Genomic DNA, 142,294 nt, shown 5'->3' with positions numbered 1-142,294 from the left:
GATGACCTGCTCCTTGTATGTGCCGTTAAGTTTAAGGTAACTGTGAACATATTTGGGTCCATATTGGCAGCCCTAGACTGTAAAAAAACATGGACATAGCCATTGGATTCTGAGGAGGCGTTTTGAAGCTGAATGATAGAGATCGCCATAGTGGAAATGCTATTTCCAAGAAACTGTCAATCAATCTAGTAACGTGCAATCTAGCTTCAGCAGGCTAAAGGGAAACATAAGTGTAAGGGGACTAAATCAGCGCTATAAACATGTCGCTGTGGAATAAAAGTGTTGCTCTAGATGTGCAATATGAAATAGCTTCTTTGGGGCTGAACATCTACAGATTGTGAGGACAAATCCCTGACTACAGCTCTTTTGAATTCAGTACAAAGTTGAACTGTGTATCAGCAGCACGCAATGGGTCAAAAACAAGGAACAGAAAGTGTACAATCGTTCAAGATATATAGGCTTGAATTGTCTGCATGTGGTGAAGAGCAGCATGCGACTAATGACACAGAAGAAATGTCAGCAGAAATCATGTCATAAGTCAATCACCCCTAATCCCATTTATTCACAGCAGCACATCCACAAATATCCAGATATCTTTGTGAACATAAATATGTAAGCCTTGGATCATCACAACCCAAAGTACAGATTAGATGGATCTTAAAGGCGGTACCATATATTAAGCAAAAGAGAGGTTACAAAGCTTTTAAATCATGTTGTTTGTGTCTCATCACCTCTACATTTCTATCTAACTCAGTGGTTCCCTAACTTTTTCTACCGAGCCCCTCCTAGGCAGATGAAATTATTTTCAAGCCTTCCCCCCGATCTCTCACAATACACATCAACATAAATCGACATACTGTGTCAGTCACGCTCTTTGCTAACAAATTCCAAATCGACCCGGAAAGAAGAAGAAATTAAAAGTGAAAATGAATCATGCAGCTTCCAAATTTATGATGAGGTCTGATTCAGGTCTGATTCATTTTCAGCCTTACTTTCCTCTCTCAAAATGTGCCATGCTTTGCTTGCAGTGAAAAACATGTACATTGTTTTTGTTGAGCCTTGCCAGGGACACGCTGTCATAGCTCCAGGACCCCCTTTTAGAGGTTCTGCGCCCCTTATGGGAATCACTGGTCTAACTAATGCAATAGATCCTCTTAAGATCTGCTGATTGACAACTACAGTGAGCTTGATAATGCAACAGTAAGAATAATTTTTGCACTTTTGTCTCATCCTTTACAGGTTGTCAACATGCTGCAGTGAGTAATGTACAGAGTGTTGATATTGACAATGGCCATCTGGGGGGTGCAAGGATGCTCCGATTCACAAAGCTGCCCGACGCAGCCGCCCAACATCACCTCCAAGGACTTCTGTTACTCTGCCCGAATACGCAGCACTGTGCTCCAGGGCTTGCCCTTTGGAGGGGTGCCTACTGTCCTTGCTCTTGATTTTATGTGCTTCTTGGTAAGTTCTTCTGTTGCTCAAGTTTAGTTCTAGGATACCTTCGCTGATAAATACATTTTTGGAGAAACTGGGAAACAGAAAACATAATGCAGCAGTTTCATTACGTGCACTGAGATCATACCAGCTGCGTGCAGACGGCCTGTGGTCGTGCACCGATCGCAGGGAATAAACGTCACCACCCCCTCCCACTCACTCGAGGGGAAAACCTCTGCTGTTTGTGTTCACACATGCAGCTCACCCTTAAAACTTCAGGAGATTTTCAGGAGTTTTGTGCGAGTGTGAAGAAGGTTTCAGTCAGATAAATTGAAAATAAGTTCCTCCAATTCTTAGAAATTTGAGAAAAAAAAATATAAATAGCTATACCTTCAACTATACAATTTCTAAATTAAAAAAATGAAAAATCTATCGCCCAGTATTTTTTAACATGTTAGCGGACAATCCAGCTTCCTGGAGTTTACCTGAGACCAAAACCGGTCTTGATTTTTTTTTTTTTTAATTCCTTTTAGGCTTTCATAGTGAGAAATGTTAGATTTTTGTTGTGAGATTTTCGATTCACCGACTTGCAGCTTCCCTTAAATGGCTCAAAATGTGTAGTGTCAGTTTATAACTACACAAAATCTCTACAAATGTTGAGGTTATTTCACTACCAGCACTTTCTGCAAAATGTTACTAAATTGATAATGTCCAGTCCTCCACAACGCTGCTTTTTGGGTTTTGGGTTTTCTTGGTGGCCGTCAGCATTGATGTAAAATTTCCAGAAAAGTGTTTTTCAAGGATAAACACCACCGAGCAGTTCTGTGACATTTTGTTCGTCAGGTCTCTGTAATGTAAATAAAGTGACTAGAAGTGTTTACAGCCACTGTTTTTTTTTTTTCTTTTAGATGCTGCTGGTTGTGTTCTCCTTCTTGAGAAAAGTAGCCTGGGACTATGGGCGCCTGGCTCTGGTGACTGACGCTGACAGGTAATAACATCACATTGCTCAGGCCGTTATTAGGACTTTCTGATTTGTAAGGAGCCATGGAAAGTTTTAATACCTACAGCTACTGTGTGTACATATGAAATTATTTAGATACCTGATCTTTGTAACACTGTTTGACATCTTGATAATTGATCACGATGAGACTGCACTTTTTGCAGGCCCGTGCTTAATGTCTCTGCATGATAAAGAGTCAGACTGAATAAAACAGGGACAAAAATATAATGAAAGCCTTGTTTGATGCATCGTAGGGTATCAACCATATCAACCATCTATTTTGCTTTTAGTTGTTGTTCATTCTGGATGCTAGACACAAAAAAAAAAAATCTTGTTTTGTGTTTGGAGTAAGTTTGCTTCCAGGCGCAGACGTCACATGAATATTCTCCAGACGGGGAGTCCGAGTCAGCAGTTTCCCTTTCAATGGAAATAATGCCCTCTCACATTGTAACACTTGTAACATGGTTTCCTCACTTTGAGACAAACTGTTGAAATGAGCCAGAAATAGAGAAAGAAAAGCAAACACTTAGTCACTAAAAGCGATTATAATAGCGATTTCCAGGACCACTTAAAGGCCACAGTCTTTGTCTTGGTTCTCCATTATTGCTTGATAATATTATGCTAGATGTATTACTGATCTGATGATGCGAATGGGTGTTGGAGCAGCCAAAGAGGCATAACTGATCCCCCTCCTCTTTTTGAACTCCTTCTAATCGGACTAATGAAGTGAAAGAACGATGAAGATCTGACATTTTTAACAGACTTCATTGACTGTGAACCCTGGAAAATACATGACCCAGTGCTCCATCACCTACATCCCCCTGCTGTGTCTGAGTGATGTTGCAGCTTCACTGTTTTTGCAGCTGCATGTGAGCGGAGAGCGGGGTTGCAACACGGTGGGAGGCTTGGGGGGGGGGTTAGGCAGCATGAGACACTTTTGTAACAGACGGGAAGTGTAGTGTGTTGTCTCATGACACAGAGCTGACAGCAGATGAGCGTCTGTCTGTTGAACTCCTGTAACATCTGCAAAGTGAATCTGAAACCTCACTATGAAAATCATTAGTCATCAAATTGCTCACAAGTTGTGAGTTTTATTTTTCTTTTGTTCAACTTTTAGAGGTCATGATTTTGGGGTTTCATGGTGAAACAAATGAAAGGATTTGGGGCTAACGAACAACTTTTTCAGAATCAATCAATCACATTTTTTTATAAAGCACATTTAAAAACAGCAGCAGCTGACCAAAGTGCTGTACAGGAAACAAGAGAGCAATACAGATTAAAAAAACAAAACAAAAAAGAAATAACAAGGCAAAACTCAGTCATACAAGTTTGCCTACACTCATGCAAACAGAATGCAATGTCACTTCCCCTTTGACTCTGGTGTAGCCAGCAGAATGTTAAACAACCCACAGGCAAGACTTTGGCCTTTTCTGTGCAGCGTTTACATCTGTAACGGCGTCATCTCTTCTGTCCATAACATGCCCTGAAGTAGCAACCTTTCATCTGTTTCTCGTGAGTCTCGGGTCAACAGAAGATAATAGTTACACAGAGGCTTCACTGTGGCTCACTTCGGCTGCATGAGCCTGAAAAAGAAAGTGATCTTCATGTGATTTACTTTGCAATTAACGGGTCTTACGTTTTCAATAACAACATCATGATGCAGATTTGTAAAAAAAAGTCAAGCTTTGTCAACAGAAGAAGAAAACTTTTAAAATGTGTGTTGAACGGAGGTCGGATCGATAACTTTCTGATGCTTTTCAGATAGTCGGGGAATCTAAACGCTGATTGGCTTTTGAGACACAACGTCAAAAAGATCTGTGGCTCGAGTTTAAATGTTTGATGTGTTTTATTGTTAGCTCCACTTTGATTCAGATATCAGTTTACAGAGATAAATAAATCATGGTCAGATTACGTGATGCGAGCTGGTGTGTCACTCTCAGGGATTGCGTTTCGCCTGCTTTTGCTTTCCATAGAGATTGTTTCTCCTGCATACAAAAAAAGCCTACTGAAATGTAAAACACTTCCCATGCAGATAATTCAAACCCCCCCAGTATGTAGAATCTGTACAAAGATATTACCTCATAACAAAAAGTAGCAAATCCTTCAATTTTAGAAACTTGAACCAGCTGATGTTTGAAGTTTTTCTGGAAATATCTCCCCCAAAAATAAAAAGGGATTATCAAAATAATTGGATGTTTCTTTCTTTTGATGGATTAAATGTTGCAGCTAAAAGGGTTAATATACTATACATTTAAAATGGCTGTGCAAAGCGAAAGTAAAAGCAGCCGTCACAGATATGACTGTTGTAATAAACTCCCCTGCTTTTCTGAACCAGCACACTTAAAGGGCCAACAGGAACATTTTTATCTCAACTAAGCTGAATAGCTTTGTTTTGCTTCTCCTTTCACCAGAAGAATGGATCAGCGGTACAGTCGCCTGGATGATCGGGAATAGTAGGTCCTCCCCTCTCTCCGTATTGTACACTCACTAACTTTTTCTTCTCTCTCCACCCCCCCACCCCCCCCCCCCCCCCCCGTCTCTGTAATTGACATAACTCATAACTCTTATCCTCTCTGCCCAGGCCGCTGTGGGTTTTCAGCCTGTTTTCACTCCTGATGGTTCTGTGTTTTTTCCTCCTCCTCCTCCTCCAGGCGTTTCCCAGTACCAGGCTCCTAATCGTTCTTCCCCCTTCTGTACCGCTCATATGTCTGCTGTTGGGTGTCTCTGTCCTCTGTCACTGTCCTAATCAGATCTGTGTGTACGCTAATCTGTGTATTGACCTCTTTATCAAGCATGGACTTCTTCTCTGTGAGTGCATCGCATGAGCTGGGCGGACAGGATCCTTACAGGGAGAGGTAATTCTCCCCTGATGGTTGTTCATAGACAGGCCCTAACATGGTGCTCCCACAGTTTCCTGTCTACTAGTGCTGAGATGAGCCGTACCTACTCCTTACAGGAATGTGAGAGGAGCACTGACGGTGGATTACAGCCGCAGGCTCTCTCCTCATTCCATTAGAAGTCTCTTAGATCCCTTGGTGACGTCATACTTTTATAAAGTATCAAGCACTGAATCAATGTTGGAATTCCTCAGAGTCTGGGTCCTCCTTAGATTTTCTTTCTAATTATGTGTAAAGCGACCTGACATGACCTGACACCTTATGTCATACTGTCTTTAAAATAAGACCATAAAGCCGTACTCAAGGAGTACCTGAGGCTTTGCTGGATGCGCTCCATAAATCAGCCTATCAATGATTGCTGGTTTGCCATTTCCTCTGTGATTGTTCTTCTCTGTAGAGCTTAGCCTCCTAACTTCTTCATCTCAGCCTTTCCTCTGACAGTGATGGTGTTTTTCAACCTGTGTAAAGTAGGCTTACGCTGCATGAAATGTGGCTGCAGAGATTTTCCCATGTGGTTGAATGGTTAACCCAACACAAATCATGTGTCAAGCCCACACAGGGTAAACAGGGGTGAATCTCTTCAGTCTCATTTCCGGGGCGTATGTTTGTTTTGTGGTGTGAACTTGTCCAAACCGATGGTAATCCCCGAGTCATCAGGAACTAACAGCCCTTCAGGTTATGTGTTGATGTTTGGTATTTTTGTTTTTTCTGTGCAGCGTGGCCTCTGCTTTGACATCAGATACACCAGAACGCTACGAGCGGCTTACCTCAATTTCCAGCTCAGTAGACATCGACCAGAGAGATACAGTAAGTCTGCCACTGTGAAAACATCAAATACATTGTCTTTTCATCTATTGTATAAAGTTCATGGCATATTGTTGCTGTTAAAACACTTCCTTTATTTTTCAAGGGCTTCTGCTCCTGGCTGACTGCCATCTTCCGCATCAAGTGAGTCAACCTACTCGCAGCACTTTGAAAACAAAAGAATCCGTGGAACCCTTGTTGTTACTATTTACTCATTGTTGTTTTTAATTGCTCTGTTGACTTTGTCGCTGTGTCATCGTGCAGGGATGAAGAGATAAGGGAGAAGTGTGGCGAGGATGCGGTACACTACTTGTCCTTTCAGCGACACATCATTGGCCTGCTGGTCGTGGTCGGTGTGCTCTCTGTGGGCATCGTCCTTCCTGTTAACTTCTCAGGAAACCTACTTGGTGAGTATTTTGGAAATGACCACCGGAGGGTCCTTGAAAGTTGAGAAAAGTATGTGTTATCTTTTAAAATTCTAATGATAGATGCTAAATGGACTTAAACTTGTTCAGCGCTTTTCTAGTCTCCAGACTACTCAAAACGCTTTTACACCGCAGGTCACACCTACACATTCATAACTGATGGTAGAGGCTGCTGTGTAAAGTGACCATCAGACATAACTAATCCCATTCATACACATTCATATGCCGACAACTGACAGCGGGAGCAAATCAGGGTTAAGCTAGCTAGCAGCTAGCCCCCTGAATTATAGACATCTATAATACCTGTATTATGTGTGAGTGAAGTTTGAAGTCTTCTTTCTTGTTCCTTTGCAGAAAATAACGCCTATAGTTTTGGGCGAACCACTATAGCAAATCTGAATGCAGAGTGAGTACTTCTTCTTCTTTTAGTTGGTCACAACACACTAAACACTTCATTGAAGCTACACGATGAATCTTATCCTTTCTGCTGCTCTCACTGAATCCCTTGTTTCCCTTTGTTTCCTCAGCAATACTCTACTGTGGCTGCACACCATCTTTGCATTTCTCTACCTGTTACTGACGGTGTACAGCATGCGACGGCACACTTCCAAGATGCACTACAAGGAGGATGACCTGGTGGGTGGCACGGCTTGAGAAAATGACTGATTAACACACTCCTTACATGCGGTTGTTCCTAATTCTTCTGTCTTCATTTCCATGCAGGTGAAACGCACTTTATTCGTCAATGGAATCTCCAAATATGCCGAGGAGACTGAGATAAAGCAGCACTTTGAGTAAGTCAGGATCAGTCATATCGTCACTCTACAGTTAGTATCTGAGCACGCTTCAATCCATCCGCTCTATTGGAACAGCAGTTAACTAGTTAGTGACTGTATTTAGGCGTATGAGAGCCGTGCTCTTTCCTGTTAAAAAAGCAGCTCTGCATACGGCCTGAATCAGACAATGACAGGCCTATATGTGTAATTATCCATAATCGAAGCCAGATGAGCGAGATCATGCAAGTCATGTGTCAGGATGGTCAAAGACTGAGGAGTGGGTGTTTGCCTCACTTCCCACTTATGCAAACAGAGCTAACCAGAATCTTATTTTTTGCTCCTGTGTTGTAAAAATAGATTCTGTGTTAAAGTACCAAAAATAAGAAAGAAACATCAGGAGTAAAAGAATTCATGAACATCTGTTACTTTGTATTTTTAACCTTTATTTTGACTTACAAATGAAATTATAATCAGTGTGTTTACAATGGAATTGAATATCCCCTTATTCAGGTTTTAATCATATTTAAGATTTGCTGTTCACATGCACTCTTGATAAATGCGAGTATCCCAGTTTCTGATCTTTTTTGAGAAGGCACCTTTGATGTTTATTTTTTACAGCACAAACTGAAACAAACTATGAGCAGAAGCTGGCGTTCTCACAGTGTGTCGGGTAATGTTTAGGAACACAAGGTGTGCTGTGGGAGGGACGAATTGCAGATAAAAACAACAGTGGAGCAGCTTACCTCCGTTTGGTAGTGGAGGGGTTTCTGAGGCGGTTACAGGAACACTTGAGTGGGAGAGGTTAAGGTGGAAAGGTAAGGAAAAAAGAGTGGGAAAACAGCAAAGCGTTTCAGCTTAATGGCGTTTAGAGTGTTACAATCTGAGTCAACTTTAAAATCAGAGAAGAATAAGACCACTGCATGATGCTTTCTCCAATTGAAACTTGAATCGAAATACGAAACTCAGTTTATTCGTCGCTCCAGAAGTAGAACACTCTCGTTGCAGCCGCCATGTTTGTTTTGCTGATAGGTCACTTGGCTGAGGCGGCGCTTTCCCAGGTAGTCGGCAAAAAAACGTGGTAAGGCGTATACATGTACGGTCTCTCGTTTTCTGTCAGAATTCTCCAGGTAGCAGAAGTGGGTTTCTCAAAATTTTGGCAAGGGCTTATCCTGGTTTCTGAAATCTGGATTTGATGGTTACGTGCACAAACACAGAAGCAGGATACTTAAAACCCCTGATACTCAAATCCATGTAAACACACTTTATGTAGTAGAGATATGTCATCTGCTTTAAACACACTGTGCTGAGTCCTGCATGTTCACATGAGGGCTTTTTGAAGCTTTCCCTGTCTTTAACTTTGTGGCTCCCTGCTCCTTTTGTTCACAGACAGGCGTATGAAAACTGTGTTGTACTGGAAGCTCGGATCTGTTACAATGTGGCAAGACTGATGTATCTCAACTCTGAAAGGTAAAAGTGTTTGAACCGACGTGTGTGTCTCGTCCTGTTAGCATTCTCTGGTGTGCTTGTAAAGCGTCTCTCTGGCTGCTGCAGGAATGAGCTTATTCAGTAAATCTGTCTTTGCATGCAGGAAGAAGACCGAGCGCAGCAAGAAATTCTTCGTTGACCTGCAGGCCAAAGAGCACATCACAACCATGATCAATCCGAAGCCCTGCGGACACCTTTGTTGTTGCATCATCAAAGGCTGTGAGCAGGTCAGACTCGTCCTATCACAGCTTTATCTCAAAACAATACACTCTGGGAAAACATGTTTACAAGCTCACACTGTACTGAATGTTTTTAAATGGAAAGATAAAGAATCAGTCTTACCTTAAATTTCACTTCTAGATTCATGGGGAGGATCAGAGATGAGTAGAAAAGATCTAAGCAACGTACACTGTATTTTTGTTGTACTTACAATGCTCCTCCTTGTACTGTTTTATTTATGGCTGTACTGTTGTATGAGGCTGTATTGAGTTTTGTATTGCTGACGTGCATCAAGAGTAACAATGCTGTTTGCGTGTGCGTGCACGTGTGCGTGCGTGTGGTGAGGTTTCATTTAGAAATTTTTCCCAAGTAATTTCTTTATTGATGAGTTGGTGAATCTTCAAAGCTCATGGACTAAAAGAGTCCCATGATGTTAAAACTCCAAGACACAAAATACCACACAGATTATTAGAAACTTAAAAAAAAAGCTTTTCTCAAATGATATTATTCTTTTTAATTCTGCAGGCTGTAGTTTGACATTTTAAAAACTGAATCCTTTTCCCGCATGCACTCCTGATCATTTCTTCAAATCTCAGGACAGGCGCTTCCTCCGTCTCTGCCTGGCCCCTTACATATGCACCTCACAGCGGGGACGGGTGGGGGGGTCTCAGGAGTCAGGGTGTGTTGTATAAAGGATGACAGAGGGTAGCGATGTCCGACGCTGTAATGACAGTTTGTGCCCTTGTAATGATATTTTTTGACAACTCACAAGTTTTGATTTTAGGAACGATAGGTGCTATCTATAGTTAGGTGTGTAGCTGACCTGATTGACAGGCGGCTGGATGTAACAGTTTGTCAGGAGGCTTTAAACCCGCCTCAGCTCCAGCTCTCAGCCTGTCGTTAGGTTGACTGAAAGTTTGGCTGAGACACCATTTCCAGCATGGCGGCTGCAGCCAATCAACCTCCAGAACCCCCTGCCCTGTAACGGATTGCTGACTTCACTCAGGCTTCGTCCATTAATATTTACAGTCTATGGAATTGTCCAGAATACCTCACATACCTGACTTTATGCAAAAATCTTCCTATTGTGCTGGCGTCAGTGTGAAAAAAATGTATATGTTAAAAACTCCATATATGTCAGGAGATGTCTAAAAAGTGATATTGATTCAACTGCAATGTGAAATAAGGGAAATTAGGTTCACAGTTAAACTAAAAACAAACATGAAAGACTTAGTTGTCTATGTCCTCCACAGGAAGAAGCAGTGGGCTACTACACCAAGCTGGAGTCTCAACTTAAAGATGACTACAGGAAGGAGAGAGAAAAGGTGAACAGGAAGCCGTTAGGAATGGCCTTTGTCACCTTTCAGAACGAGGCCATAACTGCAATGTGAGTATTTATTGAAGTTGAATTTACTGATTATTAATTCCCTTGCTGGAGTCTAATATCTGGTATTTTTATTGGGGTGGATCTTTTCTTCCAGAATCTTGAAAGACTTCAATGCCTGTAAGTGTCAGGGCTGTCAGTGTCGTCGGGAGCCAAAGAGCTCTCAGTTCAGTCCCAAGCTCCACACACAAAACTGGACCGTCAGCTATGCCCCTGATCCACAAAATGTCTACTGGTAAGAACACATTAAGGTCACAAATTCAGTCTGCAAACTGCTCATTATGCAACATCTGGAGTTTGAAGGGCGGTTCCTTTTTGGCTCTTAATTCAGGATTCAACAAACACAGACTTGTCGACTTGTAAAGCTCTTTCTGTCGCACATGTGAATAATCAGAGTTGCAGAGTTCTTCTCAGTCCAGTTTATGAACCAGTTTTTGAGCTGCGGTATCGTTTTACAGACCAGCTGTGTCCATAACCACAGGTCATCGCCCAGCGTCCGTTTTAACCGCTGCATAACCTTTATCCAACAGGGAGCATCTGTCAGTGGGAGGAGTCTCCTGGTGGCTCCGCTGCTTGATCATCAACATTGTCCTCTTCCTCCTCCTCTTCTTCCTCACCACCCCCGCCATCATCATCTCCACCATGGACAAGTTCAACGTCACCAAACCCGTGGAGTATCTCAATGTGTCCACCATGGACAAGTTCAACGTCACCAAACCCGTGGAGTATCTCAATGTGAGTGTGAAACGTGTTTAAACCTGTTTTTTCTGTCAGATTGAATGAATATCTTTACGCTTGTGACGTCAACCCCACTGAGGACCGGATTCATCAAGAATGGATTTAGCTTAAAAAAATTTTTTTTTTTAAATGGAGCTCATCTGCTCCCTCTCAAGCTCTAAATCACAAAGCATTTAGCACGAATGATAATCAGACGCAAACACACCCAACAAAGTCGTCCTGCTTCCTGCAGTTTTCTCTCATTTTGAGTCTAAATGTAGAGAGAAAGCTATCTGCATCTTCACTCTCCACGGAGCGGCACTCTCAAGCTGACGGAGCTCAATTCTGTCCACATAAACACAAAGAGCTGGGAGACGAGATGACTCTTTTTTTTAAGTTTATTGTGAGGCCAGACTTGAAAGATTTAGTACAAGTTTCACCGTATAAAACATATCGTCCTCCTGGAATAAAGCGACCAGGGACATCTCGAAGAAATAAAACAACACGTTCATCCTTGTCGTGCTTAACGGCTCCAGACCGCCTCAGAACGTCTCCTGGAAAGTATTTTTTTTCACTCTATTGATATTAGTGCAGGTGTGTTAAGAGATGATTTTTTTTTTGTAATGATGCTGATTTGCATAGATAGGGGCCAGTTTTTCCACATTAATACTTCATGGCTCATTCAGATAAGGGCAAACGGCACAGACTCTGTTTGCTCTGCAGGGCAGTTAGTGGACCATTTAACCCTCTGTCTGTTTTGGGAATCAGACAGTTTCTTTTTGTCTTGAGTTTAGCGGGTGCAAAAGCTGCGCAATCCTTTTGTGCATCAGGCTCTGAGTGTTATAAGTTCACACCTCTGCAAGCATACACCGTCTTTCTCAGAGACAGGTTCACACCTCACATATTCATGTTTCTCTTTTCTGTCCTCTAGAATCCAATCGTCACCCAGTTCTTCCCCACCCTCCTTCTGTGGTCCTTCTCCGCCTTACTTCCTACCATTGTTTACTACTCTGCCTTCTTTGAAGCGCACTGGACCCGGTACGTTTTACACTTTATTTTTCTCTTTCAGCAGTTGTGTGATTTAAAAGACCATCCCTCTAATGTGTGTTAATGTTCCTCTGTGTTTGCAGGTCAGGAGAGAACAGGACCACGATGCATAAATGCTACACCTTCCTGATCTTTATGGTCTTGTTGCTGCCCTCTCTCGGACTCAGCAGGTACAGGATTTTATTTCAAAATGTTGAAATGCAAAGTTATTGGCTGCTTTTGATCATTTCTCTCATTAACATTTGATCCTCTCTGTGTTTGTTTTTTTTACAGTTTGGACGTTTTCTTCCGCTGGCTTTTTGACAAAAAATTCTTGGCAGATGCTAAGATCAGATTTGAGTAAGTGACACAAACTTTTGGATGCTGCAGGAGATGAAGCATGATGGTTCTTTTATATTTACAGCAATACAGATTTTTCCTTTTCTTCATATGAATCAAGGTGTGTGTTCCTTCCTGACAACGGCGCCTTCTTTGTGAACTACGTCATTGCGTCCGCATTCATCGGTAACGCCATGGACCTGCTGAGGATACCCGGTCTACTGATGTACATGATCCGTCTCTGCCTGGCTCGCTCTGCAGCAGAGAGGAGGAACGTCAAGAGGGTTAGTGTGTCCAATGCATAATATGTTTAAATCATTGACGAGTCCATGGGCTATTTAGTTGATTAGTTTAACTCGTTTTTCTCCCTGAACATGTACAACTTCATTTCCTACAAAGTTGAGGCGTAAATAAAATAACAAAATAGCACTAAGACAACACATCAAATGTAGAAACTGTGGGGGCAGTAGCTCAGTCTGTGGGGACTTGGGTTGGGAACCGGAGGGTTGCTGGTTCAAGTCCCGATGCGGACTATGATATGTTGGTCTGGTAGCTGGAGCAGGTGCTTCTCAAGTACTTGAGCAAGGCACTGAACCCTGAACCGCTCTGATGCGCTCCCTGCTTTGTAGTGTGTAGCAGCACAGGTCCTGTTAACCATTTACAAATAAACAACACTATACACAAAGACGTCAGTTTATTCAGCTTCATAGAAAAGGGGATTTTTTTTGAGGATACTGTTTAATTGTGTTAATCAGCTTCACATGATGCAAATATTGAATTTTTAAGACTCATTTCTTGTGTTTCATTCCTGTCTTCCACTAACTCGTACTCTGATTCTGCACAAATTAACAAGCTAATAAAGAAACGGAAATAAAGAAGACAGGTTGATAAATCAAAAACTCAGAACATGGGATTTCAAATCAAATAAATTTGATTATTTATAGAGCAAATTTTTAAAAACTACCAGAGATGACCAAAGTGTGCTGTTCAATAACATACACAGACAAAATAAGCACATCATGGTCAGAGTCAAATCAGATAAAGAAATATATATATTAGACTTTTATGACCACAGGGAACTAACGGGTGGAATGGTGGGCGATCTTCAAGACGCTGAAATACATATACTGAGGGGAAAAAAAGAGTGTCTTCAGTCAGACAGGAAGCTCTCGATCAAAACAAAAACAAAAAGATGACGTCGAGGCTGGCGGGGAATCGTGGGAGTGATCCTCTCTGCTACTCCCCCTCCTACCCCGATTTCAGCGTTGACGACCGGATGAAACCGACCTGAGGAAGAGATCATGTTTACAGACGAGCTAATGTATCAGAGTATAATGTACATGACGTTTTTATCACAGCAACAAAACGGCAGCTTTCAGAAGCAGCTCACGCTTCCTTAATCAGTGGCCTTTCATGTATCATCCAGTGTATCCATGGCAACGATAAACATGTCGTCAACCACGACATGACACGTCCTGTTACAACTCTAAAATGACAGATTTATTAAATATTTTTCTTCGATATTTGTGTTCATAGCACCAAGCCTACGAGTTCCAGTTTGGGGCCGCTTATGCCTGGATGATGTGCGTCTTCACCGTGGTCATGACCTACAGCATCACCTGTCCAATCATCGTCCCTTTCGGTGAGTTTCTGTCGGTTTATGATGGTGGTCACTGCTGTCACATGTTCAGATGGAGAGTGCTGATTGGCAGACACACAAGGAGCACTCTGTGGGGTTCTGTTCTTAATACAAAAAGCTTATCGGCTGATGTAATTGGATTAGTTTCAGTAATTGTTTTGTCTGCTCTTCTCTGTGCAGGCCTGATGTACATGTTGCTGAAACACCTCGCTGACAGGTACAACATGTACTACGCCTACCTGCCATCCAAACTGGACAAAAAGATCCACTCTGGAGCCGTCAACCAAGTGGTGGCCGCTCCTATCCTCTGTCTCTTCTGGCTTCTCTTCTTCTCCACTGTTCGCTCTGGTGAGACGAGGGCTCCCCCTACAGGCCGCTGCAGTTCATGCACACTCTGAATCATATTCACAGCATAAGAGGCATTGCAAAGTACAAGCACCTGCTGCACAGAGATCAATCTGTTTTCTCTCTTCAGGGTTCGCAGCTGCAACGTCCATGTTCACGTTAATCGTTTTGATCATCACAATCATCATCTGCCTCTCTCACGTCTGTTTTGGACATTTTAAATATCTCAGCGCTCACAACTACAAGGTAAAAAAAGTCACCAATTAATGTGTTATATTCATTTTTTTTTAATTCAGCTGCAGCATTTTCATCCACCTGCTTGTGTTTAATGTGTTTTTCTCTTCTTCGTAGATTGACAACCAGGTGGACGGGGTCGAGAATGGGCAAGCAGTGCACACTTTCACCACCTCCAACACAGCGGTGTGTATTCACTTTGTTTATTTGGTAACAATACGAGCCTGCAGATCAAACACTGGAAAAAAGAAGAGACAAAGTGCTAAAGCTTGTAAGAACATGGGGCTAACTCCCAAATCAGTTGTACTTGTTTGTGAAGGGGCTTGACCCCTTAGGTCTTTTCCCCCCAGTCACCTTTTATCGAGCCTTGAACTCTTTATATATGGAAGGAGTGTGTAGAAGAATTAAAGCAGTACAATAACTAGAGATGGGAGCGGTCTGATCTTATGTCAGTATCGGGTCCAATATTGTCGTAATTTACAGATCAGATATCAGACTGACGACGCCGATCCACATCACTGATCACTAAAGATCTTTGGGCACTTTAAACATTCTCAGCCGTCACCGTCTCACTTTGAAGACGTTCAGACTGAACTGTAAGAAGTGTCCACAAACAAGACGTAACCGCTGCTCTTACACTTCAGTTTCAAACATTTAATTTGAAAACCTGCCAGTTGTTGCTGCTTCCTGTTTGTATGTGAAGCCAGCGCGATGCAATGCTGGGTTTACAACAGCTTTGTGTAAACCTTACACATATCATGCATCTCTAAAAATGACACTTGGAATAACGATCACATGATTAAAGATTCAGATGATACAAAGGAGAATAGAAAAAGACGACATCACATCACAGAAAGAAAAACGGCTTAATGGCTGAAACACAAACTAACATTTCCTCTTATTCTCTCCTCTGCAGCAAAGCTACATCGCTCAGGTACTTCAAGACCCGACTTTAGAGGAGGCCAACTCGGGCAGCGGCGAGGAAGACGGCCAGGGGTCCTCGCAGGACGAGGAAATAATCAATGTGGAAAATAACCTGAATGAGGACTTCCAGTCTGGTGAGGACAGCCTCATTGACCATGAAGTGCGGAACTGACACTGCCTCAGACACAAACGAATCCCCCTTAAAGTTTAGCCCGACGACTGCACTGAATCTGTGAAACAAACAAGGAACTGACTCGATAGTTCTCCGAAGCATCTCAACCTCCGCGGTGGAACTTTGACACTAACATAAGCACACTGTCTACTAAGGATTTAACGGATTGTTGTTTAAGGACTCCTAACGTCTTATGTACCTACAGAGGGAATCTACTCTGATAATGCAAGGGCGGTGACTTCCTTCTGATAAACCCGAGGCACATCCCAGAATCATGCACATACATGGACCCAATGAGAAAAGACACTACTGCACAAATGAAGAATTTGCCTCGTCTTGTATTGGGAGTGATGTTCTGTCTGTTTTTTTTTTTCCTTAACATTATTGCACTTGAAAAAGAGAACCTGTCCGATAAGCTCGAGTTTCCCCGAAGGTACTGTTGTACAGCATGCCTTCCGGTTCAAAAGGGCGGAGGGATCTACCTGAAGTCCTTTTGCCAGTATCTCTTAATTGTCTGCACTACTTTCTCTGTAAAAGTAAAAGCAGCGGGCGTTGGAGGAGAACGAGAGTTCCCACATCCCCGCGTCGCTTTGTGAATGCAGATGTTCAAATACTGTTCTTCCAAATCCGTCAAAGCCTTTCAAAACGAGAAAAAAAAAGGACAACAAAAAAATCATCGCTACTACTAACACTCCTCGATGCTTTGACGCTGCAAAACGTTGGACTCTTGATAAATCCTTTTTGACATGGTATTTATTGTAAATGCTAAACGCCCCTAAAAACTGTGGAAGAAGATAACGTGTATATCTTGGCGCACACTACATTACTAAGACACTTGATGGCGTGGTTCAGTCTCTGAGCCTTTTTGTCGGGTCTGCTGTGGACTGCTGCTACTGAAGCTGCCTCCTGTAGGGGGGAACGTTTGCACGGCTGCTGCAGGAGGACCGGAGGCCAGGAGCCTGCGGATCCTTTTGCTGCGTTGCTCAGAGGTCGGAGAGAAAGGCTGTTTTTTTTTTTTTTTCTGGGTCAGTTTCAGATGATACCTAATGTGACGGCTTCTCTTATCTGTTCTCATTTGTTTACGTCTGTATGTAGAGATTCTTATTTTTTTTTTATTTTTTTTTTTTTAATGCCGTTCAGTTTCTGCTGACGAGCTCTGAAGGCGTCTCTCGTCACGCAGCCCTCCGTCTGGTCCTCCTCGATCTTAATTCTTGTACGTAGACACTTAACCTAGCTGCTTCTTGTACCAGTGGTCTCTGAACATTGTTACACTTTCTCATTTTGCTAGTTAGGAGTTGTATTGTTTAACGGGAATTGCGCAACTTTAGCGACACCATATTGAATCTTAAAGAAGGCCGCTCACGAGAGAGACACGCTGCAAATCTTGACATGATGCAGCCGACCTCTGACACTGAAAATAAATAACTTATAACGTTTCTTCTGAAGGATTTATCCCCTAAAAACTGAAGGTTCCCTTTCCAGTTCCTCTTCCTAGAATACTTACTCTACAGGTGCGATAGTTTGTTCTTCTACTGAAGGTTGTCAAAATGTTCAATGCTTCAAAATCTTTTTCAACCTCATCTAAAAACGATACAAGCTCTGTTGACATATTGAAGGGTGATATCTGAGCAGGCGGGGAGACTACGGGGAATATCATAACTTTGGAAAAGAGTGTTGGTGATGTTACCAGTGCCTTTGTGAAAAGTAGAAATATTTCCAAGTTTAGCGCTCTGAGTGGTTTTTCTCTGGGCGGCTGCTTGCTGCAGCAAACGCTCTCTACTCGTTGAAAATAATTGATAAAAAGTTGCTGGCGCTCAGAAAGAAACGCTAGGTGGACACTAAGTCGCATGAATTCTTTGGAAACGTTTGTATTTGTGCAGTTAATAAAATCCTCTTTCTTTTACTCGCAGCAACTTCAGGTTAAAAATGAAGATATTCAGTCATTTTTTTATATCAATCAATTAGTTACCTGAACGTTGGAGATTGCATTGTTTTAAAACATTCAATGTTGAAGTATTGAACATTATAATGACCTTATGTGATACCTTAGCAGTCAAAACAAACGAGTCAACCGAATGGAATCAGTTGCACCTTTTCTCAAACACTCAAAGCTTTAATTGCGTTCGTTTATAGATCAATTTGAACACTGCTTCACATCGTCCCTCCTTCTTTAAAATGTGCAGAACTGATACAAATCCACATGAAGTAGCAGCTGTTTTATGACAACAGATGTGGAAAGTTGAACGAGGACGAATACTTGATGCTAGGCACTTTAGCTTCGCCCTCGTGTATGAACGCCACTGGAGCTTCCCCAGACAGAGATGATGTTGAGCGCCATCTACTGGAGGACACAAACATCCAAACTATCCCTTTAACATATTCCTTCTCTTGTTAGGCCGTAATAAACAGCACCAGACAAAAATATGAGCTTAAACAGTAATGTCAGAAACAACACTATGAGCTGCCCCCTGTTGGACTTAAAGTAGCACTACAGTCTGTCACTAGGGACCAATTATTATAATAATAATAAAATGATGTGATATTGAGCTGCTCAGAGGACTGTTGTGGGAGACGTGCACTAATCTTACTTTCACTTAGATGATTGACAGAAGGACACGCCTCCGTGAGAGAGAGCGAGCGAGAGAGAGAGAGAGACAAAAGATGAAGCTGACATGTTTCCATCGTTTTTCCCCCCGTTGATATAAAAGTGTCACACGTTTGTTTGTTGTTTTGGTATCCATCGGGGGCGCTTCTCGTCATGATAAGTCGATTTTTATATTTAATACCTCTTTGTTTTTTTATACCTCTGAGATGTCCTGAAGTCTCTGAATGTGTTATGTCAGAATATAACAAACTTTCCAGCTCTGAGGAGAAGATATTCATCGTCCTGTTTTGTCTAACACGTGTTGAAACGCTGAATGTAGGTTAATTCCACAACTTTTTGTAAGATGAAAAGTGGCTTAAGCGGCTGTGTGATGGCTGTATTCACAGCTTTAAAAAAGGGCAGTCCACCTGTTGACCTGAAATTTTATACGGTAACCAAACTTACTGTCGTCCTGTTCTATGTCATCGCATTTCAATTTAGAATTGTCAGTCTGATGGTGTCCGTCGTCTTCTGCTACTTCCAAATTCAGCTTCCTCTTCATGATTTTAGATCCTCTTCATAAAGTCTGTGTCGACAGTGCGACTCACTGGAAATAAAAAGGATCGTTTTATGTTAACGGCCGAGCTCTCTAGTAGAAGTCCTGCGCTCATTTCTTCTTCAGTGTTTTCATCATGTTTGGTGAATTGTCTCTCAGCCTCAAAAATGTGTTCACGTGCTCTGCCTGTTTTAGTTTTATATTTTTCTAGCTAGCAGGAGTACCAACAGTCTCATTTTCTTCTCTTCTTTTTCTTCCAAAGGGCCGTTTATAAACCGGATATTTACTGTATAGATCTTTACTTCTCTCCTAGCTCTTTGAGAATAAAACTGTATTTAATCAGAATGTCAACAGTATGAGTTTCATTTCAATACTGCCGCTATTCTCCTGTGTTTTAGTCACTTTAAGCAACAGTATGTAACATTTGAAAGAATACCACATTTATACACTCGCAGAACAAGTCCAGCGATATCAAAGTACTGCTGTTTAATTTACCTCCACATTCAGCTGCTAAGCCTTTCTTGATCTAGTATGTTCAGGAGCTAATGTGGCTAAAGTTAGCATACTCTCATGGATGTTTCTGTATTAAAGGTCACATATGATGGAAAATATACTTTACCTGTTAGCGCCATGGATGTTGCGTCTGTTCCTGAAGTGACCGCAGTTTATAAGAGAACTTACTTTGCTATACCATGCAGATGTCATTAAGGGACAGAAATGGGGCCTAATATTGAGCCCTGAGGAACCCCGCTATTAAATTCCATGCAAGATGGGTTACGTAGTAAAATAACTTCTTAACCTATTCAGCACAACTTCTATGATACAATACCTCTTACATATGGCTAGGAATTATGTTGCATGTATTCTTTAGATGTATTAATAATCCATTTGCATTAAATTCTGTCATCAGCAGGCTATAATTTGTAATTTCTTCTATTAATTATGTTTGTGCCATGGATGTTGTGTCTCTTCCAGAAGTGACAGCAGTGTCATCAGAGAACTTACTATACTTTACCACGCAAATGTAATTAAGGTACTGAATGGAGCCGAATATTGAGCCCTGAGGAACTCCGCTTTTAAAATCCATGCAGAATGGGGCTACAGTTAAAATGAGAATGTGTTGCCTGTTTTTTTTAAATAATTTCTTAACCTATTTAGGACAGCTTCTATAATACAATACCTCTTACATTTGGCTAAAAAAATATGTTTCAAATGCATTCTTGCATGTAAATTTACCTGAAATGAGCGTGATCTAGAAACACAGTTAAGCAGTGAGTACAGTATGTTTTTCTTCTTTTCTCTAGTCCATCAATTAAACAACTTTTCTACACGAGGGGAGGAGTCAACCGGCCATCCGGGCGATGTAAACAAAGTGAAGATAGGACTCTGAAAACATCACAGACAGTGGGACTCGGGTGTTACACCCATTGTAGACAGTCATGACTCACAGAGTTATTTTCAGAGGATATACTTGATTTCTACATTTATGTGTGAAAAATCACATATAACAATACATCTTAAATGTGGCTAAATATTATGTTTCAAATGTGTTCTTTAGATGTATGAATACCCCATGTGCATGCTTTCTTTTATCAGCAGGCTACAATTTGTACTTTCTTCCTTTAATTCAGTGAGTGTCATATATAGCCTGTTATGTGTAAAGTAACCTTAATCTTATCTTTATTATCTATCACTGGTTCCTTAAACTAAGATGACTTGTAACTGTCATCATAGGAAATTGCCACATCATATCTACAGCGAAGTTAATGTGGACTGTTTGTACTCTTAGAAGAAAGGAGGCAGGTGATTGGAGGGTCAGAGGTTCTTTGGGGGCGGGTCGGTACAGTTCTCAGACTCAAATACTGGGTGCTGCTGGGGAGGGAGGTGCGAAGCTGCTGCTGCGGTGCAGAGAGGAGACGGAGGCGCGACGTGGAAAGGCAGAATGGCATTTACGCGTTTTGTAATCCAGCACATGAAGCCCAGTTCCAACACGGCACCGACCAGGCTGTCCGCTTTCAGGAGGATCTGACGCTGACATGTAGGAGAACAAGTCAACTTTTTTATGAAGAAGAAGAAGAAGTGATCGTCATGGACGGAGGGTTAACTATCACTTTAATTTCTGTTGCGATGTTTATAGGCTGTTTTCTGCTTGGATTCATTCCGCTGTTATTCAAGCTGTCTGAGGTAAGTTTTACGCGAGTTACAGATCTCACAAACAGACAATAAAAAATGACTTTATTTTCTGCCTCTTTTCACTCACACTCATCGCTTTAATTGCTGTTTTGTTTTTTTTAAATGAGTTTTGGCGCTGCAGTATTTGTTTATCTCCATGACAGTCTGACGGATCCCTGCAGCTGTTTTGTCAGTAAAATAAATGTGTGTGTGTGTGTGTGTGTGTGTGTGTTTACAGAAAAGCCTGAAGTTCGTCTCCATCCTGGGGGCAGGACTCCTGTGTGGGACAGCCCTGGCCATAGTCATCCCTGAGGGAGTGGGCTTACTGGAAGAGTCATGGAGAGGTGAGCAGGGTGTACAAATATTATCATAACCTCCAAGTCCTGTCCTGTGTGTGTCCGTCTGGGAATCACACCTCTTCCTTATTTATTTTTCATGCATGCTGTTAGTATAATCTCCTATTAACTCCTGTGTTTCATCATGACACCAAAGTCCTTTTTTTATTTGTTCCTGAACAACATATCAAGAACGCTTTTGGGTCGGGATCAAAAAGTCTCAGAGTTTGTGCTGCCTGGGGAAAAAAAAACTTGTAACAACAAGTCTGTGAAGAGGTTTTTAAACATGTTTGTTTGGTGCAGTTTTTTGCATCTGTCTGAGATCCAAACTACAACAATTTTTAACTAAATGAACCTGATTGGATGAACAAAAAACAGAAATCTGGGTCGGTTGTCTTATGGAGGAGTTAGTTGTCGGTCCTGAGGCTAGACGAGTTTAGAACCGCTGCTCTAAATCTCTTCTTGAAGAGCACACTTTATTGAACCGGCTTTTACTTGAATCATGCTTCAGAAGCATTTTCACCAACTTTATGGTAGATGGACCGGAGCTTATATAACGCCTTTCTAGTCTTTCTAGTTTTCTAGGCTTTTCTAGCAACTTGGGGTTAAGTGTCTTGCCCAAGGAGGCATCAGACATGTAGCTGCAGGAGCTGGGGATCGAACCCCGACCTCCCAGGTTGAGAGATGACCGACCACAAAATCTATTCTTTAGCATTCTGGGAGCTGAAAGAGGAGTGATCAGCTCACATTTGAATGTTCAGGTTAAAGGCCTGCTCATCACAGTTCTGTACCGTCTGGACTCCATGAATAGATTTCTGGTGAATGCTGTTGAGATGAAGGCGTGTAAAACCGTCCTATGATGATGAAGCACAGGAGGATGAAAGCAGACGCAGCGGCCTGTCGCTCTTTTGTGTGAATCTGATCAAAAGCTCTCCTTGTCCTTCATCTCTCTCTCTCTCTCTCTCTCTCTCTGCAGCGTCCTCCTCCTCTGATGCGCCCTCCGATCTGAACTCCTCTGATAAAAACATCACCTCCGCAGAAGAAGGCCCCCCGCCTCGCTTCTTCATCGGCGTCGCTTTAACTTTCGGGTTCACCCTCATGTTTGTCGTGGATCAGATCGGCAATTACCTTTCCATGCGAGGTGAGACGGCAGAACTCTTATTCCAGCTTCATCTGGCAGATCTCTGAAGATACTGTTTCATTATCAACATGTTGCAATTTGTCATTTCAGACCAATCAACTTGTAACCGCGTCGGCATCACGGCTACTTTGGGGCTGATTATTCATGCTGCAGGTAAAAGTTTATTTGTATTCATAAGTGTTTGTTCAATGCACACAAAATACTTTCAGAAAGTCCCGGCTTTAGGCAGTGAAATTTCCCAACAAAGCGCAGGAGTTATTCATTAGCTCATGTGACTCGGCATGTGATTTCTCGACTCTTTGACTCTTTTATGTTTTACAGGAGGTCATTTCTCTGAGCCTGGAGGCTTTAGCTCACTCTGGCAAAACAAACAAAACATGACTTTTCAAACCCCGCAGCCATCAGATAGATTTACTCAACCTGGTGTTAAAGGTCACATATCCTCCTCCTCTTCTTCAGTTTAAATAAGTCTCAGAGCTCCTCAAAACATGTGTGTGAAGTTTCTTGTTCTAAATCCACTCTGATCCTGTATTTGATCATGTCTATAAACCCCTCTATTTCAGCCCTGCTCAGAACAGGCTGTTTCTGTGTCTGTAACTTTAAATATGTAAATGAGCTGTGTCTGACCACGCCCCCCTCTCTGGTAGGGCTTTGGGTGTACTCTGGCTTTCTCGCTCCATGTCCTATTGTTTACAGTGACCACTGCTGTCTCTCTCTTTCGCTCGCCGCAGCTTTCCGTTAGAAACACGTCTGAAGATCTGTTCAACGTTTTATTTTATTTTCTGATACAAAGATTTTTTTTTTAGAAGCTACAGGTCACAAAGGCAGACATCTGTTGGATGCACACATTGCACCTTTTCTTTGGGGTTTCACAAAAATGAATACAACCCTTTTTATATTTTGATTGTTCAGTTCTGAATACTGTTTAACATCATCACTCCCACCTTAAAGTTTGATTAGTTTGTGTAGATCCATGATTGCATACAAGCCCAAACAATCCATTAAACCTGTGGTTGTAAAATAACAACATGTGAAAAAGTAAGTGTTTAAAAAAGGCTGAAAGTTGCTCCAACATGTTTTGAATCATTCGATGTTTGAGACCTTTAACAAGTCTTTTCTCTGCATGTAGCTGATGGATTTGCTCTGGGTGCAGCAGTGTCCACGGGTCAAGTGTCGGTGCAGGTGATTGTGTTCTTTGCTGTAATTCTACACAAGGTGAGGAACAATTCAGCCACACACACACATATATAGATATATATATCAGACATGATATTGAATGATAAGACCTGACTTTGTGCTCTTTCTCGTAGGCTCCTGCTGCTTTTGGTTTGGTCTCCTACCTGATGCACACAGGCCTTGAAAAGAAATACATCCAGGGACATTTACTCGCCTTTTCTGCTGCAGCGCCTCTAGTCGCCATCCCCACTTACTTCATATTACACGCGGTAAGAGAGCTTGCATCAGACAGTGACTGTAGAGTCTAGAGCTTTTCACACATGCAATGCACCCCGGGGAATTTATCGACTTTTCCAGGTAGGACTGCCTGTATGATTGCAAATGGACAAACTTTTTTCAACCCCGACTTTTTCCTACCAGCTTCTGCAGCTGATGTTTGAATGCAGCAGGTTATAGTTTAGAACTTTAACCACGACTGAAGGGGCCGCCTCATCCTGACCTAATCCAGACAGAGTATTGTGAGTTATGAGAGCGCATGATAATACTGATGACACTGATAATCTCCCGCTGTGAGGTCCATGTGTGAATGTCAAGTTCATGAAAATATCAGATCTTGAATGTCCTGAAATTGTCTAGAAAATGTCAGGAGTGCATGTGTGGAAGGAGCTTTAGTTCAGGCTTTGGTGTATTTTGAATTTGGTGTTTTTGTGTCTGCAGTCTGGCAGCTCATCTCAGAACCAGCTCAGTGCGACAGGTGTGGGGATGCTCTTCTCAGCGGGGACGTTTCTCTACGTGGCCACCGTGCACGTCCTCCCTGAGGTCAGCAGCGGAGCGGAGCACCCCCTCTCAGACCTCCCCCCCTCAGACCTCCAGCAGCAAACAGGAGCCGAGCCCCACAAGCATCGACACCTGGGGCTCTTAGAAAGCCTCACCCTCATCCTCGGGGTCGGCCTTCCCGTGGTGCTCGCTCTCGGCCTTCATGACGACTGACAAAGAACGCCAGAGCAAATAAGTCAAGTGAGGAGAGACTGAGCAGCCCACGCCTTGAAGGAACACTGTGAGCACTTTACACTGAACAGGGTTTGATTCCTGTACAGCTTTCCCACAGTAGAAAACAAAAAGCAGTGTTTACACCAAAAAATGACGAGGAACTGTGAGTCCGATTTCATTTTATTTCTGGGGACAAAAATGTTCCTCCAGCAGGTCGGAAGAACACGTGAAGATAAGGCAGATTAATGTGCTGCAAGTGCAAAACTTCACACCTGTTTGAAGAGGTCACACCCGTTTAATTTAAAACTGTCACAGGTCATTACACATTGCCCAAAGAGCCCCAGTAGAGAAGCACAAACATGCATTCATACACCTTATTTATAAGAAACGACTACCCCCCAAAAGCTTGACTTTTTGCCAGGGTATAAAAAGTCCCAGGAGTTCCACTAGGAGTGTTCTGAGGTCATCTTTTGTTTGTGTTTGTATGCGAGGGAATCTGATAGCTGATGTATTGTTCAATAGAATGAAAATCCATCTCAAGACTGACAAAAGACAAGTGTGAACTTGTTGCCAAGTTTGAGTTTAACAAACCCTCTATTTGTGCTTCGTCATGTCTAACAGGATGTGCCATGTGTAACAGTGAGATGACAGTAAGTGGATCAATTTACAGGAACAACCACTAAACCTGATACATCGTGTCACCCAGAAAATGAGGTCGTTTGTTTTTAAAATAATTCCTCTTTGTTTGCACAGTCAGTAAAACAAATCCAGCAGCTCTGAGTTGTTAAACTGTAAAAACTACGTCTGTGTTGAAATCTACTGTGACAGAAACAGACAACAGTGGACTTCTAAAGATGGTCTCTCCCATCTCAAATGTTTCACTGAGTTTATTTCACATTTACTGCCCCCATGTTCCTCTCTCAGAGGGTTGTTAAGAGTTTGCAGAAGTTCACACAAGATAATAAAAACATTCCAGCTCTTGTTACGACCGTTGTTTCTTGTGTCTTTCTCTTTTTGTTTTTTTCTCTCTCAGCACATTTTTTTTTATCGCAGAGGCAAAGTGTCTGATTGTTTATTCAATTTTAATGCATCTTGTGTCAGGTGGCGCCTGACCTAAATCAACTGGCCCGAAGGCCTGGGATGAGTATGCCAAGGAGAACCATGCCAAGTGTTACGCTGCATTCATGTGCTGTCGGACAAATGAGTTTCTGAGTTTGGAAGCACACTTGAATGCCTCCTCAAGTCGGAAGAACAACTCGGAAACTCTGGAAAGAATTAATTGCCCGACTTGACGTTGTATTCATCATCAACATGGCGAAAAGATAACAAAATATTTTTTGTTAATGGTAACAATCGAGTAGTCATCATTTTGAAAATCTTTGTTGATTCATGTCACAAGCCAGACGATTTAAAGATTAACATATTCATCAGTCATAACTTGGCTCAGCTGATCCGTTTCTTTTCCTCCTCATTGTAACGAAAATACTGGAAATAGCGATCAACAGTTTAAACTCGAGACATTTCAATTCTTCTTTGAGAGGACATGAGGCAACACTGATTTTCACAATAATGACCACATGACCCTTCTTCGTAGCAGCTATGTTGTTTGTTGTTGTTAAAGGTGACATATCCTCCTCCTCCTCTTCAGTTTAAATAAGTCTCAGAGCTCCTCAAAACATGTGTGTGAAGTTTCTTGTTCTAAATCCACTCTGATCCTGTATTTGATCATGTCTATAAACCCCTCTATTTCAGCCCTGCTCAGAACAGGCTGTTTCTGTGTCTGTACCTTTAAATATGTAAATGAGCTGTGTCTGACCACGGACCCTCTCTGGAAGGTCTCGGGTGTACTCGGTGCTTTCTCGCTCCATGTCCTATTGTTTACAGTGAGAAGGCAGACTCAGAGGGCAGAACAAACACCTAGCTGTGGGAGTGTCACCCACCTGGGGGAGGGGCTACTGCCCTTTGTGATGTCATGAAGGGAAAATCTCCAAACGGCCTGTTTGGGCACACATTTTCTGAAAAGTGGAGCAGGGAGAAGACGGAGAGGATGGACTTTTCTCATCATTGGGGGGTTTGTAGACAGACTAGAGACACATGTTAGAGTTAGAGGAACATGGAGAAGTGGATGTTGCATAACATATCGGAATTAAAGGAGTGTCAACGACCTCCAAACTCATAACCTCGGACTATCAGAGGAGCACATGAATGCAACATTAATACAAAAAAATGCAAAACTGCAAAAACCTTTAAGTAATAATTTATTGAGCGATGATATAAAACATTCAACAATGTAACACTCTTTTATTCTCTACACTACATCCCGTTATCTTTGGTTCTGCTTACATCCCATTGTAAACTTGAAACACTTCATCCAGTGAGACATGGCAACACATTAAGACACCAACTAAAATCAGAGGACAAGAAAAAAAACACACAACCTTCAGCTAAACATGAACCAACGATCCGAGCGTTGTTCAGATCGTGCACCTCGGCTCACCTTTAACCACTCTAAAGTGCCCCATCATTCCTCTCTTATCTCGACTCTGCTGCCTGCTCAGGTCAGAATCAAAACACTCATGTCAGCCAAACATCTGCGGAAGAACAAGTTAACCCTTTAAACTCTGGTTCTGCAGTGCTCAGCTGAACCTTCAACCTTCTGCCGGCTGAAAACTTAAGAGAGCTGGAACTTTTTTTATGGGATTATTACCTTGAAAGAAGGCAGTTACAAGGCCAACTCCTGCCTCTCTCTTAACCTCTACAATTTAATTATTAATTCATGAAATTAAAAAAAACAAAAACAAATGGCACAATCTGATGGACTCTTTCACTAAGGCATGATGTCAAAAGAATCTGTGACTTTGAGTCTTAACATCAGGTGAGCATATTTTCAAACCTCCAAATCGGGACACTTTAATCATACCTCATATCCACATATAACAATTCACAGATCAGTGACCTGCACTGATCAAACAAGGTGGTAGGTAAATATTTCCTCCTGAGCAGCTTTTTTAAGTTGTATGTATGCATTTCCCCCGTGGGGGTCTGAAAGTGGACACTTGCACTGTGTTCAAAAGGCATTATATTCTTTCCTAGTATTTCAAAGGAAGCTGTAACTTTCCTGGAAGCTCTTTGCAAAATGCTGACTTCATTTTCAGTGTGACAGCTCGCCTTCATGTTGTTATGTACCGACAAATCAGGATTGAATTTTGACACGTCGTGCATCAGTGATGCTTTTCTATTGGTTCAAAAGCGGGACAAATTAGTGCTACAGAGCGCTCAGGTGTGAAAACAACTTTGACAAGATTATGATTAATGGCATTTTTGAAAGGCCCCAACATTCACCTCCCACCTGTCCCCAGGTACAAACACATCCACATACTTATACAAGTCAATGCAACATTCTTTGTTTTCTGATGAAATGGATGGTTAAGAAGCCTGAGAGAGGAGGTGACGTCTTAAAGCCTGAGAGAGGAGGTGACGTCTTAAAGCCTGAGAGAGGAGGTGACGTCTTAAAGCCTGAGAGAGGAGGTGACGTCTTAAAGCCTGAGAGAGGAGGTGCTGTCTTAAAGCCTGAGAGAGGAGGTGACGTCTTAAAGCCTGAGAGAGGAGGTGCTGTCTTAAAGCCTGAGAGAGGAGGTGACGTCCTAAAGCCTGAGAGAGGAGGTGACGTCCTAAAGCCTGAGAGAGGAGGTGACGTCCTAAAGCCTGAGAGAGGAGGTGACGTCCTAAAGCCTGAGAGAGGAGGTGCTGTCCTAAAGCCTGAGAGAGGAGGTGACGTCCTAAAGCCTGAGAGAGGAGGTGATGTCCTAAAGCCTGAGAGAGGAGGTGACGTCCTAAAGCCTGAGAGAGGAGGTGACGTCCTAAAGCCTGAGAGAGGAGGTGCTGTCTTAAAGCCTGAGAGAGGAGGTGACGTCCTAAAGCCTGAGAGAGGAGGTGCTGTCTTAAAGCCTGAGAGAGGAGGTGCTGTCCTAAAGCCTGAGAGAGGAGGTGACGTCCTAAAGCCTGAGAGAGGAGGTGACGTCTTAAAGCCTGAGAGAGGAGGTGACGTCCTAAAGCCTGAGAGAGGAGGTGACGTCTTAAAGCCTGAGAGAGGAGGTGACGTCTTAAAGCCTGAGAGAGGAGGTGACGTCTTAAAGCCTGAGAGAGGAGGTGCTGTCTTAAAGCCTGAGAGAGGAGGTGACGTCTTAAAGCCTGAGAGAGGAGGTGCTGTCTTAAAGCCTGAGAGAGGAGGTGACGTCTTAAAGCCTGAGAGAGGAGGTGCTGTCTTAAAGCCTGAGAGAGGAGGTGACGTCTTAAAGCCTGAGAGAGGAGGTGCTGTCCTAAAGCCTGAGAGAGGAGGTGACGTCCTAAAGCCTGAGAGAGGAGGTGACGTCTTAAAGCCTGAGAGAGGAGGTGACGTCCTAAAGCCTGAGAGAGGAGGTGACGTCCTAAAGCCTGAGAGAGGAGGTGACGTCCTAAAGCCTGAGAGAGGAGGTGACGTCCTAAAGCCTGAGAGAGGAGGTGCTGTCTTAAAGCCTGAGAGAGGAGGTGACGTCCTAAAGCCTGAGAGAGGAGGTGACGTCCTAAAGCCTGAGAGAGGAGGTGACGTCTTAAAGCCTGAGAGAGGAGGTGACGTCCTAAAGCCTGAGAGAGGAGGTGACGTCCTAAAGCCTGAGAGAGGAGGTGACGTCCTAAAGCCTGAGAGAGGAGGTGACGTCCTAAAGCCTGAGAGAGGAGGTGACGTCTTAAAGCCTGAGAGAGGAGGTGATGTCTTAAAGCCTGAGAGAGGAGGTGACGTCCTAAAGCCTGAGAGAGGAGGTGCTGAGTAAATCAAGTCTTTCATAGTTTCATGCGGCTCATGGAGGCGGCCAGCTGAGCCTCCAGAGCCATCCGGTCAAATGTCCGCCTGTGCGTCTGCTGCCTCACTCTCTCCCTCATGTGGAAGGAGGCCCGGGCCAGCCTGTGCGCCTCCTCCTGTATCTGCTCCCTCTGTCTCCGCAGCCTCTCCCTCCTCCACTCCTTCAGGAAGAGGCCGCTCTCTCTGACCCTCCTCGCCGCCTCCTCCTCCCTCCGGATGCTCTCCCTCAGCCGCTGGTGGCAGAGCTGCCTGCGCGTGTTGCACTGCTGCGTCTGCAGGGCGCGGACGCGGCTCCGGGCGGCGGCGTGCAGGGCGGCTCTCTCCGTGCGCCGCTGGCTCATCTGCACCAGGACCTGCTTGTGCGTGAGCTCCTGGACGCTCCGCAGCTCGGCCCTAAGACGCGCCCTCCGGATCTGCTCCTCCTCCCGGGCCGCCCGCTCCTTCAGCTCCCTCAGCCGGGTGTCCACGACCCGGGCACGTTTCTCGCAGGAGCGCTGCAGCTTCCTCTCGAGGGCGCTCCTCATCAGCTCCTCCTCTTCCTCCACCTGCTGCTCCACCCGCTGCTTGAGGAGAACATGTCGAAGCAGCTCCATGCGATTCCCCTCCTGCAGCCTCGTCCTCTCCCTCTTCTCCTGCAGCACTCTGCTCCTCCTGGCCTTGTGCTCCTTCTCCACCGCAACCTGCCTCTCCCTCTCTCGCTCCCTCTTCTCCACCTCCTCTCTCTCTTTCAGCGACTTCTCCTGGTAGCGTTTGCGCCACTCTGCCTCTCTCTGCGCGGCCTCCGCCTTCTGCCTCCGCTGCGCCTCCACCTCCTCCTTCAGAATCCTCCATTTGTCTTCCTGCAGCAGCACCTCCTGCTTCAGTTGTCCCATCTTCTCCTCCTCCCGGATCTCCCTCAGTTTCCTGCGCACCTCCAGCTCCTCGTTCCAGCGTCTCATACTCTGCCTCAGTTTCCTCCTCCTCTTCTTCTCCGCCTGGGCTCGCTCGGCCTCCTCCCGCCTCCGGGCCTCCTCGCGCTCCTGCTCCTCCTGCAGAGAGAGCTTCAGACCGGCTTCCTCCTCCTCGTGCTTCACCAGCATGAGAGCGGCTATCTTGCGGTCTCTCTCGGGCAGAGTCACACACATCTCCTTGTTGATGTCCTTGGTGAGCTTCTCCAGTTTCCTCTCCGTCTTCGGGGAGTGTCTGAGGTCTCCCAGGCTGAAGCTGCACACGGTGCTCCGGTCTCTGTGGGAGTTACAGGGCGATCTGCTTTTCACACTTTTCCCTTTTAAACACAGATCTGCATACGGGACGGGTTCTGCTGAGAGTCTGTCCTTTACCTCCTCCTTCACTGCCAGGCCTGACACCTTAGAGCCGCGTGGCCACCTGCTCCGAGCCTCCCGGATAATCCTCTCCCTCTCCTCCCGGCACATTTGTAAAAGCTTGGTCCTCTCCTTTTCGTAGGACTCGTGCATGACTCTCACCGCCTCGAAGGGCGCGTCCTGCTGCTCGGCTATTAACTCGTTGAGCGATTTGATTAAAAGAGCAACCGGTTTGATGCCCAGCCGTGCGCAGGACTCCAAAGAGCGGGGGCTCGTTAAAACACAACGACTCATCTCCGCCTCGGCAGAGTGGAAGTTGTTCAGGTCCAAGCGGAGCCCGGGGGGAGTGGACCTCTTCTCCTCCATGGTTAAAAAAACCCTGAGGAACTCACCCGGGTTGGGTTTGGGTTCCAGGCCCTTAGTGTCGCTCCTGCTCCTCTGCTCCCGTCCTGCACATTGTTTGGACTCCTCCTCAGCCCAGAGAGGTCATGGAGGGATTAACTGCGGATTTTCCAGACAGCTCTTCACCTCAGCTGTAAGAAAGGACAGACAGACTTACTCTCAACACTTGGACTCTGTTTATTAATTAAACCCAAGAGGAGATGTTAAATATTTACCAGCAAATTGAAAATATATAATAATATAATAAAATTCTTACTTAGGCTGTTTGTTTATTTTTTCTTTTTAGCAAAAAAAAAAAAGACTCATGATGGACTTGGACTTGTGTACGGGTTTGGATGAGGAGCTGAAACAAAAAAATAAAATAAAAACAATAAAAAAATACAATAAAAAATAAACATTTGGCAGGTATATGGAAGAGGAAATTATGTTTTGTTGCAACACTGGGTGGATATTAGGATTGTAAATAAACTGGGATTGTTATTTATTTGTTTATTTATTTACGGTGGCAAATAAAGTGGGGATACTTGTTTGTATATAACATAAAAATGTAAATACATTTGAGAATGTGTTGAAATAATTTATGAATTATTGGAGGAGTTTTTATTATCTTATTTACATTTTTGGTTGGAAGAGGTCATTCTTTCATTCATAATAACTGAAAAAGTAGAGCCTTCTTACAGCAATTTAATTAGCCTATCTTAAAGCATGAAATAAATACACCGTCCATGATACGAATAAAGATTATCCTATTTTACCATATTCTGCCTAATGTGGATATTTACACCGTCACGTATTCTGAAAATACATTAAAGAAAATACCTCAAACGTTACAAGTTAAAGTTTCAACGTTTCTCTTATTTTGAGATTAAACGTGTTGAGTTCACCTATAGACTGTAAACATTACGAGTTCACCAGCTGACAGTGAAGACGCTCTCTGGTAACCATGGTAACAAACTAACGCTTTCGAATAAAGAGCCTCAGATTCACAGCTTTCTTTTTGAGCAGTGCGCCCTCTGCCGGTGAGCGTCATCCTTGGAGGACCGTCTCCGTCGCTGACGTAATCTGCGTCCGACGGTCACCGAAGTTAGTTTCTTATTCGTTAAACATTCAGAAATTTGGATTAGATTTGTAATTTTAACCCCAATTAAAATTTCTTAATTTTGGTTTTCATGTGTGAAAAAGGTTTTTATTAATAAAACCCATTTCTATTCTAAGTATTCACATTTATATTTCTGTTGCCAGTATAAGAAACTAAACAATAAGTGACTGAAAATATGTGAAAAACTTACTTTTTACATTTTAATCGATTACTTAAACGATACTTAAATTACCTAAAAATAACTTCAATTATCACTTCGATTCTGTAACAGCGTATTATTTGCCTGAGGGAGCACTTCACAGAAACTCACCCATTGAAGTCCTTAACAAGCTTCCACGCTGACTGGCCCCTTCTTTGTGATGTGTTTTCTACCTGCTGTTATATGTTTTCTTCATGTATCATTAGTGGAAAGCTTTGAGAAATTTCCCCATGGGGTTACAATAAAGTATTGTGTTGTTGTTTACAATTTAAAGGCAGGGTTGGTACTTTTCGAAAACTAGCATCATCTTAAAAGTAGCATTCCCTCTGTGCTCCGTCTGCCCCCCCCCCCCCCCCCCCCCCCCCCTCAGTGCTCCGTCTGCACCCCCCCCCCCCCTCAGTGCTCCGTCTGCACCCCCCCCCCCCTGTGCTCTGTCAAAAGCCACGCCCTCACTTACCTGCAGGAGCGCCATTGGTCTAGACGCAGAACTGCTTTGAGTGTGCGCATGTGCATGCATGGGATAGAGAGCGAGCAGGGAGACAGGGAGGCGTCTGATTGGTTCATCAGATTGGTACCTCGTGGCAGACATTGGTGGAAGTTTTTACAGACTTACAAACTGATACAGATGATGGATTTTCTTTGTTCCTTTTTCAGAGAACATGAGTTATTAATTTCTGTCAGGACCTAAAGACAATTTACACCAGAATCTTAAAAAGTGAATCTGGAGGAAATGCCTTTAATCGATTATTTAATTTAAAATAATTAGTGTGTATGATTTCTAAAAATATTAAGATGTTTTACTGTATCCATCATCATTATTATTACTATTATAAACATATATATATATATATATATGTGTATATATTTGTTTTAGTTGTAGTTTGTTTTGATGTCCATTCTGCTCAGGCAGGAAGCACCAACACCAAACCAACTTCATCGTCATCAGCGTCGATGAAATGCTAAAGCGCGCCTTCCGTCTGCTACACAGGTACGTTGTAGTTACATAAAGAAACATAAATAGGTTTTGTTTAACAACAACAATAACAGGAGCATGTCGAGAGTTTACTCTTAGTGTTATCTTTGCTTTAGCAGACGAGTCATAAGTTTTATCGGTCTCGACTGTCGCTAAATCAACTGATTTTCTAGCTAAAATCGACCAACGTTTGCTCCGATCAAAGATGAAACCGACGGAGGCGAGATGGTAGATGTTCAGTACTTCCGTGTTCGTTTCTGCCGGTTGCTCGACCAACGTTTGCATCTCGTTTAGCTTGTAGTTTACAGAGATTTGTAGTCTTTTAACGTAAAAGCTGTTTTATGAAATATGAATATTAAACACGGACTATTTTGTAGTTATGTACGTACTCTTTAGAATTATGTAAAAGTTATAATGTTTTTTTAAAGTAATGTATTATGTACTACTTTGTGTGGCATTCACGTGCTCCTCAGATGCTCGGAGTTTCCATTTCGCAACGTCTTCCCGTTGTTTTGATATTCAGAACTTGAATAAATCTGATTTTAAATGAGCAGCCTTTATAACCTGTAACACGTAACACGTTGATTTAATATCGGTGAAAGTTCTTGACATCATTAAAAAGTATTCGAGGGGAATGTGATCCAAATCCAGAAGGTTGTTCGTTTATCCGATTGGCCGTAAACATCACGCGAATTCCTTGAAAGTGAGCTAGAGTGGCGGATTACTATCTTGACTTGTCCATCATCTTTGGCTCAATTTGAGTAAAACGGCTATGGTTAGTTCACGTTTCAAATAAAATCAAAACAATTAAATACAGAGAGATTATAAACATTCAGTCACCGAAAGGCACGTTGTTTACGTTGGATTGTGCACTTGAACGCAGCTCATCCACACAAACGGTGAGCTTAGCTGACTTCCGGTCAAGATGAAGAGAGCAAGAGGCGCCGGGGATGACGAGCAGCCTCCCCGGCAGAATGGCTCCACCAGCCGGAGGAAAGGCGACCCAGAACCGGCCAGTAACGGGGACGGAGGTGAGTCGGCCTTCGACCCCGGGGACCTCCAGGATGAGGACAACGACCCGGGACTGAGGAGGGAAATCCGGAGCAAATACAGAGACCTCATCAACACAATACAACGTGAGTAAGAGGGGCAGAGGGGGAGCTGATGTTTTTGTTTTTGTTTATTTGTTGACAAATATTTCCTTCCTGTGTTTACAGAAAACAGAGAGGATATGGTGAGTCTCTCCAACAACAAGCTCACTGAAGTTTTAGAAGAGGCAAACAAACTTTTTAAAGATGGTAAGAGTCAAACAAGTTCTTCTACGTTTACATTCACACCAGATTCATATTAAGGTCCATATTCTGAAAAAGGTGTTTGAATGCTCCGCAGAGTGCTGATCTACTGGAATATTCCCGTTTACATGTTAATCAGCATATTCTGAATAAAGCGTAGCAGTAGTGGCGTTCTTTTCACACGCACTGTGTTGTAATGTTCTTATCACTTCTCCATCAAAGTGTGACTGGAACACTCGTTCTCATTCACCTCCTCAACCGGCCGACGAGAACGCAAAAGGAAATGGTAAACAGAGCTCTACGCGTTACGCCATGGATACCAACCAGAGCCCCGCGGAGACTCACAGCCAGGACTGCTGGGAGCGAGTAGTAGTTGTAGTAGTTGTAGTAGTTGTAGTAGTTGTAGTAGTAGTAGTAGTTGTAGTAAATTTGTCTCCTCCTCGGCCCAAAAGTGTAAAGTCTTTTTGGTGTTTCATGTTGAACATGCACAGAAGTAAACAGATCCTTGGAGGAGCATATTCGAGAGCATATTGCGACTAACCCAACATTCAGGTTGATACAGACAGATGTCAGGGGTCTTATTCAGGTTTATAATAATCGGAAAATGAGCTTAATCGGGTTATGACAATTGGAATAAGGTGTTTACATGACTCCTACGCAATCAGAACATTGTCATTATTCCGATTAATGCAGGAATATGATGTGCATGTAAACGTAGTCAATGATCGATATAAACACTTAAGCCTGATGATTTCCAGAAAACTGTAACACCTTTATGTTTGCATAATTAGATTTTGTCAAACATCTTGTTGACAGACGATGTTTCTTAGTACATGTTGAAACCAGAGGAGCGGCTCATTTCTGAATGGCGTACAGTCGTCTTCATCGTGCAGCTGCAACATCTTCCTCTCTCTGATTTTCTCGGCAGTGCGGCAGGCGAGAGAAGCGGCGCTGGATGCTCAGCTCCTCGTCGTGGCCACAGACCTCGGGAAGGAGAAAGCCAGCATGCTGTTTTCGGAGGGCACAGCGTTCGATCCCGCTGTTTACGCTGAGCACCTTGTGAGAGAGATCACGTTGTCTGTAACGAGCGTTTGAAGGCTTGTGGCTTTGCACAGATTGTAAAGAGGCTCTCTCTGTTTTCTCTCACAGTTATCCTTCATGGGTCTGAACCGGCTTGAAGACGTGGATGACGAGCAGCAGAACGGCGGTGTCGATGGATACCTGCCTCAGGACGCCTGGCACAGACTCTCCAGGAGAGCAGAGTGCTGTTTCAGGACGGCACCCTCCTTCCACTTCATGTGAGTGTGTCAGTGTGTCGTCATGGTTTCTGCCTGCCTGTTAGGACGCGGTGTACGACATGATGTGACATAAAGATCTTATTAAAGACTCTCTAAGGGTCAGCAGGAACCCGGTCATGTTAGCTGTGATGCTTTCATGAAGCAGAAGCAGACCCATCATTTTTCACTTTCCGCACAGTGTTTATCTCTCAGTCTCAGCTGAAGAAATAATTAAATGTTTTTAGCTCTTTTGAATAAGTTGTCTGTTACTTTGTCAGCCAAGTTTTTACCTTCAAGCTGCACCAAACATTTGATTTCTGGTTGATCCATAAATGGTGACATTAAATTATAAAAACATTTTTTTTTACTGTTCTAGGTTGATTATTATTTAACTCTGTATCTATTTGCATACTATCTTATTGCATCTTTGGGTTTCTGGATTTGATTGCTGCTGCAGCTCATCTGGGTTTTCTTTTTGTCTTTTTTTCTTCCTTTCAGGAGGGGCTCGTTCCACGCCGAGCCGCCTCCCCCAAAGCAAAGGATAGAGCGGCAGAGAAAGGCACCGGGCAAGGAGGCTAAGAGAATCATGCCGACGCAGGTAGATGACATCACACTCTCATGGCTCTTCATCTCTCTGCTGACACACTCCGAGTCTGATCATTAATCAACATGATGTATCAACCCCCCTGTTTATCTTTCAAACATATCTAGTTGCTTTTGAAATAACAGAAAACAGATGATGTAATGACGTCGGTGTGTTCACTCTCAGCTGAAGAAGATGGAGGACTCTCATCAGGACGCGACGGTGATAGAAGTGGAAAGGATCCTGGCTTACCTGAAGGATTATCACCAAGCCGACCGTGAGTTTTAAAGTTGACGTCTTGGACTTCAACAGTTTAACATCGTGTTAGTATTATTATTATTAACAGTTAATATAAGAACTGCTCAGTCCATCAACAACTTCAAACCTTTGCTTACAGCTCACCTCTTTCCTCTGGCTTTTCAAACAATTTGAGCGTGACATTTTGAAGTTTTATTCATGCTCCTATTTATTGTGTTTTTATTGTGTTTCATTCTATATGTTATTTTATTTGTTGTTTTTACATTGTGTTTTTGTACAACATGTTGGTCAATCAAGGTTGTTTTTTATGTGCTATAGAAATAAAGATTGATTGGCTGATTGGTTGTTTTTAATGTGTTTGTGTTTCTTCCACAGCGACGATCCCGATATTGTATTACGAGTTCGTCATCGACCCCAACTCCTTCTCCCGGACGGTGGAGAACATCTTCCACACGTCTTTTCTCGTCAGGGTGAGTCAATGCACAGTGTGTTACCATGACGACAGAATCTAAAACTTTGATATGATACAGGTTAAAAATAGATTCATATTTTAATGCTACGTGTAGTTGAAGAGAATCTCAATGTGAACTAAAGAGAGGAGAAGAACATCCAGGAGAACAGGAAACATGCAGCAGCAGGTTGATTAGAGCACAGAGGTGTGCAAAGGTGTGCAGACAGTCTATGGTCGTGCAGCGATCACAGGGAATAAAGGTCACCACCCCCTCCCACTGGCTCCTCCCACTGGCTCCAGGTGAATTCTCCTGATTATATCCTGCTGCGTTCTCACATCAGCTCACTCTGACTTTCTGCAGAATAAATACGAGGAGGCTGGAGGAGAAACTCCGGCTGAAGTCAGAGAGAAAAAATTAATCTGTCGTCTCACAGAATCCTCTTAGAGAAATGATCATAGCAGAGATGCTGCACGCTCTGAGAAAGAAACATAAGAGAAAGGACTTTGAGATGCAAAGGTGGAGAGTATATTCCACTCTTTGGGGCATTTTTCAGGTGGGACATTAATTGAAGGGAATAGATTTAGCACCGTCATCCACTGAAGCTAATCCACTGTGTAAGCTAAAGAACCTCATAATCATACAACCCCGACTCCAAAAAGACTGAAGAGCTGCCCTCTAGTGGCGGTCAGCAGGTATTACAGTGCTGTTTGTGTTGCAGGACGGATTGGCCCGGATGTATCTGGATGAAGCCAAATTACCGTCTATAGGTGAGGATACTGTTTGTGTGTGTTTGTTTGTTTTTTCTTAAAAGAGAAAAAGTCTTAAATCCAATTATTGATCCACCATTGTTGTTTTGTTTGTGTCTCAGCGCCTGTGGAGGAGGACGAGGTGGAAGCTGGAGGATCGTGCGCCCGTAAACAGGGCCTCGTCTCAATCAACCAAAAGATCTGGAAGGTGAGCAGAACGCAGACGACGACTTCATCGACTAAACCGACAACAGAACGATCTTCATGTGCGTAACGAATGTCTTTTCATCTTTCTCCCAGGAGCTCATCAACGCCTTCGAGATCACACAGGCGATGATTCAGCCTCCCAGCATGCAGGACGAGTGAAGATCCCGTCGCGCACAAGTTGTTTTTAAAAGGTGTAACCCTGTTTATTTTATGTGAATGACATGTCCGAACTGTTGGAAACACGAAAAAGCGATGTCCAACTTCGAATGCAGAATGTTGAGTGATTCAGATTTTAAATTAATTTTTTTTTTACTGTTTTTAAAAGTTTAAATAATAAAAGAAAACAAAGAGGAATGGGTGTTGTTTCCATTATTTTTTCTGATATGAGGCGACGCCAGCGAGCTTGTTCAGGCTGTCACCTCGAGCTGCACATGTGTCATTCTCAACACTCACCTGACGACACCTGCTTCAAATGTTTATAAAGACCGAGGTTTCCTCCTGAGATGTCGAGCAGTAGAATTTTAAAGATGCAGAAATTAAAATATTTGGGTAAAAACAAGCAACAACCTCCAGTGTTGAAAAATGAAGCCAATGAAGCAGAAGTGTAAAATCCTGCAGGTCCTCGAGTGTCCACTAGAGGCTGGCTGCAGAAGCACAGGAAGTCACATACACACCCATTCTTAAAAGCCTGTTTTTACAGCAGAGATGAACATGTTTACAGCCTGGTTCAAAAAACCAAATAGGTGTGATTAGCTCATGTCTGGATGGACACACACTGTACGGGGGGTGAATGTTTTGATGACTCATCAGTTTTGATTTGATGAAGGATAAGAGTTATTCACAATAAGGCGTGTAGCTGACCTGATTGACAGGTGGGCGCGGTGTAACGGTTTGTCAGGAGGTTTAAAACCCGCCTCAGCTCCAGCTCTCAGCCTGTCGTTAGGTTGACTGAAAGTTAGACTGAGACAGCATTTCCAGCATGGAGACCGCCATCGATGGGACTCCAGCGCCCCCTGCAGGAACAGACGGGTGACGTCACTCAGGCCTCCTGCATAAATATTTTACAGTCTGTGGTGAGAGAGCAAATGCATCAGATTCATTAAACCACATTCACCTGACAAGTCCAGAGAAACGTCTTACTTCAAGATATTAAAAACTTTTTTTCTTTCTTTTCATCAGACTTATTGTGATAAATAAATTTCATGATGGAGGTGATAGATGACATGGAAGGATCTCCTTTAAGAGAGCCCTCCTGCAAATCTCGTCTTGCATGATGCTCCTAAATATAGAGCAGATCATTTTACAGCAGTTTTCATGATTTGTTTACTCCTGAGTTATAATGACAAACAAATAGAGGGAATTTAAATTGTGATGTTTCTGCTCCTGTAAACGTATTAAAAACAAATCACACAGAATGATTCATCATGTCATCATCGGCTCAGTGAACGCCACCAAAATCGCTGGCTGAACACGGCCGTATCATCGTGATGTACCACCATCATCTGCTCTCCTCCTGGGTCTTTAAAGAGACAGGCACCCTTTTTTCCTTGCTGCCTCCCCCCCCTCCTTGAGCATTTTTTTCCCCTCTGAAGCAGAGCTGGGTGGATATATGAGGCGGCAAAGGGAAGGAAGAGAAGCTCCCCTGTTTTTCACGCTTGTTTTATTAGCTTGGACTGCTTATGTAATCTAGATTTTTTTTTTTTATATAACAAATGCCTTAAAAATGTATGTCACAGGAGCACCACTGGCATTCATTAGTCACTGATGCACACTCTGGCTCGGACACAGAGGCGTGCACACTCTCACTCTGTTGCTCCGGCGACAGATCTGCCGATGCTCCGGCGATGCTGAGTCTGACTGAGGAGGATGCAGTTCTGCAGGAAGGTGCTCTGCAAGCCCTGTAGTGCCCGAGTCACTTCACCGGAGGAGGACATGGAATACAAGATGGGGAGCTGCATAGGAATCTCACATCGACAGGTAAACACAGGATGCAGCAGAGCATCAGTGCATGAACGAGTGAGTGAGTGAGGATGAATTTCACTGGTCGAGTGCTTTCCCAGGCAGAGGCAGAGAGAGAGAGAGAAGGTGTACTTTATTGTTGGAGGAGGGGCAACACCAGCAAGGGGAAAAAGGAGCTGTGGAGATGCAGAGTGAGGGGTGAGGGAGGGGAGGAGTGTAGGGATGCTGATTGTTGTGGAGGAAGATGGGAAGTGAGGTTAACAAAACCCAGGAAGAAGAAGACGGTGTGCATGCATTCAAATTGAGTCACACAAAAGACTGAGAGTGGAAGGGAGCGACTGTCTGCAGAGCTGATCAAATCAGTGTTATTTATAGATATCATAATAATAAGCCTGCTGTGCTCACAGACCAGGCACTCAGCTGAAGATGGCCTGTGATGACTGCAGATAAAAAAAAGGGATCCAAAATACATTTCAAACCCTCTGAAGTCGATTTCTCTCAAATTTGGCTCCTCGATTCGGGGGTTGCTTTGTTATTCTTGCCAATGGTTGCTCTGTTGCAGCAGATGAATGATGTGTGTTGCCATTTTCTAAACACAATAGTCATTGCCAATTTCATGCAGACTCAGAGACATTGAGCAAACATTGCCACATCATGGAAATTGAGAGGGTGAACACATGCAGAAGGTTTGCAGAGCGAGCCACAGGTGGGATGAATATTACATCACAGAGAAGAAAAGAAAGGAACAGAGGCAACGCAAATGGATTAACATTGGAAAAGAAAAGCATCAGATATTTAAAACTATGAGGAACAGAAGATACAGTTATATAGTTAAACTTTGAGGGGAAAAAACAGAATTAAAACAATTAAGAGAGAGTGTAAATAATGGTTGAGAATGATGTATTTACATAGTTTTTTTTAATTTATGTGGTTGTAACAACACCGGATTTTTAAACAGTGATGCGTTACGAGTAGAAATCTAACAATATTGAGTCCTGTTTGGATAAAACAGTAAAAAAAATACAATAACGTACATAAAAAAGAACTAAAGACAAAGATGAAGAAAGTATAGAAGAGAAAACAATCAAAGGCAAAGAAGAAATGATGCACAGAGGTCTGACGTTATTGATTGACACTTGGGGGGCAGTAGCTCAGTGAGTACGGACTTGGGTTGGGAACTGGAGGGACACCGGTTCAAGTCCCAGTACGGACTGAAGTGTGGAAGTTTGTCTTGTGGCTGGAGAGGTGACAGGTCTCCTCCCGAGGACTGCAGAGGTTTAAAACAATCCAACTCTGACATCTCTCCACTAATGCATGACCCTGTGTGTGTGTGTGTGTGTGAGAAGCATGACTCTTAATAACAGAGAGCAAACCTGAATTTCACCTAAAAAAAAAAACTTGCAGCAGCACTTTAAAATCTATTCCTCAAGAAACTAGAAACCACTTTAAACATTATTGAACTTGGAAGCAAGTTTCTCTTTTTTTTTCTTCCTCCCTGTTGCCAAATACGATGATTCCTCTCTTCACTTAAGGTGACCAGTCTGACGCAGACCTGTTTGTTTACAGTGTTGCCTATGAACCTGCGTCCCCTCCAAAGGCCTCCAGTCAGAGCAGGTGACCCCCCCCCCCCCAAACACAGTCCATCAAGTAGCACCCAAATCAGACATGGCTCCCCCAGCTCCAGTTCAGTCTCCTCCCCCTCCTCTTTCCCTCCCATTGCCCCCCGTCTCCCACTCCTGCCCCCCTGTCCTGTCCTGTCCTGTCCTGTGTCCACCCTCCGTCCTCTCCTCCCACTCTGCGTGCGATTCAAAAATAGCAGCAGAGGCACCTCAGCAGGAGAGAGAGGACAGAAACAAAAAGAAGTCGGAGAGTAAACACAGACTGAGGTCAGACTCTGAGCGAGGAGAAGTCTTGTTGTTTGAAGAGGTGAGTCGTTTATGAGCTGCTGCAGCACCGCTGTAGAATCTGTTTGTCTGTTTGTTTGGTTTGTAGTAGGGACTGTAGGTAAAAGGTAGGGAGCGTTTCAGCCAGCTGTGAAGTTGTGTTTCCTTCTCTGAAGTTTGATTTCTGTAGTTTCCTTTGAGACGTTGATGTCTTATAAGAACTTTATCTGCTGCACTGTTCCACCTGATATCCTCTGTAGGTTCAATTCAATACGCTTTATTTGCATTATGGTAATACAGGACCAATGATAATAGGATGCAAAATAAGATAAGATAAGATCATCTTGTATTGAGGTTTGTAAATGACAGTACGTTTTTATGATTTTACTCCTACTTCCTGTTCACGGAAAACACAGGAAAAAATAAAATAGCAGGTATGATTCATGAAACAATGTGGAAAAAGAGTTAACACCTAGGATCACTCTGTGGTGATATATGACTGATTTGCGTGTGTGTGTGTGTGTGTGTGTGTGTGTGTGTGTGTGTGTGTGTGTGTGTATGTGTGTGTGTGTGTGTGTGTGTGTGTGTGTGTGTGTGTGTGTGTGTGTGTGTGTGTGTGTTTGTGTGTGTGTGTGTGTGTGTGTGTGTGTGTGTGTGTGTGTTTGTGTGTGTGTGTGTGTGTGTGTGTGTGTGTGTTTGTTTGTGTGTGTGTGTGTGTAAGACGATTCAAGGTCCTACAGTGTGTGGAAGTTGTTGCCTGTGTTTGTGTGCGTCTGTGTCAGTTTGTGTCTTGTTTGTAGAGATTGACAGTGAACTGGAGGTGCGCGTACGTGTGTGTATGCGTACGTGTGTGTATGCGTACGTGTGTGTATGCGTACATGTGTATGCGTACGTGTGTGTATGCGTACGTGTGTGTATGCGTACGTGTGTGTATGCGTGCGTACGTGTGTGTATGCGTACGTGTGTGTATGCGTACGTGTGTGTATGCGTGCATGTGTGTGTTTAACTTCTTCAGCAGACCCTCCATCACAGAAAGTAACATTAACTTTAAAATTATTTATAAAAAAATCAAAAACCTTTGTAGGTTAACAATAACAAAATTACTTGATTGCATATATAACCAATTCTCTAATGTTTTGTAAAAAATACTCATTAAGCTTTTTACAAATGTAGCTTCTGTTAAAAAAAATTAAATGAAAGAGAAGCCGAAAATTTTACTGACAAATTTAAACACAAATATACAACTAACCATAAGAAACACTCTGACGTCACGTCCAACAACAACATCTGTCCACTGAAGTCAAGTCACCACAGCTCAGGCTTCCTCACACGATCACTGAGTGACACACAGACCCTTTCTCAATATCCACAGTTCAGTAGGCAGTACTTTCCAGTAGGAGTTTCAGTATACTGAACTTTTCAGTACGGATACTAACTTCCTGGTTTCATGCAGTATAGATCGGATGCGTGCTTTCAGGAAATGAATTGTATTTTACCCACAATGCTGTGCGAAATTAAACGTAAATCGTCACGTCACGTCCACCTCCAAATCAAAACAAACGAGCGTGGATTCATTTAATAAATTTTTAATCTACAGTTAAAGTCCCGACTGAAATCACTACTTTAAATTAACAACAGAAAATATAACAAATATCTGCATTATTATAAAACCTTTCCCCCTCTATTTAAATAATGAGTTCACTATTTAAATAATGATTTCACTATTTAAATAATGAGTTCACTATTTAAATAATGAGTTCACTATTTAAATAATGAGTTCACTATTTAAATGTGTCTTTATTGGTTTATTTTATATTCTGTATATTACCGTCTTTCATTTATACTTGTCTTTATGTACTGTATGTTATTTAGTTATTTAATCTTTGACTTGATTTACATTGTGATATTGTTTTTGTTTACCTGACTGTATATGAGCATTACTCTTCTTGAATGAAGATAAAAAATAAAAAATAAAACGGGTGAATGCGGCCGGTTCGGGAAACGTAAATGACGTCACTTCCTCACTGAATGAATCAGAAGAGGTAGGCACAAATATCTGCCTACTGTGTGTGCATACTGAATAGTAGGTACTAACAGTATACAGCACAGATAGTACGTACTGCATACTGCCTACTGACAGATTGAGTAGGTACTTGGCAATTCAGATACGGCCACTGTCTCCTCTCTTCTGCTGTTGGCCTTCATTTGCAATAGGCAGCAGGTGAGCTCATCACCTGCACAGAGTCAGCTGAGGAGCAGCGCCTGGAACACACCCATGTACAGAGGCTGTAGTCCTTAAAGGTTCAAATCCAGCCTGTGGCTCCTCCCCCGCATGTCACCTCCCACTCTCTCTCTCCTTGATTTCCGACTCCACTGTCCTGTCTCTCAAATAAAAGTTTTCTTTTTAGCTAATGGTCCTCTGAAACGTCTGCCTGAGGGGAGCAGCTGAAACAAGTAGTGAAGGGGATGTGAAGAGTCCTCCGAGTCCTGCTTTCCTTTCAGCTGCATGCATATCTGTCTCTATTACCCTGCACTTTGCATTAAAAATATAGGCTAGTTGTTGTTTTTGTGCAGCGGAGGGGTCAGATGAGGGGCAGGAAACACTAACCTCATCCTCAAGACGTGTGGCTAAAACATAAGCTGCTCGTCTAAAACCAAAGAGCTTAAAACATGACTCATGTTGAGTGAGTGATGTGCACAACGATCAGGTGAAAACAGACCTGGCAACGCTCTCATCACATGATTTCCCTCTCTGCTGCTTCCTGCGCTGCCAAAAAGCTCGGGAACACCGTCGGCAATTAAAGTGCACACGCGTCCACAGAGCGAGGGGCTGAAATTACACCCCATTCACACAAATAGCCGACAGGACGGGATGGGAGAAGAAGAGCTGCCTCTTCACACAAGAGTGAGAGTTAATCTGAGGGGGATTCACAGCTCCTCGTTTCCTCATGAGGTTATCAAAGGAGACTCAAAATGAGACAGAAATGAAGGATGAATATAACTGGAGTGAACGGCTTCTACTTGTTTGGAAATGAAAGTGTGTGTGGCAAATTGTTCACGACACTGGAATAAAGTCTAACAGCAGTAGACGGGACAGATTTCTATTTATACTTTATATATCCAGGTCAGTGCTTTCTGACTACACAGAGAGAGCTAACGTACAGTCCCTGCAGTCATATGAGGAATGCACAAACAGCCTTTCTGTGGCACGAGTGTTTACTGCTCAGCTGCAAGACCACAACAAAGACATGCTCCTGATGGACGGACAGAAAGTGGATGGGATTCTACATGAATGAACTCATGTTTCACAGCCTTTTCTGAAACTTATACGAATATATTTTGAAATTTCAGCTTGACAAATTGGATCTTAAGATCCCTGGATTGTTTTGATATCCTCCACACGACCTCATGTTCCTTAAACAGCCACCAGAGAGACATCACAATCTGAAGATTAACTTACACGGTTACTCAGCCTTAGTCATTGTGTTTATTTGCTCCAGTCGGTCACCTCACATGCACAAGCACAAACTAAAAAAGGAAGGAATATTTATCGTAGGAGGCAATGCCATTTCTTGGTGGTGATTTAGACCTGAGAGAACTTATAGAGTTTGTCTGATCTGTCCTTAAACTCAGGAGATGATTTAACAATTTTGTGACGGATGGGTGACCCTAAGAGAGCGGCTGTTATTAAAGATGGAGTCATCAGCTTTTCCCTAAAACTTAAAATAAAGATTTATGGAAAAGTGAAGCTGCTCCATTGTCCCTTCTGGGCCTCCGTACATGTGTGGTGGTGACTGTGTCTGCAGAGACTCTGTCCTCTCACTGGATTTTACTGTTCTGCTTTTGTTTTGGTTGACTTGGGTCGTTTCTGGGCGGAGCTGGTGTGTTTCCTCCAGCCAATGACAGTGCAGCGTTAGCTTTTACTCGTGGACGTGGAGTTGGCCTGCTTCCTGTTGGACAGGCAGGTGTCAAACACCGGCGGTTAGCGTGTGCTAGCGTGCGGTAGCTTATAGTGTAGCTACAAGCAGTAAACATACACATCTCCTCCTGGACTGATGAATCCAGGAGGAGGAGCCCAGTTTGAATGTTGTGTTTACAAGCTGTAAACAAACTTTTCTCCTGACTCCACCTTTAACACTTAAAGCCAAAAAACAAACATTTTTTGTCGTCATTTCTCCCTTTAAAAAGCCACGACAGACAAATAGATATCAGATCAAGAAGACTGATCTCTTCACCCCTCCACCCCTGCACGTCTCTGTTGCAGGACGATGCAGAGATTTCATTTCAACAACATTGAAAGGAACATTTCAACAGTCGAAAATGTAAGAAAAAATTAAGAAAAAATGAGTCAGTGAACGTCTAGTGGTCTCTGCATCTAATCCCCACATGCCGCTCACCTGAAAACTTCAGGAGTTTTTCAGGAGTTTTGTGCAAAAGTGAAAGCACCATGTGGTTGTAATATCCACAATGCTTTGGGACAGACTTCAGTGGTCATAAAATGAACATTTATGGCTCATATAAAATGTTTGAGCCATAAACATTCTGATTTACTCATCCAATCACGACTGTTTATATATCCATGAAGATTCTTCTTGTCTTGCTTTTAAGCTCAAATCAGCCGAGGTAAAAAACCCTGCACTTTGCCCCGTGAGGGAGGTCTTGTGGCACAGGCCTCTAATCTCCAAAACAACACACACACACACACACACACACACACACACACACACACACACACACACACACACACACACACACACACACACACACACACACACACACACACACACACACACACACGTTGTAATCCTGTGGAGTATGAGTGTGTGACCGCTGAGCCCCCACAGATCCCCTGTTTTCTCTCTCTCTGTGTGTGAAGGAGTGGGGGTCAGTCGAGCGCTGATGCTCCCTCTGTGCTGGTTGTTTTTCAGCCAGCTGATGTGAGAGGGATTCTGCTGGTTTGGGCGGTTGTGGCCCCGCAGCTGGTTGAGCCATGGGGAACGAGAGCAGCACACCTGAAGCGTTGGTAAGGACAAGCTCGCTGGGTTTGCTACTGGCTGCCCCCCTTCTCTTCTGTACCTACTTTTAACTCTTTCATGCACCTGGGACTAAAAAAACTAACACCTGCTGGCTTTCTTGCTACCTGCTGGACTTGTAATCCTCACTCTTAAACTTCTTTTACTTTCTGTTTCTGTCTCTGAACCTCGTCGATTAAGTTTTTCTTTTTCTCAAAGGTGACTTCTTTTTGAACACAGATCTTTGCATAAATGCATTTCCAAAATAAGGTTTAAACAAGTATCTAAACCTACTAACATGCACAAACAGGCTGATTTTGTCAAAGGCAGTTTGGGAGATGTTCATGAATCTTGGTTTACACATCAACATGCTTGATTGTGTCTAACCAGCTTGATGGCTTGTTCTGGTTTGTGGTTGAGCGTTTTAAAGTTTTTTTTTAGCTTTGCATCTTTTAAAATCAATAATCTCTGACATGGTTGCATTGTTTGACATTTTTAAGAATTTAAGAATCCCCATGTTGTGCTACCTTTGATAGTATTCACAAAGAGGACCGCTTTTCCGCAACACTAATTTCCACATGTGACTTGTGCACCTCGGCTGTGGAATTCAGGATTATTCTAATAGGATTAAGTAAACATGTGTGTCTTTAGCTTCAGGTGACTGTTTAGTTTGTGTGGCTGCACGGGGGGGGGGGGGGGGGGGGGGCTTAACATTGTTACCTCTGCAGGGTCTTTGTGCATACCTCCCTGCTCTACATTCATGTATTGTAAAGGAGATTTTAAGACCTGTTGTTGAACTCTGCTATTCCCTGTTACAGCCAGAAGAGGGCGCTTCAGAAAACGTTGTTCTGTTTCCACCTCAGGAAAATCAAAACGAGTCCTTACAGGTACATCAGGTGCATGTGTGTGTGTGTGTGTGTGAGTGTGTGTGTGGTTTTCCATATCCTTTTTTTAACCTTTATTCAACCAGGACAAAGTAGAGATTTAAAAGAGTTTCCTTGCAGCGACAGGCAGCAGCAGCACAGTTTTTATAAGGTGCATGAATACTTAAAAACATGAAAATAATAAGTACAACTGAAAATATTTGTCAAATTTCGATCACAGTCAGAAATATATCAGGATGACTCCGCCTCCAAGTCGTTCAAAAGCGTCCAATGAGAGTAGCTCGTTAACACACATGCACAAACAGGATCCTGTGGACATGCACTGATGGAGAGGTGTCAGAGTGAGGGGGCTGCACATGAAAGAACAAGCCAGAGCAGTTCGGGGTTCAATGCCTTGCTCAAGGGCACCTCGGTAAGAGCTCAGGAAGTGAACTGGCACCTCTCCTGCTACCAGAACACCTTGTGGTGTCCCTTCCAGTTCCAAACCCAAGTCCATACAGACTGAGATACTGCCGACCCCAAAAGTTTCAGGACTCTTCATGATTTGTTCCACCTGAAGGGAGCAGCGAACTTTAAAGCCCTTTTTCATATTTCAGTCACTTGGATTGGAACAGACGGTTAGAAAAGTTCCTATAGGACCAAGATTCAGGTTTGTTAAATATGATTTTTTTTGTGTCGATTCACTGAGAACTTGAATCTTTAAAAATGCTCCTCCTGGTGTTGTTATTTTGCTAAAAACAAAAGGGTTCTGACATGCAGAGATTTCCACCCTGCTTGATGTTATTTTAAGAAATCAAAGTCAAACAGTGTTTTTGAAATTCAAACCTTAAAAACAGCAGCAACATGGTGATGACAGATATTTTTTATAAATAGTGCGTTGCTTACTCTTGTCTTTAATCTGCTCTTTATATTTGTTATCTTGTCGACTGTTGCTGGGACGCTTGTCTCCAACTCACCGACCACATTTCATACACTGACAATAAATTATCTTAAAGAAAAGCTCTGGTAAGAAGAACAGTTATTCCCTTTAAAGTGATCTCAGGTGACAGTTATTTTTAATATTCAGGTGTTCTGCGACGAGCCAGTCAGCTGAGATTTATTTTTATTTCTGAGACATTAAAGAGTCATCTTTAGTCTCTTTTTTTTTCTATCCTGGTTTTGTGTCTGGGAGCGGTGAGCGGTGAGCTTCATTTCACTAAACGATAAGGTTCACTACATTTTGCAGGAAATTTCTGGTAGTTTAAAAACATGAATGCAAAGTCATTCAGAGAGGTGAGTCATATTTTTATGTTTTTTTGGGGGGGGGTTACTTCTGAACCTCAAATCTATTTTGGGGTTGCAGAAGAAAGATGCATCTATTATAGGATTGTGATGATAGAAGGTTGCATGAATATTTTTGCATTTCTCATGATTTATTGATGATGATGGACGAAGCAGCTTCTGGTGATCATTTATTGTTGTTGAGGGTTTATTGTGTTTTTGTGTTTCAAGAAGATCTTTTTGGCTGAAAGTGTGCAAAGTAAGAATCCAGGAAAAAGGTGAAGTCATGTCCATGTCTACTGATGACGTCACACCATAGCAACACTTATTATGTATTATGCAGGAGGATGCTGCGTGTCTCCTATATGATCTCATCTGTTTGGATGTAACCAAAGCGCCTTGAAGGTGTAACCTGATCCCTCCTCAGGGGGGTCACCGCAGGCCCGACCCTTGGCCTAATTCCCAGCATTCACCTGCAGGGGCACTATCAGCATGCCAGCCAGGCAGCAGCAGGAGGAGGGGACTGGAGCAGAGGTGGATAAAGGAAGAGAAGAGGGGAAGGAGGAGGGGATAAAAGGAGTGGAAAGAGTGTACAGTAAAGGGGGAGGAGTCTTCTCAGCACTTCCCTGTGGCTGCACAGTCAGGACAGTCATCCTCAGCAGTGATCGCTGTGTCGTGGTAGTGTTTCTGGATTTCACACACACTCACACACACTGCAGGAGGAGGCTCATGGAAATCTAACAGGGGAGCGGCAGCAGCAGAAGAAGACAGGACAGGAGGAGGAAGTCAGCTGAGTCAGTACGAGGAGGAGGAGGAGGAGGAGGAGGAGAAGGAGCGTCAGCAGCATGAGTTGCAGCATGTTTGTGTCGTCCTCTGGCCCCTTCAAAACAAACACACACACTCACACACACACTCTCACATCGAGCCCTGCAGAGGTATCTGCACCGCGCCGAGAGTCACCTTCACTGCTCGGTGAGTAACAGAGAGGAGATGCTGCTGGGAGGAGAAGTTGTGGAGGGTTTTAAAGGAAGGAGAGATGCTTGTTGTTATGCTGAGGAGAGGCTGCAGGATAAGGACTGTTACCGGAGAGAGTGCACTTTGTTACAACCTCTGGGCATCAGAGTGAAAGGATCCTTATTCTGTCTGTAAAGTGGCTTTTAAACACATGACACAGCTGCAGCATGGCTCTGAATTAATATTGCTTTTTTTTACATCTTATGTTTGTATCTCTTGGGTTTGATTGGTCTCCTTTTTAGATTTTTTCTGCTATGTAGGCTATTTATGTATTTTTCTAACATTTATATCTTCATCATTTGGAGGCTAGTTGTCATTTTTTGTTCATATTTTGCCTTTCTTATGTTTCTTATGCAGTGATAGCCTATTACTGCACAAGCTTACCTTTTTCATCAATGAAGATGAGCAGGCAGATTAAAGGAAGGATGTGCGACATGTTCCACATAAATAAATCATAAAGTCTGTCCTGTGTAAATGTGTCTCTGAGTCCTGACTGTCTACAATGAGGGAGAAGCTCGAGTCCCGCTGGCTGTGTTGTTGTCAGAGCCGTGTTTACATGGACGGGACGGCCGGCTCCTCCCCTTGTGTATAAAAGCTGTTTTAGTCAAGAACTAGAGAGAAGAAGAAGAACATACTCACTGATTATTTGGATGTTAGTAAGAGTTTTTAGATCACGCTCATTCTGTGTCAGTTTACATGAAATGTGAAGCTACGAGCTAACTAAAGAGCGCTAACATTAGCATGCTAACACAATGATGCAGGACGCAGGTGATTGCAGCTCGAGCCAAGAACAAGTTTGTCCACCGCTTGCGCTAAACTCCTCTGTGTGAACGCTAGTGGAGGTGTGTCTCTGTAGGAGAGCGGAGGCTTCAGTATGGAGGAGGCGTGGCCTATCAGCAGTTTGTTTTGGTTTCATGCTGGAGCTCAAGGGCGATAAACTAGGGAAATGTTTGTGTTTTATCCTCATTAACTTTGCATTTGCTTGAACCCTTATTGTTGTAGCCCAACCTTTCCCTCCAAGTTAAAAATGTTGCTTTGGTGGGATGTGATTATTGCACAATGAAAAAGTAGAAAAGTAACGGCATTACATTTGCATTATTATTCATACTTATTGACTTCTGTTCTCTGAATCCCCGCTGACTGAGAACAGGTGAAACCACTTCCTCTCAGGTTATCTGACACGTCCATCAGCTGTCTACCTCATCTCTTGTTTGCTCGTCAAACGGTTAAAAGGCCAAATTAGCGTGTTTGATTTCCAGGCTGTGACAGTTTAAACTGTGGAGGAGTCGGGGGGGGGGGGGGCCTCATGCAAGACTCTGTTTAAATAAAGCCCAATCTGTTATGACTTGGTGTGTATGTAGGGGCCTGTTTGTGCTCCAGCACCACCCTCTCTCTGTGTTTACAGCTGTCATGTGTAAAGCATTAAAGTTGTGTTAGCACATGGGCTCACACACACTGAATTAACTGTAAGCATTTGTTGCTGACTGTTTTGACAAGTAGCAGTTTCCAGGCAGCGTTGGTTTACGCTCTGCTGACTTCCTGTTGGTTAATTAATGACAGACTTTTGTCTCTCTCTGCGTGCGGGTCAAACACGCTGTGCTTTTTCCACCTCGCTGAGCGTTTACGTCTTCAAACAATGGGGTTATAAATGAGTGAATGGGAGCTGGTTGTAAACGTGGGCATGCAACACCAGCTGGTGCTGAGCTTTGTTTTGATGTTTTGGCTTCCTCAACATGACTTGAGGAGTGGGCGTGTGACATTATAGCCACAAGGTGAGAGAAAGCTGAGGCAGGAAACAGGAAACCCAACGCACGTCAGCTTCATTTCACCTCATGATACATAAATGTGTTCATCTCTGCATGCAGCGAGACACCCTCCCTCATAGTGGTGCTCTTTAGGGGGGATTCTTCACTCTTTTTTATTTTTTAATGGTTTATGCATTCTTGTTTTTGTCTTCAACATATTTCTGCAGGAAGGTTTTTTATTCATAAAAAAATAGCACATCAGGAGTTATAATTAGTAGGTTTAAAAATAAGCCTTTATAGCTTCAGCTTTACAGCGGTGGCCGACTTCTTTGATTGGTTTAAAGGTCCAGCTCAGGGGAATATTTTGAACTTCTTCGATTAGTTGTCAATTGATTTATTTATAGGGAAAAATCACAACAAAAGTTAGCTCATGACATCCTATTTTGCAGTTTCAGATCATGAGGTCAGCGTATGTCGGGAGTAATCCCAGGATGAGTCTGCAGAGGGCGCTAAGCGGCTTCTCCTGCAAAACCACCAGATAGTTCCCCGATATGAAAACCAAGAATTTCCCCAGACTGCTTCAAGCCTTTACGTCAGCTTTTAAAATCTCTTACATAGAGTCTCTTCTCCGAGCACTGGAGAGCAGCCCTCTCCTGGAAGCCCTGCAGAAAGCTGGCCAATCAGAAGAAAGTGGGGGTGTGCAGAGGGGGGGGCCTTAAAGAGACAGCAGCTCAAACGAAACATTTCGGGCAGAAATGAGGGTTTTTACTGACGCCAGTATGAGATAAATAAGGAGTTATATTTTTAGCTGCTGTGAAGGTTTCACTGACTGACAACATGAAAGGTGAACATGAGGAGAATACGGGCTCTTTAACAGCGATCAAGCAGGTGGGGGAGATGGCTCTTACAGTATATCAAGCAGCGGTGCATGTGATCTTCCTTCCGCTTATTGAAGCTGCTTCATAACCTTTTTTTTTTTGCTCACCTGTATGGTTTTCTCAACTCTTTGTAGATCCTGTGATTACATCCAAACACCGATTAAATGAACAAAACTGTTATTACAGTGTCACGCTCTGACTACTCGTCCTGCAGCGTCTTGTTTACGTCATTATTTGCCTCCTTAGACCCCTCCACCCCATCTGACAGGGACTGTGAGGGACATGTGAATGAGAAAGTCAGAAAGATTTCAGCGGTAGTCTGTCCTGATTTTATTTTTAGAAAAGTTCAGGAGTTCATGACATGAAAACATCTTTATAGAGAGAGACCACTTTTATTCTTGTTTGTGGGTATATTTCATTCATGTCCATGAGAAAGCAAAGAGATCCTACGTCTGTGCTGAATGTGTCGCACAAAGGAAGCTCTTTGTAGTGGTGACACAGGTGAGGTCTGTGACTCAGAGCCTCCTCAGTACACACACAGCTGTACCTGTTCATCTGCTTTCAGTACCAGCGTCCACCCTTCAGGTGAAAAAAACAGTGACGTTATGATACTCTAAAAACAATGAAAACATTTAAAAAAAGATATAAAGCAAAGATGAACTCAGTAAGAATCTAAACTTTCACGTCTGTTGTGGTCTAAGTTGTCCAATAAATGTTCTCAAGAATTGATTTAATCGTCCTCTCAGCTCGTCGTGATGTGTGCAGCCATGCTGTCTACTACTGAGTCATAAAGTATGAATGAATCAGGCAGGATACATCTTTATTTACGCTCACTGGTAAATCAGCTCATATGCTAAATTGCAGGATCCATGCATGCTCATGCTTTAGACATTCAACATATATCTGCACAAGTATCTTTATGTACATTTTTACCCTCTGCAGCTGCACACGTCTCTTTACACCTGAGTGAGTGTTATAAGGGAAACTTTCCCTTTTGAGAACTGTCGCCGTCTACGAGGGAGAAATGCCGTCACATTGAGGATTCACAGCTGAGTGTTTGAGTGGTTTGAGGGCCGTGTTGCTGCAACATGACTCCACAGCCGAGTGTTGTGGTTTAAGGCTGCGGTTCTCCTCGACAGCGAGGAGGAAAACCGGCTCAGAGAACGCTCTCCATGTGTTGTCTGCTGGAGTTCGAGTTCACAGGAACTAAGTCAGATACACAACTCAACTTTGATAAATATCTCATTTTCTCTTTTTTAACGCTTCACCCACACTCCGTCATATACGCCCGGATGAATCACGTCCAATCACTGAATTGTCTCCACTCCTAAACTCACCTGGCTGGAGGAAATGCACCTTTTTTGTGAGGATTCAATCAATGCATCTTGTTGTATGTTCATTTGTTCTATGTGGTTTTACGGTACTTCAAGATGCATATTTTATAAATCTAGTAGGTGTAAAGGCCTAACTAGGGACAGTGAGTTGAATGTGAGCAAAAGCTACAAACTGTGGAAAAACTGTTTCCCGCTCTGTATTAGAATTGTGTTAAAATGCACCGTTTGGATAAAGAAAGTGAACACATTACAAACACGTTAGTCACACTTTCAGGCTTGTTCGGAGAGTGATTGTGAGCGATTAAAGGGAACATGATTTACTCGAGATAAAAAGGCAATAAATCGAGACGTGATGTGCTCCTTTACGTAACCTTCTCTGGAGAATGATTAAACCACATGTCAGCTGTCAGAGTCGAGCAGGACTGGTTTGTCTAATGATTTTATCTGCTCACTGTGATGAATATTTGTCACACCCTGGGAAAAATTATTACAGCAGACTTCCTGGTGAGATATTTACAAGGTGGAGGATATCAGATTTAAATGCATGTACTGTTAACTTTATTGTTTTTTTTGCAGTTTGTTTTAGATACTTAACTGAGCGGTGTAAACAAAGCTGCAGGGATGAGGCTTTAGTCTGGTGTAAATGGAAGGCTGCAGTGTCTGAAATAATCCTTTAATCTTGACAATCGTATCAATAAAGCAAACTAAGAGAGGGGGGGAAAGGTGTTTGAGTGAAAAAGGAATATTCTCTATTTCTCTTGTGACACTTTCCTTAAAGGTGACGCACGTGGGTGGAGTTAATTGTTGTTAATGTCAGCTGTGATTATTAAATCAAACTCTCCCACGACTCGCTCAGACCTGTTCCAACTCTCGCTCCGTCATGGATCCGTCTGCTTTCAGCTCACCGAGTTTATGTTTGGATGTCTCACAGGCCAACGCTGAGGCGGAGGGTTTAACCAGGAGAGACGACAGAGCGCCGCTGACCAGAGTCTCGACCAGCCAGCAGAGTCTGCTCTCTCCACCAGTGCTCCCAGAGGTCCCAGTGATCACCGGAGTGGAGGAGAGTCTAGGAGCAGAACAGGAGGACAAGGAGGAGCTTGAGTTTCCTCACGACCTGCTGCCCAGTCTAGACTTTGGCTCTGAGTTCAACATCTGGGAGTCCACACTGGGGTGAGTTCAAAGGTTACACACACACACACACACACACACACACACACACACACACACACACACACACACACAAACATGAACACACATGCACAGTTATGCAGATACTGACCTTCACAGTTTTAACTTTTAATGTAGAAAAAAACCTGATAATGCAAAAAACAGGGGCGGGAAAAGTACTCACCTGCTTTACTCAGGTCCTGGGTCAAGAAAGACTCTGATTCAACTTCTTTACAGAATAAAAGATGCTCACTGTATAAAAGAAAGAAGTACATTTCTGCAACTCTTCAAATATGTTTAAATCAGTCTCAAAGTTGGGAAGGACGATGGGATGATGCAAGAATAATGACCAATTTTCCTCAGATACCTCGATTCTTTTTAAAGCTGAAAGAACAATCCTTTTTTTAAAACTTTAACAGGTAGAAAATGACAGAAATTTGAATTTAAAAAGGGATTAAAGGTGGGGGATAAGTTGTCAAAAAGTACATCCTTCACTAAAGTACAGATACTTAAAGGTCACATATCATCCAAATTAAACTTCTCCATGTTCCTCTAACTCTAACATGTGTCTCTAGTCCGTCTACAAACCCCCCAAAAGATGAGAAAAGTCCATCCTCTCTGTCTTCTCCCTGCTCCACTTTTCTGAAAATGTGTGCTCAAACAGGCCGTTTGGAGATTTTCCCTTCATGACATCGCAAAGGGCAGTAGCCCCTCCCCCAGGTGGGTGACACTCCCACAGCTAGGTGTTTGTTCTGAACCTCTTGAGTCTGCCTTCTCACCATAAACAATAGGACATGGAGCGAGAAAGCACCGAGTACATCCGTGCCCTTCCAGAGAGGGGACGTGGTCAGACACAGCTCATTTACATATTTAAAGGAACAGACACAGAAACAGCCTGTTCTGAGCAGGGCTGAAATAGAGGGGTTTATAGACATGATCAAATACAGGATCAGAGTGGATTTAGAACAAGAAACTTCACACACATGTTTTGGGGAGCTCTGAGACTTATTTAAACTGAAGAGGAAGAGGATATGTGACCTTTAAAACTGCTTAGAAGACGATTCACTTGGTCCGATTCAAGGATTATCGTCACAGAGTATTTGTCCAAATAATCCTCAAGTCTGGTGTCACTGCTCACAATCGGGTCAGGAGCCTCCCCGGTCTGGAAATGTAAATATCTTTGTAGAAACCTAAAATCATGCAGAAAAATCAGCGAGACACAAAAGAGAAAGATTAAACACACCATGATCGATTCAGTTTCATTTTTATTACAGCATCGCTTTAATATGTTTGATTTATAAGGTAGGTATAAGATTTGTATAAATGATGCTGCACAGGTGAGAATTAACCTTATGGTGATCTGTCGTTTCCATGGATACGTGTCTGGGTGTGTGTGTGTGTGTGTGTGTGTGTGTATGTATGTGTGTGTGTGTGTGTATGTATGTGTGTTGTGGATTTTATGAAAGCAGAGCTCCCTGTAGCTCAGGTGGGAGAAAAAGTGAGCAGGTGGACCCCCTGGTGGCCGGTCTGCAGCATCACAAGGAAGTCAGTGGACCAGAGTTTGTTCTAGGAACGAGGTACACTCAGCATGAGGTGTGAAGTGATGCAGACTTGCTGGATGATGGGAGCATGCAGCGTAACAGAGAGACGACTGGATGACTGTTTCTAACTTGCGCTCGAGGTCGATCTCTGCAGACTCGGCTCGAGCTGAGGTGTTTTGTTGTTGTTTGAAGCTTGGGTGAATAATCTGCAGACTGGCTTCATGTTCTGCCTCAAGTGTTGCATCCTGCCTTCGACTGTGTGTGCAGCATTAACTTTTCTTAACCTTTAACGCAGGGTTGGAAATTAACTTTTTTGCCTACCTGCCACTGTGACTGGTGGATTAAAAATATACCACTCACTTGATTTTCTTTTACCTGCCATGGCAGCAAATATGAAGAAAGTGTTTCAGCGTTTTAAGAAAATACTGACACGCTCTTTGTCTCTCATTCACAGAAAAAAAACTTTATTTATTTTAGTTTTTGAGGCTTGTAAGAGTTTCCCATACAGCCAGCCGTGTCCTCAAAGGCAAACTCATTTAGTGGATTTAGCTTCAAATGAACCTCGATTGAGAGGGAAGATAATCAATTTGTTGTTTCCAAAGGGTGCGTTTTAAATTCACTCTGTTAAGGTGCTTTTATTTAACAGCCACAGTGACTGTTAAATGAGCAAATTCACCAACCCTGCTTTAAAATTTTCATTGATTTTGTCTCATTGACATCATAAAAACTGCTTTATGCAAATTTGTTAAAAAAGTTAAAATCAGGGTTGAACAGACAAATGCACTCACTGTGAATTCCTCCAAAATTAATCATTTTCAGATTTGTTTCAAGGTTCTGTTTGATTTTTGTTGCACAAAAAAAGTATGTAATGTTCAAATAGTCATGTAGCAGTGAAGGACCATGTAGTAACAACCTGCAGTATCTTTTAATTTGAAACACTTTATTTGGTGTTGAACATATGTAACTATGTCACCTAGTGTTTAAAATGGGTACTGCAGTCTAAATTCTAAACATTGTAGAGAGCCCCCTCCTCTTTAGAGTCCATGCTCACTCAGGTCACCATGTGGTGGACTCTGAAGCTTCAGTGTTTATCCAGCTCTGTATGGGTCTGTAAACCTTTCTGTGTTCTAACCTCTCTCCATTTTTCAAAAGCATCTCCAATATTGATCCTAGTTTGAGCACGTTTCTGCTCGTGGAGCTTATTAGAAACATGCAGAGGCTTTTTAGGTCGGGTACAATCACTTCTATCTGAACCACTTCTCTTGCCCGCTTCCATCGCTGCAACACCTGTTGACCTGATAACTGCTCTCATACCTGGCAAACCGAGGGGCGTCCAAAACGAGCCTTAAAAGCGCCTACCTTCTGTGGTCCAAACAAATCCAGAGCATTCAGGAGCAGAATCTAAAGTTAGAAGGAGGACATACTGGCTGCTGCATTGTTGTCAGAGAAGCCAGCACTTCAACATAGCATGTTTCCTTAATGTCTGATCAGATAGTAAGATACCTTTATCATTTCACTCAGTAGATATTTTACATGTTGCTCCTTTCAGTATGAGGTCATCCCTAGTTAGTTCATCAGTAACTTTACAGCTGTAAATAGTTTACGTCTCTGCTGCTGCTCCGCCCTGCAGCGAGGAGTGCCAAGTGAGTCAGACACAGGTGTGACAGGCAGGCCTGAGGCTGCGTAAAGAAGGAAATGACAGATTCTCAATGTGCAGTCATGTCACAGTTTAGTCCTCAATCACATGCAGTCGCACATTGTGGTGTTAACTCTTACTGTGAGGCAGGTTTGAATTAGCACATGCAGCACTGCAGGCCGACGTATCACTACACAGTGAGGGTGGATCAATACACTTTAAAGATGGTCCCACTGTACTTCACGGTAATGGGATAGCAGTGGCTCAGCAGTAACAACAAACGAGCACAAAGCTTCAGTGATCATGAAAGAGATTCATTTCATGCACTTGTGGTCCGTTTCATTTTATGGGTGTTTTGGTGTGTGTGTAAACAGACCTGCATGTCAGCTGACAGCCTCATGCTTCAAAGTAGCTGGTTTTATATCTCATAGAGTAATGCATATTTAAGACTGGATGCATCCTGCATACAGTTGTGTGTGTGTGTGTGTGTGTGTGTGTTGGCCCTATGCTCTGCTAACATCAGCGCTCTGCCGCATCCTGGAATGACCAGCTGTCTGCCTGCAAGACCAGACTCTAAACTTTGTCACCCTGCTCCCCTCGTCTCAGGCCTCATGATGACAGCGGCCCAGTTCTCACAGACACCCAGCATTCACCTTGGCCCTCTGCCACACCCCCCGACCCGGATGTCAGACCCCTGACCTCGCCCAAATCTTTGCTCCTAGACCGGGAACTCCAAGAGGCGTTCCAGGAATGTGAAGAGCAAATGGCCTCGCTGGGAAGAGGCAGCCGCACAGAGCGCTCAGGCACCGCATCCGAGACGGTTTGTGTTGAGGGGAAAAAGAAAACTGGAGAAGGGATGGTTAATAAGTCCGGTGAGTCATCAAAGCTGCCTCCAATAGTCGTAGTCCAGCCAGGACATAGCAACAAGGGCCATGGCAACAAGAGCACAAACGGAAACAGTGAGGCAGCAAGCAACAAGCACAAGGACACTGTTGTGTTTAGTTTCAGGAATTATATTCTGGGAACCGAGGACAGTGTCGGGTCAGCTGAGACGGAGAGGGAGATAAAAGCAACACAGAGCCTTGATACATGTTCGGGGACTAAGACAGAAAAAGAAACAGAGCAGAAGGAGACACCTACGCAAACACAGCAATCAGCAACAGATTCAGCTAAAGGGAACCAGAAGGAGGTTTTGTTTCCTTATCAGAGAGACGATTTAAAAGGGAAACATGTTGATTCAAAGGCAGCCATTGAGGAAGAAACGGAGAAAGGCACAGAGGCAAAAACAGAAACAGCAGACAATCATAGTGATGAGGTTCATAAAGAGGAAACTGGACAGAATGTTGATTCAGTTATGGAAACATTAGAGTGCGGTAACCTTAGTTTAAAAGATGAAGATGCATTAGCGGAGGTGCAGGCAGGAGAAGCTCAAACTGAGGAGGGTCAGAAGTCAAAAGCAGACAAATGGCAGAATCCTCAGCAGGCCGAGCAGGACAAGAAGGTAAAGAAGAAAGACAAAAAGAAGCAAAGGAAAAAGAAAAAGAGCGAGAACACAGAAGTGCAGCCTGAAAATGAAAAGGACAAATCAGAGGCGCGGGAAGACATCGAGGCGGCGCTTTGTGGGCCTGATAATGGATTTGTCTACGAGCAACAGCTGAGTCCTGAGGGAGAACTCTGCTCCAGCCCCCCTCTTTCATCCTCTCAGAGCGGGCAGGATCTTGTTACTGACTCGGCCTGTTCACCTGCGTCCAACCAGCCGACTCTTCCTCAGAGGCCTCATCAGTCACATAACCACAAACATACAGAAACCTCATGTGGCATGAATCACCGTTTAGACGATGCTCAACATGCAACCGGAGATTTCATCAATACACAAAACACGTGCATGACAAATGTCCAAACAGTTGCAGTTATCAATCCTGCTGATAAGAGATCAGATGCACAAACACAGGAGGCTGTAGTTACCTCAGAGATACTCACACAGGAGAATCAGAGCCCACTCTCCCACAGCAGCAGAACTTGTGTGGGAGAGAGCGGCGTGCAGAGTGCCCTTGAAGAGGCTTTTTTCGCGGTGGTTGGTGCTGCGTTGCCACTGGCAACACCCACGATGCCAGAAGTGAGAGAAAGCAAGAGAAGAGAGGGAGAAAGCGTGAGGCGTGATTCAGTAGATGCTGTAGTGGCAGCAATCGCCGAGGGTGAGCGAGCAGAAAGAGCGGAGAAGGATTGTGAAGGGATAGAGGAGTCTGTCAGCTCTGCAGACCGAGAGAAAGAAGAAGGACCCCTGCACAGCCTCCCTCGGCTCGCGTTAATCTGTTCACAGGGGGAGCGCTCAGCCAAGGAGGGACAGGCTGCATCTGAGGAAAGCAGAAAAATGCCACAAAACTCTGCAGAGACGGAGAGGAAGGAAGGACCGAGGGAGACGAGGAGCGATCGCAGTGCAGACTCAGAGATCTCACCAACAGAAGAAGCCTGTTTCAATACTTCTCCCCTTGGGCTACTTACTGCTGCTCCTGATTGTCAGGATCACATTGCTGCAGGACCGGAGGGGGGAGGAGGAGGAGGAGGAGGAGGAGGAGGAGGAGGAGAGGAGGTGGGAGAGAAAGGAGGGCGAGTTAAAGATTACACTGCTCTCAGCCAGCCAGGAGGCTCTCCTTGTGGGGTGTCATCGGCCGAGACTGAGACGTGTCCGCCCACCGATGTTGCCGAGTCACAGCTGAAATCACAGAGCTGCCGGGAGCCGCCGGGAGCTTCTATCTCTGCGAGCATCTGCACCGAGCAGGACCGTTTCTCTCACTCCTGCAAGGAGCAGCAGCAGCAGTGTTGCTCAGCGATTTCCCCTCTCTCCGCTCATCCTGAAGTCTCCAGCGACACAGATCTCACACAGAATCTTATTTCTGAAGAAGCACTTTCTTTTTTACGACCCTTTACAGAGACGGAGAGAAACCACAGCCAAGTTTTTCCTTCCCCTCGGCCTCTGCTGTCTTCACAACAAATCCTGCAAGCGAGCAGCGATCAACAGGTACGACCGAGAAGTAGCAAAACAGAAGAGGCGGCTGAAGTTCAACCCCAGACAGAGAGCAATAGTGACAGTTCTGGAGTAGGTGTGCACGCGTGTGACAGCAGCAGGGGACGCAACCTCAGAGTTCATTTTGAGGACACGGTGAAGAAAGACAGCGATCCCTCAGTGGATTTCAGAAACATGGAGTTTGCCTCGTTGCCTCCGGTGACCGTGCATGAGAGTTTGCACTATCCTGTCGTCGAAGCCAGCTACACTTTCCCAGGATTCCTCAACCTGAAGAAACCGGATTTCATCACAAGTGCAGCTCCTACCAAGGGTGAAAAAGCAATACGGAGCAGTACGGAGAAAGAGGGGTGTGGACACAGTCAAGATGCCAAGAAGGACCTTAAAAAGGATCGGTCAGAGTCTGAGACCGAGGCCTGCAAAACACAGCTCTCAAGTCCTGTCATGAAGAATCAGGACGGTAATAAAGAATGTTTTGACCTTCCACAAACGACAAGTGGTGCTGTATCCGAGGGCGATCGTCTGATAGTTGAGCAGGTGTCTGCAGAGGTGACAAAGCAATTAGAAGAGAAGAAGGGAGGTGAGAAAGAGGGTGATAATTCACATGCTCAGTCTGAAGTCCGGCCTCAGGATTCTGCTAAAGTTGAAGAAAAAGCAGGTAAGCAGCGACCTCTGACCTCATCATCTGTGCTTCCACCTGAAACTGTTACCTGCACGCCTTTAAATGATGTCACCGCCAAGCTACCTGTTGAGAAACTCTCTTCTTGCCTTGACCCCGGTTCAAAACCTGAAATGTTGAACTCAGCCTCCCCTCAGACAAAGCCTTGTGACCCCAGTTTCCAGCCTTCCACAAAGTCAGATCAAACACCTCCCTTTGGACAAACGAACACCAGCGAATCCAAAACTCACTCCGCTGATCCCACAACGGATGAATCAGCGACTTCAGAAGCAGCAGCGGCCTCTGATGAGTCAATTCCCGCTATTGAGCAATGTGCCAGTAATCCTGCTTTTGTGCTGCGGCCTCCTGGTCCGATGTTGAGTCACTTGGAGTTCATTAGAGACGGTGATATCTCTCCTCCTCCTGAGCAGACAGACGGCGGCACTAAAGTCTCTGCTGAAGTTAAAGGCGACAATGACAGGAAAGTGGCACAAGATAATGTTAAAGAAGATAAGACTCGTCCTAAACTGGAGGATAAAAATGATGCTGCGTTGTCGAATTCTGCAATGAATCTTGGGGATATTGCATCTTCAAAAGAGGAAAATGTGACTCCTCCGATTCAGCCTCCTGGTGCAGTGGGCGGATCCGATAATGTAATTTCTCTATCACACACCAAGCCAGACTCCTCCGTTGGCATTAAACCTGTAATTTGTGAATCATCCATTAAGGATGATGTCATTGTTGTCAGCTGCCCGCTTGCATCCAGCCTGCATACAAACGAGGAAATTAAACAGAACAAAGAGAAACAAAACATGGATTATCAGACCTCTACGCCTGCTGTAAGAAAGGAAGATGAACAGCTTGACGAGGCTACAAAGAACAATCAGAAGGAAACAGAAGACAGCAGTGAGATGCAAACAGGAAACACAACAACACAACAGAGTAATGAGGCTGATAAAGAGACTGTGGGGGAAACAGGAGACCTGCAGCCATCACATAAACATAAAGCAGAAAAAGCTGAATCACCAATAAAGGATACAACAAAGGAGGGTGGAGAATGGAAGAAATCTAAAAGCCACACAGATGCATCTTCTTTATCTCCTGACAGAGACAGACCTGCAGGGTCATCTCATGACACACCAAAAGCTAAGATGCAGCCTGGTAGTGAGACTCACAAAACTCCAATATTGAACCTGAAACACAGCCATGACAGGGACTCGGCACAAGATTTGAGCGGCCAATCGCAGTCTGCACCAGATCCAAATTGCTTTGCTCAGCAACAGGAGCAACATCAGCAGCAACATCCCACAGAGGAGCTGTCAGGTGTCTGTTTAGAGGGAAAGGAAACAACTAACGGTCAGGTCAGGCTGGCCCAGACGCTGGTGGTTCATGTGGAGGGAGGAGACGGCTTTGTCAGGCGGTCATGTCAGTCAGGAAGCAGGGATGAGCTGACAGGAGATGACAAGGAACGAGTGATGGATTTAAGGAAAGGTGGAGGAGATGAAGGGGAAGCTGCAGCAGCGCTCGACAGGGTTTATGTGACGTCTCACCTTGCCAGTGATTTAAATGAGAGTGGAAGTGCTGCTGAGGAAAATGACTTGGAGCTAATCACTTCTCACTCTCTTGTAGGAGAGACAAAACAGGGGACGGACGACAATAAAGGCCAGGTTTTAGGGGTAGCCGGGTCGGTTACAGTTCCTGCGTCAGAAGCTGAGCTTGTGAGTGATCTGAGCGGTAAAGGTCAGCAAAAAAGCAAACAATTAACCGCCTGTCAGGACCATAATGAAAACCCCGAGACGTCAAAGAACACTGCTGTATCTGTCGAGTCTGCATCACACAGACATGAGGCTTCACCTTTCCGAATTCCTGCCTCATCAAAGGTCGGCTCGGACAGTTCTGACATTCATGCAGAAGTTCATACTCCAAGTGCAAAGCAGGCCGACCAAAAGCTGCAAAAAGATTACAGTGAGAAAAGCCACAGTAGTGGGACTGAGGAGTGTGACATTCAGGGTGCAAAGTGTGAGCCTTTTGAGCTGCAAAGCTCAGTCACACAGAGCAGCACAGAAGCAGAGACAGCCATAAAAGGCCCTGATGTAGAGGAGATCACAGAGGAGGATAAAGCAGCTTTGGGACGAGACAAAGCCGACAGCCAGGGGACGGATCAAAGTGGGATAAAAGTAGTAAACAATGAAGCAACACAGAAAGAGAAAGGTGTTCAGGATGAAGGCAGTGGCTTTGGGTCAGTTAAAGATTCAGACCTGAGTGAAAGTGAGCTGCCCCAAAGCAGCAGTGATAGCATTTGTCTTTTGAAGGAAACAGAAAATAGCAATGATTTAGCAAATCAAATAACTGTGGATACTCAATCTAGTATTTCATCAAAGTGCCTGGATGATTTTGCCTCAACACCTCTTGCAGCGAAGCCACATGACGAGGTGGTATTGCCCGAGCCCGCCCAAAACAATGTTGTAAAACCCATCACTGCTGCCACTTCCCAATCCGAAGTAAGACCAGTTGAAGAAGCTACTTCCTGCATCTCTGCTGTGGGACATGTGTCTGTGAATAAAGAGAGTCCTGCTGCTGGACCACGAGCCCCAGAATCAGAGACAAACTGGATCAGAGCTCTAAAAGAAGCTGCACTCGATTCTCAGAGTAAAGAAGAGAAAACAGAGAAGACGGCAAGGTAAACAAAAGAGCATGGGTGTGTAACAGTATATGAGAGAAAGGTAGAGTTAAAATGTGGGAAGTGCTGACAGTGTTTACAGACAGTTTGCAGTAAACACAGCCGAGTTTTCATAGAAGCTGGACAGCAGCAACACTGAAACTCATCCTCACGCTGTGCAATGTCACATCTGGTTGGGGAAAAGAAGAGAGAAAACTAGTGTGTGCACATCCAGACAAAGTGCATAAAGGAAAAAGGTGGGCGCACTGTTCAACATGGCAGCGTTTCCATCTACCAGAGCCTGAGGAAGATCTTGTAGATCAAAACGTTGTCCTGGTTAAATAAAATGGTCCATTGGGGACCGAACAGTGGGCTGACATTTCCACCTTTCCACTGCAGTTAGCACATCTTGTTTGGGTGCCATGGCCAGCTGAGATCGGGCATACTTCCTGGTTCTTAAGATCATGGTCTTATAAAGGCTAGCAGAGAGCTGGCCAATCAGAGGAAAGTGGGTACATGGGGAGGGGGGGCCTTCAAGAGACAGCAGCTGTAACAGACTGTTTCAGGCAGAGGCTGAAATGAGGTTTTTTACTGATGCCAATGTCAGATAAATGAGGAGGTGTTTGAGCTGCTAATCATGCAAAGCTGCTCTAAAGGTTTCACAGACTGACAGTATGAAAGGTGAACATGAAGAGAATATGGGATCTTTAATTTGTTGTTATAAGTTTAGCTCAAAGATCCAGTTCTTAGTGAAGCTAGGTGCTAAATAGCTTAGCTTATGTGTTTGAACTCGGGATGACTCCTCCAAACATGGACCGTACTGACCACCAGCATCTTTTATTAAGTATTATACTCATCATTAAGGAGTACCTCATACAACCCACCTCACACACTAAATATTAGAGACCAGACATGAGACGTCAGGGGGTTAGAACCATGTTTTATTTGTGTGTACATGTGTGTTAAAGGTCAGCGTAGGTCAACATGTTAGCATGCTGTCACATATCATCTGCTCAGGTACGTCACAGAAACAGAGGCACAGAAACAGAGGCACATGTTCAGCTGTATGTAAACATGAGTTTCAAATCATACCAGTCAGAAGCTACTAAAGAATTCTGATTTATGCTTCTAATATTTAATATTTAGCATATTTATTAGTTTTAATGCATTCATGTGTTGCTGCAGTTTAGTCTTCCGGTATCAGCATGTTCAGGATTTGTTTGCAGCAGGTTTCGTTACAGAGAGCTGTGGGACAAAGAATATAAATGATACACACAGAGCTGCACTTTGTGTCGAGTCAGATGACTGCGCCTGTTGAAGCCTATAACGGACGTTAAAAAGCAGCTCTTTATACTCAAAGGGTGACATCAGCTGTGACATCGTCCCTGCTCTCCAGGGCAAGAATGATCCCTTTCTCACCCTGCACGACACAATGAAACTACACACACACAAACACATACACAAACACACACACTAACACATGCTCTGACACTTCACTGGGGACACAAGCCGCCGGACCAACACAAACACACACATTTGTCAGTCATTCTTTGTGCATGTGTCGTAAACATAACAACCAAACCCCCTTCTTCTCTTCCATTGTTTTTCCAGACGCCTCCCGTCTCTGGAGTCCCCTCAAGAGTTTCTCACTCCGAGTGAGGAGATAGACGCACCACTGAGGCACGAGGAGAGCCCACCTCCGGAGAAAGAGATCCCACCTTTGAGGAAGCCGGTGGATCTTCCTGAGCCTCTAAACAAGACCACAGAGATCCCACCTTTGAAGAAGCCGGTGGATCTTCCTGAACCTTTAAACAAGACCACAGAGATCCCACCTTTGAAGAAGCCGGTGGATCTTCCTGAACCTTTAAACAAGACCACAGAGATCCCCCCTTTGAAGAAGCCGGTGGATCTTCCTGAGCCTCTAAATAAGACCACAGAGATCCCACCTTTGAAGAAGCCGGTGGATCTTCCTGAGCCTCTAAATAAGACCACAGAGATCCCACCTTTGAGGAAGCCCGTGGATCTTCCTGAGCCTCTAAATAAGACAATAGAGCTCCTAGAACCAAGACGGAGCACACAAGTAGAACTCCCGAAAGAACCAGAGAAAGTAGAGCTCTCTGAACAAACCAAGGAGGAACCAAAGGACCGCCAAGAACCCAAACAGAGCACAGAAGAAACTGTCCTTGTAGGAACAGATCCAGTCGAACTCGGAGAACCTGTCGAGAAAGTCGAGTTTCCAGAACCAACACAGAGCACAACAGAAGAGTTCCCAGAGGACGCAGAGTCGGTAGAGCTCTCAGGACTGATTGAGAAAGCAGAAGAGCTTTCAGAACAAACACAGAGCACAAATACAGTAGAGCTCCAACAAGAAACAAATACAGTAGAGCTCCAACAAGAAACAAATACAGTAGAGCTCCAACAAGAAACAAATACAGTAGAGCTCCAACAAGAAACAAATACAATAGAGCTCCAACAAGAAACAAATACAGTAGAGCTCTCAGAACAAATCGACAAAGAGGAAGAGCCTCAAGAGGAGCTTCAGGAACCAGAAAGAGAGCCGGTACCTTCTCTAGAACCAGCGCAGGAAACAGCTGAGGCCTTCAAGCCAACAGAAAGCACAGCAACATTGTCAGAGCCAATAAAAAATAAAGAACCAGAACCAGTAAAGACCACAGCAGAGCACCAAGAGCCGGATCTGACAGAGGAGCCAGAGGACAAACCTGCGGAGATCTCACCTGAGGAGCCCGCCCTAAAAGAGCCAACCGAGGAGCCTGCAGGGACCGACATATTACAGGATCTCACTGAGGCGCTACAGGACAGCTGGTGAGTGTCTTTTTTTGTTTAACTTGTTTGTTTTTCCTCTTCTCCACCTTTTCAAACAGCCCCCCTGTGGTCTAAATGAAACATCTGGGCTGTGCTTTGGTCAAAATATAACACGAATCAAGCACCAGAGGAGGTTTGTGACCCTGTATAAACCAGCTCTCTCAGAACGCTCCGTTTTGGTGTGTGTGTCTCTTTAAATGCAGTGACCCCCCCCCCCCCAGATACCAGGGGAGTGGAGGGGATTTTTTTCCCACTGTGTCATCACAAGGAGAGCACATTTGAAACAGAGCATTTTTCTCTGTGTTGTAAGACTTATGCAGACCACAAACAAAGGACTGGATGGTTTATTTCACATGTTGTGGGTCAGTAGACTCTCAGGTTACCCAGATAAATGTTCGAAAACACAAGTGGATTTTTTACAATATGTCCCCTTTAATATGTAAAAATAAGAAATGAGAGCTGAGACAGTCAGCAGTCTCCAGTGAAACATAAAAATTCACTGTTAAGTCATGTTTCCCTTTAAGGCTGCCAAGGTGCTGATCTCCTTCAGTCACAGTCTGGATTAAACAAAACAGCTCTCCTAAAATCTCAGGATTAAAGCCTTTTAGCCTTAAGAACAACAGAGGCTAGTTATGATGTAGCTGACTGGTTTTCACACAGGAACACAGTATTGTTTTTATTTTTATTTTAAACCCTGCGAGCATTTTCGTTCCTCTTTATATTTCAGTGACTATATTTCACCATTGGGACATGAGCTTTACGTCTCAGCGGCTCTGCCTGTCACACATTCAAATGGATTTCCACGCGCTCAGGAGAGTCCTGTTGGTGGCTTTGTTCGGCTCTCAGGCTCCTTGAGGCCGTCCGGGCGGTTGTTGCTGTCTGTAGTGGTTAAACGGTGTCTTAGCGGATGAATGAGAAGGAGTCTGGTAGATTTGTACCGGTTGGTGTAATGGTAGAGATGAACCCTTTAGACAGTTTGAACTCCTGAGTGGAGTTCATTTTGACGTCTGTTTGGGAATTCAGTGTTTATTTAAGTCCTTTAACAGCTCTAGCTGGACGAGCTTTCTCTCAGAGGTGGTGATGGTACACACACCCTGTCCTCAAGTGGAGGGACAGATAGTTTAGTGTTAAAACAACTTGGTAGAAGAAGGACTGATTGAACTTCTAAAAAGTGGAAATGGTGCTGAAACGTATGAAAGGTGTCCCCCTGAGGGACATTTCTGTTCCGATCTTTTATCCATATCGGGTCAAATATCGACATCATTTAGGTATCGGGTATCGGACTGACGGCACAGGATCAAGAAATATGGTCGGGCACTTTAAACATTCTCAGCTCACATTGTCTCGCTTTGAAGACGTTCAGACTGAACTGTAAGAAGAGTCCAACAAATCGTCTCCATGACGACGTTCAGACGAGATGGAACAGCTCCTTCTATATGTTAAAAAATACAGTTCTTCTTGGGGCGCTGGTGGCTCAGTGGTTAGTGTGCGTGCCCCATGTATGGAAGCTGTAGTCTTCCAAGCAGGCGGTCCAGGTTCAAATCTGACCTGTGGCTCCTTTCCCGCATGTCATTCCCCACTCTCTGTCTCCCCCATTTCTGACTCTATCCTCTGTACTATCTTTTAAATAAAGGCACAAAAAATTAATCTTAAAAAAAAATAAAATTCTTACACTTCAAAAAGATTTAATTTGAAAAACCCGACAGCTGTTGCTGCTTCCTGTTTGTATGTAAACCCAGCATAGTGCAATGCCAGGTTTACTGTCTCCCCCTGAAATCTTCCTGACTGTCTTTGTGAATGATCACTCCCCATCTCTACTTTATGTACAGTATGTCAACCTCTTAGGGACCAACTTTACATTTACTCTGAGGTTCTTTTATGTCTTTAAACATGTGATAGTCGATTATGTGGTTAAATGAAATCACTGCTTGTCATTTCTTCACTCCAAGCTTTATCATTTGTTTTTGTCACTGCGTCCTGCTGTCTGCTGCTCGCCCAGGAGCCGCCCCACATGCCGCAGGAGCACTTGCTGCCTGTCAGTCACAACACATGTGCCATCACTGCTGCAGAGGAGGGGGGGGGGGGGGGGCGTAGTTATTCCACTATAGGTTTCATCTGTAGATAAAGTTACACATGAATACTCGGCGTGGCGGGGGTTAGAGTGGACCACATGTGAGTCAGTGTGTATGTGAAAGTGTGTGTACATGTGTTTTTTACTTTACTCCCCGCCCCCCCTCCAAGAGGCCGTCCTAGCTGTCAGTCCTGCTCCGTCTGAGCGGCTTTGTGAACTGAAGCCTGTGAGTGGGAGGAATTTGGGCAGGCGGCGCTCGGCCCCACTGAAGTCATCGGCACAGAGCAGACAGAGTGGAACAAAAGCCAGAGTTCAGGGAAACACTCGAGCATGTGCTGAGGGTGTGTGAGTGAGAGTGTGTGTGTGTGTGACAAGACAGAGCCGGGACGTGCAGTTATTGACTCAAGAGGAGGTTATTTCTATCTCTCGCTGGAGTTCATTCTGACTGCTGTGTGATGGATTTCTTCATCTTCTTCTCGGCTCTAATCTGGGTGAGTTGCCGAGAAGTAGCTGCCCTATTTATTTATTTTTTATCTAGAGTAGGGAGGTGTTTAAGTCCTTCCAGTTGGATGCAGCAGATGGTCAGTAGGTAACTGGTGCTGATTACGCTCTGCTGACCTCACCGGACGGACGGGTGGACTGGAGGAACAAGTATTTAGACGGCCGAGCAGGAGAGAGGGGGGAAAAAGAAAGAGTAATAGTTGTGAAATGAATGTTGAATGTTAGAAAAATGTTACAGGTTAGAGCATGTTGTGGTCTCCTCCTCCCACCTGAGGAGGAAGCTGCCTGATTGACGGTTGGCCAGGCGTCTTTGTAGAGGTACAGCTAATGACAAACTACTGTCTGTGAGTGTGTCGAACAACCTGTTGGCATGTCAGACTTTTAAAAGGAATGATCACTATGACTTCCTTTTTTTTGTTAAACATTTGTTTTTATTGAATCATTGTGGCAAAATGAGTATGTGTACACCTTTAAGAATGTGGTAGACTCAGAAAACATTTAAATGTCTCAATAAATGGCACCAAAATTAGATTTTAAGCTTTTTTGGGGGGGCTTTTGTGCTATCACTTTTGTACTATCTTTCTGGGGAGATAGGATAGAGTTGTAAATCAGGGAGAGAGAGGGGAATGACATGCGAGATCCCACCTTTGGGAGAAAGAGATCCCACCTTTGAGGAAGCCGGTGGATCTTCCTGAGAAGTCAGGAGAGGGGAATGACATGCGGGAAAGTATCTGGATTTGAACTCCGCCCAATTCCAGGACTACAGCCTCTGTACATTGGGCGTGCAAACTGACCACTCAGCCACCAGTTTAAGCTTTTTGTCTGGAATTTTTTCAATGGCTACTGATAGATGCTATTCCATTATAATCAATCCCAAAAACCATTGGCAATCATCTACCATTATGGTCTGATGACAACATATGCCTCTGGGAACTAATGCAGATTCTCTGTATTTTAGTTGAAGCTAGCCAGCAGTAAGCGTCAAAACGCTACCAGCTCAGATTCCCTGTCCTGTGCGATATTTATGAATCTTTAACTTTTCTTGTGAGTCTCCGTTTAACTGTAGTTAATAGTTACACACTCTAGCTCACTTTAGCTGTATGATCCCAAAAAAATTATTATCTGGTGATTTACTTGCAAGAAACAGGGTTTTAGGTTGACGGAATAACATCATGATGCAGATTTGTATTTTTAAAATATAAGCTTTGTCAGGTCTGTCTCCCAGAGGAGAAGAAAATAACTGTTAAAGGTGACATATCCTCCTCTTCCTCTTCAGTTTAAATAAGTCTCAGAGCTCCTCAACACATGTGTGTGAAGTTTCTTGTTCTAAATCCACTCTGATCCTGTATTTGATCATGTCTATAAACCCCTCTATTTCAGCCCTGCTCAGAACAGGCTGTTTCTGTGTCTGTACCTTTAAATATGTAAATGAGCTGTGTCTGACCACGCCCCCTCTCTGGAAGGGCTTCGGTGTCTCGGTGCTTTCTCGCTCCATGTCCTATTGTTTACGGTGAGAAGGCAGACTCAGAGGTTCAGAACAAACACCTAGCTGTGGGAGTGTCATCCACCTGGGGGAGGGGCTACTGCCCTTTGTGATGTCATGAAGGGAAAATCTCCAAACGGCCTGTTTGAGCACACATTTTCTGAAAAGTGGAGCAGGCAAAAGACGGAGAGGATGGACTTTTCTCATTATTGGGGGGTTTTAGACAGACTAGAGACACATATGAGTGTATTAGAGGTTTGACATATTGTACCCACTGATACTCTGATCTGAACATGTCTAACTTTAAAATCCTTCATATAAAGCTGCAGTCACATCTGCCGGATTACTTATTATAGGTCCAAACTGAATCGTCCTTTTACCGCTCCTATCTTTGCCTAGCTGCCAGCAATATGAATATTAAACATTTGTCAATACCTTAAACTTCAGGGGAGATGTTATAGAATTTCTGCAAAATAAGAAATGTACTCGTGAAACACTTCAGGGGACGCCTGTGTGTCTTGAGCTAATCATGTCATGTCTTGTTTTTTTTTTTCTCATCCATGTTTTCCGAGTGAAAGAAGGAACCAGGATGTGCTATAGCCCACATTGTACTGTAAATAGACCGGTTGCCATAGCGACTGTAGGTTCATATGACTTTGCTGCTGTAAGCAAAGTGAATAATCTCATGCCTGTTGTTCATTCAACCACACCAGACGCCCTTCAAATAATTATTTAAAAATCGGTAGTGGCAGAAGAGACGTGTTGTATATTTTGTGTGGGATGTGTTTGTGATCTTTACAATGTGTTCTGTCTCGAGTGTGTGTGTGTGTGTGTGTGTAGTATGAGGTAGCTGCTGGCGGCAGGAGAGGAACAGTCCCTTTTTTTTAGAAATCACTTTCTCTGAACCTTCAGCTGGTTTTGTTTATGACGCTGTTTATCATCCAACACTCTGCCTGTACTTTTACATCGTCCGTGTCCAGCTGTTTCCCGGAGATTACACTAAATGTGTGCGCACGGCTCGTATACAGAACAGGCAAAGTCACTGATGTTTATTTCATTCTCAGTCATGAAAGTGGGGGGGGGGGGTAAAAGTCAGTTTTTTTCTGGACTTTGGTGGAAATTTACGACCAAGTAGTCCTGAACTTAAATGCAAAAAAACTAGTTTTCTCAGAAAGTGCTGATGAGGTGCTGTTCAGTAACGCTTTGCACGTTGCTGCAAAACAGTAAAAAAAACATGTGTCCTGGGGCCGCCTCAAGGTGTTCATGACTGCACTGATGCGACTACATGTGCGGCTAAAAAAAGGAGCAAATGTGCTCGTATCATACGCTTCACATTCAGAAGAATTAGGGGAAACTCCAGCTGTTGACGACCTGAGCGGATCAGCTGACATTCACTCCACATTAAAAGCTCCTCACGGCCTCCAGTGTCCAGGTTAATCTTATTTTCTGCAGATTGGCCTCACCTCTCTTAATAGCCTGACTTCCTTCTCTCTTATCAGCTCTGTTGCTTTAGGCGTCCATCTTTGGAGGTAGCGTCTGAGTCTTATGACACTTTGTGCTGTGACTCGGTTGTTTCTATTTCCAGGCTGCATGTGCCAAGTCGGACGCAGATGCTGACGGATGCATAGCTGCAGCCTGCCCGAGGATTTTGTAATGCCACCAAATAGAAATTCATGTATGGACTTCTATGCATGCTTCTTTGGTCATGCAGCCATTCTTCTCCGATAAGAAAAGTCTTCAGTGTTAAAGTGGAATGAAAGAAGCCAGAAGAGGGTTTGGATGTAAAGTAAACTGTATAGCTTGCTACGCCCTTAAGAAAAGCACACACACCCTCATTAAAAGTTATTAAGCTCTGAATGTACAGCAGAGAGAGAGAGAGTGAGAGAGAGAGGGAGAGAATAACAGAGCACACTTTCAGCCTGAAACAAGCTGGAGGAGTATTTGGAAAGTGCAGCTACAGACTTAAAACCTCCATCTTTCTTTTTAAAAAAACATTGATTGGTCAGCTCTCAGTCAAATATCAGGAAGAATGAAAAGCATTGAGGACCAGCATATAGAAATGATAAGAATCGATTGGTTATTTTGCTGACGATAGCAAGGATGTGACATCTGACTGTTTAGGCAGCTAGTCGTTCAAATACCTAGTTTCCATATTTTCAGGTCTGACAATATCACGTTACAGCAATTCTTCGATCACTTTTCCTGCAACACATTCATTTAATGCATCATAAAATCTGACAAACTGAAGAATACAAAATGTCCTTAAAAAAGGTAAAGTGCAGGATTCATGTATTTATTCACTGCAGTCTGGTGTCAGTTTCACCTCTTATCACACTTTATTTCTTTTTACCGCTATTCGACGTTATCCGTTGTCTTCTTCTTGTTCTTCAGCCAATTTTCTTCTGCTAACGTTGCCTTCATTTATGTCATTAGTGCCGTCATGAAGTAGTGATGCTGTGAGTCAGGTTGGCAGGGAAATCTTTTAACAGCGATTGCATCTTTTATGTTAAAATATCCATATTTAATTAGTGTATCACTCGACTCAGGATGATGATATTTTTTTCTAACCCCTAATACAGACACACCTGTTCTTATGTTTTCTAAATGTGCTTTGCATGTTTGCTGGAGTTTGGTGAATAAACTTCAGTGGATGGAGGTGTTGTAAAGCTGCCTACTGGGGTATTTTTAGAGCTAAACAGAAGGCATTACCCAAGTGGGGGAACAGCTGCATGGGCGTCCATCGCTTTGCCTGTCAGATTAGAAGAGCCTACCACTCCTGATAAGAAGGAGGTCTGGATCAGGGCCAAATCCACTCCACCAGGTGGCCGCTGATGACAGAGCCAGACACCCTCAGACAGACCGGGCTTCTTCTTCACCGCAGAGTAAGAAGTAGAGCAGTCAGGGGAAACATGGCCTATGAGATGAGAGCGGTTCCTTTTTCAGTTTTGTGTGATTTAAATGATAAAACCTTCCTAGGATGGTGGGAGTGAACGTTTTGTTCTTTAAGTCACTGTGGGGTCAGAGCGCTGCGTCTTTCTCTGCTTTGGGGTAAGTTTTTAGGAGGAGGAGGAGGAGGAGGAGAGTGAATATCAGTACTTTGGTGTTCTTGTTCTTGTCTGTGTGTTGATGTTTTGTGTTCCCTCCCCCCCCTGCAGGCCCCCCCTCGTTGAGCAGGCAGAGAAAGGTGACCGTGCTGCTGCCTCGCCCCCACCTCCGACCTCAGAATCCTGCATCCTGCCTGCCTTCCCGCCTCACCTTCACGACATCACAGAGTTCCCCACTCCTCCTCCCACACCCCCGGAGAGGCACACCTTCGACTCTCTACCAACCCCACCTGCATCCCCCACTTTCCCTCCTCCTCCTCCTCCTGCATCTCCTCCTCTACATCCTGCTGACCAGGGCGAGGACCACCTCCCTGCCTCTGCACCCTTCAATCCCCCTTTAAGGTATGGACACAACCTCTGCCTGACTGAAGCATGAACTTGTTGTTTAAAATGTCTTACGAATGTGGGGCAAATTTGTCTTTCATGCGTTTGCTCTGCTTGGTTTGTCAGACATCACTTGATGTGACACTAGATTTGACCAGCGCTGACACTAGTCTCTTTAGCCTGCTTGACGACAAGGATGTCATGTCCTTATCCTTTCAACCCCAGATCAGTCAAATTAGGGCATTAAACGGACATCTGGCACACTGACATACCTTTTAGATGTTTAGTCTCGGAGCTCAGTTATCCATTATGTGACCTTGTTTGAACTTTAAGGGTTAGTTATTTATACTCGTCCTGTTCCTCACAGAGAGCTTGACTCAAAAACTGTATAAAACGAGAGGATAAAGTCACAGTAATGGCACATATTGGTTTGTAAACCTCTTTCAATGCCTTTAATATGGCATTTTGGTCGTTGCCATCTTGGTTTTTGGAGCCACAAGTGTCCATATTTGGATGAACGGGTGGAGATGCATTTTTTTCTGTTTCTGTTTTTTTCTGTTCAGATTCTTTATTGTCCCACAAGGGGAAACTTGCGTTGCAGCAGGAGCACACAGAAGACAAGAAACACAAGGACAACATCACCATAAAACAACAAAATATAAAAAAAAACAAATAAAACATCGCAATAAAATCAGTCAAGAGCTCATACCAAAATGGGAATTCCTACCAAGTCATTAAAGTGCAAAGTGGAGGTGTGCAAATGTGCAATACAAGTGCAAAAAAGAGCAACAAATGGCTAATTGTTGTTTAATATATTAATTGCACTTGGTACAAATGAGACCTGGAGTCTTTTTGTCTTCCTTCCAGGTTGACAATCAACCGTTGTAGTGACCGGGGATTGTAAACGTGAGAAAACACAACAGTCACAATTTAGCAAAATGTATTTTAAAAGGCTAAACATTGGCCAAAAACCAAATACCCCAAATACGTAGTCTGTAAACATAGTCAGATTGGTTTGCTGAGTGTGGCTAACGTTAGCATTGCTAACAGCACCAGTGCAGGTTCACATGCCTGTGCTGAATGTGCTTACACATCGCTCCAGTCGAGTTGTTATATTCCAGTTAGGGTAGGTTGTGTTTCTACATTTGTACCCGTAGGTACATATTCAAACTTCCTTGAACTTCTCACTACTTCTAAGGTTAAGTTGTCAGCGGTGCTCGTCATAAACTGATTCTTCATATAGAGCACGACTTAAGCTTTTCTTGATGAAATCCAGAGAATCTGTCTCTTCTGCTATTTCAGCAGCCCCTCTAACCGACTCATAAAATTACAGATTAACTGTGCCATGAACGTCGACCACATGAAGATGTAGGACGCAGGATTAGCTAATGTATGAACATAGTGTGGTCATGGAAACTCAAATGTATACTGTATAATTGTGGCTTGTTAACGGTGGATATAGAAAATGAAATATTCACAAACATTTCAGGATGAAGCAGAGCTCAATAAAAGATAGTCTGCCCCTTTAAAGCCTCTTGAATAATTGAAGTGTTTGAATTAGTGCCGTTTAAAGCTGAGTGTGTATAGCACCACAGATCTGGTATGAACACAATGATTTTCATTCATAACTCTGGAGCTGATTACACTTAAATGTTCATCATTATTTTTTGTCATCGGCACATTCTCCTCCTCCGTCTTCACACTTCATATTCCCCTGGAGTCCCCTTCTCGGCTTTGCAATTCACTAGAAAGACTTGACTTTTTAAAGAGGGAATGACTCAGCCACTTTCACAGTGCAGTGTGATGTTCAACCAGCAGAGGGAGCAGCGCTCATGTTGTACTGCCTGCGTCTGCACTCTGCTGTCTGAGTTCTGCAGGTTTAAGAGAGAAACACCAGAGAGACACACAAGCTCTCATTATAACCAACATGCATCAACTTTTGTTTACTCGCTTTCAACTTGACCATGCTTTGCTTTTTGACTCACACATCACAATCAATCTTTGCGCTTTACAAAGAGCAGGTAAAAGACTTTCCTCATTGTTAAGAAAAAATAGATGGGGGAGATGGGATAATATGCAGAAAGGATTTCTTCTTTTTATTCCTCTCATTCCTGTTGTCCACACTTCCTCGCCGCTGAGGTGGAGGTCGGAGCAGGCCGTGCATGTATGAGGACGGCGGTGGTTGTAGGTATGACGCAGTCTGATGGTGATGGCTGTGCATCAGGGGCGTTGTCGGGGAGTAGTAGTGCCAGATCACCTCGCTGAAGATTGGGGGCTTCACACCGTCCAAATCACAACACTGCAGTCTCAGATTCTGTTGCGGTTATTTCAATGATTTATTTCCAATTAAAGGTCCAATCAGTGAGATGTGTAGAGAGTGAGATGATAAAGGTATCTTACTATCTGATCATTAAGGAAACATGCTATGTTGAAGTGCTGGCTTCTCTGACAACAATGCAGCAGCCAGTATGTCCTCCTTCTAACTTTAGATTCTGCTCCTGAATGCTCTGGATTTGTTTGGACCAGAGAAGGTAGGCGGTTTTAAGGCCGTTTTGGACGCCCCTTGGTTTGTCAGATATGAGAGCAGTTATCAGGTCAAACCAACAGGTGTTGCAGCGATGGAAGCGGGCAAGAGAACTGGTTCAAACATAATTGCGGATGTGATGAGTTACTAGTTTCAAGGCCTTTTACGATGACAAAGTGTGCATGCTGGCGTTTGTGCATCAATGCTGCACCAATATGTCTCCTACAGAGAGAAAGCCACTGAATTAAATATGTTGCAATTGTTGTTTTTCTCTGTATTTGCAAGTAGATGAGGTCTGTTTTATAGACACCTCATGAGTGATTTGTTTACGGCAACAATGCAGTGTTTTCTTGGCACACTAGAAGCAAAGCCCCGGACTCTCATCAGTCCGGATCAGCAAAACACATCGCCTATACTTCATGGTCAATATGTCGTCTTTGATATGTGGCATTAAGTACGGCTTTAAAAAAGAATGTGAGTCAAATCTTTTGTCCTTCCTGAGGTGTTTCTGACTTTTATTGATTTATTGGGTCAGGGTCTTTGACTGGAGATTCCATAGATTGATGTTTGGCTTTCACTTGAAATTAAAAAAAGAAGATGAAACGCAATTAAGTTTTAATATATTCTGCAGGAAGATATTCTGTAAATGAAGACAAAAGGAAAGCAGGTTACGCCCACACAGCCTCAGGAAATGGATTCCACTAGTGATTGTGAATGAGAGCAGAGCAGCAAAGTATGGAAACAACATTTTAATGTTTTATTGCAAAGACTGAGATTGGATTAACTTTCCCATTAGCTTCAGGAATGAATGTTAGCAGTGAATAATGAATTGTTGTTTTCATCAAAAACTCTTCCCCTTGGGTTTAGATAAGATGCTGCTGTCAGCCACAAAGTCTGCACATTTAATGACTCCTCATGTATGGTTTAATTTTCTTGATTAAAGGTGGAGTCAGTACCATTTTTCATTGCAGTTTGTAAACACAATATTCAAACTGGGCCCCTCCTCCTGGGCTCATCGCTCCTCAGAGACTCTCACTCCCTGCAGGACGTAGTGAGTACGTTTACTGCTTCTACCTATTGTGCCATTGTTTTTAACGGAGCTGGTGTATAACCGCACTAAGATTATATTTTCTCTTTTTTGCTGCTACGACGACGTCATATATTTGCCGTTTTGAATCATGTCCAACCCCTGAATTGTATCCACCCCTGGACTCACCTGTGCACTGTCATTGGCTGGAGGAAACACACCAGCTCCCCTCCCAGAAATGTCCGGTCTCAACCAGAACAAATCAGAATGAAACTGAAAACTGAAAACTGATCTAAAAACAGACTTTTTTGATTGGGTGTGTATGTGACTTCCTGTGCTTCTGCAGTCAGCTTCTAGTGGACACTCAAGGAACTGCAGGATTTTTGCACTTCAGCATTAGCTTCATTTTTCTACACTGGAGGTTTCTGCTTGGATCCACTTATTCTTCACTACATCACAATCTGCTTAAAACATATTACTTTTCAGTCCAATGTGCTTCATTGGATGTAATGAGATTTCATCACCAAAGCCCTAAGTGATAACTCGATTTAAAGAAAGCAGCCGAGAATAAAAAAAGGACGTCCTCTGTCTTGCAGGCTTCACATATTTGACGGTAGTCAGTGACCCTGATTCCTTGCGGGCTCCGTTATGAATCTTTAAGTAAACTGCCACAGCCATATCTTCCAGTGCATGCGCTTGTTAAATATTTGATTCCTTCCATTTTCTTCAGCCTACAGCTGAAAGCAGAGTACAAAGCCAGACTCTTTAACACAGGGAGCATGTTTAGTTCATCAGTCATTCAATACAATAGGAAGTTCACATACACATTCTCTGCTGCCCTAGATTCCTCTTTGAACTAGAAATGAGGGTCTGCACGGCGTTTAAAATCAATATTTTTTTGCTTTAGCGGTGGCTCCATGAGTGGGCTGCATGTTGACTTGTCCCCTCGGGCTGGGAAACATCGACCAGCTCGTTCATCTGAGACTAGACTCACATAGACATTCATCAGTTAATGGACTCTGTGTTTACATGAAAACACTCTCCTTCTCAGGTGGGACACAGACTCTGGGTTTGTGTTTTATTGTTTCATTTAGTCTTTTCACTTCTCAGGTCTTCAGGCAGGGGGTTGGACACCTGAACCCTGTGAATCCGTGTGAATGCTAGCGCCGCGGGCTCGTCCTGCTATTGTGCCGAGCCCTCGTTTCCCTCACTTTCCCATGGAGTGTACAATAGATTTATCCTTCTCATATTTCCAAAGCCTCGCTTTCCCATCGCTTCCCAGACGATCAATGGAACATTTGTAGAACTGGTCGCTCCTCCTATACGGCCAACCCCGAGGGACGTATTCTCTGTGTCACACGTGGGCGAGGCTGAATGGGATTGCTGCTCTTATACGGTCTTTGATGCAAGTCAAGGTTTGATGAGAGTGCCAGTAAATTAGATCAGCAGAAACATCCCTGCTGATGCCCAGGGATCCAACAGAGGCTGGATTCATTTAGAAATGTAGAGGCTTGTGTTGTCAGAAAGAATATGTCTCTGTCTACATCGCTGAGAGTGACACGTCTGGATGATGATTTGACTTGATTTGATTTTTTTTCAATTACTCCTCAAACCCAAAAGAGACACGGGACGACAGAATCTATAAAAAGAGACTATTAACTTTAGTAGACACAGAGATTACAAAAGAAATAAACACTCCAGATGTTTTTTAAAAAGCTTTGAAGGGCACCATTTAATCTGCTAACTATCAGTGCACCAAAATCAAGCAGCAACCTCCAGTGTTTAAAAATGAAATTGATGCAGAAGTGCAAAATCCTGCAGTTCCTGGAGTGTCCACTAGAGGCTGGCTGCAGGAGCACAGGAAGTCACATACACACCCATTCTAAAAAGCCTGTTTTTACAGCAGAGATGAACATGTTTACAGCCTGGTTCAAAAAACCAAATAGGTGTGATTAGCTCATGTCTGGATGGACACACACTGTACGGGGGGTGAATGTTTTGATGACTCATCAGTTTTGATTTGATGAAGGATAAGAGTTATTCACAATAAGGCGTGTAGCTGACCTGATTGACAGGTGGGCGCGGTGTAACGGTTTGTCAGGAGGTTTAAAACCCGCCTCAGCTCCAGCTCTCAGCCTGTCGTTAGGTTGACTGAAAGTTAGACTGAGACAGCATTTCCAGCATGGAGACCGCCATCGATGGGACTCCAGCGCCCCCTGCAGGAACAGACGGTCGATGTCACTCAGGCTTCTTCCTTTAATATTTACAGTTTATGACCAAAAACATGCACAAATTTCAAACATAAATTCGTCAACGCTCTATACAAGAGCAATACAAAATAGATTAATTTTAAAATTCTCTTCCTAAATTGCTTCATTAAAGGCTTTACATGTGATTTTTTTGATCCAGCAGATGTCGCCCTTGAGCACCAGCATGAAACCAAAACAACTCGCGCTGCATTGTTGTGTTAGCATGCTAATGCTAGTGATCTTTATTATGCTGGTATCTTCACACTGCATGTAAATTTACCTGAAATGAGCGTGATCTAGAAACACAGTTAAGCAGTGAGTACAGTATGTTATTCTTCTTTTCTCTAGTCCCTCAATTAAACAACTTTTATACACGAGGGGAGGAGTCAGCTGGCCGTCCTGGCGATGTAAACAAAGTGAAGATAGGACTCTGAAAACTCTGAAAACATCACAGACAGTGGGACTCGGGTGTTACACCCATTGTAGACAGTCATGACTCACAGAGTTATTTTCAGAGGATAGACTTGATTTATATTATATTTAAGTGTGAAAAATCACATATTAAGACTTTAACACAATTTGTCATGTTTGTGTTTTAAGCTGTTATCATTAAAACAGGTTTCTTTATGTCATGTGTGAGTTTTTGGTCTCAAAGTGCCTGTTTAGTGAGTACGGAGCTCCTGTTGGAGTTGCTTGAATGGAAGACGATATAATAGGGTCAGAGTTGAATAATGCACACACATAGTTTCCCAGAGTCTATTGTTTACCTCGGGCATCACTCTGGTTGGCCACGCTCAGTGCTGGAAGCTCCCATTGTGTGAAAAGGAGGCAGAAACATGACATTTTCCCTGTGCGCCTCGCTGGATGAGAGAGGGGGAAGCAGGCAGGAAAAAGGAAGAGAGAGAGAGAGTGTTAGAGTGAAGGATGTTTTTCTTTGTGAGGGAGGGAGAAAGTGAGTGACTGTGGGAAGAAGAAAATCAGCCTGTTAAATATTGAGGGTTTCAGAAGGTCTGCTTTTGTTTGGCTCCCCTGCATGGTCGCGAGAAAAAAGGGCTGCTTGTCTTTTTAAAGGCGCAGGAGGCTGGAGTCAGGGGAGAGAGAGTGGAGGAGAGAGAGAGGGGGGAGGAGGCAGCGGGAGCAGCAATATCAGCGACCAAACAGAGAGGGGAGGAACCTCACACACGCGTGCTAAGACGGCAAGAAAAGCAGGATTATTCTTCCATCCCATTTGTTTTTGGATTATTTCTGATGTGACATCTTTGCTTTTGGAGATTTTTTTTTGTATCCTCTCTCCGTGTTGCATCATTTAATCATCACATGAGCAGCAGGTCAGGGATGCAGTCTGAGGGATGCAGCGCTTAAAGTCAGGAGCTCTAAATCATCCTCCGCTCTGCTTCTGATGCGAGCAGAGAGTCGCTCATCCTCTGCACTGCAGCACAGAAAAGCTCCGCTGCTGCTGCTGCTGCTCCTCACCATCCTCTGACACACGGGCTGCCCAGGAACAGAGGGAGAGGAGAAGGTGGTGTTGTTGTTTTCTTTTTTTAGAAGAGGAGGAGCAGGTGGATGTGGAGGGTGGCTGGAGAGCAGCAGCAGCAGGCAAGGGGGGTGGGGGGGGAAGGAGGGGGGGGTGGCAGAGATAGCCGAGGATGGGGGCCAACGAGTCCATGGAGCAAGGAGAGACCCCCTGTCCCTCTCAAGAACACATGTGAGTTGGTTTTTGACTTGCATGCTCGTTGGTTCAGCGTGTTCTAGAAACAAAGAAAAGCTCTTTGTTTTGTCTGGAGAGCGGCTCAGACTGCTTCTTTCTTTGCCGTTATTGGAAGTTTTTTTTTGTAATTATGGCTTTAAACTGACCTTGCATGCAACATAAATGTTCAAAGGGGGTGCAGGGGGGTTTATTATGCAGAATGCAATCACCTGTGAGTGTTTTCATGGTGTCTATGATCCTGTATTGTTGACATGTTGTCGTACAAAGCCACCTCTGGGAGACGATGACTCCTCACTTCTCGATACTGTTTACTATCAAACCCTCTAAAAAAAGGCAGCACACTGAGCACATCATCTTTGTTGTTGTTTTCTTTTGTGATGTAAATAAGGATGAGATAATCGGCGCATGTGCACAGACACGTGTGCGTCAGTGTGCCACGTCTACAGTACAGTACATCACAGCGCTTCAGGGGAACCTGGATTAGGTAAACGAGTGCCTCAGTAGGGGGCTGCTGGGAGGACGGTGTGGGGTGATGTTTTGTTCCACCGTGAAGGAGGACGCGACGGGCGCGCTGGGAGCAGGAAGCTGGTGACGGTGTGGAAATAGAACATAGAAGCTGTGTGGGGCGGTGGAAGAAGAGAACTCTGGGGAGACGAGGGACAGAAAGAGTTAGAGTCAGAGAGGGAGCGAGACGGAGAGAGAGTGCTCCACTTTGCTGTGTTTTATTTATATCTCAGACACACCACTGCACAAGGGAAACAAGGATCCTGGGGAGGGAGAAGGGAAAGGGAGTGAGTGTGAGAGGGAGTGTGATGTACAGATGAATGATTTAGAGCAGTGGTGTCCAAACTTTTTTTCTTGCGGGCCAAAATTGTCGTGTTAGAATCGCTTGTGGGCCACAGGTTTTGTTTTTTAAAATATAGTTGATATAGTTTTCATTTTTCCACAAAAATGTGGAAAATAGTAAAAGCTGTAGATTTAAAAAAACAACAACAACAACATGTTCCTGAACATTTTCTATTTTAGGAATATTGTTCAGCCCTTGTTAACATGAAAAAGAAAAATAAGATAATGTGCCGATCTTAATCGAGGCCTCGGGCCAAAATCTTCTGATTCTTCATTTGAAGTCACGGGCCGCAGAAAATCCCCTCAAGGGCCGCAAATGGCCCTCGGGCCGCACTTTGGACATCCCTGATTTAGAGCATCATATAGTCAAAGCTCTGGGCTCAGATTTCTGTAGAACTTTATGAAAACATTGTCTAAGGCCGTCCAAATGTTCCAGACTTGGATTATATTCTGATAGATTCTCCTTTTTAGTGATCGTTAACATCAACATGTACCAAATCTGTGAATCCATGAATAATTGCAAACAATCTCCTGCAAACTGTCTCAATTGCACAAAATAATTGGTACCATTTTTTGTTGCCCAAGTATTTGTTCAAATGTTGACATTGTGCAGGAGTTTCTCTTCAACTTTTGGATAATAAAATACAAAACATGACCTAATCTCGGGTCACTGGGACTTCAGTGTCGTCGCCGCGGCATCCTTTTTGGTTAATCATATCAAAGTTTTAAAATCTGATATCGTAACCATAATGCAAAGTACAGAGCGTATTCACTGGATGTCTGACTTTGCCTCTGTGATACAGGTGTGCAGGAGTAGAAGCACAGCGGCCACCATCCAAACTGTTACCAATGAGGCTTTTACTGAGTTTACTTCCTGTCAAAATAATTTAGAAAAATGTTGATTATTAGTTCACTTTCTGTTTAAAGAATTCAAAAAACACTGCAGGGCTCTGATCTGGAAGTTTAAAATGTTTAGAAATGAATCAATGTTCATACTGAAGGGGATTTTTACGTCTTTTTTTTAATGATTAAATCCCAAATTTGAGTCCAGATTGTGTTTTTGGATTCTCCTCCTCATGTCTCTCCTGCAGCGTCTAAACCTCTGATAATTTAACCCCCCTTCCTTTCTGCAGCTCTGACTCCCAGACCTGACCTGTTGTTGTTTAATGTGCCATCTGCTGACAGTCAGAGTCTCAGATTAAGCTCCATAAGGTGGAGATTATCTCAGTCTGACACTCTTCTGGTCCTCAGAGGCTCCTTTTGTTTTGAGTCCGTACGGCTTTGTGAACGATTGAAGTTGACATCAGTCTGGACATCTGCTCCTCAACACAAACGCTCCTCGTGCACGGCCTGTTTGTCTGACCTGCAGAAGGTGCAGAGTCCTGAGGTTGAGGAATCATATGCAGAGTACAGACTCTTGTTTTCTCATTACGCGCCTCTCCAAGTCTCTCCCCTGCTCACCTCATCACTCCCTGTGTAAAACTGGAGCTGCTCTCGTAAAATGAAAATGGGTTTTTGTGGTATTCCTCAGCATGTACAGTGTGTATGATGTAACGCTTCATCATAATTCATCAGATGGAGCAAAGTGCAGGAGCTCCCTCTGTTGGTCACTTTCATCTATTTCACTGAAGACAGAGCAACACAAAGTATCTCCTTTTTTTATCAACACTCATTGGTTTTAATGTTCTTCCTTCTTTCCATACAAGACACTTAATAAATCTACCTATTATATGGAAAATATCTACATCCAAACTCAAGGATTCCTGTGAAAAAAGGTATTAAAATAAACCTTGTTTTGCAACAGACTTCTGGTAAAGCAAAACATGTGACAGATTTAGAATTGAGCTGCTAAATTACCTAACTTTATGTCGACAAAAAGCAAAAACTAGGCCTCTGTTGTTTTACCTTTTTGTCTGACTGAAATGCTGCAGCCTCTTAAACCAACCGTCATTGTGAATATAAATATATGTATATATATATTATTTAATTTAAATGATCAATATACTCACACTTATTTATGTAAATACTGTAATTGACATCTTAATTGACCCATCTGTCACATAACTGCATTTTACTTATCATGTTACATCTTTTGCACTATTCACCACTGCACTGTTTCATATTTACTCATGTAAATATTAGTCTTTTCTTATTGTGTTTATTGTTGATATTTAATGTTGTACCTGTACATAAGAGAGCACAGTTCACTGAAGTTAAATTCCTTGTGTGTGTGTGTGTGTAAGCAAACCTGGACAATAAATCTGATTCTGATTCTGAAATGCACACGATGCAAACAGAAGATCACAAATCAGTGAGCGCTGAATGAAGAGGGGATGATGAAGGGAAGGATGAGTTGTAGGAGGAGGATTAAAGGGAAAGGAGGAGTGAAACTGTAGGTGGGAAAAGGGGAGTCGTGTCCAGACAGAGAGGGTTTAAAAAACGAGGAAAAGATGGAGGGAAACACGCAGCATCAAACACCACTGAGGCTACTCGCACAGCTGCTTACAGACCTGCAGCCTGCCTCCATTCATCCCTCCCCATCGGCTTTTTACCCAATCACAGTCGCCTCCTTGTCAAGCTTCATTAGTGACATCAAATGAAGCATTTGTTTTTGCAAAAGAAACAACGTCACATTGCTTTTATTTGCAGTAAATATTTTGACATTTCTTGTATTTTAAACAATCAGAAAGGAGCGGTAAGGCGCTGTTTGGTTTACATGTCGGTGCAGCCCGGGGGTTTCAATCGGCGTCTCTGCCTCCAGCCCTGTGGAAGCTGGAGAGACAGAGACCGTGTGTTGTTGGATTTGGCTGAGAGCACACAGACACGTCTGGCTGTCTGAAACGCAGCGTCTCTCTGCCTCACGCTGCAGAGTCTCTGTCTCCAGGCAGGTCGTCTCAGCCTGCGAGACGCTGCTCATAACCGCTGCTCTCTTTGTTTCTATTCGCCCCCGTATCCCGACTGCTCACCCGCACGCTGCTTCTCTCCTCTTTCTAGGTTTTCTCTGTATCTGCCCATAGTATTTTTGCAATCCCTTTTAATGTGTTTAATAAAACCACTTTCATATGTCAGAGGAAGCTGTTTGTTTAGATTTCAGTTATTCTCATTTTTTGGAGGGATGAAGGAGCAGAATATTCAAACACCAACGCCGTTTGCTTTTTATTTGAACCCTTTGATGTGCAGCGAGCAGGAGGATGCTGATGCAGCAGATGTTGCATCATGAACCTTAAACGTGCCTTTTCTTATTTTCTCCTCTTGTTTCCTTGCATCACATTTCACCGGACCTTGTTGGTGAGGAAAGGCTCAGTTGTGTGTTTGTGTTGGACTGTGTGCCCACAGACCCTCTCTCTCGCTCTCTGTCCCCCCCTCCCCTTTATCGTAGCGGAACATATGGCGGGAGCAACCTCCAGTTACCATAGCAACACTGTGTTTGCAGTCACATGAAAAACACATCCTCTGCAGGGACATTAACGGGGTGCTGAAATGAGCCCTGATTGCCTCATTGTTCCCCGTCTATTTGTTTAAGAATTCATTTTTAAAACAACTCTGCTGGAAGAAGATTCTGTCATAATTGAATCTTCATGGTTTTATTGCTGTATAGATTGCATATAGTAACAGTAGTAGTAGTTTGTTTTTCTCAGTGTGTCGTGCACTAAAAGGTCACCCTGCAGCCCACGCAGGTTTACAAGACACTGAAAATAAAACAGATAAGAAGCAAAAACCGAACGAGAGAAAAAGAAGAGATGTATCACAGAACATGTCAAAAAACTACAGACTAAATATGAATAGAGTCTCACTCCCTGAGACATTAGAAACGTCAGCATTTGTGAAGCATCCTGTTAGTGTTGGAAGGCATTGAACCCAAACTTTACAACAACATAGATTAATTCTCAAATGATTCACAAACAGTTTGTTGTTCAGTGTGACATCACTCACAGGGGTATAGTTTCAACAATATATTTTTTCTACCTCCGCTCTCTTTACATCAAATAACTAATGAAAACAAAACTACTCATAAATACATAAATCAGATCACGACAGAATCAATAACAACAATTATCCAATTATGACGGGGCGCCGATAGCCGACCTGTGGCTCCTTGCATGTTGTTTTCATACTCTCTCTCTCTCTCTCTCTCTCTCTGTCTCTCTCCCCTCTCTCCCTCTCCATCCCTCTCTCTCCTCTATCTCTCTCTCCCTCTCTCTCTCTCCTCTCTCTCCTCTCTCTCTCTCTCTCTCTCCCTCTGTCTCTCTCTCCTCTCTCTCTCTCTCTCCCTCTCTCTCTCTCTCTGTCTCTCTCTCTCTCCCTCTCTCTCTCTCTCTCTGTCTCTCTCTCTCTCCCTCTCTCTCTCTCTCTCTCCCTCTGTCTCTCTCCCTCTGTCTCTCTCCCTCTCTCTCTCCCTCTGTCTCTCTCTCCTCTCTCTCCCTCTCTCTCTCTCTCTCTCTCCCTCTGTCTCTCTCCCTCTCTCTCTCCCTCTGTCTCTCTCTCCTCTCTCTCCTTCTCTCTCCCTCTCTCTCCCTCTGTCTCTCTCTCTCTCTCTCTCTTTCTCTTTCTCTAAAATAATTAAAAGGCCACAAAGTAAATCTTTGTTTTTGAGTAACACCTTGTGTGCTCATTATGCCTTTTCAATCTTAACACACTCTCCATGTCTGTGTCACTTGCCTGTCAGACCATCAGTGCCTGATCCAGATGGATCTCCAGTCAGACCAGTCTGATCCTGCTGGGACTCACTGGTCCCTCACAGAGAGGACAGCTCCGGACATGTGCTGTCTGGTTTTAAAAATCTCACAATCAGGGAGAAACGGAGCTTTTAAAAAAAATGAAGCGTTTGTGTAGTCGGAGGAAGCGTTCAGTTTGCTCGAAAAAGTAAAAAGTGTTTCTCCTGTTTTATTTTTCCCTCAGAGGAACATTAATCTCTGCCTCAATGTGACCCCAGAGACAGAGAATACATTTTTATATGACGACTAAAGACTTTTAATACCAGCCCCCTTTATAGACTCCAATATCTGTGCTCTGCTGCAGATATTGATGAATGGTGTTTTTATGTGTTTCATGCTACAGGCCTTTATTTGATCCGTGTGTGTGTGTGTGTGTGTGTGTGTGTGTGTGTGTGTGTGTGTGTGTGTGTGTGTGTGTGTGTGTGTGTGTGTGTGTGTGTGTGTGTGTGTGTGTGTGTGTGTGTGTGTGTGTGTGTGTGTGTGTGTGTGTGTGTGTGTGTGTGTGTGTGTGTGTACCCCTTCAGTCTGCAGAATGGCTTCAGCAGCGCCTCCAGCTGGATCCCTTTAGATTGGCTGGATCAATCCTGTGTATAGACTCTGACGTTTTCTATCCTCTTTTATTTAGTGCTTTAGAGGTTTGCTTATCAACAGTGATGACATTTTTATATCTGTGCATCAAAGATTTTCCTGCAGTTTCATATTCATTGCAATAGACTTTGTTATCCTGCATGCAGTAATATCCGTTTCAGTTGTTAACAAACTATATTTTTGTTCAGTTTCAGCGCGTTTGTGAACATTTCTTGGGTTTGAAGAGCAAACGTTTAGGTGTTGAAAACAGCCAGACTAGTTGAAGAAGTAGAATAGTTGATATGTACTTAAGTCCCGCCTCTGATTAGGCAAATAGCCAATCATAGATTTGGATTTTGGGATGGCATCTGGGGTGGCCAATCAGAATCCAAGGGGGGGCCCATGCCACCCTGCTGGACACGACCCTGAGAAGAGATAGGAACTAAAGATGATCATCAAGTGTAGATACAATATTCAAGATATCATTTCTCTTATTTATTTTCTTTGGATGATTAAATATTAGAAAGGTGTGAAAAATGTACATCACAGTTTCCTTAAACCGAAAGTGCTGTCTTGAAATGGCTCCTTTTTTATACCAACATTGCAAAAAAAATATACCTTTACCTTTTGAACATGACGATGACATTTGATAAACCGCAACAGTTAAATTTTGACATTTTGGTTTGAAAATTCTCCCAAAGGATTCATTGGTTTTTGAGATATTTGTCCAATAATTCCATATATAGTTGTGGCAGCTCTCATTACATATAAATAATGAGAACGCTTTATCAGAGCAGGATTATCTGGTAGACTTTTATGACGTGTTTTTACAGCAGAGATGCTCAGGAGGAAGAGAGAGAGGAGAGGGAGAGAGAGGGAGGGTGTACAGGAGAGGCGGTGGTCTTCTGCAGCCCGTCTCATTTAGATTGGGAGGCATCAGCTCCTGTTGGGGAGGAGGAGAGGAGACGCACTGATCACGCTGCTGATGTAAAAGGTGCCACGTTGGAGGGCCTAGATTGTGGATCAGAAACAGAGGGCTGAGTCTCAGACTGTGGAGGAGAGGAGAGAAGAGAAGAGAAGAGAAGAAGACAGGAGAGGAGAAGAGAGGAGAGGAGACTAGAGGAAAGGAGGGGAGAGGAGAGGAGAGGAGAGGAGAGGAGAGGAAAGAAGAGGAGAGGAGAGGAGAGGAGAGGAGAGGAGAGGAGGGGAGGGGAGGGGAGGAGGAGATGAAAGGGGAGGGGAGGAGAGGAGAGGAGAGCAGAGGAGAGGAGACTAGAGGGGAGCAGAGCAGAGCAGAGGAGAGGAAAGGAGAGGTGTGATCTGTTGGTCGTCTACCTGCCATACAGCAGCAGCAGCATCGTAGTGCGGAGAGGTGCAGCCATGGCAGTGAGTGCGTGGCAGGCTCTGTCTCCACTGCAGTGGGCTCGCTGGGGCTGGGACTCGCTGCTGGGAGGGGCAGGAGACGGGGACAGCCCCGGCTCGGATCCGGCTCTGGGGCTCCTTCGCAGTATCTCCTGGGGCTCGCGTCATGACAACCTGATCAGGGCGGCCGGGGAGCCGGTCAGACAGAGGTGAGACAGGACGGGAGGCTGGGGGCGAGCTGCCGTATGATAAAACACTGATCAATGGAGGATAGAGGCTGGTAGAGAGGTTTTCTGGTGAGCTGGCTTTGTGTATGTGTGTGTGCGTTATCGAGGTAGGAAAATCAATATTTCTTCTGTTCACTTTGATAACACGGTTCATATTTACAGCCTGTTGTCATGCAGAAACCATCTTTATTAAAGCTGTCATACCTTAAGATCTGGAAGTGTGTGTGTGTGTGTGTGTGTGTGTGTGTGTGTGTGTGTAGAGGTGGGGTCATGATGTGTGTCAGACGTGCAATTATCCGTCACCTCACTGCAGATTCAGCGTTTTCATTTGAGCCATACACACGGTCTACAAGAACTGAAACTGAACCTGAAACTGTAACCTTTACGAGCTCGGTGCAATACGTACAGCAACACAGACTGATGATTGAACTGTTTGTAAGAAAGGGTTTGAAAATAAAACAGTTCAGGAGAGAGTATTTACGACTCCTTGAAAGGATGGAAATACTTAAGGACATTTATAGTACAGAATCATTGGCTTTATTTCTCCAAATATATGAAAACCAAAAATGGACAAAATACTGTAAAGCGGGCGTTGTTGATGGTACCTTAAGTAGTCTCTTCATTATTTATTTGGTTCTTATTCATCCTCTTATCTACAAAAGAAATCTGAATGCCCCAAAACCTCAGCTTCACTTGATTCTCTAATGTACATTTAAAGGATTTCTTGGACCTTCAGGGACTCTTAGACTAGGACCTTCAGGGACTCTTAGACTAGGACCTTCAGGGACTCTTAAAATAGGACCTTCAGGGACTCTTAGACTGGGACCTTTAGAGACCCTTAGACGAGGACCTTCAGGGACCCTTAGACTAGGACCTTCAGGGACTATTAGACTAGGATCATCAGGGACTCTTAGACTGGGACCTTCAGGGACTCTTAGACTAGGACCATCAGGGACTGTTAGACTGGGACATTCAGGGACTCTTAGACTGGGACCTTTAGGGACTATTAGACTAGGACCATCAGGGACTCTTAGACTGGGACCTTCAGGGACTCTTAGACTAGGACCATCAGGGACTCTTAGACTGGGACATTCAGGGACTCTTAGACAAGGACCTTCAGAGACTTTTAGACTAGGACCATCAGGAACTCTTAGACTAGGACCTTCAGGGACTCTTAGACAGGGACCTTCAGTGACTCTTAGACGAGTACCTGCAGGGACTCTTAGACTGGGACCTTAAGGGACTTTTAGACTAGGACCTTGAGGGACTCTTAGACTGGAACCTTCAGGGACTCTTAGACAGGGACCTTCAGGGACTCTTAGACTGGGACCTTTAGGGACTCTTAGACTGGTACCTTCAGGGACTCTTAAAATAGGACCTTCAGGGACTCTTAAAATAGGACCTTCAGGGACTCTTAGACTGGGACCTTCAGGGACTCTTAGACTAGAACCTTCAGGGACTATTAGACTAGGACCATCAGGAACTCTTAGACTGGGACCTTCAGGGACTCTTAGACTGGGACCTTCAGGGACTCTTAGACTGGGACCTTCAGGGACTCTTAGACTAGGACCATCAGGGACTCTTAGATAAGGACCTTCAGAGACTTTTAGACTAGGACCTTCAGGGACTATTAGACTAGGACCATCAGGAACTCTTAGACTAGGACCTTCAGGGACTCTTAGACAGGGACCTTCAGTGACTCTTAGACGAGTACCTGCAGGGACTCTTAGACTGGGACCTTAAGGGACTTTTAGACTAGGACCTTCAGGGACTCTTAGACTGGAACCTTCAGGGACTCTTAGACAGGGACCTTCAGGGACTCTTAGACAGGGACCTTTAGGGACTCTTAGACTGGGACCTTCAGGGACTCTTAAAATAGGACCTTCAGGGACTCTTAAAATAGGACCTTCAGGGACTCTTAGACTGGGACCTTCAGGGACTCTTAGACTAGAACCTTCAGGGACTATTAGACTAGGACCATCAGGAACTCTTAGACTAGGACCTTCAGGGACTCTTTGACAGGGACCTTCAGTGACTCTTAGACGAGTACCTGCAGGGACTCTTAGACTGGGACCTTAAGGGACTTTTAGACTAGGACCTTCAGGGACTCTTAGACTGGAACCTTCAGGGACTCTTAGACAGGGACCTTCAGGGACTCTTAGACAGGGACCTTTAGGGACTCTTAGACTGGGACCTTCAGGGACTCTTAAAATAGGACCTTCAGGGACTCTTAAAATAGGACCTTCAGGGACTCTTAGACTGGGACCTTCAGGGACTCTTAGACTGGGACCTTCAGGGACTCTTAGACAGGGACCTTCAGGGACTCTTAGACAGGGACCTTCAGGGACTCTTAAAATAGGACCTTCAGGGACTCTTAGACAGGGACCTTCAGGGACTCTTAGACTGGGACCTTCAGGGACTCTTAGACTGGGACCTTCAGGGACTCTTAGACTAGGACCTTGAGGGACTTTCAGACTAGGACCTTCAGGGACTTTAAGTCTTAACTTGTCTATGATTTTATTTTAAATGTAACTCCTCTTTTTGGTTCATATTTTCACAGTTAAGGGTAAAATATTTCCCTTTGAAATCATTTCCAATTTGTAGTTTTTTATTCTGACCCCCCTAAAAGTGTCTTGTGACGTCATATGTCTGAGCTCACATGATGTCAATGTCCATAATCCTGGACCAGTCAGAGTCATTAAAATCCGACAGATATCAGATTCAGCGCTCTGACTTAATGTTTCCTTTATCTCCTTTTTTTTCCCCCTACAGGAGCTCAGACTCTGATGGAGCGTTTGAGACGCCTGAATCCACGACTCCAGTGAAGGCCGCTTCTCCTACAGAGCCGCAAACACAACATCTACCATTCGATGATATAGGTACGGTTAACCCTCATGCATTACTACATTTTTCCTCTTTATCTGACCATCATTTTGCCTGTGTTAGTGCATATGACAGACATTTTTGGGCTGGAGTTGTTTAAGAGATTTATGCAGAAAAAAGTAGAAAAAACACATCAATCTGTTCTATTTTTATAGCAGTTTTTTTGAAAGTGGACATTTTTGTCCTTGTTGTAAATTAAACTGATGCCTGAGGGTTAAGGGATGTACTCCTTTTTATGTTCTTTACTCCTGAACAGCATGATTATATTTCAGAGTGTTGTTGCAACATCTAGTGGAATAAAGCAGAGTTTCAATCTGGCTGAGGGGGAAACACAGGAGGTGTTTCTTTCTACGGCGGTGCAGGGGTTAATTTTACATCTAGAAGGTTCCTGGTTCAAATTCCCCGTCAGACACGACCTTTCCATGTTCCCCTCTGTGCATGTGTGGGTTCACTTGATAGTCTTCATCACACCATTTGATTACTGGTCCCAGTTTGGCTTTGTGATAATAGAGTAGAATATAGAATAGAATTACTTTATTGATCCCAAACTGGGAAATTGTGTTGTTACAGCAGCAGGTTATCAGAGCAAATAAAACAATATACGAATAGATACAAAGTAAATAAGCACTTAGAATATAAAAAATAAGAATAAGAAGAGATTTATACATCAAGGATGTAACTGAACATTCTTACTGGTTAAAAAAATGAAAAATGAAATACAACATTTATTCAGGCTTGTCAACTGAATGTAAAAATACTTGCTGGAGGTAAGAGATGTAAGATTGCAAAAACAGTGATGACAGTGGTAAATATGTTATAACAATATAGAGGCTTCTCTAGAGCTGTGCAATCAAAGATATAAATGTTAAAGTGCAGGAGTGTAGATACTTTATCAGTTGAAACTATTCACTATAATGATGAGCAGTCAGACAATGTCGTTAACTTAAATGTAAGGATGTAAGGATAGTGTGTCATGTAATCATAATAAAGACGAGGGGGTTTTAAGATATCTAGTAGAGCTGCCCAATCATCCCAGTCTCTTTCATCGCTTTCCGTCCAACTGTGAGACACTTCCTGAATTATTTAAAGCACATTCATCTCTATGATTAAATGTGTCAGAAGCCAGCTGCAGATCTTATCTCCCCTGCAGGTTTTCCTGGATCACACCTGCCTCATTTTCACAAAGTTAAAAATATGATAATCCCGATTTATTTTAATCTGGATTTCACATTTTAGGCAGTTGAATTAAACCTCTTATTGTCTCTCCATCTTTTTGCAGCAGGAGCAGACTTCTCGTTCTCTGATCCCGCCTCTGACTTGACCTCGGCTGACAGACCCTGCAGATCCCCGTCTATCGTCTTCGATGAGGACCGGCCCATCGCAGCGAGCGGTACTTACAACATTGAAGTTTTGGCTTCAGACACGTCGACTCACACTCTAACACGTTCTCAGAGTCTCCAGGGAGGGGAGCTCGACGCCGATGCTGACGGCAGTCTGATCGAAGGATTGACGGCGGGAGGTTTTCATTTACATTCTGAATCCTTCAGCGTGGGGACCGAGAGCGCACCCGGGACCCTCCACAGGCCGAAGAAAGTCCGCCCGGGGTCTTTGAAAAAGAAACCGTTCCTAAGACAGAACTCCAACCCGGAGAGTCCGAGGCCGGCGTCATCCGGCGGCACCCCGGAGATCAACAGGAGGGCAAAGCCGAGAACCGCCAGCCCCCTGCAGGCTCAGGAGGAGGCAGACGGAGGATCTGCGACCCCGAGTCCCGGAGGAACACTCAGAAAGACCAGGAAGAGCCGAGTGGTGACTCCCCCCCCTCTCCCCGAGGAGACCGGTCACACAATCCCCGCCTTACCCTTGTGCCAGGAGGAGACTCCTCCCCCTTGTAGTCCACCGAACAGAGAGGAATCCCCCATCCCTCCGGCGACCTCCTACCAATGGGATCCAGATAACTTTGACAACATCGACCCTTTCAAAACTGGAGGAAGTAAAATAGCAAATTCCCCCGTCCTGGGCCGTAAAGATCCCGTGTGCGCCGCCGTTTCTGACCCTCCAGAAAGCCCCGCTGTAGATCCGAGTCCTCCGAGTCCTCCGGCTCTCAAAGAGTCGACCGCCGACCCCGAAGAGCAGCCCATCCTCCCCAAACGTCAGCCGGTAAGACTGGAGTTTGACTATTCCGAGGAGGGCAGCGAGGCGTCCCACAGGGCCTCCCCTCCCCCGCCCAAGAAAGTGGGCAAGAAGCCGGGTGGCAAGATGCCTCTGAGGAAACCGAAGCTGGGTCTGAAGAAGGCCCCCCCGGCGCAGACCGAGCAGCTGGACAACAACCCTCCGGACTCTTGCAACGGAAACGATGAAGAGATCCCCGTTCACAAAGGGTCGTACAACTTTGAACCCGACAAGTGGGACGATCCAAACTTCAACCCGTTCAGCCCGAAGAAAGGTGTCGGCAACTCGCCCAAACTCCCCAGGCCGTCTCATAGCTTCAACTCCGATGACTTCGACGACTCGATAGACCCGTTCAAATCCACCAACAAGATGGCCGACTCTCCCCCTAAGGCGTCCGCCTCGTTCGATGTGTCGTCCAGCGACTTTGACAACGACAACGAGAATGACAACGTCGCAGAACTGGGCGACCAAAATCAGAACAAACCGGCCAAGAAGAAGAAAACTCCCATCAAATCGTAAGTTCACAGTTAAGTTTCTAGTGTGGGAATGTTTGTGTGTAAAGATATAATAATATGCATCTTTCAGAGAAGATGTCCAGTAGATGTTTCACTTCAGCACCAGTTTCTAAGACTAAAACAAAACATCACTTTGGCAGAACCTCCTCTGATCCTAAGCCTAACCGCCTCTGACCGAGGGGCGGCCATTTTTAGGACTGATGTCCTGATTCTGATATGTCGCTTAAAGATGATTTATTTTCATGTTTCTTTTTTTTTCAATTATTTTATTTGAATTCTTTTTACCCCAAACATTAGACACATTGCTGATGATGAAAAAAAAAAAACATTCACACACAACAACAATTTAAAAAAAGCAAAAAAACACAAAACAAAAAAAAAGACATGTTATATGTTTCTTTGAATTATTTTAAACCAAACAAAGTCTTTTCTTCGGTTTGGAGTTCTTGAGTTGTACTCCTGCGACGACACTCAGCCATAATGCCTCCTCTAATAGCGTCACTGATTGGGTCGGGCCGTCTCTCTTTCCCCTACGGGACGGGAGGGCTAATGGTCTGAGATAGAGGGGTTCATGCAAACAAACAAACATGTATGCGACGTGTTTGAGCCTCTAAGAGACATATATATAATTAAAAATTAATTACCTAGTGATACATTTGGTTAGGATGGATTTGATATCTGGCTGCACGGTGGTGGAGTGGTTAGCGCCTCACAGCGAGGAGGTTCCTGGTTTGAATCCCCGTCTGACAGGAAGTCTCTCTTTGCATGTCTGCATGTTCTCCTCGTGCATGCGTGGGTTTTCTCCGGCTTCCTCCCACAGTCCAAAGACATGCTCGTTAGGTTAACTGCTGACTCTAAATTGCCCGTAGGTGTGAATGTGAGTGTGGCTGGTTGTCTGTCTTTATATGTCAGCTCTGTGATTGGCTGGTGGCCAGTCCAGAGTGTAACCCCGCCTCTCGCCTATAATGACAGCTGGGATCTGCTCTAGCCCTCGGCGACCCTGAACGGGATGCATTTTTAAAATTGACTATTTTAATGTTTGCATGTTATACCTTGAAGATGAGTGTGTGCGTGTGTTTGTGTGTGTTGTGTGTGTGTGTGTGTGTGTGTGTGTGTGTGTGTGTGTGTGTGTGTGTGTGTGTGTGTGTGTGTGTGTGTGTGTGTGTGTGTGTGTGTGTGTGTGTGTGTGTGTGTGTGTGTGTGTGTGTGTTTCTCATCTGCTGCTCCTGTACTGTCTGTCTGTCTCTCTGTCACCTGTGTCTGTGTGTTCTCGTGCACCACAGGAAGTCCAGGGGTGTGTCTTCTCTATGTTGTCTGTTGTAAGTACAGGGGCAACACAAAACCATCCTCCCGTTTGAACCCTTCACACGTCACCCCCTCCTCCTACTAACAGAAACATCACGCCCCCCTTTTACACATTTTTATAAATCCAGCTCATTTTAAACGTGATGACACGTTTCTAACATGCACACACAAGTTAAGCTCTGAATGTCAAATGTTCCATTTACTTTAATCAGATGACTAAATATCTTCTTTACATCAGTTCACCAACTGCTTCTCTCTGCAAGTGTGCATCAAAGAAGGTGCTTGGGCTCTCCCTTGTGGTCACTTTTGGTACTTGTTGAAAAACGTAAATCCACACAGCATACATGTTTATTATGAAATACCATTCATATGAATTATAATGCAGCAAGAAAAACGATAAGAACAGCACTCCAAATTTTGTATTTGGAGTGCTGTCCTTACCGTTTTTTTTGTTCAAAATTTTTTTTGGGATTCAGCACCCAGTTGTTTTTGTTGAAAGTGAGTTGAGCGTGTTTTTTGTCTATAATTATAATTCAGCAACAGAAGAAAAACATCATAATTATGAAGATAAAATCTCCTGAAATGTGTTTTAATCCTAACTCAAGGACCTCCACAAATCTTTAAAATCTTGTCTAAAAAGTTATGACCAAACATTTGAATCAAAGATCCGCACTAACCTGCTACATTAACCCCACATTCATTCCACCGTCCTCTCGTGCATTATTTGAAAACTAAACTTGTAAACTTGCTCATAAAACAACTTTGGTTTCACAAACGGTCTGGACTTTGCAGCCGCTCACAAAAAGATGTAATCCTCTTTGAAAACATTCCACTGTTTCTTTCATTGCAGCCACTCACAGACTTCAGTAAGTAGTTCACTTAGAGAAACTCTCCCGCAGCTCCATGCGACTATTTTTCCAGATATTGTTTTTTTTCAACACTTGTCGGATATGTAGCAGATAAAAGTCACCTCGACTTATCAGACAGCTGAAGGCGCTGAGCGACTCTGGATCTTTGATGGCTGATTGTTTTTCTCTTTTTCTCAGTAACACTTTCAGAGTGAAGCGGTCGCCCAAGAAATCTCCGCTGTCTGAACTTTGTCAGGTGTGTACTTTTTGTTTTCCTCCATGTGTATAAATCTCTCTCCCACGCTCCGTTGTCCCTCCTGCCTCTGACTCTGACTCTGCCTCCTTTTTTTCTGCCTCAGGATCCTCCACCCGCAGATGAACCCTCCTCTCTGCACGCGCAGGACGACCACGCCACCGACGAGGAGAAGCTGGCCTCTTCCACGGGCCACAAGTGGAACCTGCACGACATGGAGGCGGACTTGAACTCCGACCAGCAGGACTTCCCTCAGCCGAGCGACCTCACGTCCTTTGTGAACGAGAGCAGTCTCCCTCATCGGGCTCCAGGTGAGGCTCAGCCGTCCGGACTCTGTTAACACATCATGCTAACAGAGATTTATTTTTTATTTTATTTAAGCAGGAAAAAGTCTCACTGAGATTAAAAATCTCTTTTTCAAGAGCGTCCTGGCTGAGACAGGCAGCAGCACAGTTACAGGGTTTCAGACATAAAACACTTAGCAACAATGAACATAAATACAGGAATCACAAAAAGAACCATTCATCAGAATCTGTCAGAAGTCATCAGCAACAAAGCGATCAAAAAGGGAAATACGAGTTAGTTAAAACATCTACAGTCAGATATTTCTGCCTCCAGATCACTAAGATTAAAAAAACATTCAAGGAAACCAGCTCCAGAAGATTTAATGGTCCCATATTCTTCTTTTTCTGGTTTTATATGCTCTTTAGTGTGTTTTCCAAGTGTCCTGTGCATGTTTAGGAACATCTATGTGCAAAAATTCAAAGTCCACGTAAACGCAGCTTCTCCTACGTCCTCCTGTTAGCTGTAGCATTAGCCCCCCTCGATAAAAATGTGTCAGTGTGACGTCTTGTCAGTGTGAGATCACTGATCTAAGCCCATTGGCTCGTTGTGGCAAGACCTGCAGCTCATGTTGAAATTTCCAAGACGCGTGCTGAGCAACTGACCAATAACGACAGAGCGGATCGGCAGACCAATCAGAGCAGACTTGGCCCACGTGGGGTCTAACAGTGTGGGCTCAACAGAGTGTAGCTGACGGACTCAGAGCGGAGAGGGAGCAAGGAGGAGCAGTTCATGAAAACAGACACTTTTTTTAACTTTATCTATTGTGAACGTACAAAAGTAGGAACATAGATTAAATATACGAACCCCAAAAGGGCAGAATATGAGATCTTTAAAGTTATCTTGCAACTGATTCCAAGAAGAGGGAGCAGCATACTTGAACGCCCTTTTTTCCTAATTCAGGGATGGCTTTAGGGATGGTTAGAAGGTGTAAATCCTGTGAAGCAAAGATGGTAACTTCCATTTATTCCAATTAGCTCAAAGGGACTTTAATCAGGCTGCATTGCCATTTACGGCAAAACATCCACTTTGTTCTTTACTTAACCAGCAACTTTATAGATGTGTGTGTCGGCCTGCTGGCCTCGTCCTCTCCTGACCTCCAGAGGTCTGAGCGGCTCGACTCATCCGGGTCAGACATGAAAGACAGAAAGGGATAGCTCTGACTCAAACTCTGAGGGCTGACATGACTCTCTCTCTCTCTTTTCTTTTTCTGCATTTTAATTTTTTTTTTTTGTCTCTCTGTGTGTCAGCACAAGACTATGAAATCGAGTACATGGAGAAGATCGGCTCCTCCTCGCCTGTGAGTATTTCCTGTTAAATTGAGTAAAATCTGCTGCTGCATTCTTAATTTTTAAAGAGGTGTATTTTTCGATTCAATATTATATTTGACTCTATTCTCGCGTGTGTCTTGCAGCCGCTGTCCCTGAAGAAGCCGTCTTTGTACCTGAAGCTGGACTCTGTGTCGGACAGCTTAACCAAGAATATGCACAAGCATGGATCAGAGCCCAGCTCCCCCTGCACAGGGTACAACACACACTCCACTTCACTGTGTTCATGTGTGGACAGTATGTCTGCATGGTCATTTATGGTCATGAGCTGTGAGAGGTGACAGGAAGAATAAGGTCGCTGATGCAAGCGGCCAAAATGAGATTCCTCTGGAGGGCGTCCGGGTCAGTCTTAGAGAGAGTGGGAGGAGCTTAGACGTTCAGGGGGAAGGTCGGAGTAGAACTCCTTTGCATCGAAAGGAGCCAGCTGAGGTGGCTCCTGACGCCTTCCTTTTGGAGGTTTTCCGGGAATGCCCAACTGGGAGGAGAACCCCGGGGTAGACCCAGAGTACACTGGAGTTTTTTTATTTTTATTTTGTGGCTGATAAGATAAGATAAGATCAACCTTTATTCATCCCATCATGGAGTCATTTACAGTCTTACAGCAGCATCATTACTCTACAAACATTTGGTCGTTTGTCTTTACATTTTAATTTGGAAGGCTGTCAGAGGATGTTTTTTCAATTCTTTATTTAGAGGATGGTTGAGAGCAATTTACAGACAATTAGTCATGCAGTTAACACTGGAGTGATTTTATATCCCGTCTGGCCTGGGAACACCTGGGGGTTCACCAAAGGGGAGGAGCTGGAAAATATTGTTGTGGAGAGGGAAGTCTTTCTGACACCGCGATCCGACTTTTGATAAGCAGAAGAAAATGGATGGATATATATTTATATTTTTCCAAATCTTTTTATTACATTTTTGCAGAAAATACAACATGATGTCACATAAGAGTAAAATCAGAGCATCTGCATAGAGTAAAACAAAAAGCCCCAATTAAACAGAAAAACAAGACAATAAAATAATAAACACCCATTTACCCTCCCAACCCGCATGGATGGATATTTTATGCAATTCATAGTCCAAGAGTGTAGAACTAATTATTTGTATTATTTATCTTTTATTTAAAAAGGAAAGAAACTTGTTGAGATTAAAAATCTACTTTTTCAAGAGCGTCCTGAGACCAGCAGCATCCCAACTTACAGATTTTAACACAAACAACGAGCAGCAAAACACAAATAGAAATGATTGTGACGGCTTTAGACTAAGCCACTGACGTCCAGGATATTTCATTCTGTTATTGCACATAAATATTTCTCATGCTAGAATATGGCACAAGACCCATAAAGACCCCACATCAAGCTTACTTTATTTTTAAACCTCAACTTTGATATTTTTATTTTTTATTTTTTTATTTATCCTTTATTTTAGCCGGGAGGACCCACTGAGACCGAGCTCTCTTTTCCAGGGGTCCTCTGCAGCAATACAAAAATAGAAACCGCACAAATATAAACATATTAACAGTTAACAATAATAGCATCTGGACACTGAAACACATATTCACACATGTAAACCATCTCCGTTTAAATGAATTCACATTGTGAAACAGTTGCAATTCCCTTCCCCCTTAGTTTGGACACGAGGTCTTTAAAAACGCTTAATGAAACAAGAGAGGGCAACTTAGCTCTCCTCTGAAGGTCATTCCATTTAATGGGTGCAGCAACACAAAAGGCAGTCTTTCTTTCTTTTACTTGTGGTGTATTTATGAGTGCTGAATCGTAACTGAATCATAATGACTTACACTGCATCGTACATCCTGTTAAAGCATTTTTCATTAACACACCCATCAGTTATACACAGTCCATTAAAAGCCGTGTCACTCTCTCTCCCCTCCCTCTCTCCCTCTCCTCTCTCTCTCTCACTCTGTGCAGGAGTTTTGAGGAGATGGAAGCCCAGATCTCGGCGGGTATGAAGATGCCGGTCCTGAGCACACGGCCCGGTCCCGAGGGCTCCGCCGGGGATAAGGGCAGGAAGAGAGAGAGCGAGTCGCTCAGCCGAACGCAGAGCACAGAGAGGGACGAGCAGGTGAGCCCAGGGTCATCATATCTGTTGAATCAGTCAGGTTCTGTGTGGGTGTGTTGTCACTGTTGTCATGTTAGGAGAATCTGTCCACTTTTATTTTGTCACATTTACATCATCATCATTGTACTCCATGACCCGGCCCGGCCCCTCCAGAACCAGCACCATCAGTCACACTGATTCTCATTACAGCCCTGTCACTGATAACACACACAGCCTCTCTGCCACATCAGATTTAACTCAGTGACTCAGCTCCCACTGCTGCCACTCAAAACACTCAGCGCTTGCTTTGCCTTGCTGACCCCCTCCTCCCCTGCCCTCTGCCTAATCCCCCCCCCCCCCCCGGTGCCCCCCTGTAGCCCCCTAGCCAAGGCCCCGTGGAAGCTCCAGCCCCGGCTATGCCCCCGTTAGACATGCTGTCCGAGTGCGACGACCCCCTGCAGTACCTGGAGTCCGACCTGGCCGAGACCAACCCTACCGCATTCGCCCAAAAACTACAGGTGTGTTCTCAGATGACCCCCCCCTCTGTGTAAAAACCTTCCAGGGCTTTTCCCTCAATCTCTTGCACTCATATGTGATTTTGTGTTCTCCCATTGTCCTCACCTTTTTACATCCTGGTTTCTCTCCATCACTCCTCCTCCTTTTTACCTCTTAAGTTGCAGTTTTGTTTTTGAGGCTTTATTGGGTGAAATAGATTGTGTGTGAAATGTACAGCAGCAGAACTCAAGTCTTTTTATGTTTTCCCTTTGCTCTCTCATCCTTGGGCCGCAACCCCCCCCCCGCCCCCTTTTTCCTCCCCTCCCTGTGAAATCCACCTACCCCCCCCCCCCACCCCATCATGTGTGCGGCCCAGGAGGAGCTGGTGCTTGCTGCCCTGAGGATAGAGGCACTGCAGGTAGCCAAAAACATCTCTCAGTGCCCCTCCCTCTCCACTGTAACCCCCCAGGTACTGCGTTGAGTCCTGCACCTGCTGTAAGCGTGTGTGTGTGTGTGTGTGTGTGTGCGTGTGTGTGTGTGTGTGAAAACAGCATCTTGAATGAGTGATTAGAGCAGGTCTGTGCAAGCATGAGTGTGTCTCAGCTTGCCCCCCCCCCCCCCCCCACCCCCCTCTAAACACACCATTCTGAGTGTGCTGTGAACTCATGGCAGCTGCACCTTCTTCATCCGCAGTCCTGCCTCCTCTTCAGCCCCCCCTCATGTGAAATCTCTAACATGGCTTAGCTCCCCCCGCGCGCTAACTAACTAGCAACGAGCACTCCCCAGGTCGACTCCACAGGACCGGATCGATGTGCCTTCTTTAGTCCCTCGCCCTTTTACGATGCATGTTGGGGCAACGTGCATGTTGCCTGTCCCTTAGAGGCTTACATGAGCATGAATGTGACCGGGAAAATGTCATCCATTAGACCCTAACATCTGCAGCTGAGGATTTGTTAGGATATTTTATTTCTGCTTACTAAAATCCCAGTCACATTCCTGTTTTGTGATTCGGTCCTTTTCCTCAGACTAACAACACTAATAAACAGCTGAATCAGGTAGGTGTCAGGAGGCAGTTTGGTTGGAGTTTTGGAGGATATTTTCCTGGTGTCAGAATCAGTAATACTTTATCATTCCCAGGGGGGACATTTGTTAAATTGAGGTCTTGTGCAGAGGAGATGATCGGAGGTGAATCTACATTGTTTAGTCAATGGAAAAACACTGGTAGTAGTAGCTGGAGCAGCTCAGGCGCCTTGTTGTTCCTCCTGTGTCTCATGATGTTGTCCCAAACACTTTACAGTCTCGACTCAAGAAACCCAGCAATCGTCGGTGGAATATCAACGGTTCACCCTTACTCAAAGTAAGAGTAACAGTTAACCCCCTGTGACATATCCTCGCCCCTAATCCAACGACAGTGCAGTCCGTGTAGTGGGTTGAAAAACTTTCTTCAGTTTGAAATAACAAAGAAGTCAAAGATCTGACCTCCAGCCTTAGCTTTCAAAAGTGACTGAAGCCCTTTAAAGGATACTTCCAAACATGTTTGTGCTGCACAGACTATGACGGGGCCATCATTCTTTTGCTGTTAATCTAGTTTGGATGTAAATGCCTTCTTTAATCAAGACTGTATGTCTGCAGCCTGGCTGCTCTCGTCTGGATGCCTGAAGCCCCCTGAGCTTCTCATTTTCAACATAAAGCTCCGGAAATAAAAATATCTGCAGTGTACATATATTACAAACATACCAGGTACTTATACATTCAAGACTTGAAGAAGATTTAAACGTCTTTTCATTCATACATTCATTTGGGCTTGTTGTAAACCTCGGGCTTCTTCACCATCTTCTAAACTACTGTCTTCTTTTGGCGCGGTGGTAATGTTTGAGTAGACTGTAAATATGAATTAATGCGCAAGTTCGTAAACTGCTTCTTGACCCAGTGCACTTGCCGTTGTAAATTTGTGGAGGAGCACATGAGACGAGAGCACACAGACGAGAGAGCGCCAGGATGCAGCCATACCCAACTCTCTTTAATGTAAGCTGAATTTCTGGTCCTCCTAGTGGTTGAGCACAAAACTGAAACAAGTGTCTGAAAAACTGCAGACTGCACTGTGTAAAATAACTCCTGTAGACCCTGAAGGTCCTAAAGACTGAGACCAGAACATGTTTAGCTGCACCTGATAGCATCCCCTCCTGTAGCTTTTACACGTCTAGTTTTGGGTTATTTTGTTATTCCTGCAGCACCTCTAGTACCTTCAGTGTCCACATTCTTTGTTGAGTTGTTCTTAAAGTCTGGGTGGTTCTGGTCTAAAGGACTGCTCCTGCAGGCGTTGTTAAAATGTTTGCAGATTACTCGACGTGTGAACCAGGACAGTTTTGATGAGGTTGCTTTGTCAGCACATTGTTATCCTCTTACCCTGAAGAAGCAGCGACGCAGTAAGGATACACGTTTAGTTTTTTATTTCATCCGATTTGTGTTGCAGGCATTATTTGGGGGGATTGTCTCTTTAGGACAGAGCTCTGAGCAAAAGTTTCCCCCACAAAGTGACATCACAGTAAGCTTTGGATACCTGGATATGTTATCTGTATAAAAACGCCGAGGTGGGAGGTAAGCCCATCTGACTCCGTCTAAAATCAAAACAAGTTCTTCCCTGTTAACAAAAAAACCTGACCTTACCATCTCACCCCATGTTCACTTAAGCTGCTTTCACACATGCACTCCTGAAATTTTCTGGACAATTTCCTGCAGGCTGCTCCTGAAATCTTCCTTGATTTGCTTTTTCAAACGTGCCCCTCACAACAGGAGACAATCCATGATGGACAGAGGGGAAGGGAAGTCAGAGAAGGCAAAAAAGGACACAAAAGAGTAGGACAAAGTGCGACGCTAGGAATGCAGTTCCTAGAATCCCCTCGACTCGCCTCGACTCTCCTCGACTCTCCTCGACTCCCCTCGACTCCCCTCGAATCCCCTCGACTCCCCTCGACTCCCCTCGACTCCCCTCGACCCCCCCTCGACTCTCCTCGACTCTCCTCGACTCCCCTCGACCCCCCCTCGACTCTCCTCGACTCCCCTCGACTCCCCTCGACTCCCCTCGACTCTCCTCGACTCCCCTCGACTCTCCTCGACCCCCCCTCGACCCCCCCTCGACTCCCCTCGACTCCCCTCGACTCCCCTCGACCCCCCCTCGACTCTCCTCGACTCCCCTCGACTCCCCTCGACCCCCCCTCGACTCCCCTCGACTCCCCTCGACTCTCCTCGACTCCCCTCGACTCCCCTCGACTCCCCTCGACTCCCCTCGAATCCCCTCGACTCCCCTCGACTCTCCTCGACTCCCCTCGACTCTCCTCGACCCCCCCTCGACTCCCCTCGACTACCCTCGACTCCCCTCGACTCTCCTCGACTCCCCTCGACTCCCCTCGACTCCCCTCGACTCCCCTCGACCCCCCCTCGACTCCCCTCGACTCCCCTCGACTCTCCTCGACTCCCCTCGACTCTCCTCGACTCCCCTCGACTCCCCTCGAATCCCCTCGACTCCCCTCGACTCTCCTCGACTCCCCTCGACTCTCCTCGACCCCCCCTCGACTCCCCTCGACTCTCCTCGACTCTCCTCGACTCCCCTCGACTCCCCTCGACTCTCCTCGACCCCCCCTCGACTCCCCTCGACTCTCCTCGACTCTCCTCGACTCCCCTCGACTCTCCTCGAATCCCCTCGACTCCCCTCGACTCCCCTCGACCCCCCCTCGACTCTCCTCGACTCTCCTCGACTCCCCCTCGACTCTCCTCGACTCCCCTCGACTCTCCTCGACTCCCCTCGACTCCCCTCGACCCCCCCTCGACTCCCCTCGACTCTCCTCGACTCCCCTCGACTCTCCTCGACTCCCCTCGACTCCCCTCGACTCTCCTCGACTCTCCTCGACTCCCCTCGACTCTCCTCGACCTTAACACAGAAAATGTACCACAGGACCTGCAGGAAAGTTTCTGGGTAAAGTCAGAGGAGACACTCATCTAACTCCCAAGACATTTTCAGGAAGTCAGGGCGCCGGTGGCCAAGTGGTTTGTGCGCCCCATGTGCAGAGGCCTTAGTCTTTGAGGCAGGCGTCCCACGTTCGAGTCCGACCTTTGACTCCTTTCCTGCATGTCATTCTTCTCCACTCACTCTCGCCCTGGTTTCCTGACTCTCCCCACTGTCCTGTCTTTCAGGGAAATAACTTTTCCAGGAGTTTTCTGCATGTGTGAAAGCCCCATTATTAACACTCTTATCCTCATATCAGTGGATCTTTATCTATGTGCCCCCGGTGTGCCCCCCCCCCCACTATTTAATCAAATCCTCCAATAATCTGGCTCTCTTAAGGATAACTAAACCCTCACCCAGAGCAGAGTTTCAGCAGAACAAAAATGGTGCAAGAATCAGGATTGTCTTTGATTGGTAATGGAGGATCTGTTGCTGGTTGTGGTACTCTGCTTCAAAGGCCACATGGACACAAGCTTTCAGGACACAAACTTTTACTTCCAAGTATTCCACCTCTCATCAGAGTCTTTCTAAATGTAGGAGAATAGGGATAACACTGTACCACCAGGCTACAGTTTAAACTAAGATTCTTGCTTCAACAGGTAAGACAGGTTTTCTTTGTTAATAAGCTTTAACATGAAACTAACATGAGTTTCAAATGCTGCCCACCCCCCCCCCCCCTCCTTGTATATGATGCAGTGTTGTCCTGTATCAGCTGCTGCCCTCCTTCCTCTCTGCCTTGCCTGGACCCCGATCACATCCGAGCTCCTGCAGTGAGCCGGGGCGATCGTGAGTGCTCAGCCGGGGGGGCAGCATCAGACAAATCACTCGGCTTATACTGTGGCAATGAAGACGGTTTCATCCAATCATGTGTGTCGGCTGCTGCTGACCGAGTCTTCAGGAGCATCACTAGCCTGCCTCATTTACATACTGTTTTTTTTTGCTGCGTGGTTTTCATTTTGATAAGAGTTTGATGCTGCCTTGCGATCCCGATTTGGTTCAGTTATCCTGATGAGACTGATGTGAGGGTGTCCCATCTGCTCTGGTTTTTTAACCCATTATGTTTCCTTTCATGTCCCTCCTCTCCTTCGTTCCCTGGAAGCAGCACAGAGACCTGTCCTCGCCCGTAGAGAGCGCCGTGTCCAAGAACTCCCTGTACACCAGGACCAACAGCAGCAGTTACATCGACGGGGAGAGCCCCCACCTGCCCGGAGAGCTGGACCACTCGCTGGGCATCGCACGAGAGGAGGTACCCCCAAATATGCTTCTCTTTGTTTTTATAAAATCATGAGTACAGAAATATAACTTTTTAGAGATTGCATTGAGAAGAAAAGTTTACAGAGTGCTGAGAGAAACAAAAAGCAGGATGCTCGGAAACAGAAACCCAAACAACAGTAAAGAAGTGAAATCTCCTGTGAGGAACTTTGTGTTTCCTGATGGAAAATCTCTTCCTGCTGTTTTCAAACTTATCACTCACTCAGAATCTTTACTTTAAAAATGTTTTAAAAAGTTATTTTTTTTATTAACAGAAGGGTGATGTAAACCACCTGATCTGTGACCTCCACTGCAGCATCATTTAAAGGCATTAAAACGTCTTCAAAGGGAAAATAAATCTCCTCGCTGATGGTGATATTTTGCATTTCTTGGCCTTATAGAGGCATCAGCATTTATTCTGGTCTGTTTCATAGCCAGCTAACATCTCATATAGTATAATATGCATATATTTTAACAGAATCACAATCTGAACTAAAGAGTGGAGAAGATAAATTGATAAATTGTATTTTTATTTAAAGCATATAAATAAAGGAGGATTAGTCCGGTGTGATCAAAAACTTTTTCCAGGTGTGAGTGTGAATGGATTGATTCTAAATTCAACATCTCAACCTGACCTGATGGTTTTATTTGTTCCCCTCTCAGATTGTGTCAAAGGAGAAAGAAGTGCTGGAGTGGCAGAGGAAGTATGAAGACAGCCGGCAGGAGGTGGTGGAGATGAGGTAAGAGTGAAGTCCCGCCCTCACACAACAACAACAACACACCTGTGCATGTGTTTATGTGCGATTGTTCTCTGTCCTAATGCTGACGGTCTTTTTTAAGACGTCTCCTGTTATCACCGTTTAACCTCTTAATAATTTAACTCGCTCTGAGTGTCGGCGCCACAGTGGACGGAGATTTACTTACTTTTTACTCGAGTGTGGAGGAGAGAAGAAGAGAAGAGGAGCAGATTAAATATTTATGTAGTTTAGATAAAACAGTTTGGTAGCTGAAATATTACAAGTTTTAAAAAGTACTCAAAGATGATCTGTGTAAAGCTGGTCTGTAAAAGTGTTTTAAGAAGAGATTTAAAAGATGAAACTGATCGTGTGAGCCTCGTTTCCTCCAGCAGACTGTGCAGAGAAAAAAGCACGGTCATCTTTTGTCCTGAGCCCGGACTGTGGAACGACTAAAAGGGGGAGGATGTTAGGCTGCGAGTCGGCTCCTTCAGAAATGAAAGATCAGAGAGGGGCATTCGTTTCTGTAAAATCAGTAAAATCTTAAGATCGACTCTAAAACGTAGAGCTAACTCGTGCAGGTCTGGCCCCCTGAATGGGCCCTCTCATGATATTATTAAAATCAGAGTATGCACATTCGATCAGTAGTGTTAGCACTAGCCTCCTGGCTAACAGCTAGCCTCCTGGTGAGCCTGCCTAGTTCAAGTTAAGGTATCTTTATGAGTCAAATGCACAACATAACAGGCAAAGCAGTCATAGCTGGCAATGAAATGTTGGTGTTCCAAGCTCTCCTTAACAATGCAAAAATAAAAAATAGTATAGAAGTATATATGTTCCCACATTTCCTTTTTTGGGTTAGGGTAACTTAATTAACTTACCCTAACCCTACCCTGTGGGGCTAACAGCTAGCCTCCTGGCTAACAGCTAGCTTTCTCTGAGCTCGCTTGCGTCTTATCATTTCAAGAATAGGTGGTTTACAATTTACTGAAACAACAATACATAAAATGTGTGTTGTTGCTTTAAGAGGTAAAGGTGAGTATTTAGGTGTCAAATAACATTTAGTCATTGTTGCTGACATTTAGGATGGACCATGTTTTTGCTAACCTCCATGAGCCCTCCCCCCCGGAGACTGGGCCCCAGAAATCTGCCCCCTTTATCCCCCCTCATGGGCATCCTTAGATATCATCTCTACGTTTAAGCCCAGTTCAAATTCTTGCTGCAGCATCTTGGACGAGGCTGAGCCGTGTGGTGGTGTTTTAGTTGAGACAGAAAGCATGAACGGACCTTCTTCAGAGCTGCATGACGTAGAAATGACTTTATTTTATGTGATACTACTAAACGGGTAAAAGTAAGACTGGAGAGCTCTGCTCAGCTGCCTGTCTGAAGTCAGGTTACTGTCAAAAATGGCCCCTAAAGTTCTTCATGCTGGCGCTACATTAAGAGTCCTGTACGACCTGGTGGACATCCAGCCTATGAGGAGTTGAGGTAAAAATGGGATTAACTATATTTATATTTGGGGAGACGGATCATCATCATCATGTCCGGCTGATAATCGGGGTTCATGGAGGAGGAGATGTTTGCTGCTGAGACGTTGTTGTCTGTCAGCAGGTGGTGGGTGGGGGCCAGCTGGCCGCGGCTCAGATAGTGTGGATAAGAGAGAGCTTACTTCATTTGACTGATTGGGCTCAGGATAAGGACGAGCTAAGAAGCTAAGGGGCAGGCACGGCTAATCAATCCTCTTACCTCTGGCAACCTGCTTTAACCAAAAACGAGGCTTCCTATTGGACTAAGATGGTTGCTGGCTTTGAGAGGGGGGGGGGGGGGGGGGACTTCTGGAAAGAAGACTTAGAGGTCCCATATTCTTCTTTTTCTGGTTTTATTTGCTCTTTAGTGTGTTTTCCAAGTGTCCTGTGCATGTTTAGGAACATCTATGTGCAAAAATTCAAAGTCTGTGGAAACGCGGCTTCTCCTACGTCCTCCTGTTAGCTGTAGCATTAGCTGCATCTAACGCTCGGTTCTAGCCCCCCTCGATAAAAATGTGTCAGTCCGACGTCATTGTCAGTGTGAGATCACTGATCTAAGCCCATTGGCTCGTTGTGGCCCTGCAGCTCATGTTGCACGCCCATTAACTTCTGTAGCACGCCCACGATATGCTGCAGCCTGCGGTAGCACAGTAGTGCTAATGTGCTAATGTTTATGCTCCCCTCGGACGGAGCCAGTGGCTGCATTCGTGTGAGCAACTGACCAATGACGACAGAGCGGATCGGCAGACCAATCAGAGCAGACTTGGCCCACATGGGGTCTAACAGTGTGGGCTCAACAGAGTGTAGCTGACGGACTCAGAGCGGAGAGGGAGCAAGGAGGAGCAGTTCATGAAAACAGACACTTTTTTTAACTTTAGATATTGTGAACGTACAAAAGTAGGAACATAGATTAAATATATGAACCCCAAAAAGGGCAGAATATGAGCTGTTTAAAGGGGAAACTGGATGCAGGGTTCAGATTAATAAAGGAATAAAAAGATTACATTAGAGGATACCTGAAACTTCAAACTAAGCCTACTCAACATGGGAAACATTTTAAAACCAAGGACAGAGATACAGGAGGGTGTTTGAGGAGAACTCAAAATCTCGTTGTTAAAATCATTTAAAATATGATCCACGTCTGATGCTAGCGATGTGAGCTAACGCTAGCTGTCCTCCTGTGGCTGCTACCCGTCTCACCTCTGACCTACCTCTCAACATTTCTGGAGCCAGCGGTCTGAAACATCCTCTAAACGTCGGCAACATGGCCGTCAATACACAGCTGAGAGTTATGTGCACAATGTGACAATCACAGCAGCATCAATTAGAGTTAAGTGCGACAGATCGATGCGGAAAAAGACAGACGCCTCATTTACTGTCTCAGCCAAAAGGAGCTGTCACACGTCAGCGCTGCTCGTACTGCTGGGTTGGTAACTTAAATCAGCAAACAGAACATCATTATAGCTTGATGCTAGACGTTTATATGTTTTAAATATCAGTCATATAACCATCAATCCATACATTTATTATCTATACTGCTGTCTCCCGTTCGGGGACATGGGGGCCTGGAGGCGATCCCAGCTGTTATTGGGAGACAGACGGGGTACAACAGCCAATCACAGAGCTGACATATAGAGACAACCAGCCACACTCACATTCACACCTACGGGCAATTTAGTCTCCAGTTAACCTAACGAGCATGTCTTTGGACTGTGGGAGGAAGCCGGAGAGAACCCACACATGCACGAGGAGAACATGCAGACTCCACACAGAGAGACTCCTGTCAGACGGGGATTCAAACCAGGAACCTCCTCGCTGTGAGGCGCTAACCACTGCACCATCATTCAGCCATCAGTCATATAATCAATGACATAAACAACATTCCTTCACTTCATGGAACAGGATGAAAAATACTGCCTGGTATTCCAACTAAGTCACACTTTCAACCATGTTTGGTCACTAAATTTAGGTAAAAATTTCACTGAAACGGGGTTAGTGCGCGCGCCCCATGTACAGAGGCTATGGTCTTCCAAGCGGGCGGCCCAGGTTCGAATCCAGCCTGTGGCTCATTTCCCGCATGTCCTTCCCTACTCTCTCTCTCTGTCCCTGATAACCGACTCTATCCACTATCCTATCTCTCCATTAAAGCCCCAAAACAAATCTTAAAAAAAATTAAAAAGAATCACTGAAACGCACTGAAAAGACTCAGCCCAGGCCAAAGTTTATCCAACAGGAAGTAGCCCAGCAACGGTTGCTATGAGAGGGGAGCTTTCTGATTGGTGGTCAGCAAACCAGTCAAAGAGCCAACAAAGGGTCAATATCCCCCTGGAAATTTTAACTCTGCACTGTAACTTTTAACTCTTTTTATATTTTTGCTTTATTTATTTCAATTAATTTCATTTGAATTATTTTTATTTGAACATATGTTCAGATTTAATAATTTCAGTGATTTTTAAATGTTCTATTTTAATGTTTCTTTTCTTTCCTCTGTCATGATGCTTTTGATGTCTTGTGTGAAGCACTTTGAATCGCCTTGTTGTTGAAATGTGCGACATAAATAAACTTGCCTTGCCTTGAAATAATGTGTTTAACTGATATCAACTCTTCCATATTCTGATAGTCTTCGTCTTGTCTTCCACAGGAGGATCGTTTCAGAGTATGAGAAGACGATTGCTCAGATGATAGGTGAGTTCAAAGTTCAACACTCTTTGTCAATGCATTATAAAACCTGAGCGTTCATCCCGTGTTACAGGACCCGCTGAGTTTGCAGCACACGTTGAATTTGTTATTTAAATACTCTGCCATCACTGCAGCACATGTTGATTTAACAAACTGAGAAAACGATCGTGTAAAAAGGTCTTTGTGTGACACTAACTTTAAGTCTGTCTCTAATCCTCTGACACGAGCTAGCTCTGCTTTGTGCTCACTTTTCATGTTCGACTTGTATGAACCCCGATGTCTTCAGAGGGGCCGACATGCTCACCTCTTCACACTCCCGTCCAGCTTCTCTGGACTCATTAAATCCCTTTGCAGGGTCACTCTCTGCATAACTCCCGCTGCTCTCATCCACTTCACCAGCTCTGAGCATTCCTGAACGTTTGATTTTTTTCCCGCAGCTGTCTTAATTTTCTCATTAAAGCACCGTCACAAAACGGATCGACCTGTCTCTGCTTCTGTCTTAACACACTCGGCTCTCTCACCTGTGCTGCCCTCCCAGCTTGACTTAACACGGTCCCTTCTTTTTCTTTTCTGCTCCCATCTTTGCCCCCCTTCACTGTTTGATAACCCTGACAGGCATGCCAGGTGAGTAACGCGGCGTCGTCCTTCACTTGTTTCAGCTCACATCTTTCCACCCGTCCGTCCGTCCGTCAGAGAGGGGAGCAGACGTGCTCTCTCTCTCTCTTCATCTCATTCACTGACGTTTGTTTGTGCGTTTTGTTGCATTTCATCTTGTATGTGAAGCATTTAAATCTGATGGACTCTTTTTACATCGTCTAGTCAGCTGCACTCTTTATAGTCCCGATGTTTCGTCAGAATGTGCGACATGTTCCTCATAAATAAATCATAAAGTGTGTCCTGTGTAAATGTGTCTCTGAGTCCTGACTGTCTACAATGAGGGAGAAGCTCGAGTCCCGCTGGCTGTGTTGTTGTCAGAGCCGTGTTTACATGGACGGGACGGCCGGCTCCTCCCCTTGTGTATAAAAGCTGTTTTAGTCAAGAACTAGAGAGAAGAAGAAGAACATACTCACTGATTATTTGGATGTTAGTAAGAGTTTTTAGATCACAGTCGCATGTGAAGCTACGAGCTAACTAAAGAGCGCTAACATTAGCAAAGGGTGGTAAACACATATCTTGTGATGTGCATAAACAGCCAAGGAAACTATTCCATGCACATCTGCATTTTGTACATGTTGGCAAACATACTTCCTGCAGAATCAGCGAGCTGAGCAGGTTGGACTCCTAAGCTTGTGACGGGAAAGGAAAAGCTGGGAGGAGCTTTGCAATGTCATACTGAAGGATCTAGAAAAACTCATTAAGGCGGAGCCAGCTTTGTCTCGATGGTATTATTTATTTATTTTGGTGTTATGATCAACTGTCGCAAACAAATTTCCCCCTGGGATTAATAAAGTATTTCTGATTCTGATTCTGGTTTACACACTCGAACAGTATCAGGGAAGTTTTGAGGAGACAGTACAGATGTTTGTGCAAAAACGCAGAAAAGTAAAAATGTGTCAGGAAATCACAGCTGAAGAAAAACAAAAGTATGTGTACGTCTGTTACCTCTGCAGGAAATCTCCCATCGTTCCGTGTTTTTGTCTGCATGCTGCATTGGTTTGTCAGATATACATCTTCATAAAGTGTAGTATAAATACTGTACACTCATACTAACCCATGATTACATTGTGATGTATTGTCAAAGGTCAAATGTTTGTTTTTATGTGTATATGTTTAAGCCACTACATCAGACAGAGGACACGCAGGCAAACATTCTTTTTTAACTGCTTCCTTTTGATAACGAGTACATTGTGGTTGTTTTTCAGTCAGATTATTTATGTCATTATCTTGGAATAACAACGCTGGTTCTTTATCTAACGTTGTTGGGTGTTTCGCTTTGACCCACCTCAAATTATTCTCGCTCTGAGAAAATGACGGGAGCTCACTCAGCTCATCTAAGCTAGCTAGGCGCGGCTCCTGTGATGAGTTCATTTCAGTTCCTTTATTTCCCTCAAGATCTCAAGAAGTAAACTCATGACAAGAGGATCTGTGTCGTTATCTTGAGATAATAGATCTGTTTAGCCCGCCGTTTCAAGCAGCCCCCCTGTAACGTTTTTGCCTTCAATCTGAATGTTGCAGAGCCGTAATAAGGGGAAGAAATTATCCCCCCTCTGTACCGTCTTTGGAGGTAGTAACAAAGGCCTTATGGTTTCAGGGGAGTGTGTGTGTGTCTGTGTGTGTGCGCATGTCTAACAGTGTGTGTATGTGAAGCTCATGAAATGCAAATTCAAAGACTGGGAACGCCAATATTACACCCGTCGCTGAATCAATATGAATGTACAAAGACGGGAGCTTAGATACGGCACATGCAGAAAAGGGTTAATGACATAAAATAAGTCAAGGTCACAAGAAAACAACCAGAAATGACTCGTTATTACTGTGGGGAAAAAAAGTTAAATAAAATGTTTGGCTGTATGTCCGCTAAGAGGTTTTCCATCCTTTAGCACACACACTGATGATCTGATCTACTGTGTGTGTGTGTGTGTGTGTGTGTGTGTGTGTGTGTGTGTGTATCCTTCAGAGGATGACCAGAAGGAGAAGTCTCTGTCCCATCACACCATCCAGCAGCTGATCATGGAGAAGGACCAGGCGCTCTCCGACCTCAACTCGGTGGAGAAGTCCCTGGCCGACCTCTTCAGACGCTACGAGAAGATGAAAGATGTTCTGGAGGGCTACAGAAAGGTGACACATTATCCACCTCTAATGAGCCGTCTCTACTTCGGCGAGATCGGCCTTGGAAATCTTCAAAAAACACAATGATTTTATGCCCCTTCTGGCGGGTAATTAAATGTGTTTATTTTTTTTTAGAATGAAGAGGTTCTGAAGAAATGTGCTCAAGAGTATCTGTCCCGGGTCCGTAAGGAGGAGCAGCGCTACCAAGCCCTGAAGATCCATGCAGAGGAGAAACTAGACAGGTGAGACTCTCGTTATATCACACTTACATTTACCACTAAGGACATAAAAAAACACAAACCACAAACTCACATTCATAAGGCTGAAATTGCAAACATAACTTTAAATAAGACTTTGAAAGACTTCTGAGGTCACACAGAGGTGACTTCTGAGTCTGTTATCTTACACCTGGAGCAACGAGGAACACAGCTTTTGTCACATGGAAATGCAAGCAGCACAATTTCCTCCTCCCTCACCTGCTTTGACTCAGGAAGATTAAAGCTCTCACCCTGCACGGGACAAAAACTCCCAACCCCCATGCATCCTGATGTGCATATTTCTAATACATGCAGACACACTTACATGCTCAAATGCTGGTAAAAGTTGCATTTTACCAGAACTACCAGTGTCCCCTACAATAATCCTCAAAATATATATTGAATATAATGTGAACACGAACCTTTTGCCTTGAATGCCATTTCCCAATACTTTACCCCATGTGCTATAGATGGTTTATATAGAGTCCTTGGTTCTCATTGTATCACTGGTTTGATTTCAGGGCCAATTCAGAGATAGCTCAGGTGCGAGTTAAGGCGAAGCAGGAGCAGGCCGCCTACCAGGCCAGCGTGAGGAAGGAGCAGATGAAGGTGGACTCTCTGGAGCGTACTTTGGAACAAAAGGTCAGTTAGATGTCCGCTCTGTTTTTATGTAATCATAATTATTTTAGTCTTTGGATTTAGTTTTTGTGGGGCCACTGCAACAATGTAAGTAAGCTATTTTAATAGCTATTAAAGGAGCAACCAGTAAGATGTGTACTAAAATGATAAAGGTATCTTACTATCTGATCATTAAGGAAACATGCTATGTTGAAGTGCTGGCTTCTCTGACAACAATGCAGCAGCCAGTATGTCCTCCTTCTAACTTTAGATTCTGCTCCTGAATGCTCTGGATTTGTTTGGACCACAGAAGGTAGACAGTTTTAAGGTGACCCCCCACACAGCCGTTTTGGACGCCCCTCGGTTTGTCAGATATGAGAGCAGTTATCAGGTCAACAGGTGTTGCAGTGATGGAAGCGGTCAAGAGAAGTGGTTCAGATAGAAGTGATTGTACCCGACCTAAAAAGCCTCTGCATGTTTCTAATAAGCTCCACGAGCAGAAACGTGCTCAAACTAGGATCAATATTGGAGATGCTTTTGAAAAATGGAGAGAGGTTAGAACACAGAAAGGTTTACAGACCCATGCAGAGCTGGATAAACACTGAAGCTTCAGAGTCCACCACATGGTGACCTGAGTGAGCATCCACTCTAGAGGGGGGGGTTCGGGGGACAGCTCTCTACAATGTTTAGAATTTAGACTGCAGTACCCATTTTAAACACTAGGGGGTCAGAGTTACATACTGCTCCTTTAAAGCATATGAAATGCAGTACTTTTTTTTATACCCACAAACTTGCTTGATTGCCACAGAAAGTTTTCATTGGATCACTATGTTTTTATCAGAGGTCTTCTTCAGGTGATAACCTTAAAACGTTTTACTTTTTTTTTCCCAGAACAAAGAGATCGAGGAGCTGACAAAGATCTGTGACGAGCTGATCGCCAAGATGGGGAGGAGTTAGCGGCCTTACCGCGCCCAAGCCAAACCTCGTAGAGAAATTTAGCAGTTTTTTGGAAACACTCCTTAACCAAATGAAGCAGAATCATAACAAGTAACCTTTTCCACTCTTCCAAGGACTTTACGGACTTTAAAGGACAAAGAGGGTCTTTGGCTTGATTTCCTACTGAGCGGGATCCCCAGGAGACGCTCCTCTTAATCACTCTGTACATTTTTTGATGTGTCAGTGTTCTGTACTGTATCAGGGGGGTCTGGTCTTAGAAAATGTATCATATCACTGATTCTAAATGTGTGTGAGTGTGTGTATGATAATGAGAAAATGAGAGCGTTGTTTGTGGGATTAAATTATCTATGACGTTGCCATGACAGCCACTGAGGGTGAAGACTGTTTACCTGCTCCTGTAGTTGTTGTTTCCTTTTCAATATGAGAGACGGACACTTTGACTAAACAGCGACTTAGAAAGAGTCTTAAAAATATCGATGCACCACAAAGAGAACACAAACGATCACAATAACCTCCTGCATGTGAGAGAGACAGAACAATGTTAACGTTTGTATATAGTGTACTGTAGCAAAGTATGAAAAAGATTCCTCTGCATCCTTTTTTAAAAAAGTTATTCTGACGCCCTCCCGCCTCGTCGCTCCCCTCACTTAAACCCTTGTAGATAATTGTCATACTTATTGTAGCTTTCTCAATGAAATTGTGGGACTTATATTTTGGATTTTATTTTGATATAAAGCAAACTAATCTTGTGACTGTATTCCTGTTGTGACCAGGAGTCATTTAATGTTTTGGATGTCCTAGTCCTGCTATGGTCGTTTGTGTCACACTGAGGAAGAAGTCTTCTCTGCACAGCTCCTGTACAGCATCTGCTTACAAAGTGCAATAAAAGATGGCAATACAGCACGTTGGGTCTTTTTTTGCTTCCTGTCTCGCATGCTACACTATCCCACGGGAAGGTGGAGAGGCTTCCACATGACGTGAGATATCATACATGGTGGACAATGATCCAGGGTTCTTTGACCTTGGAAAATTTCAACTTTCTGTTTTCAGATAGTGTTTCTACAATTCACTTAGCAGACTCTTTTATCCAAAGCGACGTACATCAGAGAGTAAGTACAACACAAGCAAGGATCTAGAAAAAAGGGAACAATGTCAGTAAGAGCAAACGATCAGCTTTGAGTCTGATTGGACACACAGGTGCTGACAGGAAGTGACCAGAGGCAAAGCACAACATTGAGGGCAGTTCTTGAGAGCTCTAATCAGTATAGAAACCATCTTATAAGTCATCGTTATCAAACAAAAACCATCGTCATTACCATCATCATCATCAATAATATGGAGACCATCATCATTAAGTTAGTAGGTATTCATGAAAGAGCTGGCTCTTTAGCTCTATCTTAAAGGTGCAGAGGGACTCTGCACATCCAATGGAAACCTTTAATTACTACCGCTAGTAATAACTTTATAAATAAAGCATTTCAATAAAACAAAGATATAAAAGTGCCCCAACCTTCAGCAAGGTGATCTGGCACTACTACCACCCGACGTCCCTGACGCCTAGCCTCCATCATCAGACTGTGTCGTCCCCTAAACCACCGCTGTCCTCATTCATCCTCATAGCAAGGAAGTGTGGACAACAGGAACGAGAGGAATACAAAGGAGAAATCCTTCCTGCATATTATCCAATTTGCTCTTTTTGTAAATCGCCTCGAGATAACACTTGTTGTTGGTGAATTGGTGCTATACAAATAATGATTGATTGATTTATGTTCAGAAAAGACGATGGACGTCTTGGAGAGAAAACGGGACGCATCAGTTAGCAGTAAAGTTATTGCAGGAACATTTTAGAGGAGAGCAATTCATTACATTTTTGGTGCTTGGTAAGTGAGAACTGGCTCCATACATATTCCTGTGTATATTGACTTTTACTTTAATAGATTTATAGTGACCGGTCGTGCAGCAGCAGCAGCAGGATGATGTAAGGGCTGGACCAGGTGGTTACAGGGGCGGAAGACAAGATAGGGCGGGACTCCGGATGGGCGTGGCCATAAGCAGAGGTGAAAGGTGCAGGATGAACACTTGGCCCAGCGTCTTTTGCCCATCCCAGGCTGAGGAAGCAGCACAGAGCTGAGGGGGTCCCTGTTGGAGGGGGTGTTAATCTGGTGGTCAGTGAAGGAGGGATTTTAACCCATCAGATACCTCAGATTAAACTCAGGGGGGGCTTTCAGGAACAAACAACCTGCTTTTCTGTGTATGATCAGGACGACCAGGAGGACCAACAGCACCATGAGACCCGACCTGTACTGCCCGCTGCTGCTGCTTTCTTTCATTCTGCTGGCGACCAACAGTAAGAACCGGATTTTATTTATCATAATCTTTCATTTTCCTGGATCCTCTCTCCCCCCCGCCCCACCCCCACCCTGTCAGACCTGTGCTCTACCTTTTGTTCACCACTTTTGTCATTCAGATGTGGTTGCCTTGTCCCTCCAGGTTTTCTTCCTTTGCCACTCTGAAACTTCCAAGACTTTGTTTAATTAAAAAAAAAATGCAGAACTCTATCGCATGAATCACTTTCAAATCTTGAGACGACGGCTGCCATCATTGAACTTTGAGACAAAGCGTTGCAGCTCTTTAAAAGACTATTTTGCAGCAAGCCTTTCCAGTGAAGCTGTTGTTCTAATTGCTGCTCATTTCTCCGCTAATTCATCTGCGGTTTGTCTCCCTGCAGTCTGTCTTCCTCCTCTGTAACCAGCATGCATTCCCAGCAAGCTAATCTCTTAATAGGCCTGCAGGCTAAAGACTTTACAGCATGTGATGGAGCGGCTGTGCTGTGCTGTGCGGGGATAGACTGGGGTCAACTGCAAAAAACAGCAGGGGGCATTTTGCCTCGCCATGTCAACACAAAGGGGGTGGGGGGCAAATAAACGCAAATTAATGAGATCAATTATTTAAATTTAAAAAGAAATGCTTGCTATTTTTGTGTGTTCTCGTTGTTCCTCTGTTGAAGTCGTGCTCATATGTTGAATGATGAATTAAGGAATGAATTACCGCCTCGTTAAGTTGTTTTGCTGGTTTGATTAGAGCTGCTGGAGGTTATTTTGACAGCCGAGACAAGAGATGTACGTCCACAAAGATTTCTTTTGATGCCGTCTGTGATTTCCTATAAGAGCAGCTTTTTCCGTTTGATCCTCTTAAGAAAGCGGCATTAAAGGCCATTTTTCTGAAGGGCCATTTTAGAGATGGTTTTTGAAAAGGGAAGCGTTTAAAAGTGATATTTTACAAAGGTCAGCTACTTCTGAAGTAACAGCTCCTTCCTCTGGAGGACTTCAGGGACACGTCGGAAAGTTGTATTTGCTGAAGTGAGCTCCTGACGCTTCAGCTGAAGGTCACAAAGATGTAGCCTATTTGTGAAATCAGAGGGGACTTGTCTCATTATTTGGTTGATTTTTAGGAAGATTTGTGGAAAATGAAGTGAGGAATAACTGCTCTCTTCCCTTAGTTACACATACAAGTCTTTACCTCGACTTGTAAAGTTAAAAAAAGGATAGAAATGTCCATCAAAAAGGCTCTGACAGAAATAGGTTTACGTTAAATGAATGGATGGATTTTCACAATAAATGGGACTGAGATCGCTCGAGTATGCAACGATGTATTGCATATTTTGTCTCTGCCAGGGCTGCTGCAGCTTGTTGTCATGGGAACCACGTGGACTGATGTCTCTAAATGTCTAAATTTGGGTTTTAAAAGGACAAATGTGTCAGCCGTGACATTTACAAAAAGAAATTTCTGCATAAAACTTGACGCATTTGACAGAGAGCATTTTCTTTTTTACCATCAGCAAGATTTTTTTTTTGTGGGGAAATTGCACGTTAGTGTCATAAACACTTCTCAGCGGCTGATGTATATTTCCCGCCAATTGTACTCCAGTTGCAAGATAGTCTTGCTCAATTAGACTTCTCTTTGACTCTTTATCTCAAAAGTAAGTAAACAGGTGTATCAGAAGAATTTCTAATCTAGGAATCATACTTAAAACTTCCTTCTATATTGTGTCGTATTTTGTGCTTCTCAAGACATCGCTTAACTTTGAATCTACTGACATGCGATGCAGTCGTGGTGGATTAAGTCCGAGTATCTGTCTGTGCTTCAGCAGTGTTTCTTCCCCTGTGTCTCACAGGTGAAGCTCTGAGTTGCTACACCTGCATGGGCTCCAACAACAACGACTGCAACCGGCAAGGTTCCAAATTGTGTCCCAGCTACTCCGATGCCTGCGCTGTGGTGGTCGGCCATGACAGTGAGTCCAGCAGTGACAGTGAAGCTGCCTTTGCTTTACTGGCTTTCCTTCTAGAAACGTCTGTGTGTGTGTGTGTGTGTGTGTGTGTGTGTGTGTGTGTGTGTGTGTGTGTGTGTGTGTGTGTGTGTGTGTGTGTGTGTGTGTGTGTGTGTGTGTGTGTGTGTGTGTGTGTGTGTGTGTGTGATGGAGAACGGGGGGCTGTCTGGAGACACATCTCACTCAGAGGGGGGTCTGAAGCTTTTAAGGAAATGAAGTGCTTTGCTCGTCCTTATTGACCAATCTCTAATGAAGACACCATGTGTTCATTCCTGACAAAATAAAGTCGACTAATTTTACATTTAAATTCCATGTAAAGTCTTAAAAAACATGTTCAAAGTTTCTTATACAACAGAAGACTGTGTTAATAACCACCAGGCCAAACTTCAGTAATGGAAAAAAATGCTTAGTATACCAATTGAAGTTTCAAAATCCTGAAAAATGAAGCAGCGATCTCTGCTTGTGATGCTTTGGATGTGTCAGTAAATGGGCTAAAACCACGGCCACTCGTGGGAAAGACATGCCCCTCTCACCTGTCAAAAAACAGCTATTCTAATTCTAGCATCCAGTGAAGATTCGCTTGCAAAATGAAAGCATAGCTAGCTAATAAAACTGCAGACTGAAATGTTAGAACTTGGTTAGAACAAAGGTGCCGGAGCTGCCGATATGTATGCATACTCTGCAATCCAAGCTTTTGTCACACTGATGACGCTGTGCGCAGCTTAAAATTCACCTGGTACCTTATCACACAGTGTACCTGCACGTCGTACAAACATTATGAGATCGGTGTTGCACAGTGTGGCTGCAGATACTCTATAAGATTGAAGTGTTTTCATATCTTTACAAGAAATCTTTAGCCAACATACATCGTGTGTATAGGGACCAAATTCAGATTTTGCTTTATGAGGACGCTACATTTTCACATGACGACGGTTTACATGAAATCGACCTTAATCATCTTTACTCCTGGCTATAATTGTCACAACCGAGATAGACCAGATTCTCCAACTTTTCATATGAGCTAAGAATGAAAAACTAAGACGTAACACTCGAATGGGGGCATGTCATTGTAAAATAAATCCGATCTTGCCTGTGAAAGGAAACATGGTGGATGCACCAGATTGCTCAAATTTAATTCTGTCATCAGGTGGGTTGTGTTTATGTACTATGCATTAAAGGCTTAAAAGGCACCAGCATGAAACCAAAACAACTAGCGGTGTATTGTTGTGTTAGCATGCTAATGCTAGAGATCTTTATTATGCTGGTATCTTCACACTGCATGTAAATTTACCTGAAATGAGCGTGATCTAGAAACACAGTTAAGCAGTGAGTACAGTATGTTATTCTTCTTTCCTCTAGTCCCTCAATTAAACAACTTTTATACATGAGGGGAGGAGTCAGCCGGCCGTCCCGACGATGTAAACAAAGTGAAGATAGGACTCTGAAAACTCTGAAAACATCACAGACAGTGGGACTCGGGTGTTACACCCATTGTAGACAGTCATGACTCACAGAGTTATTTTCAGAGGATATACTTGATTTCTACATTTAAGTGTGAAAAATCACATAGAAAGACTTTAAGAAGGAAATAAGGTTAAAGCTTCAGCTATGGCGGTTTAGTCAAATAACTAAGGTTTTGTTAGTGTAAAGCAGACGCTTAACCTTCCTAACTGGCTTCTCTTTCCGTCTGATTGTCAGGTGGGGTGATGAAGTCGTGCTCCTACAAGTCTTTCTGCAGTCAGGCCAACAGTCAGGGCTACAGATCCCCAGGTGTCCGAGTTCACTGCTGCTACAGCAACGACTGCAATGTGACGAGCCTCGCCTCGCGCCTGCCAGGACTCAATTATCTTCTGCTGCTTCTGCCTCTGTTGCTCTGCCGCTTCTTCAAGTAGACAAAACCGGCCTTGACGTCATCAAGAAAACACATCTCTGCCTGCTTCAGAGCCCGACTCCAGTAATGCCAAAGAATCACCGCCTCATTTAATTCTGCATGCTGTAAAACGCTTTTCATTTCACCTTATTATTGTTGCAGGAAGAGCTCAAGGTGTGAGTGTGTGGATTAAACGCACAATGTTGGATCGGATCCACTAAGCTGTTCTCAAGTAGATGCATCTTGTGACGGATTTCACTAAGCCAATAACCAAAAAGGATGATAAGGGGGAGTGCTGGATTCAAAGGCAGTCGGTTGTTATTTGCCTCCGAAAGAGGAAGACATGCTTGTTAAGTTTGTGAATTTCAGCTTCAAGGCTCAGAACAAAATCTGTAAAACTAGAGGATAATAGGAAGGAAACTCTCTGTTGGGGTTTTATAATCACTCTCAAATCGAAGTTTTACTTTTTTTCTCCGCTTTAATCCGTCCTACCTATACCATCCAATTATTTCAGTGTGGCAGCAGATGTTTCCTGAGGCTAAAAATGGCACCAAGCGCTCAATCAGCTGCTCTGTCGTTACATCATTAGCCTCCTAGCTGTCAATCACATATCTGAAGAGCTGTGTGTGTGTGTGTGTGTTTGTGTGTGAGAGATATTTCAGAACGTCTCGTGAAAACACTTCTCACACACCACAAATCCACATAAGCCCATAACATGCATGTGATCGGGTGCTGATGAGGTTAATCCGCTGCATTTGAAGTCTGAGAATTACCGAGTTGCTAAACTGCGCCCACCTCATGGGAGGGTCGCCTTGGAGAAATGGCTGCTGTATATACTGTATCTATAAAGCAAAAAGAATCATGCCCAGTTGGTGATGGATACCCCATACTATTTATTGTGTGATTTTGTTGGAACCGGTGTTAAGAAATGTTGATTTTTTTTAATCTGAAAACAAGTCGTAGCCATAGACTTTGTAAGAGGAAGTGGGAGGATGCTGCTAATATGTGATGTACTGGTTCATGGGCTTTTATTTTGAAGGGATTTTGGTCAATGGCATCTCTTTTTCTGGAACCAGCAGTGATTACATCTAGAGAACAGGGTGGATATGCAATCACCATATTAACATGTTGCTTTATTAAAGAAGATATAAAGGTCACATGTTCTGCACACTTCTCCATGTTCCTCTAACTCTAACATGTGTCTCTAGTCCGTCTACAAACCCCCCAATGATGAGAAAAGTCCATCCTCTCCATCTTCTGCCTGCTCCACTTTTCAGAAAATGTGTGCTCAAACAGGCCGTTTGGAGATTTTCCCTTCATGACATCACAAAGGGCAGTAGCCCCTCCCACAGGTGGGTGACACTCCCACAGCTAGGTGTTTGTTCTGCCCTCTGAGTCTGCCTTCTCACTGTAAACAATAGGACATGGAGCGAGAAAGCACCGAGTACACCCGAGACCTTCCAGAGAGGGGGCGTGGTCAGACACCGCTCATTTACATATTTAAAGGTACAGACACAGAAACAGCCTGTTCTGAGCAGGGCTGAAATAGAGGGGTTTATAGACATGATCAAATACAGGATCAGAGTGGATTTAGAACAAGAAACTTCACACACATGTTTTGGGGAGCTCTGAGACTTATTTAAACTGAAGAGGAGGAGGAGGATATGTGACCTTTAAAAAGTTGTAATTAGGAACATGAACTCATGAGGAAAACAGCAAAAATCATCTGAGAATACAAAACGACTTCATTCTTGTATCCAGCTCAGTGCCATTACAAAGAAAGCAAGTTTAACCCATCGCTCCTCTGCTTCACTTTGTACCCAAGAGAGGACGTCCGCTTCTTACAGTACTGTGGATTCTGTTTATTTATGTATTTCTTACTATGACTGTAAATATATTCATTGAATGTATATTATGAATAAGAATCTAGAGATTTGACAGCCGTTTATTCGCTGGATATAATATATCACTATGAAATATATTCTGCTTTTAAGATCAAATACTGGGTGTACAGACTAAATGATTAAACTTTCTTTATTGTGTGTCAATACAACCATTTAAAAGTGTCTGTGTATATTTATTTATTTCAATAAACAACATTCCAACATTTGATTACAACATCTCACTACCCCCCTCTGTTTGCATTCTTGGCAATCTGGATGAACTTAACACAAACTCAAAACAAATCATAATACCCCTACTTGTAGCTCCTATTGACACAATAGGATACACAACATACACAACATAGAACAACATTCAGCCACACATGAAAACCAACTTCAAGAATTCAGCAAAATATACTCCACTATTCTCACCAGCAGTTTGATGCCGGAGAGTTAATGCCACAGCGGGTAAACGAGGAGAGGAGAGGACAACAATTTTAATATAATTTACAAATAATATGTACTTGGTAATCATCAACCAAATTTGGCGTCAGGAATCATTTTTCAGAACTGTCCGTCAGTCTAACATCTTGAAAGGATTTTACATAAACATGATGCACAAACTCACTCTCTCACTCTCTCTCTCCCTCTCTCTCTCTCACTCACCCTCTCTCACTCACTCTCCACTCTCTCACTCTCTCACTCTCTCTCTCTCTCACTCTCTCACTCACTCTCTCTCACTCTCTCTCTCCCTCTCTCTCACTCCCTCTCTCCACTCTCTCTCACTCTCTCTCTCTCACTCTCTCTCTCCCTCTCTCTCACTCCCTCTCTCCACTCTCTCTCACTCTCTCTCTCTCTCACTCTCACTCTCTCTCTCTATCTCTCTCTCTCTCTCTCTCTCTCTCTCTCTCTCTCTCTCTCTCTCTCTCTCTCTATCTCACTCTCTCACTATCTTTCTCTCTCTCACTCTCTCTCACTCTCTTCCACTCTCTCTCTCTCCACTCTCTCTCACTCTCTCTCTATCTCTCTCTCTATCTCACTCTCTCACTATCTTTCTCTTTCTCACTCTCTTTCACTCTCTCTCACTCACTCACTCTCTCACTCTCTCTCTCTCACTCTCTCTCTCACTCTCTCACTCTCTCACTCTCTCTCTCACTCACTCTCTCTCTCACTCACCCTCTCTCTCTCTCACTCTCTCTCACTCTCTCTCTCTCACTCTCTCTCACTCTCTTTCACTCCCTCTCTCTCTCTCTCTCACTCACCCTCTCTCTCTCACTCTCTCACTCTCTCACTCTCTCGCACTCTCTCACTCTCTCTCTCACTCTCTTTCACTCTCTCTCTCTCTCTCTCACTCACCCTCTCTCTCTCACTCTCTCACTCTCTCTCACTCTCTTTCACTCTCTCTCTCTCACTCTCTCTCTCTCTCACTCTCACTCTCTCTCTCTATCTCTCTCTCTCTCTCTCTCTCTCTCTCTCTCTATCTCACTCTCTCACTATCTTTCTCTCTCTCACTCTCTCTCACTCTCTTCCACTCTCTCTCTCTCCACTCTCTCTCACTCTCTCTCTATCTCTCTCTCTATCTCACTCTCTCACTATCTTTCTCTTTCTCACTCTCTTTCACTCTCTCTCACTCACTCACTCTCTCACTCTCTCTCTCTCACTCTCTCTCTCTCACTCTCTCACTCTCTCACTCTCTCTCTCACTCACTCTCTCTCTCACTCACCCTCTCTCTCTCTCACTCTCTCTCACTCTCTCTCTCTCACTCTCTCTCACTCTCTTTCACTCCCTCTCTCTCTCTCTCTCACTCACCCTCTCTCTCTCACTCTCTCACTCTCTCACTCTCTCGCACTCTCTCACTCTCTCTCTCACTCTCTTTCACTCTCTCTCTCTCTCTCACTCACCCTCTCTCTCTCACTCTCTCACTCTCTCTCACTCTCTTTCACTCTCTCTCTCTCTTTCTCTCTCTCTCTCTCTCTCACTGAACTCAGCATGAATTTAGTGTCCTGCTCTTATTAACCTCGTTACTCAGCAGAAAGAAGACGGATTTATCACCTCCTGGATTATAATTTTATCCTCCTGAGAAAACACCACCATGACAGATTTACCATCGATGAACCCTCAACGTTCTCCGTCTGTGATTGTTTCCTGTTTGTAAACCTGCGGTGTGCACTCTTTATAGGGCAAACTATTTTCTAAATTCTTTAATCCATCCATCCATTCATCCATCCATCCATTATCTATACCAAGAGGCGGGGTTACACCCTGGACTATTAGCCAACCAATCACAGGGCTGAAATATAGAGACAGACAACCAGCCACACTCTCATTCACACCTACAGGTAATTTAAAGTCTCCAGTGAACCTAACGAGCATGTCTTTGGAGAGAACCCGTGAAACTCCACACAGAGAGGCTGCTGTCAGATGGGGATTCAAACCAGGAACCTCCTCGCTGTGAGACAACCTGACACCTCCCTGAGATTCTGCTACTTGTTTTTAATAGTCTCTTCTTGTTGGTCATGCAGCGATACAAATATTAAAAAACAGCATCAATGAAACGTAATATATCATACTTGGTATTGCTCCACCAGGAGTAGAGAAGGAAGGGGACAAATATTTGTACACAATAAAACGCATAGCTGCATTAAAGCAAATTACACGAAGCTGGCTGGATGATAAACCCCTGTCTATTAATGCATGGAAGTTAACAGTGGAAGATTAAAGAAATGGAAAGAATTACGGATAGGCTAAGAAACAAAGAAGATGAATCCATGTGTTACTGGAGTAAATGAAGGAAACAGATAAAGTGGAATTATTACAGGTATGTAAATTGAATTATATTAAATTAAGAGAGTAGCGAAGGAACAACCCCCCCCTCCCCCTGCCCCATTTACGGTTTTATTTTAATTTTATTATTATAATTATTATTATCATTTTTCTTATTATTAGTATTCTTTTTTAATTATCTTATTTATTTTCGTACCCTTTCTTTGGATTTTTATTTATTTTTATTTTATTTCATGTTGTATGTATTCTTGTATGTTTAAAAAATTATATATAAAAATATGCCAGGATGAACAAAATATGTGATGAAATATGACAACTTGTAATGTAGTAAAACAGCCTGCAATAAAGTATTTTAAAAAAAAAACTTAACTGATTGTACCTTTTGTGACTCAAAAATTATGAGGAAGTGTTTCAAGAACAGAGATTTGTTCCCACCTTCGCTATCAAGTCAAAACAGTCAGATAATTATGATGAAATGTTCCGGCTGGGTTTTGATTTCACAGCACTAACATGGAATAAAAAAATGAGTGTTTTAGATGTTAATTAGGTAAAACAACGGCAGCGTTTTGAAGCTCTGTATCTGCAAATGTGTTCACACAGCAGATCACTGTGAAACATGGCACACACATCAGAAACGAGCAGTTGTTGAAATATTGGAATCAAGCCACGGCTTGCCATATTTGCAAACAGGAAAAGAAGCCAACAGGTGCGATCGAGCAGCTGCTGTCAGGATGATCCGAGTGAACGTTTACGATGAGGCGTGCTGAAGACATCAGAGTGACATCTGTTGGACTGACGACACCCTCTGCTTACTGAACAGATTCATCAGACGCGTGTTCAGCTGCGTATGGAGACACATCAACGTCCAAAATATGAAACATTTAATACAGATAATGTGTCTAGATGACGATGTTTCCTGTCATCACCTGCACTGAGATATAAAGACTGACAGCGCAGTTAGTGTGACTGATGTTTGTTGTTGTTTGTCTCCTTCACTGAAGTAATCTCAGCTACCGTTTATGTAAGTTTAAAGGTAGGGTCAGTAATTTTCAAAAACTAGCATGATTTTGAAAGTAGCATTCCCTCAGTGCGCCGTCTGCCCCCACCCCCTCCCCTCTGTGCTCCCTCTTAAGCCACGCCCCCTCACTTACATGAACGAGCGCTGTTGGTCCAGAAGTGGACCTCAGCTCATCTCTTGCATCGTGTAGAAACTACGTCGTCTCATGTCTCATTCAGCGGTCAGTAAACTCACAGTATAAACTCTGTCATCTGTGACGCTCTTGGGAGACAGGGAGGCGTCTGATTGGTTCATCAGATTGGATTACAACTGATACAGATGATGGATTTTCTTTGTTCCTTTTTCAGAGAACATGAGTTATTAATTTCTGTCAGGACCTAAAGACAATTTACACCAAAATCTTAAAAAGTGGATCTGGAGGAAATGACCGACCCTGCCTTTAATGTTTCAAGCTCAACCTACATCCTTTGTTTGAATGTTTAAAGGTGAATTTGACTCTTGATGTCAGAGTCTTACCTGCATGAGTGAATTCGACTGGACTAAATCAATAAAATTGATGAATTTGTCGCAGATTTAAATACTACAGCGTGCTCAAATAATGCATGAAATCATGTAAAAACGTAAAACAAAAACTTTCTGTTGCTCACTTTTCTAAATGTTTTCGGTTTCTTCTTTTGTTGACTAATACTTTAGATTACTCTAATCCATTAAAGACAAAATCACAAGTGAAAGAGCAAATATTTGTCAAAATCAACCTCAATCATGACAACATAAGGTAAGAATATCTACACTCAGATTCACCTGCAGTTCACACATCCTCCACTGTGAGGCAGTCTAGACACACGTATGACTCGTGAGAGAACCTGAGGACAAATCTACAACCCTGTTGCAATTCATATTGAGCGCCGTGCCTCGAGGGGTACGGCTGAGTTTGTCTGGAGTCAATAGAGATAATAATAATTGTTCTGCTTTAATGTCGTCTGCTGGGGTTGCATTCTGTAAAAAATGCAGAAAAAGAAACTCTTTCAGTCTGGTTCATGCTCTGATTGAATCTCTCTTTTTATTGTTCCCACTCTCTGGTTCTTCTTTTTTCCTGCTGCTCTCTCCTTTGACAGGCAGGTGTGAGAGTGTGAATGTGCTGCCCCCGGAGGGGATAGACACTGACCCCAAACCGTGAGTCTCTCCGGTGCTTGCTCAGGGCCGGAGCCTTGTTGTGGGTGCTCACGTCTGCAGACAGCCGAGAGAGCGGCCCCCACGTCAGCCCTCATCAGCTTTATTTGAGAGGAGTCTTTCACCTTAATTAGAGCGGGGGGGGGGGGGGGGGGGCTTGCTTAAAGTTGGAGGGGTCGACGGGTTATGGCGCTGCTGAGGTGTGGGGTTGGGGGGTGTCTGAAGTTTGTCTTTTGGGCCACGCAGTTCAATCAGACTGTTCAACAGTGTTACGCTCATGACTCCATTTGTTGCACCGTGTAATATCCCCTTCCTCGAGGCGTCGTTGGAAATGTCACCTGGAAATTCCTTCAATACCCCCTATAGCTGACAGAGTTTTATAATTTAATGAAAGATTTTAAACTGCAATCACAACCAAAAGCCCCCCGCGCCGACTTGGGGAGCATCTCTCTGGACAATAACAGCAAGTCACTGCATTCCCATATGTGCACGACTGAAGGTCATCCCCATGGCAACTTGCTCTTTTAAATTGGAGGTATGTTTAATCCCAATCCTCCGGCACCTGAAGACATTATCACTGCAAATCCCAACCGCCAGTCATCAAAGCGGTGAGCCGTCTGCCCTTTAAGGGGAAAGCTGCGCGGCGGCAACAAGGCTGCAGAAAACTTGTGCTCGCAAAGTAAACCAGACAGGTCTCTCAGTCCTCGTGATTGCCACTGAATGTCCCACCAAACTGACATGCAGGTGTTGGAGTTTGTGTTCAGCCCGTTATCAGAGAAGAATTAATCCGTTGTTACGTGTATTTTTTTTATTTGTCGCTGCCTCTACAGATTGGAACGTCTGCCTGAGCGTCTCACCTGCTGCTGCACAGACAATCATGCTTCCCCTATGTTTGCTGTGCGATTGTCTGCAAAGCTTTCAATGCTTTCATCTGATATTTATTTACCTGCTGTATTGATTTTGTAATGACAGCAGTCTGCAGAAAAAAAAAACTGATTAGACGTTGTGTGTGTTTAAAGTAATAGACCAATTTGGAGAAGACGAGATCCTGCATGTAAGGGAAAACATTGTCTTGTTGTGTTGTTGGATGTAAGAATGGAGAAAAGCATGACCTCCATTTCTGTAGAATTCTGCCATCGAAAAAGACACTCTTTTTCTTATTTTCATAATCAGCAGGTTTGTCCTTAATACACAAAACCATCTACAAATCTCTGTATTCAATGTTCTGGACGTGAATGTTACTCATCATGATCTGTTTGCCTCTCGGTTTGCTTTAGTATAGATATTGTGTTTCTCCAGAATACAAAGATGGCCGACCACTTTAACTTTGGCCATTACTTTGGATTGTTGACCCACTCAGCCGACAGTGAGGACGGGTCAGGAGACCTCACCTCATTGCTAAGGGTTAGCTCGTAGCATTTAGACAATTTGTCTTCTGCTGCTGAACAATTCTTGTAAATGGAGAAGACGTCCAGATGGTCCACAATTCTCTGATGTGAAGTAATCGAAAGCTTCCACAGGCTAATTCTCTGCCTCTGTCCACAAAACACAGGGCAAAAGTCAGCTGGAAATTTGTAAGATGACATTAAATGGATGAGTCTGGAGGCTCCTCTCAAAAAGGAGCATGAACTCATAAACCCTCACTTGAATCTAGATCCGGCCCACATTCAACTTGAAGTCTCAGTGATGGCATCCATTAGTGTCTTTGACTTTAGTGAATTGACCTTTTGAAGCCCAACGTTGGCTGTCACAGTCTCAGTTGTCCTCACAAACAGCCCACCTGTCAGTCACATCAGCCACACCCCTTTGCTATATCTTGTATATATCCTATTATTGTAGCCCTACTTGCTACGTATTGCTTATTTTATTATCTCTATTTTATTTTATTTCCTACTGCTGTATTGTGTGAAGAGCAATGGTAACACCGAATTTCCCCCTGGGATTAATAAAGTATTTCTGATTCTGATTCTGATTCTCAGCCTTCATATAATCAAAACGGGTGAGTTGTGGAAAAATTCACCCTCTACAGTTTGTGCCTGTAAGGATATGAGTTATTCATGTCAAAATGGTCTATGTGAACGAGGCTGTAAATGTGTTTATTTATGTTGTCAAAGAAGGCTTTTTAACATGGGAGTTAATGGCTTTCCATGCTTTTAAAGCCGGCCTCAAGTGGTCACTCAAGGAACTGCAGTTTAAAAAAAAATAATTAAATTGACTCACCAAATGTATGGCATTAAATGATGTAAAGCAAAATCACTGATATCATTAATTTACATGTGAATCATGGTAGTGAACAATGAGTGGTTCATAGCATTGGCCCCCTGCTGGCATGCCATCGGCCACGGCAGATACCGCTGAATCAATGGAGCCATGTCGCAAACCTAAGCACACACGTCGCTGTAAAACTGGCATGCCATGAACAACACAGGCATGCCGATGCTCCTGAAGTGCCTCGTATAAAGTTGCAGAATAAACTTCAACACAGCCAAGTGTGGTTTTTAGGTTCTTTACTTAGATTTCCGGTAGCATAACATTCTGTGTTGTGTCGGCTCTCATAGCCTCAGGTTTCTTCTTCATTTTTCCAACACATCTTTCAAACATGAACCAAAAGGGCCCCCTTGTGGGTGAAAAAGAACACTACCAAATTACAACATCACATGCTTGATGGCAGTTTTTGATCTTGGACAGTGTTTGCTGTTGTTTTACAAAAAGTTTTCTTTGTTGTCTTTCATTACCACAACTTAACTTAGCTCGTTTGTCTGTTTTAGCTTCTTTTAGTGAAGCAACCTGTTGAATGCTACTTCGGAACGCACAAAGAGCCTGAAGAAGAAAGCATTGGGTTTGCAGAGAAAGTTGATGACACCGCCTTGATACCAATTCTCTCTGGCTTGAAATTTAAATTTTGTAATTCCGTCAAGCTTGAAAAAAAGCTTGAGTATGAGGAAGTAGATTTATTGTTCAACCCTCTTTATCCAGGAGAAGAAGAAGTTGTTACTTGTCCCAGGACTGGTCCCTGGTCTTTGACAGTTGAGCTTTGGATTCAGTCCTTCAGAGTAACAAACTGTTAAAAACGTGTTGGAATGCGTCCTGGACTGAAAACTTCCTCTAAATCATCGATCGCCCGCTCTGAGCTGAGTGACAGCCGGTGTCCCTGATTGGAACGGACACGGTGACCAGTGGTTGACAAAACAAACAAACCAGCTATAAAAGAACGCACACCGCCCAACATCAAATGCTTGTGCCATTGTGGGGAGGGAACAAAAGCGCTCGGGGGGAATGAGAGCGTGTGAGACGTTGGCAGTGTTTACAAGCGCCCGGGTCCTGGCTGGTCGGCCCCGGGTTCACCCAACGGTCACCGGTTCTGAGGTCTCCGGGTCTCAGGTCTTTTTTTTGAAAAAGATCTGTGAAGCAGAATTAAAGTGATCTACCTCCGGACCCCGGACGGAGGACCATAAGGGCTTTTGGGTCCTTTGAAATGGGGAAGAGGAGAGATGCAGAGAGAGAGAGGGCGCGAGAGGGAGAGAGAGAGGGGGGAGAGCAGGAGAGAGGGAGCCAGGGGGGGAAAGAGGAGAAGAAGAATTATGTTTAATGAGTGTGTTCCTCTGCCTGAGCTACTTTGAAATGTGACTAAATGGCCCACCTTCTGTGAGGCCGGTCTCTGGCTCGAGGGCAGAGAGGAGCCCACCGAGAGAGACCGAGGCCGAGGGAACACTTTATCCACTCGGAGAAGAATTCAGCAGGTTAAGACATTTACATCATTTTTTTTCCTTTTCACAAAATGTCAAAAGAAGAGTCTCGGAATCACAACAAAAACTTTTATTTTTGCACTTACTTCTCAGTTATAATTAGAGGATGGGGATCGTTTATTTTTTATAGATATTAGCCCCTTTCAGACTGCTATCAGGCTATCATTACACCTTAAAGGCTTTATATGTGATTTTTTGATCCAGCAGATGTCGCCCTTGAGCACCAGCATGAAACCAAAACAACTTGCGGTGCATTGTTGTGTTAGCATGCTAATGCTAGCGATCTTTATTATGCTGGTATCTTCACACTGCATGTAAATTTACCTGAAATGAGCGTGATCTAGAAACACAGTTAAGCAGTGAGTACAGTATGTTATTCTTCTTTTCTCTAGTCCCTCAATTAAACAACTTTTATACACGAGGGGAGGAGTCAGCCGGCCGTCCTGGCGATGTAAGCAAAGTGAAGATAGGACTTTGAAAACTGTGAAAACATCACAGACAGTGGGACTCGGGTGTTACACCCATTGTAGACAGTCATGACTCACAGAGTTATTTTCAGAGGATAGACTTCATTTCTACATTTAAGTGTGAAAAATCACATAGAAAGACTTTAAGACATTCATATTTATTCTGCAACGGTGCAATAGGTGTCCCAGTCTGTGAATGCACATGGAGCAGCTGTGGCTCAGTGGCAAGAGTCGGTCGTCTCTCAAGTTTGGGAAGTTAAGAGGTTCAATCCCCAGCTCCTGCAGCAACATGTCCGATGTTTCCTTGGAAAATAACACAGGCAATGGAAACGGGTTTAGAAGTGTCAAAAACACATGTAATAAATATGCAATGAAACGTTGATTTTTAGTTTTGAAATTTCTCCAAGAGAAGTGGGAACATCCCCAGTTATAATATCTAACATGTTAGCTTAACCTATGGGTTAGCTGTTTGCACTTTTGCATCTTTTAAGTTCTTTTCAAATGAAAGATAGAAAGTCAGTTCACAAAGAACCGAGTGCTCCAAACAGTGTGGAAAAACAATATGAGCAATGTTCCCATTAAACAACACATTTCAGATGTCAACACTAATTATTGGTGGATCAAGTCCAAGTAAACACACTTTGAGCCAACATACAGCATCGAGCGTCTCCACCATATGTTCTCTGCGGTTCTCACCTTCTTACATCTCTCTTCAGAAAAAAGGTGTTAGCAGCATTTCTCTCTTGGATTTAGTTTTACCGGATGACTATTTTTGTAATCCCCGACAGGATGAAGAAGAGAGCAGCATGGTATAGAGAAAGAGCTCCTATGGTGAGCTGTTTGCAGAGTTAGGAGAGTTCTACTTTTACATATAAACAAAGTATGCATTAATATAAACAGGCTTTGGTTTTAAGTGAGAACGGTTTAGAGACCCAAATCCTGTATTTAGTGTTGAAGTAAAGACCCCACTAACAGAGACCAGGGTGCTCCAAGACCAAGACAAGACCAAGACTGATTTAGAGTACGACAACACTAAAGCCTTCAGAAAAAAATGATCACACTTAAAGTTAGGGCTGACAGAAGATCGTGATTAATCCCTAAATTTCAAAAGTTAATCTGCATTTTAATCGCTTTCTTCAAAATTCCTTCACTTTCATACGTGCTTTTATTTTGAAATAAACTAAGGAGCTTCCTGTAGATGGAAGGTTAGGACATGAAGTTAAGCCCAGAAACAGGAAGTGGTTAGGGATCCCAAAGTGATGTCAAACAGCTCAAAGGAACAGCAACAAAGGTCAATGTGTGATGTCATAAGGTCAATGTGTGATGTCATAAGGGGGATATTACTTTGGACTTGTCAGCTGAGCTGTCTGAGAGTTTGTTAAAGTGAAATGAGACATTCAAAGATGCAGCAGTGTCCTTCTTTGACATCACTGAGACTACAGGGAGACACTGAGGACCACTATCTACGGAGAGCCTGAAGGGACAAAATACCGTGAGATTAATCGCCCTAATAACAACAAATTGAATCCTCCTTGAATCTTAAAATAGATCACTTATGAAAGCAACATGTCGGAAAGTTCAAAGTGAAACCTTTTTTTGCAAATGTACAAAAACAAATACCCCAAAGGTCAGAACAGGAAAGGAAACCTGCAGAAAGAGAAAAATAATGCTTTGCTTAGAAATCACAAGTTTTTAAATTGCAAAGAAAGAATCAAACTAAAACTTAAAATCACAATGAGGACGTTTTCCTCGAAGTGAGCTCTTGAACGAGGCTCAGGGTTCATTATGGTCGTAGTCCTTCTTGCTCATTGTTTTTTGTTTGATTTATGATTAACATTTTATTGAATTTTCCAATTATCAAGTACAAACAGACATATTGGTGACAAATAATCATTTAAGTACTCGTATATAAAGGTAAAGAACAAACAAAAACATTAATTGGGACAATCTAACAAAATAAGACTCAAAATGCTCGGTCATTTTTAAACATGTAGTTGTTTGCTTAGTTTTTCTTGCAGGCATCATTTACAGGCTTTCTGAAAAGTGAGATGAAAGGGCTAAAAAAATGATATTAAATATATCTTCCATTATGCATCCATTCAGTATGACTGCTATAGTCAATCAAAGTTGAAATAGGTAGGACTCTAGCTCTTTAGCGATTGTTTCTAAAAGTCAGGACCCCTTAAGACTTGAATTTTCTTTTGAGAAAGTTTTAAACTTGCACCCTTAAGTCGCTTGTTTCACTGCATTCAGGAGGATAGCCTTGGTAGCTCCGGTGTTATATAGAGTCCACAAACAGAGCAGGAGGAGAGTTACAGAAGAATGGTTCTTTTCAGAGAGGGCCGCGCTCACTGTGTTGAATGAGTGTGCGGGGAAAAGAGGTTTAACAAAAGAGAGGAGAGGAAAGCAGGCCTCGGAGCCAAAACCAAATCACATCAGTAACCGCTGCGCCCCGGGGTGAGGGCAGGCTCAGTCAGCCGTGCCATTCAACTGGGATAATTAGTTTTGGAAAGGAATATCAACTGATATAATTGAGCATTCTCCGCTAATGAAGATCCTCTGTGTTGTCAGTGCTGAGGCGCTAATTGACGGGAAAGGGGATGGATTGGGTGAGTGCAGGGAGGGGGGAGGGGGGGTGAAGGGCTGTGCAGGATATGATGGTGGACGTGCTGCCAGAGCTGGCAACCGAATGTCTTTCAGGTTCGTCGATCTCCGTTACTCAGGTTTTTATTTAGTCGTCAGTGACTCACCGTCTGCTTTGAAAAGGCTTGTTAGCGTGTTTATGACGAGCTAGCTCACCGCCGTTTGTTCATGTTTCATCTAAAGTTCTTCCCGGAGATGAAAGAGAAGCAGCGCGCAGTTCAGACAGATAAGAGTGGTACAGAAGGGGGCGGGGCTTCTAAAGAAATCACAGGAGTCCACTGGGTGAGGGTGGAAGGGGGGGGGGGGGGGGGTTTAGGGGTTGCACAGGTCGCGTTGGGAGTTTCGATCGAGGGAAGCAGAGGGTCGAGGATTTGTGTGGAGGGAGGGGTCGTGGTGGAATCAGTTGAGGGAATAATAGGAAAGCAAATTGGTTTTGACAAGTTTGCGGAGGTGGAAGTAATGAAGTCCTTTTAAAGGAGGAGATGAGGGAATATCCAGCAAAACTATGAGATAATCAGGGGGAGCCATTCAGGAGGAGCGGGGCGAGGGGGAGGGGGAGGGAGCTGAGCCAAAACACGGGGGCCTGCTGGTGACCTCGAGGAGCCCTAGTGGAACAGGGCCAGCGCTCCTGTGAGGCCTACAGGGGGAGACTCGGTGACAGGAGACGAGAAGAAGTGAAAGTTGTGTCTTTAATGACCTTCAGCCATTTACAAAACAGCTTTCAGACAAAGAACAGCTCTGCAAAATAATAAACTTTTCAGAAACCAGACAGACTCAGAGACAGAAAAGGAAAAATGCACATTGACACAGTCAGATTTTTTTTTAAAGGCAAACAGAGAGCTAGACAGACAATTCAAAATCCATCCTCCTCCATCAAACAGCCCTGGAAATCAGACTTCTATCCCAACAGCAGGCCATCTGCCAGATCGGCTCCACCGGCAGCCAGCTAGACAGAAAGCGTTCACAGCAGCCAGCGAGCGCGGAGACAGACTGACGCAGAGCAAGCAGCCGAGGTGTTTGAACACAAACAGAGGATTAACTGAGTTCTGGGCACAGAGGTGACGGTAAATAAAAAAACACCAAACAGGCCCGCGCCGCAGGACAGCAGGTCCAAACACTAAAAAAAAATGATTTCACACTCATTTCAAATTAATGTAGGTGGGTAATGGAGTCATGGTTCAGCCTCTCCTGGTGCTGGTTTATTATGGAGAGCAGAAATGAGGGCTTCCAGTTAGGATTGTGAATTTAATCAGGAATATCCCCCACAATGCCACAGGGTGATCGTTTGTGAGGCTGAAATTTAAAATTCCTGGTGGTGTCAACATGAGGAATAAACGGTTAAGATAAAGTCAAATATCCTCTGTGCTCCTGCTGACTTATCTCACTCTCTGGATAACATCTCATATACAGCGAGAGAAAACAGACACATGTAAGAACGAGGCGCCTCAACCCCTTCAGCAGCACGAGTGTCGGATTCAGAATGCAATTTGCTGTTGTTGTCAAGCCTGACAAATTCTGAATGAAAAGAAGATGCATACACACACATACACACACACACACACACACACACACACACACACATACATCCTGCATCATCTTCACACATCATCACACAACACCGATGTCCTGTACAAGAAGGGCCAATGTCGACTTCACCTGCTGAGGCGACTGAGGTCCTTTGGAGTGTGCAGGACTCTGCTACAGACTTTTTATGACACTGTGGTTGTGTCTGCACTTTTCTATGCAGTGGTCTGCTGGGGAGGAGGGAGCACAGAGAGAGACAGGAAGAGACTGAACAGACTGGGCAGGAGGGCCAGTTCTGTCTTGGACTGTCCTCTGGACTCTGTAGAGGAGGTGGGTGAGAGGAGGATGTTAGTGAAGCTGACATCCATCATGGACAACCCCTCTCACCCCCTGCATGACACTGAGGGGGCCCTGAGCAGCTCCTTCAGCAGCAGACTCAGACACCCACCCTGCAAGACAGAGCGCTACCGCAGGTCGTTCATCCCATCTGCAGTCAGACTGTTTAATCAGACTGTTTAATCAGACTGTTTAATCAGACTGTTTAACAACATCACCACCTCATGCTACACACTGTGTGTGTTTTTTTAAGAACAATCCCTTAGTTACTGTGTAATTTTACATTATTGTATTTTTATTTATTTAAATGATGTAAATATGTCTGATTTGATTTTAACTTCTATTTTTATTTTTAATAAGTATATTCCCGTCCCCTGTTTTCTGGAGCTGCTGTAATGCACAAATTTCCCCCACGATGGATCAATAAAGTTTATCTTTATCTTTATCTTTATCTTTATCTTCTGCCGATCTCAGTCGAATGTCTGCCAGAGGTGTGTATGTGTTTTCAACCTGCATCAGCTCTGTGAGATCTGCAGCACCTGGTCACATGAAGGGAGATCAAGATACTCGGGGTATCTTTTTGATTACCTGGCTTCACTCACCCTGAAAAATGAGATGTGACAAAGTGGCACAGATGGGCAAGAGGTGATTTATTATAAACTAAAGTTCAAACAATCATAATTATGTAAGTCCGATAAATCATTCCAAACAAAACCAAACCAGCTGGTGGAATAAAATGCGGCCTCTCTCCTGATGTCCTTCCTGTCTCTGCCTATTGGCTGCCAAGCCAGGAAGTCACACAAAGCTTTTTTATCAACTTAACAAATCAACCAGGGTTTCTACGAGCATGTTCACATAAAATAGATTCAAGATGTTCTTTGTCACTCCAGTTATACAATCCTGTGAAATCCTTGTGGCCCCTTCGACAAAAATATCATTAAAGGTCCACTCAGTGAGATGTGTAGTGAGTGAAATGATAAAGGTACCTTACTATCTGATCAGACATTAAGGAAACATGCTATGTTGAAGTGCTGGCTTCTCTGAAAACAATGCAGCAGCCAGTATGTCCTCCTTCTAACTTTAGATTCTGCTCCTGAATGCTCTGGATTTGTTTGGACCAGAGAAGGTAGGCGCTTTTAAGGCCCCCCCCCCCCCCCCCACATGGCCGTTTTGGACACCCCTCGGTTTGCCAGATATGAGAGCAGTTATCAGGTCAACAGGTGTTGCAGCGATGGAAGCGGTCAAGAGAAGTGGTTCAGATAGAAGTGATTGTACCCGACCTAAAAAGCCTCTGCATGTTTCTAATAAGCTCCACGAGCAGAAACGTGTTCAAACTAGGATCAATATTGGAGATGCTTTTGAAAAATGGAGAGAGGTTAGAACACAGAAAGGTTTACAGACCCATGCAGAGCTGGATAAACACTGAAGCTTCAGAGTCCACCACATGGTGACCTGAGTGAGCATCCACTCTAGAGAGGAGCATAAAATAGAATATTTAAAACAAAATCACATCAGAGTTGGAGCATAAATATAGATTCCTGAATGTTCAGCGTTGCATGAGACATAACTCCTTAAAGCTTTACAGTAAGAAGAAGGAAGAAGAAGAAAGCCGGGTTGGGTTGAACTTTGCAGTCAGGCGATGTTTTGTTCCTAACGTTCAGTTCACCCACCTCCTTCTCCGTGTTTTCCATGTGACTCCATATTCTTTCACATCAGTGCCGTCCGCCGCAAAGTAGCTGCAAGAATCAGCACGCGGTCAACTGTGGCGGGGGGGGAAAAAAAGGGGGAAGAAAGAGAAAATATTTAAGGCCTTGCTCCCTCTGTCAGCTTTCACCTCCTTTCCCTTCGTGTTCTTGTTTTCACAGCCCTTAATCCTGGCGGCTCCAACGCGGAGCGGTCACAGGTTTTGACAGCGGACTGTAATGACCTAAGCTGTTCTCTGCGGGGGGACGAGGAGGGGGAAGCTGGGCTAGGTGGTTTGGGATGGAGGAGTGAGGAGTGAGGAGGGACAGGAATGTTTAATGAGGGGTTGGTTACTTGGCATTTATTATTAGGTGCAGTGTAGTGTCACATCTTGGCCACTAGGGGCAGAACAGATACGTCTACACACCCTGTTTGGAAAAATGTCAAGAAGAAGACACCCCAAAGGTTTCAAAAAGCAAAAATCATTTTAAATAAATTGTCTGCATTATGGTAAGGTAAGAGGAGGTCCCTACAATCTGCAACTACAGACCATTATACGACCTTTTTTCATTCTTTAAGACTAAACTGTCGGGCCTCTCGAATGCAGAGCAACAGCTGCTGATTATCAACTGTATAATACAGACGTACAAATCAAATAAAGAACACCTCTGGAAAAGGATGAACAGATTTTTCCTTAAAAAGATGTTACAGCCTTGGTAACTCAGAAACCAGACAGACTCAGAGACAGAAAAGAAAAATGCACAGTGACATAAAGGCACTGTAATCACTGGGCACAAAAGTCCAGAAACTTTGTCTGCCATTCAGTTTGGATATGAGATGGTTGCCATGCTAACCCTCATGCAGGTCAGAAATAAAACTTAGCCCTGACATGTGACGAACATAAAAGTTTATGAGCTGCATGTTGTGCAGAAAATGGAGTTCCTTACTTTACTTCATGGTTCACTTTTGACCTTCAGGATACAGGGGAAGACTTTTATGACAAGTCAGAGATTTGACGTCTACATTTTTAGTTTTTACTTACAACCCCATGTGATGATGGGCAAACACTGGACCCCATTTTTAATTTAAAAAAACAAGACAACAACAACCACAGGCCTGTTTTGAATATGATGCTAGCAGGGCGCCTTTAGCCTAGCTGTTAGTGTGCGCGCCCCGTGTACAGAGGCTGAAGTCCTCTAGAGCGGGCGGCCCGGGTTCAAGCACGCCTTTCCCCACTCTCCTTCTCTCTCTCTTCACCGTTTCTCTCCTTAGT

The 142,294-nt window shown here is 43.9% G+C and overlaps 6 protein-coding genes across 27 annotated transcripts in view; 5 read left to right on the top strand and 1 right to left on the bottom strand.

The window, feature by feature from the left end:
• tmem63ba (transmembrane protein 63Ba) overlaps positions 1-19,305 on the top strand; it is a 25,697-nt gene extending 6,392 nt beyond the window's left edge. Inside the window, exons 2-24 of one of the 4 annotated variants that reach the window (XM_020652646.3) lie at positions 1,240-1,461; positions 2,343-2,422; positions 4,849-4,887; positions 6,048-6,138; positions 6,242-6,279; positions 6,400-6,542; positions 6,915-6,966; positions 7,088-7,196; positions 7,284-7,354; positions 8,723-8,803; positions 8,925-9,048; positions 10,294-10,427; positions 10,522-10,659; positions 10,955-11,108; positions 12,073-12,179; positions 12,272-12,358; positions 12,462-12,527; positions 12,628-12,790; positions 14,043-14,148; positions 14,326-14,493; positions 14,621-14,736; positions 14,842-14,910; positions 15,641-19,305. In XM_020652646.3, coding sequence (XP_020508302.1) covers positions 1,264-1,461; positions 2,343-2,422; positions 4,849-4,887; positions 6,048-6,138; positions 6,242-6,279; positions 6,400-6,542; positions 6,915-6,966; positions 7,088-7,196; positions 7,284-7,354; positions 8,723-8,803; positions 8,925-9,048; positions 10,294-10,427; positions 10,522-10,659; positions 10,955-11,108; positions 12,073-12,179; positions 12,272-12,358; positions 12,462-12,527; positions 12,628-12,790; positions 14,043-14,148; positions 14,326-14,493; positions 14,621-14,736; positions 14,842-14,910; positions 15,641-15,820 — 2,514 coding nt within the window. In that variant the 5' untranslated portion in view covers positions 1,240-1,263 and the 3' untranslated portion in view covers positions 15,821-19,305. Of the gene's footprint in view, positions 1-1,239; positions 1,462-2,342; positions 2,423-4,845; positions 4,888-4,975; positions 5,290-6,047; positions 6,139-6,241; positions 6,280-6,399; positions 6,543-6,914; positions 6,967-7,087; positions 7,197-7,283; positions 7,355-8,722; positions 8,804-8,924; positions 9,049-10,293; positions 10,428-10,521; positions 10,660-10,954; positions 11,109-12,072; positions 12,180-12,271; positions 12,359-12,461; positions 12,528-12,627; positions 12,791-14,042; positions 14,149-14,325; positions 14,494-14,620; positions 14,737-14,841; positions 14,911-15,640 lie in introns of those variants that run through there. The other 3 variants (XM_020652645.3, XM_020652647.3, XM_065959289.1) reach the window with 3 other exon arrangements.
• Positions 19,306-20,831: 1,526 nt separating this feature from the next.
• Positions 20,832-25,759, top strand: LOC109997955 (zinc transporter ZIP9). The gene is made up of 7 exons (XM_020652638.3): positions 20,832-21,144; positions 21,371-21,476; positions 22,444-22,608; positions 22,699-22,761; positions 23,738-23,823; positions 23,919-24,053; positions 24,502-25,759. Exons 1-7 carry the CDS (start codon positions 21,049-21,051, stop codon positions 24,772-24,774), a joined length of 924 nt encoding a protein of 307 aa, XP_020508294.2. The 5' UTR covers positions 20,832-21,048; the 3' UTR covers positions 24,775-25,759.
• Positions 25,760-29,435: 3,676 nt separating this feature from the next.
• LOC114921223 (coiled-coil domain-containing protein 177) lies at positions 29,436-32,097 on the bottom strand. The gene has a single exon (XM_065959625.1). It carries the CDS (start codon positions 31,276-31,278, stop codon positions 29,593-29,595), a length of 1,686 nt encoding a protein of 561 aa, XP_065815697.1. The 5' UTR covers positions 31,279-32,097; the 3' UTR covers positions 29,436-29,592.
• Positions 32,098-33,539: 1,442 nt separating this feature from the next.
• On the top strand, positions 33,540-38,754 carry nsmce4a (NSE4 homolog A, SMC5-SMC6 complex component). The gene is made up of 11 exons (XM_020652636.3): positions 33,540-33,600; positions 34,469-34,721; positions 34,803-34,883; positions 35,806-35,936; positions 36,027-36,175; positions 36,653-36,752; positions 36,924-37,014; positions 37,371-37,465; positions 38,166-38,214; positions 38,316-38,401; positions 38,494-38,754. The coding sequence occupies exons 2-11, from the start codon at positions 34,511-34,513 to the stop codon at positions 38,557-38,559; spliced, it is 1,059 nt and encodes a 352-aa protein (XP_020508292.3). The 5' UTR covers positions 33,540-33,600; positions 34,469-34,510; the 3' UTR covers positions 38,560-38,754.
• A 21,796-nt stretch (positions 38,755-60,550) lies between these two features.
• Positions 60,551-118,473, top strand: tacc2 (transforming, acidic coiled-coil containing protein 2). Of its 19 annotated transcripts, none has more exons than XM_065959557.1 (22): positions 60,552-65,073; positions 66,664-67,875; positions 75,086-75,376; positions 93,356-93,462; positions 94,746-96,150; positions 97,434-97,469; positions 98,502-98,559; positions 98,663-98,867; positions 100,149-100,198; positions 100,313-100,422; positions 102,155-102,308; positions 102,662-102,802; positions 103,156-103,248; positions 104,077-104,136; positions 105,253-105,324; positions 107,885-108,028; positions 108,697-108,773; positions 112,932-112,975; positions 115,587-115,747; positions 115,874-115,980; positions 116,517-116,637; positions 117,505-118,473. In XM_065959557.1, exons 1-22 carry the CDS (start codon positions 60,599-60,601, stop codon positions 117,568-117,570), a joined length of 9,189 nt encoding a protein of 3,062 aa, XP_065815629.1. In that variant the 5' UTR covers positions 60,552-60,598; the 3' UTR covers positions 117,571-118,473. The 19 variants fall into 19 exon arrangements, with proteins under 19 accessions (XP_065815645.1, XP_065815636.1, XP_065815629.1 ...); XM_065959559.1 differs by having other exon boundaries at positions 60,553-65,073; positions 103,156-103,197; XM_065959573.1 differs by lacking the exon at positions 75,086-75,376 and having other exon boundaries at positions 60,551-65,073.
• Positions 118,474-119,658: 1,185 nt separating this feature from the next.
• ly6pge (lymphocyte antigen 6 family member pge) lies at positions 119,659-125,110 on the top strand. Its single transcript, XM_065959577.1, has 3 exons — positions 119,659-119,917; positions 121,745-121,861; positions 123,596-125,110. Exons 1-3 carry the CDS (start codon positions 119,824-119,826, stop codon positions 123,787-123,789), a joined length of 405 nt encoding a protein of 134 aa, XP_065815649.1. The 5' UTR covers positions 119,659-119,823; the 3' UTR covers positions 123,790-125,110.
• Positions 125,111-142,294: the final 17,184 nt, after the last annotated feature.

The sequence above is a fragment of the Labrus bergylta genome, chromosome 10 (genome assembly GCF_963930695.1).
Source record: "Labrus bergylta chromosome 10, fLabBer1.1, whole genome shotgun sequence".
Classification (NCBI taxonomy): Eukaryota; Metazoa; Chordata; class Actinopteri; order Labriformes; family Labridae; genus Labrus; species Labrus bergylta.
Note: the sequence above shows the minus strand (reverse complement) of the source record. Positions and strands in the feature narration are given on the sequence as shown.

Coding starts and splice junctions, on each gene's coding strand:
- LOC109997955 (XM_020652638.3), top strand. CDS start 21,049: ATGGACGGAGGGTTAACTATCACTTTAATTTCTGTTGCGATGTTTATA. Junction 22,609..22,698: donor CAATTACCTTTCCATGCGAG/GTGAGACGGCAG, acceptor TTGTCATTTCAG/ACCAATCAACTTGTAACCGC. Junction 23,824..23,918: donor TTGCTGTAATTCTACACAAG/GTGAGGAACAAT, acceptor TCTTTCTCGTAG/GCTCCTGCTGCTTTTGGTTT.
- LOC114921223 (XM_065959625.1), bottom strand. CDS start 31,278: ATGGAGGAGAAGAGGTCCACTCCCCCCGGGCTCCGCTTGGACCTGAAC.
- nsmce4a (XM_020652636.3), top strand. CDS start 34,511: ATGAAGAGAGCAAGAGGCGCCGGGGATGACGAGCAGCCTCCCCGGCAG. Junction 34,722..34,802: donor CCTCATCAACACAATACAAC/GTGAGTAAGAGG, acceptor CTGTGTTTACAG/AAAACAGAGAGGATATGGTG. Junction 37,015..37,370: donor GGATTATCACCAAGCCGACC/GTGAGTTTTAAA, acceptor TTTCTTCCACAG/CGACGATCCCGATATTGTAT.
- tacc2 (XM_065959557.1), top strand. CDS start 60,599: ATGACAAATGTCCAAACAGTTGCAGTTATCAATCCTGCTGATAAGAGA. Junction 97,470..98,501: donor TCTTCTCTATGTTGTCTGTT/GTAAGTACAGGG, acceptor TCTTTTTCTCAG/TAACACTTTCAGAGTGAAGC. Junction 115,981..116,516: donor GCAGAGGAGAAACTAGACAG/GTGAGACTCTCG, acceptor GTTTGATTTCAG/GGCCAATTCAGAGATAGCTC.
- ly6pge (XM_065959577.1), top strand. CDS start 119,824: ATGATCAGGACGACCAGGAGGACCAACAGCACCATGAGACCCGACCTG. Junction 119,918..121,744: donor CATTCTGCTGGCGACCAACA/GTAAGAACCGGA, acceptor TGTGTCTCACAG/GTGAAGCTCTGAGTTGCTAC. Junction 121,862..123,595: donor TGTGGTGGTCGGCCATGACA/GTGAGTCCAGCA, acceptor TCTGATTGTCAG/GTGGGGTGATGAAGTCGTGC.